The sequence below is a fragment of the Furipterus horrens genome, unplaced genomic scaffold (assembly GCF_987537825.1).
Source record: "Furipterus horrens unplaced genomic scaffold, mFurHor1.1.pri manual_scaffold_11, whole genome shotgun sequence".
In the NCBI taxonomy this organism is placed as follows: Eukaryota; Metazoa; Chordata; class Mammalia; order Chiroptera; family Furipteridae; genus Furipterus; species Furipterus horrens.
The window spans coordinates 10,075,164-10,216,268 of NW_028327181.1; the positions used below are offsets into that span (position 1 = coordinate 10,075,164).

General features: G+C 49.1%; 4 protein-coding genes, 2 non-coding genes and 2 pseudogenes across 12 annotated transcripts; 1 reads left to right on the plus strand and 7 right to left on the minus strand.

The window, feature by feature from the left end:
- Positions 1-2,077: 2,077 nt before the first annotated feature.
- Positions 2,078-45,738, minus strand: PXN (paxillin). 3 transcript variants are annotated; one of them, XM_090292029.1, is made up of 15 exons: positions 45,598-45,738; positions 11,934-12,160; positions 11,517-11,632; positions 10,963-11,099; positions 10,669-10,870; positions 9,719-9,854; positions 7,354-8,244; positions 6,179-6,466; positions 5,635-5,949; positions 4,988-5,089; positions 4,583-4,753; positions 4,332-4,505; positions 3,646-3,727; positions 3,395-3,543; positions 2,078-2,589 (listed from the first exon to the last, which is right to left on the minus strand). In XM_090292029.1, the coding sequence occupies exons 1-15, from the start codon at positions 45,608-45,610 to the stop codon at positions 2,323-2,325; spliced, it is 3,270 nt and encodes a 1,089-aa protein (XP_090148155.1). In that variant the 5' UTR covers positions 45,611-45,738; the 3' UTR covers positions 2,078-2,322. The 3 variants fall into 3 exon arrangements, with proteins under 3 accessions (XP_090148155.1, XP_090148153.1, XP_090148154.1); XM_090292027.1 differs by lacking the exons at positions 5,635-5,949; positions 6,179-6,466; positions 7,354-8,244; XM_090292028.1 differs by lacking the exons at positions 4,988-5,089; positions 5,635-5,949; positions 6,179-6,466; positions 7,354-8,244.
- A 6,481-nt stretch (positions 45,739-52,219) lies between these two features.
- LOC149996892 (U6 spliceosomal RNA) lies at positions 52,220-52,314 on the minus strand (annotated as a pseudogene).
- Positions 52,315-56,761: 4,447 nt separating this feature from the next.
- On the minus strand, positions 56,762-56,902 carry LOC149996893 (U4 spliceosomal RNA). Its single transcript, XR_016507300.1, has one exon. It is a non-coding gene; the product is annotated as a U4 spliceosomal RNA (small nuclear RNA).
- Positions 56,903-57,397: 495 nt separating this feature from the next.
- On the minus strand, positions 57,398-57,538 carry LOC149996894 (U4 spliceosomal RNA). The gene has a single exon (XR_016507301.1). It is a non-coding gene; the product is annotated as a U4 spliceosomal RNA (small nuclear RNA).
- Positions 57,539-61,433: 3,895 nt separating this feature from the next.
- SIRT4 (sirtuin 4) lies at positions 61,434-69,159 on the plus strand. 2 transcript variants are annotated; one of them, XR_016514161.1, is made up of 5 exons: positions 61,434-61,478; positions 63,511-64,008; positions 66,625-66,919; positions 67,035-67,245; positions 68,352-69,159. XR_016514161.1 is itself a non-coding variant. In XM_090292030.1 (4 exons), exons 2-4 carry the CDS (start codon positions 63,512-63,514, stop codon positions 67,185-67,187), a joined length of 945 nt encoding a protein of 314 aa, XP_090148156.1. In that variant the 5' UTR covers positions 61,434-61,478; position 63,511; the 3' UTR covers positions 67,188-67,856. The 2 variants fall into 2 exon arrangements, 1 of the variants encoding a protein (XP_090148156.1); XM_090292030.1 differs by lacking the exon at positions 68,352-69,159 and having other exon boundaries at positions 67,035-67,856.
- A 4,960-nt stretch (positions 69,160-74,119) lies between these two features.
- Positions 74,120-78,011, minus strand: PLA2G1B (phospholipase A2 group IB). Its single transcript, XM_090292586.1, has 4 exons — positions 77,926-78,011; positions 76,200-76,359; positions 75,600-75,727; positions 74,120-74,311 (listed from the first exon to the last, which is right to left on the minus strand). The coding sequence occupies exons 1-4, from the start codon at positions 77,957-77,959 to the stop codon at positions 74,193-74,195; spliced, it is 441 nt and encodes a 146-aa protein (XP_090148712.1). The 5' UTR covers positions 77,960-78,011; the 3' UTR covers positions 74,120-74,192.
- A 6,915-nt stretch (positions 78,012-84,926) lies between these two features.
- Positions 84,927-106,275, minus strand: MSI1 (musashi RNA binding protein 1). Of its 4 annotated transcripts, none has more exons than XM_090290601.1 (15): positions 106,168-106,275; positions 105,958-105,998; positions 105,314-105,395; positions 105,131-105,215; positions 102,223-102,264; positions 100,323-100,415; positions 96,722-96,770; positions 95,479-95,561; positions 94,857-94,974; positions 91,688-91,768; positions 90,412-90,468; positions 87,523-87,591; positions 86,621-86,775; positions 86,103-86,166; positions 84,927-85,139 (listed from the first exon to the last, which is right to left on the minus strand). In XM_090290601.1, exons 1-14 carry the CDS (start codon positions 106,224-106,226, stop codon positions 86,125-86,127), a joined length of 1,056 nt encoding a protein of 351 aa, XP_090146727.1. In that variant the 5' UTR covers positions 106,227-106,275; the 3' UTR covers positions 84,927-85,139; positions 86,103-86,124. The 4 variants fall into 4 exon arrangements, with proteins under 4 accessions (XP_090146727.1, XP_090146726.1, XP_090146729.1 ...); XM_090290600.1 differs by having other exon boundaries at positions 86,621-86,808; XM_090290603.1 differs by lacking the exon at positions 90,412-90,468.
- Positions 106,276-116,912: 10,637 nt separating this feature from the next.
- Positions 116,913-121,531, minus strand: LOC149996898 (tubulin alpha-1C chain-like; annotated as a pseudogene).
- Positions 121,532-141,105: the final 19,574 nt, after the last annotated feature.

Below are 141,105 nucleotides of genomic sequence, written 5' to 3' on the forward strand. Positions count from 1 at the left end.
ACCCAAGGCATTGTGCCAGCACGTGGTGGGGGTGGTGTCTGGTCCATGCAGGAACACAGGCAGAGGCAAGCCTTGGGTTCATACAGCCTGTCTCTGCACTCGTTCAGATTGCCTGCTGCGTGTTGGTTCTTTCTGAACCTCTTTCCCCATCTGCAAATGAGTGTAAGACCACACACAGGCTCCTGCGAGGAGGCCCTTGGGGAATCCAGACAGGGCCCAATAAAGCTGTTCCTCAGCCTTCCCTTACCAACAAAGCTCACACAAGGAGCCAGGAAGACCTGTGCTCACAGACAAGCGTCTCCTGAGGCAGGGGTCCCACCCCAGAGCTTCTTGCCTCAAGTAAGAGAACAGGGATGATTTATCCTCTAACTGTGGTCCTTGTGAATCTGGGAGGGTTTGCTTTCTCTTCTGGAACTAGGCTGTTATCTCAAAACACAAAGAAAAGGCACTAGCACAGGTCAAAATATGGCAAACTTTATTGGCATAAATCACAGGAATTGAAATGGGGTAAAGCCAGGTTAAAAGTTTACAGAGAAAAAAATTAAAATCACATCATCAAATAACCACTGACCTAGACCACAGAAACCCGTCCCTCTAGGGAAGGGTCTGGGGTGGGTCATTGTAAACTGAGCAATAAGGCCTATGGGTAGAAGTGGAGATATCAGACCTTTGGAGGGACCTGGCTAACCTCCTCAGACCTAGCTGCTCCCAGCCCTGCCACAAAGGAGGGACCCTCATTTGAGACCCCAGCACACTCAGCCTCTGCTATGAGGCTAACAGAGTGGTCTGGATCTTCCTCACGTAAGACCCCACTGGGGCCCCTCTCTGCTGACCGGGAACCCCAGGCCTGCCTGCTCCTACTTCATCCTTGGCAGAGAAAGCTCTGGGGACTTCCCATGGCTTCAGCAGGATCCAGTCCCTCTGCCCAGAATCCTGTCATGCTCCCTTGCAACAACCTGGGCCCTCCTCCCCAGATCTCCAGTTTCCAAGGAGGGCAGGAAATTTGGGGAAATGATGCGCCCAGTGGAATCTGCAACACCAATGGTCAAAGTCAGATACCAGCTTTCCTGAGGAGGAAGGAGCCCGAGAGACACAGTGAGGAGGCTGAGAATGTTCAGTGGGTTCTTTACTTCACAGGGGAACAGACACCCCTAATGGCTTAGACAGGAAAGAGCACCCCAAAACATACTTTCCCCTTCTCCTCCCTCAGGAACAGGATGGATGAGGTTCACAATCCTAGGCTCAAACAGGCAAGATACCCTTAGACCAGTTTCTGTTAAGAGCTTGCTGGCCTGGGTAGTTAAGGAAGGGGTTTCAAAATACAGCAGTTTATAAAACAGTCCTGGTGAGCCATGAAGTTAAAGAAGGGGAGCCTCAGAGCTGCTCCCACTTCACCTGCTTATGCTAAGAAAAAATAAAATACAAATGGCTTCCCCACCCCAAGCCCTCAGTACAAGGCAAACCCCGTCCCACAGCCACTGTCCCCCACAAGACCAGTGGCTATGGACAAGGAGGAGAGTACAAAAAGGGGATGTCTTTAAAATCTCTTCAAAATCATTTTGTATAGAGAAGTAAAAGCAACTCAGACAATATGAATTCAAACCTCAGTGTAGAAATCTATCAAAGTCGGTACAGTGTCCGGGCACGAGGTGAAACGCCCCACCTACGCCGTCCCCAGAGACGGAGGAAGTGACTACAAAACATTATTGCTGGAGAAGCCTGTCTCAGTAGAATCAGAGCAGTCATTGGAGGGTGGGGGCAGTCGCCCAGGCCTGGGGAGACTGGAAGGGCAGGAGGAGCGCAAGGAACCTCCCGTGGCCCCTGGGCACTTCGACCCTTGGATGGATGGATTTATGCTGGCATTGTCTGGAGGGAGCGAGTGTCCCCTAATACTCTCAGAACAAGAATGATTTGCTCAGAGGGAAATAAAGATAAAAAGAGACCCCATCTGACCCTGCCTGCCCTACCCCTGGCTCCACTGCCAAAATATGAGTAAGAGGTGGCTCCAGTGTGGGCTGCTGGCCTGGCCAGGCAGGTCTGTGGCACGGGGCCCTGCAAACCCCATCTCCGGGGTGGGGGTGGGGGGGGACCTGCTGGCAGCCTGGGGGCAGCTGCAGGAGGAGTGGGAGGCCCAGAGGCTCTGGCAGAGGGCAAAAAAGCAGGTGGGACCTTTTGAGGCCCTCTTGCCACCCTGCACAGCCGAGGACATGGGTTCCAGTTTCAGTCGGGCTTGGCCCTTCACCCCTAGGTGAGGCCTCTGGGTCACAGTAGCAGTTGGGGAGGCTGGGCCAGGGGATAGGGCAGATGAAGGGACGAGGGTGCCTAGCAGAAGAGCTTGAGGAAGCAGTTCTGACAGTAAGGCTTGTCGTTCTGCTCCTTGAAGGTGCCCTTGTTGAGCTGCTTGAGGCAGAAGGCACAGACGAAGTGCTCCGGGTGGAACTTCTTGGCCATGGCGGTGATGCAGCGGCCCGTGATGGGCTTCTGGCAGCCGGAGCACAGCGAGCCGCGCCGCTCGTGGTAGTGCACCTCGCAGTAGGGCTGCCCGTCGTGCTCGAAGAAGCTGCCGTTGACGAACGGCGTGAAGCATTCCTGCGGGGAGAAAGGCGGGTGAGGCAGAGGGAGGGGGCTCCGCCTGGGGCAGGGGGCCGAGGCAGCTCCCGGTGGGATGGGCATGAGACAGTCATGGTCGTCACACTCCCGCTTGCGAAGCATTTCCTACGTGCCAAGTGCAGCGCTAAACGCCACTGAATTCTCCCGATGGAGGCAACTGAGGTGTGAAAGTTAAATGACTTGCCCAAGGTCATGCAGCTACTAAGTTGTACAGTCTGGACTTAAACACAGGGCTGACTCCTGGGCACTAAACCAGAGGCTGTAATGGGGTGCCCTGAACCCCTGGTGGTGAAAAAGGGTTCCACGGTCAAACTCTGCATCCAAGATTCCTGTGTGGAGATTTACATGCACACTTAGGTATAAAAGGCCCTGAGAAGTCCTGCAATGAATAGTGTTTCCCGAACTGATTTGGTCAAAGGGTCTTTGCTAGATCCCCAGTAACATCTGTGAACTCCCATTACCAATGGCTGATTCTGCTGAGACTGTGAAAGGCCTGCATTGTCTCATTCAATCCTCAGAGGCCTTCTCCTGAACATGATGGGCCGCCAGACAGGACGAGGCTGGGGACACACCTGCCTTGCTGTTGGTTTCTCCCAGCCTCAGTACAAGCCCTGGCCCCGGCCCCACTGGACCTGAGTAAATGTATCCCCTGCCTGCTCACACCATTAATAACCCCAAGCAAGGCTTCCAAGCTGGATCCAGGGAGCACAGTGCAGGGGAAAGGCGGGGGGGCTTCTGCCCCCAGTGCCCAGTGCCCTTCAGAGGCAGGGCGGGGGCTCCTCACCCGGCACACGAAGCACTCGGGATGCCAGAGGGTGTTGAGGGCAGAGATGTAGTTCTCTAGGATGGCGCGGGCGCAGCCGCCACACTTCGGCGCAAACATGTCGAAGTAATCCTTCCGGCAGTAGGCCTTGCCGTCTTTCTCGTGGAACCCTGAGGGGTCGGGTTGGGGGGCAGGGTTAGGGCCTCCAACATCAGCGAAGCCCCACCTCCCCAACCCTCCCAGGGGCAATGAGCTGCTATGCTGCTCAGTACCTTCGGGACCGAAGAAGGCGCCGCACTGGGCACAGAAGAAGTGCTCGGGGTGCCACGTCCGGTCAAGGGCTGTCACCACTTTCTGTGAAAGCAAGGTGTGGGGTCCGAGTCAAGCTGCCACCCCACTGGGCAGATCCCATAGCCAAGACTCACAAGCAAGGCTGTCCTTCCCTCCTTCCCACCCCCACCCCCAGCTCCCCAGCCAAGGAAAGAGCAAACGCTGCCAAGATGGGGGTCCCTCCTAACTGTCCTACGAATACCACTGAGAATTCAGATTTACTGAAGGAGGTGACATGCCATACACTCTCCTTTATCCTCACATGCGACAGAGGTCATAGGCTCTATCGTGACCATTATGAGAGGCTAGGCATTTCTGTAACGTCGCACAGTGGGAGAGGGAGCCAGCACTTCACTCCATCGATCCGGGCAGGGCTCCCAGCCTCTAAGTCTCCAAAGGAGGGAGCCTGGGCTGGGAGGTAGATGGGAGGTGGGGGCCTGGCGTGCATTAGGACTGCTGTGCATCAGGCCTGGGTTTCAGTCCCAGCCCCACCATTTTCTAGCCTTGGGAGCTCGGGCGTGTGACAGGGCCTCTCTGAGCCCCAGAGGGTATCACCTGCACCCTCTGAGGGTGACAGTGAAGCCGCAACGAGACGGTGCGGCCCCTCCCCACCGTGCCCAAGACTCACATCCAGGATGGGACCGTTGCAGTAGTAGCAGCGCGGAGAGAAGAGCGTGTGATAGTCCTTTTCACAGTAGGGCTGCCCGTCCCGCTCAAAGAAGTTCCGAGACCCAATCTCCTCCTGGCAGTGGGTGCAGACGAAGTGCTCGGGGTGCCACGTCTTCCCCATGGCTGTCACAACCTGAGGAGGGAGACAGATTGTGGCTAAAGGCCCTGGCCTGCCACAAAGCACCCTGCCCTGCCCCTACCCCTCATTACCTGCCCAGCGATGGGCTTCTTGCAGGCCCCGCAGACCCCTTTGGCGACTGTGGCGACCCCCAGTTTGTTCAGGTCAGACTGCAGGCTCCCCAGCATACTGTCTAGCTGGCTTCCAGGCTTTGGGGCACCCCCGGGAGGAGAGCTGCTCCCCGTCTTCCCCTGGGCCATGAACTGTGGAGACAGAGAAAGGGCAGATCAGGTCTGGGGGCTTTTCTCCCTTTTGGGCACATGGGCTGATGGAGGCAAGAAGTGCAACCCCCTACAGGGGCCTCAGGAGCCCGGGAGGTGGGCGTGACATCGGCAAGACATCCTGGTGGCCAGAGAAGCCCCTGGCACCACACTGGCCTGACCAAGGCCTGGGAAACACGGCAAGCAGGACACTGAGCCCCCAGCCTTGGCACTGACCCCTCCCTCGTCCTGCCCTTCGGGGCTGCTCTGCCCGCCCTTCAGAGGCCAACCAGCCGCCCAGCACAGCTCTCCATCTGCTCTTTGTTCCAGGCCCTGGAGCTTAAATAGGGGAGAATAGAAAGATAAGACTTTTTTTTTAATTAAGGAAAAAAGAGACCACGTTATTGGACCATTTCACAAAAGCGAATTTAGGATAAGAGGATTTCCGCCTCACCCCCACTGGCAGTACCAAAATTGGGAGAAAAAGTCTACAGAAAACATCTACAGTATCTCAAGGGGAGAAGAGAGAGAGGAAGGTAAGCCAACCAAAGGCAGGAACCCGGGAAGGGATGGGACTGAGGCTTCCCAGGCACTGGGCCTGGGGACTACAGCTGAGGAGCAGGCTTTTGGTTTCCCTTCTGGGACTGGCTTCCTCAGATGGAGCCTGGGGCAGGTCCGAGGGGCGGTGGGGAGGGGCAGCAGAAGCCCCACAGGCGAGCGAGAGGACAGCTGACGGGAGCATGGACATCAGGTTCAGGGAGCGTCCAGGGTCAAAGGAAGGTCTAGGGAAGGACCGTGGTACTGTGCTGGGCTTGTGCGCGTTCATGTGTGTGCATGTGTGCAGTGGGGACAGGTGGGGCTCACGCGGGGGCCCCAGGGCCTGCCTGCATCGGGGGGAAGGTCGGGTCCTCGTCGGTCTGGCAGCCCACAGACCGCACACTGTGGGGGGCAGGCAGGGGAGAGCTGCGCCCCTGCACCTCTTCTTCCTGCAGCCCTGCCCCAGCACTCTGGACCCCAGGAGACCCACAGGGGAGAGCTGAGGGCCCCAGGGTGGAGGGGGCGGGCAGGCTGGGCTGGGGAGAAGGGCTGCTGGCCGTGGCATCTCTGTGAGGCTGGAGCAAAGGGACAGGAGGAGGAGGAGGAGGCAGAACAGAGAAGGTTCTTCTCAGGGGAATGGGAGAGCCGGGAGGAAAAACCACCTGGGGAAAAGGAAGGAGAAAGATGAAGAAGATGGAGCAACATCAGCTCAGCAAGCAAGGGCATGGAGCGGTGACATCCCCAGGCTTCCCCAAGGCCTTCCCACTCTGACCCCCCCACCCCGCCCCGCCAACACACACACACCCCGAGCTCCCCTCTGGCCAGAGCTGGGGAGGAAGCGGGGTGCCTGCTGCCCTGGTGCTGGCCCAGCCCTGGGCACCTCCCCGCTACCTTCTCTACCAGCTGCCCCTCAGCCTGCCTCCCTCGAGGCTGCACAGTGATGACGATGCCCTCGGTCATCCAGTCCTCGGTGGAGTCCCCCGCCACCCCTGCAGCCGCCCCTGCAGCCGCCTCTGCCTCCGGCTGGATGCCCAGGCGGCCCTGCAGCTCTGCGATGAGCCGCTCCTGGGACGGGGTCCTGCTCAGGGTGGCGGGGTCCAGCCGGCGGCGAGGGGAGGGTTCCCGGGACATGGGGTGCGCGTGGCCCGTCTCCCGGCTCCTCCTGATCATGGAGCGGATCTGAGGGGGGAGGGGGACGCCGTCACACCCCACTCTGGGCTCTGCTCATGCTGCTCAGTCCACACTCGGGTGCGCAGGCGAGGGAAGGCTGCACCACACGACGGAGAAGAGCCAAGCTGAGGCGCGGTGGAGGCAGGGGGCAGAGCAGACGCCCGGCGCTCAGCTCCAAGTCGGCGCTGACCCCAGGCAAGACACTTCACCTCCGGGGGCCTCAGCTCCCCGACCCTTGAAATGGGATGGCAGTATTTTCTTGGCTGCTTTACAGGGTTATTGTTTCTTGTTTATAGTATAACCTACTGGTTTGTAGTGGTTTTGGTTTTTTGTTTTGTTTTGTTTTTAGAAAGAGTATAGAGTTTTAATCAAGCCAGAAGCAAATACTAACAGTAACATCAGCCATGGCTTATTGAGGATCGTGTGCTGTATTCTAAGCACATTCCAGGCATTACCTCATTTAATCCTCTGGACAAACTTGGAAGGAAATGGTCTATTACCACCCTCCTTTTAAAGATGAGAAACTGAGGCGGGACGGGGGGCTGCCCAAGGTCACACAAGCAGCAGGTGCTGGGGGCAGGGTTTGTTGTCAGTTCTGAGTGGCTCCAAGGCCATGCTTTCAACCATTTCGAGTACATCACCTCCAGATGTTAGGGGAGTTCATCTAAAGGAAAAAGCCATAAACAAGCAAAAAGCGGGTTGTCACTAAGAGATTTCCAGGCCCAAGGAGCTCCACGGGGCCCACAGAGACCATTGCCGAGAACTGGCCGTCAGGGTGGCAGGCCACGGTACCTCAGGCCCTGCTGCCCGAGCAGACATGCACAGTGGGAGGGGGCATGCAGTCAGCCAGGAGCGGCCTACACTCAGGCCCAGCAGCCGTGCAAGCTGGCGCCTGCCTGGCCAGCGGTGGAAATCCTCTCGGTGGTCTTGGGCGTGTCCGTGACCGTGGCATGGGGAAGCTCCGGCTGCTCCCTCCTGGCCTCAGCAGCAGCTGCGGTGGTGCCCTCTGGCCTCGTGTGTGTCTCGGGTCCCTGGGCTGGCCTGACCAGGCTTCCCCTCGTGGGCATCTCTCCCCCTAACGGCTCCTCATCCACTGAAACAGGACAGCTGCTTCCCGGCCCCGCGGGCTCTGGCCTCGCCCTCTCCCGCGGCCGTCCACGTTCCTTCGTGAGACGCCAGGTATCTGGGAAAATGGCCTGACGGTCTACGGCCACGAGGGCTGGCTCGGCTCCCTCCTGGGGGCTGGGTGTAGCTCCACGGGGAGTCTCAGGCCTGAGCGCCTCCGAAGTCCACGGCTGGTGCCACGTGGCAGCCAAGGCCTCCTCTGGGCACACAGAGTTGGCCGACGGCCCTTGGGGGTCTCCAGGCTCCTGGGGACCGGCGTATCGAGCTCTGGGTAGAGTGTGGCCTAGGGGAGCCCTGGAGAGCTCACTTGTGAGGTTTAGTTCATCCCTCCAAACTTGAGCCTGGCTCTCTGCACCAAATGGCCCCAGAGAACCCTCTGTAGAGGGAGACCTTGAGTTGGGAGTGTCAGGTGTTACCCCGAAGCCAGCTGTCGCCCCAAGGCCAGCCAAATCAAGCCAACTAGGGGCCACAGGCGATAAAAGGCCCTTTCCATTATGATTATCCTCAACACCAAGGAGTTCTGGGGTGTGAGCATGGCCTCGAGAGGAGGGTTTAGTAATGGAGGACCCAGGAGCAGAAGGAGAAGAAAGTATGTGGCGTGAGGATGGAGCTGAGCTGGGCAGCAGCCCCAGGGAGTTCAAGGCCACAGCAGAGGAGTTGGTCTGGAGGAGGAGAAAGACAAAAGGCAGAGGGGAGGAGAGAAAGAAATAGGAGAGGTGAGGAAAGCTCACCGCTAGGGGTGGGCTCCCCGTCAGGGCTCTGAGAGCCTCCATCTATGCTGACCGGGTGGCTGCAAAGCTGAAGCATGAGGACGGGACCTCACAGAAGAGCCAGACACGCAACAAGCTTTTCCTGGGCAATGTGTCCTTGGCCCCCACGAACCCAGGCAGCAGGAAGCAGCCTCTGAGCAAAGGCTGCGGCGCCACCCCCGTCAGAGTCGGTAAGAGGGAGAAAAGACTCCCGTGAGGCAGCCATGGGAGACAGGCGGCCAGGGAAGTCAGCCCAAGCAGCATCAAGGGAGAATCGGCCACAGGCAGCTGCTCGGCCTCCTCCAGCTTTGGTGCGGGTCTCGGCTCAGTCTCTCCCAGACAACCGCAGCTTCCCTACGCCCCCAGACCTTGTTCTAGGTGCGCAGCTAGAACCGGCACAGCTTCCCGCAGGGCACTGTGTTGCGGGTTCTCTGAAAGAACATCACTCAAAAGGGTGCTAGGGCCGGGCTCCCTCAGGCCAATGCCTGAGTCCGACAGACTAGCTCCCGACCTCGGCTGCCCGAACCTGCCAGCCCCACTACCACCCCCCACCCTAAAACCAGCTGAAGGGAGGTTTGGAGCCACCATCAGGGCCAAGAGCACAAGGATCACTCACTCCCCTTCTCAGATTCCCCAAGTCACGAACCAGAGGTCAACCCACATAGAAAAGTGCAGTCAGCAACTGTTGGAGAGTCAGTCAACATTAATCCCCTTAGAGGCACCGTATCTTCTCAATAAGACACCTCTAGCCTGGCAGGCCTGGGGAAGCCTGGGAGGGGAGGGGGCAGGGAGCCGCATGCAGGCCTGGCCCAGTAGCCTGACTGGTTAGGTTTCCCACAGACAGAACTTGCGGGGATTCCAAGGCCCCAAGGCCCGTAGAGGAAGAGGGGGTAGGGCAGGAGGCTGGCGAAGGAGGCCTGTGGATTCAGAAGCCAGAGGCAGAAAGAAAGAGAACGTGTTGAGGACAGCCAGCGTGGGAGGTTGGGATCTAGGGCAAATGACCTCTCAAGCACAGAATCCCAAGTCCCACATGACCCAGAAGAGAATGCCCACCCCCACCAAGACCAGCCATCAACACAGGGCCCTTTGTCCTAACCTCCTGCCCGCCCCCCCGGGGGGGGGAGGCTGGGAGCTGGGAGCACCCCGGAGGAAGGAATGTCCCTGCTGAGCACTTCTCTGCTTTCACAGGATTTGAGGGAGTTCAGTCCCCACCAGCCTGGCCCGGCCCTCCTCCCCTCATATCCAGGCAAGGCCAGGGCACTGCAGGGTCCCTGGCTCAGGTCAAGACACCCAAACTGAGGGGCTCAGTTCCAGCTACTCACACTGAGGTACAGGAAGAGAAGGATGGGGGAGACATTGGGCAGGAAAGAAGAGGAGCCTAGGGCACCTTAAAATCCGACAGGGAGGCCATCAGCTCGTCCAGCTCCCTGGTGGCAGAGGAGGCCGAGATGCGTGTCTGCTGCTGGCTGGGGGTGACCCGCTGGGGGCTGCTCACCTCGCCCTGGTTCACAGTGATGGCGGGGCTGCAGGGCAGGCATGACGTCAGCAGGAATGCCAGAGTCCACCCCACGCTCCCCCAGAGCGGCCCTTCACCCCTCAGGAGATCAACACATTGGCTCTAATACTGGGGTCCCGCCACCCCCAACCCTGGGGAAGCCCAAGGAGGCTGCTGTCAGCCAGCAGGGAAAGCTCTGAGGTGAGCTCACATGGGAGAGGAGAGGGCCACTCAAACGACAACTTTCCCAGGAAGACACCTCTAGGCCTCCAGCCCAAGTTCAAGCCTGCTGCTTAAATAAGCCCAAGCACTGTGTATTCTCCATGGCACCGTATGTACGTGTGCAACTGTCCCAATGACATGGTCACACTGAGAAGAGCCAACATTTAGAAAGCACTTACCATATACAGCATCTGCTGAGCCAGAAACTATGCCGTGACTTTACATGTATGATTGGGTCTCACTCTTATTGAGGCCATAGCCTTATCCCCATTTTACAGATGGAAAAACTAAGGCTTGAGGGACCCTTCCTAAGGGCAGAGCCAAGGCCTGACCCCCACTGTGTGTGGCTCCAAAGTCTGTGCTGACAGCCACTTAAGCTACAGGTGCCCTCAGCACGCAAGATGCTTATCTCTTCTGACAATGGCGGCTCGCAGGGGCTCGCAGGAGGCAGGAACGGTGAACGTGTCCGTGTGACTCATCACTACCCACCCACCCCCGCCCAGTGCCTGGAGCAGAGCCTGGCAGACAACAGGCACCTACGGAGGAATGGGTGACGCGGGGGCTAACTAGGCAGACGCCGGAGCACGGGCACTGCCTGGGCGAGCCCAGTGGGTACTCACACGGGGCTGGGCACGGAGCTCTCCAGTTCATCCAGGAGGCTCTCCACGCTGGGCCGCACGTCCTCCAAGCCCCGGCCCCCATTCCGCTTGGGCTTCTCTTTCATCAGGGGTCCGGCTTTGACCCCCAGCAAGCTGTTATTCTCTGGGATGCCGTAGTGAGGGCTTAGGGTCCCAGGCAGCGGGGAGCTTGAGTTGGGCTCATCTTGGGAGTGGGAAAGAGAAAGAATACTCAACCGTGAGCCCTCTGGGGAGAAGGCAGGCCAGCAGGCCCCAGCCCCAGAGACCCAGGCCTACCTGCGGGGAAGCCTGGGGGGTTATGCTGCACAGCGTTCAGCTCCAGCAGGAGGCGGTCAAGTTCTGAAAGGTTGCTGCCCAGGGAGGAGCTCATCATGGTGGGTGAAGGCTCAGCCGACTTCTGCTTGTTGGGGAAGCTTTGAGAGACAAAGTGAAGATCACACTGAGATATGCTCCCCAGCTTTGGCGACCCCCAAATTCTCCAGGACAGTAAGGCGGAGGAGACACGAGGGCTCTGCAGCAAGAGGGCTGAGAGAGGGGAAGGGATGTGGTAAAAAGCAGGAGGAAGGAAGTCTTGCCTCAATTCCTCAGCTACATGGAGTGACGTGACAGCTGATGTATATATGGAAATGGCAGCAGATGGCAGTGATAAAGCCACCAGGAGACTGTCAAGAGGCATTATGAGCTGGCCAGGAGCCTCCGGGACTTCTGTGGTTTAGTCCAATGACCCCGGGCATAATTTCCACAGGGCTGTGGCCATGCCTGAGCCCTGGCCTGTCCCCAGGCTTCCCGAGCAAGAGCGGAGGGTGCGCAGGCAGGGGCTGAGGCAGTACCTGTAGACGTGCTCTTCCTCACCAGCTCGGGGACACGCAGGGCCGCCGCTGTCCTGGGGGATGGAGGCACTGGACGCTTTGGCACTGGAGCTGTACACGAGCGGCGGGGACTGAGGCTGCAGGAAGGAGAGTGCTCAGAGCGTCCCCAGGGGAGAGGAAAAGGAACAGCCCGAGTCACCCCCCGGAGGCTGCTGCTCAGTCAGTCTCACCAGGGACTTTCCACACTCCCGCTGGAGACAGGTGATTAACACTTGGTCACTGCCCCCCTCACGTGGCATCTGGTGGGGAGAGCTGGACGTTTCCCGGCCCTTGTCCCCTTTACCTGAGCCTGTTCCTCTCCTGGCTCCCCAAGCCACTGCCAGACAAGCTCCTTTAACCCCAAAGCCTCTGGGAGCTTCAGCTCCTGTCCCCACCTACCTGCTGGTGGATGAATCGGGAGGCGCTGGGCTGCCACTGGTCTAAAGGGTCAAGGAGCGCACCATTGAGGGCCTCGCTGGACGGGGGTGGAGGGACAGGGGGCGGCACAGCAATCTCCTGGTATGTGTGGTTTCCAGTTGGGTAGGAGTAGGGGGTCTCCTCGGACAAGAACACGGGCCGCTTAGAGATGTGGGAGGTGGTGGACTCCAAGTCCTCCAGCAGGGCGTCTGCAGGGAAAAGGTGCCGGGAGTGGGTAAGCAGCAGGGATCCCGGGAACCAACTCTCCAATGGCAGTCACCTCCCTGCCGGCACCCCAGAGTTAATGATATGAGCACCTGCCCCTCCCATGAGAGAAATGACTAGCTTCAGGTCAGGAAGAGACCAGCTCAGCCCAGCCTGGCTAAGCAGCAGCTCCCAAAGCTGATCTCTTCACCCAGCCCCAATCTGAAGGTGCTCTGGAGGTTCCCAGGGCTGCCCTTGAGGCTCTCCTACCTCTGGGAGTCGGGCACCTATGTTCTCTCTCTCCGGACAGGGCTGTACAGCTGGCTGGCTGGGAGTCAGAAATGCCTGCCTATACAACTAACTCAGTGCTCTGACTGCAGGGCCAGGCGGAGAGAACGGTGGGAGGGGCCCCACGTCACTGGGAGGGGCCCCAGCAGGGCCGGGTCCCACTTAATTCCCAAGACCTTAAGCTTCCCCAGCCTCCACATTAGAGGGTACCTGTCTTCCTGATCACCTAGGAGCAGAACCCCAAGCTCTGAGCTCCTTCCAGGCGATGGGGTGAGGTGTGTGGGTAGGTGGGGGCTGGGACTAGGTTGGTGCAGTGTTCCCTACGCCCTCGGACAAGCCGGGGGGGGGGGGGTAGCAAGACTGCTCCGTTGGCTGTTTCTGCTGAAGCCTGGCAAGCAGCCTGGCCCCAGAGGCTCCAGGGCCCCACTATTCTGCTTTTACCAGAAGCAAGGGAGCTGAATCGACCCTCGAGTGTAAGCTTCCGTTACTCTGGCACGGGTCAGACAACAGAGGGGCGCTGGGTCTCCCCAGTCTCCAGATAGAAAGGGTCAGCAGGAGGGGCAGGAGTAGGAACTGCTGACCTCCCCCCCACCCAATCCCTCCCCTCCGGGACCTTCACCAGCCCCACAACCAGAGCGCCTGGCCCCGCGTGCCACACCTTTATTCCTGCCTGCTCGAGGACTTGCTCACTCTCACCTCTCTGGTGACCTTACAGGGGACTCAGTCCCTGGCCCTTGGGATAGAGATCATGAGAAAACAGTGGCTGCATTTGCTGCCATTTACTAGTGACAGGCACAGTGTCGTGCACTTTGCATTCGTGATCCTCCTACGACCCCATGAGGTGGAATTTTGATTCTTCCTTTACAGGTGGGGAAACTCGCTTTAAGATGGGACTTGCCCCAGATCACAAAGCCAGTGAGTGACAGGATGGCCTGACTCCTCAGAAGCCCCAAAGCCCAAAAATGTGGCCTGCAAGAGGTTGGTGTGATCACTAGATGATGCCCTATTTAAATGGTACAACTTCCTAAAGGATGGGGTCCCCGCTCTCTGAGCTGCCAGTCTGATCCCTCCTTGTGGCCCTGTCCCCAACCTCACCCCAGCTCGGAAACAGTAAAAAGGAACCAAGGCGCTCACCAGGGCCTTGGTCTGTGGGCCTGCGCCTTCTCCCAGCTGCCTGCCCTGGTCTCCTTCCCCCAAGGCCAGCCACACCTACCCCTGGCTCCTACCCAGTGGTTCACAGGGGAAGCCTGTTCCAAGGCCCAGGATCCCAGGCCCCGCAGCCTAGCACAGATCTCCGGACTTCTGAGGAAGGTCAGTTCCTGTAGCCTCCGCCCACTCCGGGTCCTTTGGAAGAGATCTGGCTTCCTGTCTCTAGCAAACCGGAACTAGACTGAGTCAGTGTGTGTCTAGGTAACAGCAGGAAAGGAACCAGTGTTCAGGGCCAATCCCAGCAGCCTCTCCACAGCCACACCTGTTGCTTTGGCTTCATGCGGAGTCCCTATTTTCTCTGGCCCGATCCACCAAGGGTGGGGTTTCTCTGTCACCACGGGCAGAGCCAGATGGGAAACCGCACCGGGCTCCCCCGTCCAGGCAACAAGTGCAGCCCCACAGGGTAACGGGAGCAGCTACCGTGCTTGAACACTCACCGCATGCCGGGAGCTTTACCAGTGTTACCTCTCTCGCAATGACACTACGTCAGACGGTAAAACTGAGACTCAGAGGCCAAAGTTAGTTGAAGCGACACAGCTGGGATATGAACTTGGGTTTCTTGGTCCCAAACACTCAATAAAAGACAGACGGTTAACCTTCCCTGTCAAACCATCTGAGTCAGGGATGCCATGTCCTCTGCATCAAGCACCTTCCCTTGTCACTCATGATGCGACTCTAAGTCTGGCTTATTGGTTTATGGACTGGATTCTGGTTTATGACTTCAATGGGCTCTTTCAACATGGATACATCTGCTGGTCTGAAGGCGCAGCCCTGGTGTATAGAGACAAAAGATCTTAAGTTCTGGAGCTGAACCAGAGCTGAGTTCAAGCCCCAGCTGCTCTCCCCATTATCCATGGCCACACAGCAAAATCATTTAGCTTCCCTGAGCCTCAGTTTCCTCAGTCGGCTGGAGTGATTTATGTGGGAGAGATGCTGTAGTACACGCAGGGAACTGCACACAGCAGATCTTATTTGCTTGGTGAAATTCAGAAAAAAGATCTTCCTTCAAGGAGATGAGGGTAGGATGCAAAGTACTGACTCCTCCTAAGCCTTCGATGGGCAGAAGCTGGGCAAGGCACGAGAAGAGGGGGCTTAAAGAGAAAAGCAAAGGAATAAAGTAACATGAAAGTCAAACACGTGTGGACATCAGGGAGAAGGCACATCATCCTCCAAACGTCTGAATGAGAGGAACCCCAGTGAGGACGCACAGTCACAGGGTCTGTGGTGTAGCTTCCTTCTCTCTCTCCACCCCTAGTCTTTGTTCAGTGACTAGACAGGGCTTGGTGTCACTGTCCCCCAAAACTCTTTACAAACACCTCGGGGAAGAGAACCAGGAGTACATGAAGCAGCCGTGGAGTATACACTGACCACCACGGTGGATTCCTAAGAGTGCAGGAGCCTGCTTTCTCCCCGCCACTGCACAGTGGTTACAGTCCAAAGTTTCCTGCAAGTTCAGCGAACTCCTCCTCTGCTTGAGCAAACAGAGGTGGCTGAGGGCGGGCTGCATGGGAGTCCACTGGCAGGCAGTGCCCCATAGGGAGCGGTCTCCCAGTTCTCAGCTACAGCTACTGCCTAGCACCCACCTCTAAATACCCTAGGGGCAGGCTCCGAGGTTCCTTCTACTCAGACCTCAAAGGAGGCATCAAGAAAACGGCGCCCAGGGGAACACAGATGCAGTAGCAGTAAGAAGCAGTCAGGGCTCGCTCACTCAGGCTAGGGAGGGCCTCAGACTTCCTCAGCGCCTCTCCAGGCCTGAGACCCTCCCAGCAAGTCAGAGCCACCGAGACTGCCCAGTGATGCTGCGGAAGGAAGCTCTCCTTGGGGCTTCCCGGCCCCTTTCTGGAGGAAACCACCTAGATTCTGAAAGCTCTTTGCTTCTCTGGGCCAGCCGAAGAAGGCCCTGGTACTTCCCTTCCAACACGTGTGTGGAGGGTGACCAAACTGGGACCAAGAGGGTCAAGGACGCTGAGAGCCAAATCTCCAGCGGGGCAAAGGCCACACTCAGCTACGCCCTGGCGACGAAGGAGTGCAGACCTTCCGCCGCTTCCCGCCAGAGGGCGCTATTGGCCCACCGGCTCCCTGCCGCTGGGAGTAACCAAAGGCGGCAACCTCGCGCAATCACACAAGTGCGGGCGAGGAAGCCCCGGGAGCCCGGCGCCACCGAGGCACAGGGTAAGTTTCAATGCCAAGAAGCTCGGCTGAGCTGGAGGAACAGAGCAGGCTCCAAGGAGGAGCACGAGGAGGCCTGGGTGCCAAGCCTCTGGCCCGTGCCTGGGGCACACTAGCATTTGAAGGTGCGACCTAAGAGTGACGCATCCATAGCGCTGCAGAGATCCACAGGACGCACGTCCTGGCTGCCAGCACCTCCTCCGCAGACGCAGACGCAGACGCACCCGCGGCCGTTCCTAGGCCAGAGCCATGCTCCGAGGAGCAGCAGCGGCTTCAAGCCCGGAGTTCGCGCTGGGGCAGGCGGCTGGGCAGCACGGAGCACTAAGACCAGGCCGAGAAGCAGCAGCCTGACCCCAGCCCCAGCCACTGAGCCATGGAGCGTAATCCTCGGGGCCTGCTGGGAGCTGCTGGATCTGCAGCTCTGACGGAATTAAACCACAGGTGTCAGGCCCATTGCCCCTGAAGGGGACCGAAGGGCAGGGCTGGTTTGCCCGCATTCCAGGGCCAACCTGCCCAGGGGTACAGGACAGAGGGAGTCCCAGGGGACACGCTCATCCTCCCAAGGTAGGGGACTATGGCTCTGGGGACTTAGGCTGACCCACTGACACATGGCACCCAATAAGTTAAAGCGGATCAATGACCCCTTTCCACCTCTAATTCCAAGTAGTATATAAAAACAAGCCAGGGCTCTTCAACTAAAGACTGGCTTCCTCCCCCTACCGAAGCCCCAGCCACTCCTCAGTGCGCGATCAAGACTATCAAGAGGTCTAGAGCTGAACAGGCCCCAAGAGAGTGAGATAAAGGTCTATCCAGGATCCTTCAAGTGTGTGTGTGTGTTGGGGGGAGGGGGGATCCTAAGCCATTTCCTCCTCCCAGGAGTGCTCTGAGCATACTAAGCTGTTAGAACTCACACATGGGCGATTCTGAGTCACACAGACTCTGCTCAGTGGCTGAGCTGCCCAGCCAGGCTACTTAACTGTTCTTGTGCCTCAGTATTGTCTATCAGATGGGAATTCCACCCCCTTATTCACGGAAATAAGGATTACAAGAGAAAATAAATATACAGTGCTTGCTCAGCACAGTCCTGGAATAGGGAACACACTCAGTACATGGGAGTTGCTAAGCACACAGGAGCTCCCTCCCAGAGAGGTGATTAGCCCTGGAGGGAAGAGAGGATGCACCTCCCCACCCTACCCCACCCCTGGGGGCAAAGGATGCTGCAATCCTGGGTTAATAGTTAGGGGCACCATTCTGGGGAAACCGAAGTCATCTTGGAGAAGCCTCCCCCACAGGTCTCCAGGGATGACACAGGTAAATGTGGGGCATCATCAGGTCCCAGAGTCCTCACTGTCATACCTGTTTCCATGCTGGGCTGCCTGACACTCCTCCACTCAGCAGCCCCAGGCAGAACTAGAAGAGATGGGGTCCTCTGGCCATCAGGAAGACCCCACCTCAAAAGGCCTAGGAGAGGCCCACAGTGAGAACAAGATATTTTCAAGACTCGGGCCAGTTTAACTCAGCTCTCATCCGCCCCTGGCAGGGGCTGGCACACTTTCCTTAGGAGCTGACAAGCAGAGGGAAGGAGCGCCCGCAGAGCTGCAGCACAGGCAGCAGGAGGCCGCCAGAGCACAAGGGCCTTCCCCACAGCCCAGGGCCAGCTGTCCATCCCTGCATTTAACACAAGACCCAGACTCTCGGAGAGACAGCACCAGCTCAGCTAGTCCCTGCCCCACAGGGGCTGCGAGGCCCAGCCTCATGGCCTGTCTTGCTGGGCTCAGAACTCTGGGCAAGGATGGTTTGAGGTCGCCCTGCTGAGTACCTGCTAGGTGTTGGTGGCCACAAGTGTCAGAGGAGAAGCTACCCAGTCTCCTTACTGCTGCCTGAGCTCAGGGACAGAGGCAGTGAGCAGGGCTGGGCTCACTTCCTAAGGAAGGAGCTATGTAAACAGCAGGACCAGCGCCTGCGGATGGTCTCTTCTCAGCCCCTTTCCTGAAACTCTTCCAGATTAGGAAGGAGGGTGGAATGAAAAGGCAGTCTCCCCTCCCCCAGCCCTGAGCACAGGAGCACATGAGCAGTTGGAGCAGAGGTAATCTAATCCGAAGCACTGGGGTACTTTTGCTCAGTGAGTAACTCCCCAGGAATGAGGAGCTGAGTATATTTATCCTGATAACTGTCCTGGGAGGAAAGGCAGATCTGTGACCAGTAAGGGCCAATCCACAATTAGGCCAGATCCGCTCTCCCCCACCTAGCCCGGCGACCCAGGGCCTGGACACTGACTAGGAACTCAATCTCCTGGAGGGGCCTTCCCTGCCAACTTGGGTTCTTGTCAACTGACTGTCTCCTCTCCAAGAATTTAGCTCTAGAGAGCAGAGGCCTTGTCTTGCTCCTGACATCGCCTAGCGGCCAGAATGAATGGCTGACTGACAGATGGACCGCGAGGAAGAGGAAGACAGGGAAGGAGTAGTAAGCAGACATGACAGCCAGTGTGAGCCACAGGCAAGAGGCTACAGATTCCAGGCCCAGCCTGCCGGGTGCCTATCAACAGGTCGTACCATATCCCTGGGTTGCCTTCTCTATCTATAAAATGGGCAGAACCCAATTTGTCCCCATTGCTGGTAGCAAGCTCTGAAGAGGAGATAAGACAATTTCAGGTGAGGTTTACAGGATTTGTGTAAATCCAAGATATTGCTATGCCAGACAGGAACAGCTCTCCCTAAGGGGCTGGATAAGAACCGATCAATAGATCAATACCTGTAGTGTCATCTAAATATTTAATAACCATGCCTGGAGGTTATGAAGACTCAGCCACCATTCTCCTTGGCTGACTCATGCCTCACTCAACCGGAACTGCCATGCTACTCTCAGGGCCCTGAAGGAAGTGTGGGCTCGGGTGACACACAGGAAACCAGGGGAGAAGGCTGAGCCTTCCAATCTGCTGTGGAGGGAGGTGGGAAGCAGCCCGTTTCTCCCCTGTGGGGGCTACCCGCAGGGCGTGGGAAGGTGGTTTCCTGTTGCTAAGGAGCCCTTCCCTGCAGGGCTTACGCCACATGAGTGCCCAAGCAAGTTGGCTTTCTTTATTGGGTGCCTGGCTTGTGCCCAAGGTCACAGAGCACAAGTAACCGGAGACTCGAGAGAATAAAGGTGGAAAAGCAACTCCCAGAGGTCACCATGAGTACCAGGCAGAAGCCAGACTAAGCCCCATCGGTACCAGGCATCCACCAGGGCCCTCCACGGATCAGGCTCCCAGTCTGATAGGGTTCCAGGAGGTTAAGCAGCAGCAGGTGGGAGGAGCTGCCCAGGTTCACCCTGCACACACTCCCCACCCCACCCTAAGGCACAGGAGCTGGTCCCGCTGGCAGGAGAGCAGCCTCTTTTCTATTGTAAATAACTCATCTCTCCGTCCAGGATCAGTGGGCCCCACCCTCCCCCAGAAGTCCCAGAACACCGTGAACACATTTCATTGGTCAGATTTCAGCCTTCAGGTCACCCAGAGACTCCAGACTTTTTAAGGTCAAGTCTGGGGCCCATCTCCAGGCCCATCCCATAGTTCCTTCAATGGGTAAGGCACAGATTTACATACAAAAGGACAGCCTAGACCCAGAAGGCTCAAGTGCTGGAAATTTTCTGAATTCTTGCAAATCCATTCAGTCCAGTCCTATAATCTGGGCTCTTCAAAGCAAGACAGCCTGTGCAGAGCAAGCAGAGTGGCTCCTTGAGCCTCTCACCCCAGCTAATCACCAACAGAGGTTTAAAGGGGCTCAGACATGAGTCATACACCCTACAGAGACCAGAAAGGGAAGTTCAAAAGTTTGCCTGCTCCAGCAATGAATGATCTGGGGTATTTTCACGAAGTTTGTCAGTTTCACAGAACTGGCTACCAACTCTTTGCCAGTCCGGTTCTAACACAGCCCAAGGTGGCCACAGAAGAGGTCAGCACGTCCTCATCTCAGGGAACTGGCATCACCCACCTCTCTCTTTCCTGGTTCTCCTGTAGCAGCCTTAATGGCTCCCACATTTCACTGGTCACCAAGTTACATCGACTGTTCCTTCACGAGGCCTCTCCCCATTACTTTTCTCCCTTTCTTTTCATGATAGGCAGGTGACATCTTGGACTGGCACCTGAATCCTCACTCAGCCCGTTCTCGAACCCGGCTGCAGCACCGTGCTTTGGGCTCTCCGACTCCAATCCAGCATTTGAACATCTTGGAAGCCCAACGTCTTTGCCTGCGTCCACACATCACTCTCGCCTCTCCCACCAGGCTGCAGGCCCTCTGTGCGGAACCTCCTTCCCCCTCACTGGATCCCTAGCACAAACACCCTCGTAGACCTCTCAGACAGTGAATGGACGTGTGCCAAGCAAGGAGGGGTCACAATGCTCTGCCACTGATGGCCCTCGATGCCTACAGGATAAGACAGGAACCCTGTGGTTGGCATTCTGGTCTGGAGCTTCTCAGAATATGGCCCCAAAGTAGCCTCTACCACTTCCTTGGGGCCCCTCATTGCAATCTGCCTCTCCAACCCAACTGGGGCCCCCTCTTTCCTTCCCCAGCTATGTGCCTTTATTCACAGTAGTGAAGCCCCCCCCCCCCACCATGTACTACCAGGGTATTCCTATCTCCAGGGAAACAGATGGAGACCAGAGGCATAGGAACCACCTCAGGATAAACCCAGAATACCTTCTGAAGATCAAATTTAATCAGGAGCGAGTAATTTATACCATTGCCTTAAATTAAAACAAGCAAGGTTATGGAATCAAATGCAAATGAATTATAAGATACGAAGTGAGGCTTCAAAGAGATCTTTTGCACATACACTTTGATGAACAATTTTAAACAGCACCACAAAGCTACCACTGTCCACACGAAAAGCCACCCCTCTCCATACCACAGATTCGGCTGTCTGGGTGGCATTGGGAACTGGGACAGTAGCATAGCGTATACCCTTCTGGCACCCTAACCCGCATGGCAGAGTGGAAAGAACCAGCCTCCAAGTAGTGAGGTGGACAGGTTGAAGTCTACCACTCATTAGCCTGGGCGGCAATTTACTAGCCCATTCTGGGCTTTCATTACTCAGATGCCTCACAGAGTACACAGTGAGTAATCAATGAAAAAGTGTGGGAGAGCCACCATGAAGGCTGAGGAGAGCCTCCTCTGCCCTCCCACTGTGACACGGAGGAGACACTGGGTAAATAAATCCCATCACTGATTTTCATCTCCCTTAAGGACAGGAGCAGGAGGAGGTGGAGCCAGGGACTGAGGCCAAAAATCTTGGGAGCTGTGACAAGTTTGCCACTAACTCGGGCCTCTTAGCTGAGCAAACCACTGACCTCACCCCTCCCTGCCTCGGGTTCATTCCAAGTCCTCCTCGGAGAACATCAGCTGAGCTCAGAAGCCTCCAGCTCACTACTTAGCAAGGACAGAGGCAAGACAGAGAGGTGTCAGGGCTCCAGAGCCCACCCCCACCCCAGTTCTACTGCCTGCTGGGAAGTCACAGCTGTCAGAGCCCTGGGGCTTTGAACCTGGAATCAGTGAAATAGAAGGAGCTGCCCAAGTCTGATGGAAAGTCTCAGCCTCTGCCCTCCCAGAGGAGCAAGCCCAGGAGAAAGCAGCCTCTGCTCCTGCCACTGAGGCCCCAGGCCCAGCAGACGGCTACAGAGGGATGGAAGGCAGGGCTGCATGGCCAGGAAGCTCAGACAGACAGAGGGGTGAAGAGTGAAACGATCCTTACTGACCAGGATCCTGGCTGCACACCCTGTCTTACAGATAAGGACGAAGGCTCAAGGATGTCCAGTGAGGGGGACAGGCAGGCGGAGTCCCCAGGAGGACAGCCCTGACTGGCTGCAGAGCCCATCTTCCCTTCCATGACACCCCACAGAGAGTGGCTGTCAGCAGCCATCCCTCATTCTGCCTGTCACCACTCTCCAGCTTTCAAAGCACCAGACCTCCGAGTCCTGAGAGCAGTCCAGAAAGACGGGCCACTGGGGTGCCTCTCCACCTCTGCCTCGGCAGCCCTCCTCCTCCTCCCCCTTCTCTCGCCCCCCCTTCTTCCCCCTCAGCCTGACGCAGGGTCCTGACCCACCATGAGCCCCTACAGGTGGCACATGGAGCTCAAGGGCTCAGAGGAGGCAGAAGCTTCATGTTCTAGGCTAACCTGCCGCTGTACAGGTCGATTTGCATGAGCATCTCCTAACCCAACCAACTGAGCCACATCAGTCGGCACAGATTTCTCCTGAAGCCCAGATCCTTGCCAACTCTCCACATCGCGAAACTGGCCTCTTCCTAGACAGGGAGGGAGCAGATAGAGGCCACAGTCCTCATGGCCTTGGCTAACCAGAGTCACACTAGGAAACCACAAGAGGGAAAAAGGAGAAAAAGACAGACTTTTCTAAAACAAAAAACATCCAGAGAGACCTGGGCTGTCAGCCTCGCCGGCAGGGCTCACATAGAAGGACACCACAGTGCAGAGGAGGACAGGGTGAGAACAGAACCAAAATAAGACCCGCAGTCTACCTGTAAGAAGTCCCCCAACCCTCGAGCTGAGGCAGAGAGCCAAGCAGGTGGCAAACCTCCTGGGAGAACTGAATGGGTGGCTATGCCCTGGGGCTCATGTCGCACAGAGGGTCCCCAGGCTCCAGCTTGGCATGGTGTGGTGTGGCGTGGTTGGCCTCTTTCTACCATGGCCAGCTAGTTACACCAGGAGACTGGTGAGGGAGGGGGAGGTATCCACCTCAGTCCTAATTTGGATTTTATTGAAGGAGACACTGGAGTTCTGGGACAGGAGCAGGAGAGCCAGGACAGATGGCAAAAGCAGCGTCCAGCCATAATGCCAAGAACATAAGAGAGGAAGGCCCCAATGCACACCACAAACTATTCCAAAAATCTCTCTGGAAGTTAGATTTTTGAATAGTGGGGACTGTCTTCTAATAGAAGCAATGCTATGAGGGGGAGATGTGGGTGACTTCCACTGGCCCCTAGGTTCTGCGGTGTTTGCATGGAATGCTTTCTCACTCTGAGGAGCCAAGGAGAGCTACCGGGGGCGGGGGCAGGCCCACATAAGTCAGGAGCATAGAATCCCATCACTCCGTACTCACAGCACCTGCTCTGTGCTCAGCGATGTGCTATGCACTGAGGGCTGCAGCTACCCTGGATGCTGCTGGTCTAAACTTCCCAAGGATGGACAGGACCAGAAATCCTGTGCTTCTGTCCCTGAACCACTGTACAGAAAATCAGGGAGTCTCGTGGTGATGTTGGCAACATCTGGTCTGAACAAAACCGCCAGTTGGGGCTACTGCTTTTCCTCCTGCCTATCTCTACATCCAGACAGAAAGTGGCTGCCACGGAAGTCAGGGAGCTGATCAAGTGCCACTGGCTACTGTCCTCTCTGACATCACTTCTTTCCCCTTTTTAAAAGTGGAATTCTCAGCCCTGGCCAGGTAGCTCAGTTGGTTAGAGCACTGTCCCCACACGCCAAGGTTGCGGGTTTGATTCCCGGTCAGGGTACATATAAGAATCAACCAATGAATGCATCAATAAGTGGAAGAACAAATCAGTGTTTATATATATATCCTTTTCTCTCTCTTTAAAATTAATAGATTTTTAAAAATTTAACCCTTTGAGTGCCATGTGTAATTCGAAATTTGGATGAACATGAGAAAAAATTATATCAATATATATAACCTGAGGTACAAAAAAAGAGCACAAAACATAAAATACGAATTAGCCCGTTGTTATTTACATTTATAGCCACCAAAAAATGTCTCTGGGAGCGACGCTGGCACTCTTGGGAAAATGTATCAGCATGGCTCACACTGACGTTGGCACTCAAAGGGTTAAGTGGACGTCTCTGTCCCTGTCCCCCATTCCCTGTTGTGCCTGAACTCTGATGTCTTCTTCCATGGGCACTGTCCCTTTAGAGGGGTTGCCTGCAAGCAAAGGAAGTACGTGGCCACCCTCCGCTGTCTCACTCCACACCTAGGTGAGGTAGGAGCTGGGATGAGGGGAGTCAAATCTCACTGACTGTGAACAATGACTCCTGGGGACAAATTTCAAAACACAGGCACAAAGAGCTGTCACAACCTTCTCCCCCAGTGTCCGGGTCCTCTGAGGGAAGATCCCAGGGGCTGTGCGCCACCCTCAGAGCCAAGGGCAGCTCAATGTGGACTGGCAGACAGCAGGAAGTGCCGGCGGCTTCCAGAGGTGCCCCTGGGGAGCTGCCGGCAGAGCCCAGGCTGCTCAGGCCCACGAGCAGCGACAGCCAAGTGCATACTTTATCCTCCCTGCTGCCCGATTCTACAGTTCCTTAACTTCCCACCCCATCTTTCCAGTGAAATAGAAATTGTAAACGGTTATGGGTTGGCCCAGATAAATCTTCCAAGATCTCTTTCAGCAATGAACTCTGATTCTTCTCTTTCCAGAGGGGATTCTATAGGCAGCAGGACCAAGGAAGGAGGATGGGGAAGGGAGGCAATGGAGACACCGAAGAGGTCACTAGCCCGAGCCCTGCAGACTGAACCCCACCCCTCCCACATAGATGTGTTTGTGCTGAGTTAGTCTTAAGAAATCAAGGGATTTCACATGAAAGCCAGGATTTCTGGCTTCCCAGGAGCAGTCAGAAGAGCTAACAATACTGGTCTACTTCCCTGCAAGGCAACCACTGGCTGTAGCATGAAATCTGGGTCCCGTTCTTTTTTGGCCCACTTCACCCACTCACAGCGCCTGCCTGGCTTCAGCAGGCCCACAAGTTTGCAACATAATGTAATATGGACTCTGTAGTTGAACTTGATGACACTGTACCTCTTTGAACTCAGTTCTCTTATCTATATAAGAGTGTAATAATATCACAGGGACAGCAGGATTCCCAAGCCTCACTCAAGCCATCTGGAGAAACAAGTAAGATCATGAACATAAAGCAGGCCTGGCATACCACAAATACATGGTCCATACGTATCATTAGTGTCTGCTGTCAGAACATGGTGGCAGCGGGACTGCCCCCGCCTGGACTTTTGACATATGCAAATGAACTGTATGCAAATTAACCTGCCGAATGTTTTGACGGGTAAACTCACCCTAACTGAAATGTATATTTGGAAATGTATATTTGGCAAGCTCTGGAGATCCCTGCAAACACACAGGCAAAAGAGTCCTTTAGGTCCTTGGGGTGGGCTAGGATTGTTCATTCTCTCTTCCTTTGCTCTTACAGGCCTTTGAGTTGGTCTGGGAGTTAAATTCTGGGCTGTTTTCTGGGTGATTTCTCAGAGTAAGGCTACCTAATACCTACCTCACCAGGTAACACCCTTGATTTCCCCAAGGTGTAAAAGAGCACCAAGTATAGAAAAAGTGCTCTGAAAAGCGTCAGGTTGGGCCCCAACTCTGTCACTCTGTGTCCCCACTGGGTCCGTGGTCTCTTCCCAGAAAGAATTTGTGGTTAAAAAGCCTATAGGTTGGTGCAGGACCCAACTAAAACTGACCTCTCTCCCCTGCTTCAAGGCCATGCCCAAGTTCAAAGACTTGCCAAGCGGAAGCATCCAGGGGTCCCTGTGCTCAGGGTGTGGGAAGCTCAGTACACAAAGCTGGTCCTCCTGGAAATCCGGTCCAAAGGCCAACCTCCCAGGCCCACAGTGCCATCTGTGCTGACAATCTCAGCTCCAAGGAAGAAGTCCAGCAACGGGCCAGCATAGTCCGTGCTGTACGTGCCCATCTAAGGTCTCCAACTCCTAATTCTGCCCGAGTTCAGCCTCTGGGGCAGCGCTGACTTACTCCAGGGGGAGTACGCGGCTCTGGGTGTCACTTGGCCCAGCAATCCCCCCACCCCTGCCCTGCTGACTCAGCTGAGCTCCCCACCATGGGCACAAGGATTCCTCAACCCCCTTTTCAGAGCAAGAAAGGCGGAGAGCAAAGGAGCCCGGCCTTACACCAGAGGTCTGACCCTGGCACCCATGGGTGACCCTCTCAGGACAGTGAGGGCCGCTGGGAAGGTCACACAAAACGGTATGTGCGTGTCCCTACAGCACTGCTCTGGGGAGACGGTTCACAGTGCAGGACTGGGAATCTGCAAAGGTAAAACCGCTGCCTGGGACAACAGTTAACAGTGGCCACCCTGCACCTCTCAACTCACCACTGGGGCCGCTGGAGACCAGTCAGATCACTGGGGGCTGAAGCAACTCCAGGTGACTGGAATTTCCGGAATGGGCCCCCTGGGCACCGACCCAGCAGCACACACATTCCTCCCCAGCAAAGCCACCACCGTGGAGGACGTACAAAGCCAGCAGGCACCGCCTCACCTAGGTATCCAAGGCCACCCTTGCAAAAGGGTGGGCGCCACATACCTGTCCCTGTCCCTGTCCCACCTGCCTCCTCCGGTCCTTCCAACCCTCTCTGGCGCTGCATCTTTGCCAGTGGAGTCCCTGACAGTGCTGGGTGTAGGGGAGACAAAGACACAGTGTCTTCCTGAGGAAGCACTAATCAGGGAGACTATCCCAAATGGCAGGCATAGAGGAAAGGAGGGGCTTTCCTGGCAGAGAAAGGAGCAGAGGCAGAGGTGAGACAGAGGGGGCTGGAGCTCAGGATACAAGTCCCAGCTTGGTGGAAGAGGAGTCAAGGACCCAGGGCCTGCTATGCAGTCCGGACCTACAGGCGTAAGCCCCAGAAAGCCGCCAGGCGGCAGGACCAGGCTTGTGTGTTCGATCACTCAGGCAGTGTGTGCAGGAGACGGGAGAGAGGCGGGGCTCAGCCGGAGGAAGACCAAGAGTCACGCTGCTCTAAATAAAACAGTAAAATCAACAAGACCTGGTAATTGTGTGGCTGTGGAGAAAGAGAGAAGAGTGCAGGATGCCTCCCACATTTGTTTCCTGTGAGAGGATAGAACACACACTAGATGAGGCAGGGAAGACGGGAGGGGGAGCAGGGAAGAGAGTATACGGGAGGGTCAGGGTGACAAGGGCAGCGACCAAGGTCAGGCAGAGCCACAGGGATACGCAAGCTGGAGCCTGCTTTTCTTCCCCGGACCACATCACCTGTGAGTCTCTCAGGGGCCCAGAAAGCAGTGGTCTGGGAAACAATACAGGGTCGCCACGCCAGTCTGCTCTTCCCTTTGAAAGCAGGCAGTTCTCCCAGCCTGGCCCTGGAGGAGTGTAAACTGCACGCTGCCAGCTCTGGGCACTCTCAGAGTGCTCGGGATCACCACGAGTTCCCTCCCTCTGCCCCCTCCAGCTTGGTGCTGAAGTCTGCCCATCCTCCAACAGCTCCCCTCCAGAAGACGGGTCAGACCGACCCCGTTATCAAAGAAACCAAGTTCTTCCTGCCACATAAGCACAGGGGACCACCACGCACCTCCCACCTCCTGGCAAGTTCAGGACACAATCTCAGGTCCCAGTGTCGTGGAAATGCCCTTCAGAACAGGCCCAGGGTCCCAGCCCCCTTGAGCCCAGGAAGAATTTGACAGACAGAGTTCAGTATCTGACTGGAGGATAACAGAAGTCCCAGAGGCTGGCCACACCTCAGCTGTCACACCAAAGCCACCCCAGAGGGTCATTCCACTGAGGAAGTAAAGGCTAGCCACTGTGCTTGGCCTTGTGGCACAGGCTGAGTTTAACTGTAAAATCCACTTGGGAAGGCACAGGGTAACAAATCACAGCCAATGAACTCAGCACACACACACAAAAGCCTTCTCCTTCCATGGCTTTGCATATGCTGTTCCCGCTGCCTAGACCACCTTCCAGTCTTTTTTTACCAGCCAAGAACTTTCTTATCCCTTTAGAATTATCACAGTCCAGTTTCCTCCTCTGCAACATAAGGATAAAAAGACCCGCCTTACCTGAGTAAAAAAAGGAAATGTGTAGTTTTGATTTTTTTCTAAAGATTTTATTTATTTTTAGAGAGAGGGGAAGGGAGGGAAAAAGAGAGGGAGAGAAGCATTGATGTATGAGAGATACATCGACTGGTTGCCTCTCACACGCCCCCATTCAGGGACCTGGCCCACAACCCAGGCATGTGCCCTGACCGGGAATCGAACCAGCACCCTTTTGGTTAGCAGGCTGGCACTCAATCCACTGAGCCACACCAGTAAAGGCGGAAATGTGTTCTTTTTATGCTGGAGACCTCTTCTGTAAGAGAATCCCAAATCTTAGTAGGGAAATCCTTATTAACTATATAAAGGATGAACGTTTAGTGCTTTTTCTAAATGTCAAGGTTCCAACTAAGACACACAACAGTGAGTTTAGGGTAGCATTTCTTCCAGGAAGCCCTCCCTGACCACATTCCCTGCATAGGGTTCAAGACACCTTTACTTTGAGCTCCCAAAGCACTGTTCACTTCCTCTGACAGCACATACCAAACTGGTAGAAGTGTCTGCGCAAGGGCCAGGAGAGTGGCTTTATTATTTTTTTTTTTTGGCTTTATTATCTATCTTTACCTCCTCGAACAGGGGCAGTGCCTACCTAGCACATTGCTGCTCTGTGGACAACTACTGAATGAATGACCCCCACCAAGCCCACGTGCTACAGAGATCTGCCCCACCACTTTGGCCCCTGCCACCTCTGGTTTCTGTGAGTGCTCAGCACATACAAAGCACAATGGGGGACAGCAACACATGTGAACAAACAGGGTCCAAGCCCTCCCCACTCTTCTAAATCATGAAGTTCCCCTCAGCTGTGATCTCGTTACCACCACGCGTCCCCAGCCGGCATCACTCCTGGCCTTAAAAAAAAATCAAAGAACTCCCCACAAAACTGTGGCCACAGCACAGCAGCCCCTTGTGGGCACCTAGGGTTTAAACTCACTGTGTGGCCTGTCTGGCCTCTTCTGTGGGTGGGGGAGGGCAAGTCAGTGAGGTGGGCCAGGCTCGCAGGAGTGAGGCAGCTGGGAGGGAGTCTGGGTCCCAGGCAGAGTCAGGACCTGGGACTGGATGGCACTTACACTTGGTGCTGGAGGAGGAGGCAGAGGAGAGGCATTAGCAAGAGCGGGGAGAATGGCAAGCCCCTGTCCTGCCATCTCATCTTGTCACACCTCTCCGCATGGGGCAGAGGAGACAGGAGACGTGAGCTGGAATGTGAAAATTTTTCTGAAACGTGCGTCATTGGAATGTGTTAGCAACACCAGTCATGGGCTCTGCAGCTGGGAGGGGCTGAGAGCGTAATTGATTACTACGACTAAGCCACAAATGAGGCAAACTGAACTGCAACGCACGCACCGAAGGTCAGCGATGCCGAGGGGAGCTCCCCGGGCAGGGAGGGGGGACTAGCCAGGGAAAGAAAGAGGATGAGATTTGGGAGAGAAACTGAAAGGGAGAAGGAGGCACAAAAAATAATGTTTTGCGAACTTTTTTTGTTCATTTTCTTTAGACTTTAAAAGGGCCTTTTTACAAAGAAACAAAGAATGCCAGAAATAGTAGATTTGTGGGTAAATATAAAAGGCTAAAAATGTAATGTGGGTTTTACAATACATGTAGACATAAAATTTATGACAACAATTACAAAGGACTGCAGGGGAAATGGAAACATACGGTTGTAAGGTCCTTACATCATACATGAAATAGTATGATATGACTTGAAGGTAGGTTGGAAGTTAACCCATAAACCATACAGCAACCACCTGGGGGGTGAACACACAATACAATATAATGTGATGTATTGTACACCTGGAACCTATATAATTTTATTTATTTATTTTTAGAGAGAAGGGAAGGGAGGGGGAAAGAAAGGAAAAGAAACATCGATGTGCCTCTCACACGCCCCCCAACTGGGGACCTGGCCCACAACCCAGACCTGTGCCCTGACTGGAAATCAAACTGCCAACCTTTCAGTTTGCAGGATGACACCCAACCCACTGAGCCACACCAGTCACGTCTATAAGGAACACCTTAAATATAAGACACAGACAGATAATTCCTACTGGTTTGATATGTATAAAACAATGGAGAAAAACAGACCACGCTAACACTAATACCAAGAAAGTTGGAGTGGTTTTGTTAATATCAGACAAGATAGACTTCCAGACAGGGCTAAAGAGGGGCATTTCATAATGATGAAACAGGTCAAGATGTAACATCCTAAATGCATGTACATCCAACAACAAGGCTTCAAACTAGAGGAAGCAAAAATGGACAGACCTGAAGGGAAAAGCAGACAAATCTACAACCATAGTTCACGATTTCAAACTCTAATTGAGAAAGCTCAATAATTGAGGAAACGCCCCCCAAAGGAGCCAGAGAAGATATAAGCAAATAATCCAAGAGTTGAAGAGCAGCAGCACAGGGGGCAAAGAGAGGACCCATCTGGGGAAGACAAGCGACCCCTGGTTTTTGCTCACTGAAGCAGAGGGGACGAGGAGGGCAGCAACAGAGCATGAAAGGGTCCTTTCCTTTTGCTGAAACCACAGACCTCCCCCGGCTCGTGCTACACTTCCCAGTGGCTCAGTCCCTGACAAATCTCGGCAGGAGACGGTGTTCAATACCACCCCTCATACATGTGGCTGATCATTTTCAAAATGACTGCACTCACTGTGATCCACATACAGGGATTATACACACGAACACCCAGCAGCCTGTCCCCCTCGCCTCCTTTTTTCCCACGGGCACTACGTGGCGTCACAGATCGGCAATCGGAAGGCATCTACAGCACCATCAAAGGGGCTGCAGGCGATGGTGGACTAAAGCAGTCTCCGGATTCCAGGCCTGGCTTGGCCACCTATCGGCAACTCGTCCCAGACAAGTCACTCACCCTCTCTGTGCTTTAGCACCTACATCTATAAGGACACCTACTTCACAGGGTTATTGTGAGGGAAAAACAAGGTGACGCACAAGTGAGGAGCCTGGAATACTGCCTCACACAGAGGAGATTACACTAATGCTGGCAGTTATTATTCCAATTGTGTAAATACATATGCACTGAAAAGATTTCACAGAAATGCATTAAAATATTAATTGTGGTTATTCTTATCTCTAAGAATTTTTAATTATTATTTTCTTTGTGCACCTCTGTACTTTTCAAATTTTCTACAATGAGCATGTGTAACACTGATAATCAGTAAAAAAAAAGTTAAATATTAAAAGGAGCATGAGTACAATCAGTCCTTTTAATAGACATTTATAATATAGAAAAATAAACTTTAAAAACAATGAAAAGATTTAAACCCAAAAAGAACTGAAAACAGGTGTTTAAATAAATATTTGAACATGAATGTTCACAGCAGCACTGGTCCCAATAGCCAAAAGGTGGAAACAACCTAAATGTCCACCAACAGATGAATGGATAAATGAAATGTGGTCCATGCCGGCAGTGGAATATTATTCAGCCATTACAAGGATGAGGTCATGATACATACTACAACATGTATGAACGTCAAAAACATTACACGAAGTGAAAGAAACCAGTCGCAAAAGTCCATGTGATACGATTTATATAAAATGTCCAAAATAGTCAAATCCCTGGAAACAGAAAGGTGGTTAGTGGTTTTGCCAGGCACTGCAGGAAGGAGAAAGGGGAAGAAACCGCTTGCTGGGTAGAGGGTCTCCCGTGCTGGTGATGAAAATGTTCCAGAACTAAACAGAGGTGATGGCTGCACACTGTGAACATACTAAATGCCACTGAATTGTTCACTTTATAATGGTGAGTTGTGTGTTAGGTATGTATATCGTGTAAGTGCTTCTATGTTTATAAATGTGTAATAAGTGATTGGAAAAGATACACACCAAACTATTAACAATAGTTACCACTGCCTGGTAGGGAAAGGAAGAGAAGACATTCACTTCTGTGCCTTTTCATGTTCTTCTTCTTCTCCTTACAATAAGCACGTGTCTTCTTTGACATAAAGACTTTAACAAAAGTAAATAATATCAGATATAAAACGACATGAAAAGGTCTCTAGGAAAAACAAGAACAAAGGCTCGAGGCTACACTGTAGCAGATGTTTAGGTCTAAAAGGAAGAAAACTAGGACTCCGGATATTCCCCAAAAGGGAGAGAAAGAGGGAAAAGCACAGGCCTGCTCAAAATGCTTTCTCCTCAGAGGGCCTTAGTTTGTCCATTTGTAATAAAGGTGAGTTGAACCTCATAAGTGATCTTCAAATGCTTTTACATTTATTTTCAGATTTTTTTTTTTAATTTTATTTATATTCAAAGACAGGGTAAGGGAGGGATAAAGAGAGGGAGAGAGAAATTGATGTGTGAGAGAGATATCCTTTTGCACGCCCCCAACGGGGGAGCAGGCCTGCAAACCAGGCATGTGCCCTGACCGGGAATTGAACTGGCGACCTTTTGGTTCACAGGCTGCTCAATCCACTGAGCCACACCAGCCAGGGCTATTTCCAGATTTTTAAAAAGCCACAAAACTCCTTTTGCGATTATAATCTTCAATGGAAGCCCAATATATAAACATAAAAAATGAGCAGTTCCTGACTGAAAAAGGTAATGGCTGGAGACCCCCTGACCCCAACCACAGGGGTAGGTGACACTCTGAAGTTCTTCCTAGAAGTGTAGAGATCTAAGAAAGACTGAATCAGACCAGAACCACAGAGAAGGGAGTGTTGACTGTTAACCCCTAACAGAATAGTCAGAGGAAAACTTCCCAGCAGTAGAAGCAGGGAAAAGAGAAAAGGCAGAGCTGGGGTGAAGCTCAAGCCAGTGACACCAGGAGAGGCTACCAGCAACACCATCAATAGCCAGTGGCCAGGAAGCCAGGGGTCCCGGGGGCAGGTGGACTGTGACAGCCCAAGCCCCCACACCCCCGTCAAGGTCAGGGAGATAACAGCCATCTCCGGGTCAGTGCTGCTGCTGCTCTAGGGGCATAAACAGGATGTTTGGAAACAGATGACCAGAAGTGACCACAGGAAGTTATGACAACCACCTCCAGGTAATACCCCTCTTCTCCCCTCAGCTTGTTTCCGGTGTGGCTATCTCAGCAGACCAGGCAAAAAGACCTCAAGTGCTGCCCTGGCCGGGTGGCTTCATTGGTTGGAATGTCATCCCATATACCAAAAGGTTGTGGATTCGATCCCCAGTCAGGGGCACATACCTAGGTTCCGAGGTCGATCCCCGGTCAAGGCACATATGGAAGGCAACTGACCAATATGTTCCCCTCTCTCTCTCTCTCTCATTCTCTCTCTCTCTCTCTCTCTCTCTCTCTCTCTCTCTCTCTCCTCTCTCTCTCTCTCTCTCTCTCTCTCTCTCTCTCTCTCTCTCCCTTCCCGCCTCAAAAAATTAATAAAGATATCATCAAGTGAGGATTGAAAAAAAGAAAGACAAGTGCTGACCTCCAAGGAAAGGGAAGGGGCAGGACGTCTCGGGAAGTTCAGAGTCAGCAGAAGAGGCCATCTGAGCTGCTGAGACAGAAGAAACGGAAACACAGCCACCCGTCCATCCCAACAGCTCCCTTGTGCCAAAGATGCATCTAGGCTGACACTCTAAGGAGGGGTTAGGGAACCACACAGCCACTGGGAGCACACAGGACTTCCCAAGCTGGGCAGCACGTGGCCAAGTGAGCCCGGGAGGGCAACCAGGCCGGGTCTGCGGGCCGGGCAGCGTTCCAGGCGCGACGTCACTCCATGACACTCACCTCAAGAAACCAGCCAACTCAACTCTCCTGGAGCTCACCCGCAATGAGAAACCGCCCCAGAGGGCCAGCAGAGCAGGAGTCCCCAGGGCAAGGGGGGCGGGATGGCAAACCCAGAGGAAACCAGGGGCAGGCTGTGGGACACCCCCATTTTTACCTAAGGAAGAGGAACTTTTCTGGAAACAGAGCGGGAAAAGCCTCGCCTGGACTGTCTGAACCACTTCAAATCCACAGCGGGGCCCAGGGCTAACCGAACAGATCGACTGCCGCTAACAGGGTACAGAGGTGGCAGGGCTGCCCATCACTGGGTGGGCTTCTAGCCCATGGCTGAGCCCACTCAACTGACAAAACCACAGCTCATGGTCCATAAAACGAGTCTCTTTCTTTTTGTACTGCCACTAGCCTCACTGACCTAGACCCATCCTGAGGCTTCACAGATGTCACGGAGCCGCCTCCACAACCTGCCTTGACCACAGGAGGCCTGAGGGTTCTGGGAGAAGCCAAGCGCTGCACTGGAAGCGGTCCCGGAGTGGCCCTCTGCAGCAGCTCTAATATTAGTGTTAGGTGAGTGATTAGTATAAACCAAGCCACGAACAACCTCCTCCCCCAGCCACTTCCTCCTCAAAGCCACCAAAGAGGCTCTGGGGAGATGAAATATCACAAAACCAAATCCCAACTGACACCATCGGCCCTGGGGTAGGACCGTGTCACCTGCAGATGAGAGCCCCCAACACTCCACAGGGCTAGGAAGAGTACCAAATCACACTCTACTGGGAGATAACCAAAGTCAGATTCCTTCCAGAGGCCCAGCTGAACAGCCACCCAGGTTCACATGCATTAAATGCCCGCCACCAAGGCCACAGCAAACATAAGCAGCAGGTTCGTGAAGTGGAGAGGTGACAGAGAAAGCCAAACTCCCAGAGCAATGTCTAGATTATTCCAAGGATGAATAATAATGATAACCGTTCCCCTTTATTGAGCACTTTAGAGCATTTTAAGAAGTGCACTTGTTTCATTGATCGGAGGACTGAGTCTCAGGGTGAAAGGTCATCTGCCAAGGTCATACAGACCCAGGAGTGGCTGACAGAGGGGCCTGTGTTCTGTCCTGGGCACCGTGCTGCCTCCCCACCCAACTGGAACCCAGAGGGCTTCTTGCTCTGATTCTCCAGAGGAGAAAGTGGTGTGCTAGAGGCCATGCATCACGGTGGGTGTCCCCAGTTCATACCCATTTTATCATCAACCACCATCAAATATTTATTAAGCAACTGCAGAGAGAACCGAGCCACGCTTGGTGGTGAGAGACGCGTGAAAGGTAGATAAGAACCCTGTCTTCAAGGGGCTTATGGGCTGGGGAGAGACAAAAGGAAAGAAGCTGAATTATATAAATCTGTGAAGTTTTACCGAACTGGGAGGATCAAAAGGTTAGGGATTTTAACCGGAGAAAGTCTTATGCAGAAGGAGGCTACAGCTGAGCTGGTGAAGGCAGAGGGTGAGGGGAGGTAGGAGGGGGAAGGAGGCTATTGTCTGTCACATGGACAAAAATCCAGACCCCAGGCAGAGGTAAGTTCTTGGAGCAGCCAGAAGTCAAACCTAACTCAGAGGATCCGGTTCAAGAAATCCCCAGGCTTGGCAGCTGTGTGTTTACTGTAAATACAGGGCAGAAAGAGAGCGTTCTTAGAACCTCCCAGATCAGGGCCAGGGAGGAATATGCTCCGGGGAGCCGGGCCCTCTGAGGCAACAGAGAGCCAAGAAGAGGGCCGGACACACAGAGGCCAACCAAGTGTTGCCACGGAAGAGAGGAGTCCAGGGCAGCCAACTCCGGCTATTCAAAAGAAACAACGGCCCTGACTGGTGTGGCTCAGTTGGTTGGGCGTCATCCCACAAAGGGAAAGGTTGAGGTTCGATTCCTGGTCAAGGCATGTACGTGCCTGGGTTGTAGGTTTGGTCCCCGGATCAGGACACATGAGAGAGAGAACCAATCAATGTTTCCCTCTCACTTCGAAGTTTCTCTCCCTCATTTCTCCCTTTCTTCCCCATCTCTAAAAATAAATATAACCTTTTCTTTAAAAAAGATCCTATTGAGGAAAAAAGAAGAAACGAAACAACCTATGGATTTTGTAGGTGCGATGTCCTGATGCTTTAAATATTGGCAACTAATTTGGAAGATTTTCAAATACCAGTAAGGCCAAGCAACATGGGTCTGCAGACCAAACACAACCTGTGATTTCTCATCTCGGCCTAGAGGTGTCCAGTATGAAGAAACAAAAAGAGAATGGGTTGGCAGGTTCCGGCCAAGACAGAGCCCTAGACAGACATGCTGCGTCTCCCTCCACAAATAAGAAGGAATATAACTACTTCAAAACTAAATAAAAACAACCAGAAGTACCAGAAAATCAAACTGCATGGAAGTCCAATGAACAAAGATATAAAGAAGAAACACTCATCCAGACAGGCAGGAGGGGCAGAACCGGGTGGAGAGGATGCGGTGAGGTGGCAGTGGTGGTGGTGGTGGCGGCGACAGGACAGTGGCTGTGGTCAGCAGCAGAAAGAGCAGTCACACATTATAAAACTAGGGAGGGACACCTGGGGAGTGCTCCCAGCACCAGCCCAGACTGTGTAGCTCACAGTTGCAACACCAAGGAAAATGAAGCCTCATTGCTTCTGACTGTGCGAACCAGTGGGGGTTGGGGCGGAGGAAGAAACTGCAGGTCTCTCAGCAGAGTCCGCTTGTTTAAAGGGCCCCCACGGTCCTAGAACGTCTGCAGGCCCACCCACCCTGGGAAACTTTACCAAGCAACAGCTAGAGGGGCGCCACTCACATACGGAAGCAGGAGAGGTGACTGGAAAAGGGACAAGTGCTGAGTAAGTGGCACTGTTCCCTCTCAGACCCCTCCCCCACATACAGTGCCACAACGTGGTGAAAAGGGTCACCCCGTACTGACAAATACCTAAGGCTCCGACCCTCACAATGTAACAGGTGCAGCAGCTCTACCTAAGACATAGAGGCAAACAAACACAGGAGCCTGTCAGAATGAGGAGACAGAGAAGTATGGCCCAAAAGTGGGAACAGATCAAGGTTCCAGTGGGAAAACTAATCGACGAGGAGATAACCAACCTAACAGACGAGGAGATAGACAACCTAACAGATACAGAGTTCAAAACACTGGTGATAAAGATGCTCACAAGCTTGACACATATGCTTAAGTATGGCAAACACATAAGGGAAGAAGTGAAGGGTATGCTAAGTGAAATGAAGGAAAATCCACACAAAAACCAATGGTGAAGGGAAGGAAACCAGGGTTCAAATCCATGATTTGGGACATAAGGAAGAAAAAAATAGTCAACCAGTGCAGAAGGAGGGAACAAAAATTTTTTAAAAATAAGGAGAGGCTTAGGAACCTCTGGGATAATTTTAAATGTGCCAACATCCAAATCATAGGGGTGCCAGAAGGAGAAGAGGAAGAGCAAGAAATTGAAAGCTTGTGTGAAAAAAAATTGAAAGAAACGTCCCAGATTTGGTGAAGGAAACAGACATACAAGTCCAATAAGCACAGAGAGCCCCAAACAAGCTAGACCCAAGGAGGACCACACCAAGACACATCATAATTAAAATGCCAAAGATTCAAGATAGAGAATCTTAAAAGCAGCAAGAGAAAAGCAAAGAGTCACCTACAAAAGGGTGCCTATAAGATTATCAGCTGATTTCTCAAGGAACTTTGCAGGCAAGAAGGGACTGGCAAGAAGTATTCACAGCAATGAAAAGCAAGGACCTACAACCAAGACTACTCTATCCAGCAAAGCTATCATTTAGAACAGAAGGGCAGATAAAGAGCTTCCCAGACAAGGTAAAGCCAAAGTTCATCATCACCAAGCCACTGTTATATTAAATGTTAAAGGGACTTATTTAAGAAAAACAAAATAAAAACTATAACCATTAAAATGACAAAAACTCACAACTATCAACAACAGAATCCAAAAAAATAAAAACAAAATCCAACTAAGCAAACCAGAACAGGAACAGAATCATAGGTATGGGGATCATGTGGAGGGTTATCAGCTGGGAGAGGGAAGGGGAATAAAGGGGGAAAAGGTACAGGGACTAAGAAGCATAATCGGTTGGTACAAAATAGACAGGGGGAAGTTAAGAATAATATAGGAAAGGGTGAAGCCAAAGAACTTATATGCACGACCCATGGACATGAACTAAGGGGGGTGGGATTGCAGGAGGGAAGGGGGTACTGGGCGGAGAGGAGCAAAGGGAAAAAAAATTGGGACTGCTGTAACAGCATAATCAATAAAATACACTTAAAAAAAAAAAAAAAGAATGGGTTGTGTGCCACAAGACCTAGGATAAAGTTCTTGCACCATTATCTATGGTGACACTGGGTGTGTCCCCTTCCTCTGAGTCCCCTGGGTTTCAGTTTTTCTTCCTCATCTGTAGAACGGGGAAAACTACCATCTGCCCCAAAGGGTTGTTGTCAGAATGATAAAAAATGACAAAGCACATGAAAATGCTGCCTAAACCTAGAAGTGCAACCTAGCTGCCCACGGTTTCACTCAGGCCAAGGAAGAGAGGGGGCAGCAACAGGGGCAGCAGACAACAGAGGAGGCCACGAGGAGAGAGTGAGAAGGAAATGAGTTGGGTCTTTGCTGGCGTGCAGACCGGAAGAATCTGGACAATGGAATCCACGTCAGGGGTGGAAATATAAACTTAGGAGTCGCCAACACACAGTGAGAAAGGAGGTCACGCAAGCAGATAAACTGACCTGGTACCTGCGAGAGAAACAGGGAGCCCAGCGAAAGCTGCGGGAAAACGCAAAAGCAGTGAATCTTAATGAAAGGAGGGGGAAATAGGGCCAGTATCAGTAGAGGGAGGCGTGCCTAGCAAAAGAGAAGAATGGCCCAGGCTGTGCTTAAAACAAAGGAACAAACAGAAAAAGTTAGAAAGGGCAGTAAAGTAAATAGAGAGCCAGAAGGAAAAGGGTCAAGGTAAACGTGCAGGTGGACTGACGGGAGATGTGGGGTGTGAGGGCACTGGGGGTCACAAATGGTGTGGGGGGTCGGGTGGAGTAAAGAGGAATGAGCAGAGGGCCTGTGGAGGGTCTGTCTGCTCTGGGCTAGACACCTCCCTGTCCCTCATCTCGTGGGGCCTCCCAACTTCACAGAAGCTGGGGTTTGGGCCCACTGTACAGCCTGCTTAAAACAGAGTTTTTCTCTTGCTGCAAGAGGCCCATTTCTCCATTGCTCATTCAACAAAACGCACAGACTTGGGGCCAGAAGAGAATCAAGACGCCCAAGGACCCCTGAGCTAACTGAAAGGAGCTCTCTGGAGGCTTCCGCCCACCTTGCTCTCGCTCACCCAGGGTTCTACTATTGAAAACAGCTGGAAATGTGTGCCCCACTCTCCCCAACAAAAAAAAACAGAACAGAACATGGCTGCTTCTGCCAAGTGAGTTCTGAATAAGCTGCATTCCATTTCATTAAAACAATTACCTGAGTCCCAGCCAAGAATTACATAAAGCTTCCTCCCAGCACCACCCCTCCCCCCCGTAAAACACACATCATGCTGCTTTTGAAATAGGCAGAGTAAGGCCATGACACACCACGCTGAGACCACACTAGGAAGATCCCATGATCCCTACCCAGTGGCCAGCCTCTGCATCCTGGGACACTGACAGACAGATGGGAGGCTCAGAGAAGACCTTCGCTTGAAGCACTCTCCTTACAAGGACCTGATGGCAGCCCAGCACGTTTCTAGGCGGCACCAGGGCCTTCAGAGCCAAGGAGGCCACTGGTGTCAGGATCCAGCTATTTCTCTCAAACAGATGGGAGACCCAAGTGGCCTGGCTTTGAGTCAGCACAGAACAAGACAAGAGGGACCTAGGAGTGGGGATTCCAGGAGAGGGAGCCTAAAGTCTGGAGAACTGGAGGTCTGATCTCAGCTCTAAGCAAGAGCCTGGGACCACTCTGGCCCTGTTGCCCACAGGCTAATGGTGTTCCTTGAGCCACAGATAAGAGAAGTTTATGACGTAGACCGAATAGCATTTCACCCTTCCCCCAGGCTCCAGCTGCCCAGAGGCTGCTCTCTGCCTTTCGTAAAGCCTTGTTCTACATCCCACGCTTTCCAAACTCGAGTATTACCCTTGCCGGGACCCTGGGTGTCAGGGCCCTGGTCACCACACCCAAAATAACCCTCGAGTGTGCCTCCAAACACTGGGAGCTCTCCGGCCATGGCTGCCCTCTTTTGTCTGCACAGGTCAAAGTGGCTGTGTGACCCTATCTCCAGCTGACAGTTGCTAGTCACTATCATACCAGGCCTGCTTGGCTCTTGGCCTCTGCCCACCCAGTCTCTACACCACCGGTACAGTCACAGGAGGCCGAGGGTCACTCAAGTCAACCACAGGTAGACACTCAAGAGCACCCCTAGCCAAATGGCCCTCAACCCAAGGCTTTCTTGCTTTTTCTAACTTTTTATCATGCAAATACCTAAACACATAAAGAAGTTGAAAGACATTACAATGAATACCCATATATCCCCCCCACCTAGATTCAATAGTTAACATTTTGCCATTTTGTACCAAAAGCATGTGCCTGGCCTGTCCCCGCCCCCTCCCACCCCCTGCCAATATAAACAGTGGAGCAAAAGTAGGTTTACAGTTGTGAGTATGCAAAATAGTGCATTCTTGTATTATTAGTTAGTAATTATTGCACTACTTCCCATACAAACAACTGTAAACCTACTTTGGTCCCACCTTGTACACACACACACATACGCACACACAGAGCTCCTTTTTTTTCTACATTATTTAAAACTAAGTTGCCCACATCATGACATCTTACTCCCAAATACTTTAGTATGCACCTAACAATAACAACGTTCTCCCATAAAACCACAATACCACAATCACACAAGAAATAAGCATTAACAGGCCATCTTTAAGGGAAAAATTGGCCACCAGGGCTCTGCTGGGCCTGGCCAACCGCACACTCTGCCTGCCACTGGCCCGGCGGCCAGGCGTCCCTGGAGAGGCCAGCCCTGAACCCACTGGTTAGGCAATCGATTCATTAGCTGGAAGACTTATCAGGACGTGAATGCATGTTTGATGCCAGATGGGAGGCTCCCTAAGAGACCATGGCTGAAAAGGCAGAATGGGCCTGGGAGGCCCTGCCCCAGGTGAGGAGATGGTCATGGGTGCTCCTTTCAACAACTGCTTTGTCAAGATTTCTGGGAAAACTCAGCTTGCTAACGCTGCTTCTCTCTTTCTTCCTCCCACAGGACCTGCTCAGTTCTCCACCTGAAAAGCTGTCGACAACTTCCTCCTCTAAATGGGACGGCTCCAACTGGCAGCCGTGTACAAACGCTTGAACAGACAGGAGCATGTCCATATGAGGCAGGGGGCATAGAGGCTTCTGATTCCACTCAGAAAGGGTAGGAAAGAGACCGCAGAGGACCACCCCAGGTTCTCCTGCACATCTGTGCAGTAAGCTCGCAGCTCTGTCTTGAGGGTAACAGGTGACTGAGTTGGTGACAGGTGGAGAAGTAAGGCCCTCCACTGAGCAAGAGATACTGCTACAGGTGCCCAGCATCCCATCCTAAGTCCCCAAGAAAGAACAAAGGAGAAAGAAGAAGCTACAGAGTAGAGGAAAAGGACGGAGTGGGAGATTGAACAGAGAATGGAAAGCAATCAAACCAACAGGCAACCAAGACTGGATCCAGTATTGTGAACTGAAGCGTGAAGCTCAACTCTGCATTAAAATCCCAGGCCTGGGTTTAATCCCTGCCCTGCCACTCACGGGGGGGTTCCCCATCTCTGTGCCTGTTTTGTCATCTATAAGATGGGCAGCAATAACAACAGAACCTGTGTCTCTTGTGGCCCATGTGAACCAATGAAACAGTGTATGTAAGGCGCCCAGCACGTGCTTGCATAGTAAATGCTCAGTGAATATTACGGAAAACAGTTCTGTAAAGATTGTAAAAAAGAAAAGATTTCTACGGAGGTCTGTTATTACTAATGGAGGCAATGACATCAGGACAACCAAGGTGAGGGGCTGAAATGAGAGTGAAGCTGGGAGGAAGTTTTTTCAACATCTCTGATCTTGGAACAAGGTAAGAGCCCAAGGGAAGCTTTGGAAGGTGGACACACTCCATTGCATAATGAGTAAATGGAGGAAGAAGGCCCTGGCTGGTGTGGCTCAATTGGTTGGGCAAACCAAAAGGTCTCTGGTTTTATTCCTGGTTGGAGCACATGCCTGGGTTGCAGGTTTGGTCCCCGGTCATGGGGCGTGCAGGAGGCGACCGGTGAATGTTTCTCTCTCACATTGATGTATCTCTCCCTCTCTTTCTCCCTCCCTTCTCCTCTCTCTAAAAATAAATAGATAAAAAAAAATTTTTTTAATAAAATAAAATAAAGAGGAAGAGGGCTGCTCCGCTCATCAGCTGTAACTCTGTCCTTCCTTCAGCCCCTCCAGCTAAGGGCCCACCCAGTCTCACCAATGCATGGTGATCAATGGGGAAGCTGGAAGGAAGGAAGATGGAGATGTTCCCTTGGAAGACCTCAAATGCACAGTGGCCCCCAGAAGCCCAACCCTCTCCATACTAAGCCGTAGCTGCCCACGTAATAGACAGCTTAGCCCAGCAGAAAGGGCGCCAGCTAAGAATCAGACACACCAGGGTTTGAATCCCAGCCCTGCCCCTCTTCTAGCGTAGAGCCCAGAGAAGCTCTGGCACTGACGCGGAGCCCACTAGGAGCGCACACCACTCCAGGGGGGTCTTTGCCAGCAGCTGGGTGCCCTGACCCTGGCCTGACACACAGAGGCACCACAGACAGGCAAGCCCGAAGTCCAGACTTTCCATGGAAACAGGGAGGCTCCACAGCCCCAAATGCCCCAGGCAACTCCCCTGCTCCCCCTCACCCCACCCCCCATACCCCTCCAAGGACAATGAGGCACTGTTTTCTAGAGGGTCAAGACTGCTGAGAAGCTGAAAGAAGACATGTCCAGATTTCAGCAGCAACTGGGCATTGCCAACAGCTGGCTGTTCCTCCTGAGAGAGGAGGGAGGCAAAGCTATCAAGGCCTGAACTGGACCCCCCTCTACCACAGAGGCCATATTCTGGGGACAGCCTCCAGGGCAGAAATTTTAAAGGTAACTAGCAACCACTCAGCAGGCTCCACGGCTCATCGCCCTGGTTAGTCAGCGATCACTTATTACCTTACTTATTATGATTAAAATTACCAGGACCTGAATTGGATCAGTCTGGGTTCCAACCCTAGCTCCCCCAGTGAACCTCCCAGAGCTCAGGTTTCTGCCTCTGTAAAGCGGGGATAAAACACCTCCCTCTTGGAATGGCTGTGATGAAACTCACAAAGTGCCTAGTCCAGTGCCTGTCTCCCATCAAGCAGGACTGATCATTCGTGGACCGAAACTGTGGTCACAGCCCCCCACCCCCCGGCCCCCATACTAGGAATGGGAATAAGGGGAGAGAGCAAGGAGTCAGGTCAGAAAATGTAATCAGAGTGCACCTCACTGCTGTGGGAACTCTGTCCAGGAAACTTCGGCCAGAGAACAGGGTGAACTCCTGTCCAAACTAGCATCTAAACAATAATGAGAAAAGCTACCCTACAGCACAAAGCAGAGAGAACACACAGGGAAAGGCTGTGTTTATGCTTTTCTGCCCAAAGAGTTATAAATTTGTAACTTATTAAATAGCACATGGTGAGTCTGTCACTAGCAGCTACAGGGAGGGCAGAGTTCCCCAAATTTTTTTTTAAGACCGAGAAAACAAAAGTCCCAGCAGAGACTCTTGTCCCCTCTAGCCTTGCCACGGGATGATCGTAAGCTCTTCCCTGTTTTAGGGACCAGGAGGCTCACAGCTGAGGGCACTCTCAGGAGAAAAATAAAAACAAGAGGCCTGGCCTTTGTGTCTACCCTAACGAAGGAAAACAGCTGACGGGAAGGGTGCTGAGCAGTCAGCCAGACAGCTGATGGGGCCTGAGTGCAGAGGCAAATTCCTCTCCCCTCCTGCACGCCCCATTCCTCCCACCCCCGGCTCCGGGCAGCCAGGAGTGGCGGGCCCCCTGGGAGCTTAGGCCAAGGAAGTCGGACAGCCAGGATCCAAACAACTGGAGAGGCTGTGCAGGAAGGCCGCAGCAGTTACAGGTGGCGGCCCTCACCCCGCCGTGACCCTGCAGCTCACCCCCTCCTCAGGAAGAAAGGCCTCCAGGTACACAATTGCTGCAGATCTAGGAGCTAGAAACCGGGCTTCTTCTCGTCCCGGTTTTGTTCTCTCGCGCTGTGCAGTCTTGGGCAAGTGTATCAACCTCTCTTAGTCTCAGTTTTCTCAATTTGTAACGGCAGGTGGTAATGACAGTAGTGGCCCTAAGGGGCTCTTAAAGGGTTGCTGTGAGGAAGGGACAAGTTGAAGTATGGGGAAGAACTCCATAAACAGCAAATTTAAAGTCCTACGATGCCCCTTGCCAGTACACTCCCCATCCTTTCGGAGAGTAACTCAGTTTCCTGGCCCTACATGGAAGACTGTCAGAAGACAGGAATTCAGGGCTTCAACTGCAAACTCGACAAAGACTTTCTCAGTCCTTCAAACAGCATGGAACTGTGTAAAAGCCTTGAGACTTTCAGATCCTGATATTTTAAATATCCCCAGCCTCCTTTACCCTTACTTGTTTTCATGCGAAAGAAATACCTGCCTGGAAGCCATGCCAACCTTGAGTGTGTTGGAAAAGTGGGTGCCAAGCCTGACCCAAAGGCAGAACTATGCCTGGCAGCCATCACACTCTGCAAAACAGGCAGGATCCTACATACACCATCCCCAGCTTCAGGATGGGGGGCGGGGTGGCGGGGGAAATGATCCCAAAAGAAGCTGCCAGGAAGCAGTAAAGTCCCAGTCCTCCCTGATTCCCTGGAAGTCCAGTGCCTACAAAAGAGCCAGTCTTAACTTAGTGCCCTGTGCACTTGGGGGAGGCCCATCAGCTGAGGACAGGATGAATCCACTCCTCAGAGCCTGGGACAGAGAAAGCATCAACGGTCATACAAGGCACCCACAGTCCTGAGAGGGAAGACAAGGCTCCTTCAGAGAAGAAACTTTTCCCCCCTCCGCACCTCCCCAGCTCAGAGGCCCTCCAGCTACAGGCATGAAGGGGAGGAAGAGTGAATCCTCCCACTCCAGGGTTCAGGCCGCACAGGGATTCCTAGAACCCTGGCACCAGCCCCCTTGGGTTTAGCGTCTGGTTCCAGGAGACACTTTCCCCTGCCCTAACAGCAAATCAAGACTGGAGTGAAAATAGTACTTCTGGAGCTCCAATAACACGAAAACAGTAAAACTCTGTTCCGGGCATCCTGTCCTCCTTTCCCCAGTGGCTTCCAGCGAGGTCTGATGCTAGGTGGAGGGAAGGGACTCTGCCAGCCGGGGCAAGTTCAAAGACGGCCATACCTTGAGGCCCACTTCCCTCCTCACTCCCCTAGCATTTCATCTCACCGGCATCTGGGTGAGCATCAGGTCTCCCCAGATGAGGCTGGTTCTATATTAAAGAGGACGGCTGGACCAGAGGAGAGGGCAGTCAGTGAAATGGAGACACCGGTCCATGAGCCAGGGTGAGCAGACCTTAAGTGGGGGGCCAGTGGGGCACACGGGAAACTTGTCTTTGTAGGGGCGAGGCTCCTCTCTAACTTGTGAGTCCGACTAGTGACAAGAAAAGGGGTGGGCTCGGAGAGGCTGTCCCTGAAGTGGGAGTGGTCCTGGAGGGGGTGGGAGCGCGTCCTGGAATTGAGGGACCAGCCTGTAAAATTAGGCAATCTATCTGTGAGGTGGGGGCGAGGGAGCCGTCTCTGAAGTGAGAGTCCCATAGCTAGGGAGGTGGTCTGGTCCAGGCAGTGAGGGTCGTGCCCCTGAAGCGGGCGGGGCGGCCTTCTGAGGTGCAAGCTGGTTCCTGAGGCAGGCGTGGGGGATGGGGGTGGGTCCCCGAGGTCGGGGGTCCGGAGGTGGGGCCGTCCCCGAGGCTGGGGGTGGCGGCGGTGAGCACCGCGGCAATGCCGGCCTGGCCCGGGACTCAAGCCCGGCCCGGGATCCCCGCCCCGCGGAGTCCCGGCCGGCAGGGACCGGAGCGGGGAACCGAAGCGCCGAGGGTGAGATCCCGCGGCCCCCGCTGATCGCTCGCTCCCGCCCGGCCCGGGGCCGCGCGCTTTTCGCTGCCTCCCAACCTCGGCCTCCCGCTCACTCACCGAGGTCGTCCATGGCGAGGCTGCGGAAGCCGGGAACCGACTCGACGTCGCGCTCGGTGCCCGTTCCAGGGACTCTACTCTCCGCCCTGCAACTTTTCCGCCGCCGCTTCGGCCCGAAACGGAACGCGCTGCCGCCGCGCGCGCCCGCGCCCGCCGCGCGCCCCGCCCCCAGCTGTCCCCGCGAGCAAGCGCGCCCCGCCTGCGGTCGTCCCGGGGAGCATGCGGGCGCCGCCCCGCGCTCAAGCTAACCCAGTCTCCGCCGCCCACGAGCGCGCGCCCAGCCCGAACGGTGGGCGAAGCTGGGCGGGGCGGTGGCGCCCCCTTGCGGCCCAGCCGGCAGGTGGGCGCCTCCCAGGCCTTAAGGCCCCCTGGTCAGTCTCTCTTCTCATCTCAAAGTCACATGCCTGACCGCATCTGGATGACAGATCCATCAGCCTGTCTTGATATCTCAGCCTGTCCATCCATCAGTCACTTACTCGTCACATGTCTGTCCATCGGAGAGTCAGATTTCTCTGCCTGTCTCCCAGTAGATCACCTCCCAGGAGAACCCTAAATCAATACCAGGCCAGGCCAGGAACCTTTAGAGGAGCTTTCCTGGGGTCGCCCTCTGGGCCCATGACAATAATTCGCAGCCCAGCCTTTGGGGCCAGATTCAATCCCTTAATCTTCCACAGGTCCACCCACCCCCGAGTGAGAGTTCCAAAACTCTGCGTGGAGCAGAAGGGACCCCACCTTAGACATTAAAAGGAAAACTATGTGGAGATTACACCTTGTGTCAGGCACAGCGTCCTGGAACACCCCATTGCCACCCTAGACCCCAGAGGGCTCTGCTGCTACAAACTCAGGAATCTAGTAATAATAACAGCTGTCATGTACTAAGTGCCAGATACTATATAGCTATTATCTAAATTAATTCTCATAGAGGTAGTTATTACCATTAGCCCTTCCCCACATTATAATGGGCCATGATAGTTTGTCAGTTTTATATATAAGTGCTCTGTAAACACAGCTTCAGGCTCCCCTTCCCAAAAGAGTCCAGCCCCCAAGTCCTTCTGTGTCAGGTCAGGTCCTCCTGGGAGCAGATGTTGAGATAGAGTTGCAGTTAGGCATGGGAAAGAGAAAGGGGAAGAAGCAGGACTCGGTAAGGAGAGACTCAGATCTGACAATGATAAGCCACCCAACTGGGAGCCCCAGAGCAAAAAATCATGAGAGAGGTCCCTATTGGGCAGAGACCCCAGTTCCCCACCACGTTCAGCCATTGGCTGGGGTGGCCTTGCATCTGGAAACTGTCATTCCTTGAGCTGGATAACAAGCTCTTTTTTGAAAGCAGAATCAAGAGGTTCACTTCTGTGGCTACCACATCCTCCTTTATTAAAATTCAAAAGCCCAGACTGCTCCCCAGCTAGGCAGTCACTCTGTGGCATGCTCTTCCAGCATCTTTCATGTACAGTTCGGTGGACACTTCTCACTGCTGCCATTTACATTTAGTGAAGGGATTACCCGATAAATGTCTCTTTCCCTATCAGACTAAAAGCACGTGAGGGCAGGAGCCATGTCCATTTCTGCTCACCACATATGCATACTTAATATGTGTATGGCAGAAGAAGGTACTCCACGTATGTTTGCTGAATGACTGGCAGACATGGTGCAAACCATAGTCCCTTTCCTCAGAAGGTTCACAGTTCAATGGAAGAAAATGAAGATTAAGATCATGAGATAACTCATTCATTCACCTGGGAGCAGAATGGCAGGGTCACAGATAATGTTTTTAAAATGTATATTAAGTCTCATCCTCATTTCCCTACTTAAACATCCCAGTGGTTTTTGTTCCCCTGGGAATAAAATCTAGACTTTTTACAAGGGTCTCCAAGGCCACCCCTCAGATTTTGTCTTCTCCCAGTATCCCCTGGTCATTACATTCCAGCCACACTGGCCTTCACTGCGTCCCTCGAGCACAGTATGCTAGTTCTGACTTTGGAGCCTTCGCAGCTGTGAGCACCTTTCTGGGATGTTCTTCCCAAATCCTGGCACGGCTGTTTCTGTTCATCATTGTGGTCTCAGTTCACACATCACCTCTGCAGGCCTCGAACATTTTATCTAGACTCTTTGCATGCTCCATCAGACCCTATCTCCTTATCCTGGTTTCTTTTATTTTTTTTTAATTCAATTTTTTAAAGACTTAATTTATTCTTAGAGAGAGGGGAAGAGAGGGGAGAGAAAGAAACATGGATGTGTGAGAGAAACATGGACTGGTTGCCTCTCGCACACCCCCAACTGGGGACCTGTCAGGCAACCCAGGCATGTGCCCTGACCGGGAATCGAACTGGCGACCTTTGGGTTCACAGGCCCTGCTCAGTCCACTAAGCCACACCAGCCAGGGCCTGGTTTCTTTTATTTACCTTCGCCTTCTGGCATTATGTTCTGTATTTATTTGTTTACCTCCTTAATATTTGTCTCTCCCTCCCATTACACAGCCCGCACTCTGAGACGAGGGACTGTGCAATGTTGTTCACTGCTCGCTCACCGGTGTCTAGAATGTGGGCTGTTCAGTAAACATTGTTTGAAAGAATGAAAGCCTGTGGACACCGAGGTACAAAGAGATGAGTGGACTATGCTGTGGAGTTAGTTGCAGGATCAGGATGAGCACCCCATTATCCTGGCACCCAGCCCAACCCTCTCTCTCTTTTATCGCAGGCCATTCACAGAGCTTTCTAGGATGACAAGACTCAAGTACAAGGTTCTTAGCTGCCGTGCTGGTTTTAAGAGCAAAGAACTGGAAACAACCCAAATGTCCATCAATAGGAGATTGGTTAAATAAATTACAATCAGTTCTACAAAGAAAAACTATGTAGCCACAGAGAGATCGAGGAAGCTCATTATGTATTGATACGAAACAGTTCTAAGATCTAAAAAAATAAAATAAAACCTGTACAGTGTGTGTAACGTGGGTATCTTTGCGAAAAAAGTGGGAAATGATGTATTTGTTTATGAGACGCTTATACATGCTAGAGCATCTCTGGACAAATAAATAATCTCGAGTGTTACCCGGCAAGGTGAGGAGGTGGGGTAGGCGAACAGGTGGCTGGGGGTCAGGAGTGGAAAAGAGATTTCACTAAATACCCTTTGGAAGCTTTTGAATTTTGAACCACCTACGCAATTTCACGTATTCCGAGAGTGAATTACATTTTCAAAATAAAGTACAACTGCATTGTAAAAATTATACTTCAGACATTAACATGATCAACTGCCTAAGAGTGATTCAAATGAGGCTTGGAAAATGTTTCCCAGAAAAGAACTAGCTCTGACCTGATTTTTGGAGAATAGGAGGCCATGGGAAGGGCACTCCAGAGGAGGGGTTGATGTTCATTCAGAAAAGTATGCTGAGGGCCCCAGAATAGGGGCAGCAAAACTGAAAGTTTCCAGCCTCCCCTGCTTATCTCAAAGATGAGCCAGGTGACCCAGAAACTGGGTCCTAGCAAGCACTCCAGCCCTCTGGGGGAAACCCTTTAGGGTCCAGAAGTCCCAAGATAGAAAAAGGTTCCCAGCTCTGCCACCTGTCAACCGTGCAGCCTTGGGCATAATACCTCATCTTTCTGAGCCTCAATTTTCTTGTCAGTACAATGGGCATAAGGTTCTGCAGGTCTGACACTTAGCTGGGTGATTTGGAGCAAGTGGATTTATCCCACTGAGCCTCAGTCGCCTTAATTGAAAAATCTGAAGAATAAAACACATACCTCCCAAGGTTGTTACGTGGGTTCAACAACAACCAAAATGCAGGAAAATAGGTTCAGGGGGTATAGCTCAGGGGTAGAGCATTTGACTGCAAAATGCAGGAAAAGAACTGAGAAGCTGTGGCTATAATAATCATGGGAAAACCCAAGTGAAACTTTAGGGCTAGGACAGCAAAGGATAGATTTGAGCACTTATCCAGCAACCAAAGGGTTGCAGAATCAAGGTCGTGGATTTTATTAATAATTTTAATAATTACTATACTAGAATAAGCTTTTACATTATTATCTCACTTAATCCTTGCAGAGATCCAATGGGGATTTATGATTTTTATACAGGCTAGGAAACTGAGACTCGTAAAGTCACCTGCCCAACGCCCCACAGGTACGATGTGGCAAAGTCAGGATTCAAACCCAGGACTGTCTGACTCCAGAATTCATGTGTGGCTTATGAAGGGGATCATGGGAGTTGTTTCACAGTTCCTTGGCAAGTTCAAGTTCCCCAGCTGACTTGGACACAGTGCCTTGAAAGGCTTTGCTACTCCTGAATTTGGTGGTGGTGTTGGAGGAGGTCCCCATCTAGGTCACCCACTGCCCTACTTAAAACTTTCATGATGTCTGAATAAAGCCCAGTGATTTTCTGACCTCTGACCTTACTTGAGGACCCAGTGTGATGTGTTTCTCCCCAGTTCTCTCTTTTCCCTTTCTCAACTCCAGACATGGGGAATTACTTTCAGTTCATCCTCCTGGCTCCAGACCCCTGCAGGTGCTATTGCCCTTGTGTGTCCTGTTCTCTTTCTTCCTCCCCTCCTTCCGTTCACAGCTCAGGTACACTCTTCTCCAGGAAGCCTTCCCTGAGCATCTCCCAGACTTGGATACAGTCCCCACCAAAGCATTTAATTCTGTGTCAGTTACCACTGGAAGCACTCTTCCTATATTATCTCACAAAATCTCCGTGGCAATGGGTCTCTTTCTTGGTGGCAAATGAAATCATCTAGGAAGCTTTAAAAATAAATATATATATTTGTGCCCAGGACTAACCTTCAGAAATTCTGATTTAATTGGCCTGGAATGCAGCCTGGGCATCAGAATTTTTAAAAGCTCCCCAGGTGATTCTTGTGCACAGCCAGGATGGAGACCTGTGGCTTCAGAGAAAGGATTTGAACTTGGTGTGTCCTGTTTCAAAACTTCGCAGCGGGGGTGGGGTGAGGTGGGGGCAACTGGCCTAAGTTAATTTTCCCAGGGATAAATAATTGTGAGCCAGCTCTCTTCAGAAACGGATACTGAGGGCCCTGCAGGCATGGGATATTTTCAACCTAGAGAAGCTAGTGATTCTTGCAGACATCCTCCAGTAACTTAAACACTGAGGAGATTGGGGGCTGCTGGACCCTTGACCTGCTGATATAGTCCATGGGGTCCAAGCTGGCTTGGGCCAGGCCAGGGTCGGCTCCACCAGGGGCTGATGTTTACAAGGCCATTTCCTTATGTGGAGGAAGGGGAGAAGGTCAGGATTACCTCACCCAACCCAGCCCCTTCTCCCTGCGGTCTGCCTGAGAAGGAGCTGGAGAATAAACAAGTGTTAGAACTGGATATGAGTTCACCCTCCTCCCTCTTCCCCTCCCTAACCCAGGAGAGTCCTGTGAAAACTTCAGAACATGTCCAGACATATACATAGAACATTCTCCAGATGCTCTCCTGCGCGGCTTTGTGGGCGAATACATTGCTAGGTTGGCAGAGCCATCATGAGGGCACCTCTTTTATGTTTATTTGTCAATTACAGTTGAAATTTAGTATTACTTTGTATTAGTTTCAGGTGTACAGTACAGTGGTTAGATAATCATAATTGACAAAGTGTTCCCCCTGATGGCTCCAGCACCCACCTGACACCGTACATAGTTATTACAATATTATTGACTATATTTGTTACAGAACCCCTGGGCTGCTCCAATTGAAACCCAGCACCCACGGGCTGTTTAGTCAGGGGCCCGATTGCCCGCTGCCAGAATTATAACACTCAGTACCAGAGTTTAGTGAAAAGAAAAAAAAATTGTTTATTTAATAGTTATAGATTTAGATTATTTGCGGATTTCTGCTGTTAAGTCTTATGTTCCTTAAAACACCCACAAACACATATTTCTTCCTCCCCCTACCAAACCAGGCTAGTTTTAGAAAAGTTAGAGAAACTGTTTCCCTACTTCCTAGACACAGTTCAGCTTTACCCGTAGCTGCCATTCATTCAATTCTGATTGGGAGGGCCTTGTCTGTGTTATGGGGTCCATCAGCTTTTAATCGAGAGCTGTAAGAATTCCCAGCCTCCTTGTAAGCTGCATGGAGTTTTCCCTCCTTAAAGCAGCATAGTGTACCCTCCTTTGTAATCCGCATGGAGAACTTCTCAAAACCACACGGTCAGTCCCCTCCTCAAAACCGCATGGTGTGTGTGTCCCCAGTTAAAACTGCATGGTGTACCCAGTTAAAATGTCTGACACTTATTTTTTAAATCCCTGACTGCGTCACAGGGAATGGTCCCCAGTTCTGACCATTCACAGAACCTCACGCAGGTTCTGTGTGCTCTTTCCATACTATCCCCCGTCCAAGACCCCTCCCATCTACCTGAGGCCTTGGATGCATTAAATCCACTTGCATAACAAAGACACCAGCCATCAGCCTCGGGCATGTGAAGGCATCCTGAAAGCTGCTTCCTTTTCCCCATCCCCCAGCCACAAGCTCTGGGGGTTTTTGGACAGCCCCTTTCTGTAACATAATCACTATGCTGTACTTTATATCCCTGTGACTATTTTGCCACCACCAATTTGTAATTCTTGATCCCTTCACTTCTTTCATCCAGATCCTCAAGCGCCCTCCCCTCTGGTTACCATCGACTGATGTCTGTTCTAAAAAATATGGAACGCTTCATAAACTTGCGTGTGTCATCCATGCTAATCTTCTCTGTATCATTCCAATTCTAGTATATGTGCTGCAAAGTAAGCACGGGGGGGGGGGCACCTCTTAAAATGCAAAACATGCATGTCCTTTGTGCAAGCAATCTCACCTATAGACATTTCCTCCAAAACTACCCCACGAGTAGGCAAAATTCTCTTAGAAATATCCCCTGGCTAGGCAAAGATGCACATCCAAGGATGTTTATCATAGCATTGCTTAGAATTGGAAAAAACTGCAAACAACCCAAATGTTCATCCATAGGGGAGTGGTTGGCTGCAGTGGGATATAGCCGTATGGGAAGAGGGGAGCTGTGTGCTGACATGGAAAATAGGTCCATAATATACTTTTTAGCAGAAACAAAAAGAAAGTAGTAGAACAGTATGTAGGGTATAACAGAATGCTGTTTCATAACTATGTTGAAACATGAACAAGTGGATGAAAAAAGGGGGTTCTATGGAAAGTCACCTCATAGGCTGATCTGATCATAAATTCCTACCTGGGCAGGTCATGGAGTGTAGTCACGCCCCAAACCTATACCTTCTTTAGAGAACGATTTTAAGCAAGCCCTGTCCATTGTTTCTATGCAACTAGGTTAACACACCTTTGAAATTCCCCCTTTCAACCCCCCAAGAGAACACATCATCGTAACTATCCTGAATTCCCATCCCCAAATTGCTTCCTCCCACGTTCATGTAATCTTCCTTACTTTTCTCTTTAATCTCAAAAGCACTTTAAAAAGCTGAAAAACTCATTCTCTGGAGCATTTGAGATCTTGCTCACCAGCATATGTCATTGGTTTGGCTCAGATAAACTCACAAAAATTCTCTATAGGTTTGGACATTTCTTACACCGACAAATAGAACAATTTTGAAAGAATTATTTCCCTACTGGAGACTATCTCCTCTAGCAGTAGAAGTGGAATTATGGTGGGGGGCTTTATCACTGCTTCATATATGGAAGGTTTAGAACTTATATACAAACATCCAAAACTTTTGTAATCAGAAAAAAAATTAGGTTGTGAAACAGAAAACAATACTATGTAAAAATCACATAACCCTACTTTACAATGGTTAATTTTATGTTATGTGAATTTTACTTCAATTAAAAAAAAAAAATTATTGGAACTTAAATCCAGCCAAAGGGAGATTCTAGTATAGCCAAGAGCAAAAATATCACATGTATGTTCCTGTACATTTTACCTTTAAAAAAAAATTGTTTTGCTTTTCTTAAGCTATTTGCTCATCTTTTTTGGTGTTTTTTTTTTCATCCTTTCTTTGCTTATGAATGAGTCATTATTTTACTTACTTGCTATTCTAAATTCTAAGAAAAATTACACATCCAAAAAATCACATGGGTCAGTGTTTGCTAGACTATCCATTAACTGACCTTCTTTCTGATCCATATAAGAGTTGCACTCTTCAATTTCCTCAGGCCTGTTTTGACGCCCAGGTTAGCAGTTAAAGTGGAAAGAAACAGTTAGAGTGCCTTTTCAGACCCCACTATCAGGGATATTTTCAGCTCTTTGAAACTTAAGTCTCTGGGCGGCACATACTGGCAACTCTTGCAGGTCACATAATCTATGTAGAGTCTCCAGGATGCTCTTTTTGGACATTTATCAATGACCCACTCTATCCATCACATTTGCTGGGTTCTGACACATTGGCTTGTCAGGGGACACTTCTTGACTTCCTGGGACCATAGGTCCTGAACATAGGCCCTGATCCCAGGAAACCTACCTCAGGTTCCAGAGAAGTGATGTTAATTTATCTTACTCAGCCGTGACATCTTGGTGCCTGATCAGGAAGTGGTTCAGGGTAGGGTCATGGAAAGAAGCAACTTTTAGTGTCTAATGGTTCCTATACCAAGGGTTGTTCATGTACAGATTACTGATTACGTAAGGAAAAGTGCATATTACAGCAAAGAGAGAGCCGTTACTGCCTTAACCAGGTGCTTAAACTCAGTATCAGAAGTAGTGGAAGATACAGTACAAAGTTCACAAAGCCACTTCTGAAGTTCTCTTGAAACTAATCAAGCTTCAAGGTCTAACTTCCACTTTACAGGAAGTACAGGGGACACAATCAGGTGAAGCCAGACTGTGGGACATTTCAAAATAAATCAATGTCATGAAGGAAAGAAAAAAGGCAGGGGGACTTGTTTAGATTATGAAACAGCAATTTTCAACCATTGTGTTGCAAAAAATTTTTAAACATGTAATACTTGCCCTGGCTGCTGTGGCTCAGTGGACTGAGTGCCAGTCTGCAAAACAAAGGGTTGCCAGTTCCATTCCCAGTCAGGGCACATGCCTGGTTGCGGGCTAGGTCCTCAGTTGGGGGCATGCTATAGACAAGCACACATTGATGTTTCTCTCCCTTTTTTCCTCCCTCTCCTCCCTTCTCTCTAAAAATAAATAAATAAAATTTAAAAAGAAAAGACTACAGAGAGAATGTAAAATAGTATGGCCAATCTGAAAAATAATCTGTTTTTTTTTTTTTTTTTTTAACAAAACTCAACATGCAATTTACCGTATGGCCCAGATAATTAAAAACTTATGCTCACACAAAAATGTTCTTAGAAGCTTTATCATGATAGCAAAATGCTGGAAATAATGCCAAAGTCCTTCAATGGGTGAATGGTTGAACAAACTCTGGAACTTCCATGCAATAGGAATTGTGGGGGTTCAGATGAGTCTCCACAGTACTCTGGCATGCAGATTATTTTGAGCTGAAAACAATCAAAGCTCAAAAGGCTCAGGAAGAAACTTTGGACTTCACCTACCTGCTTAAAAGAATTTAAGATAGAGGACCTGCAGCAGGAAGGGCGATATTATCATAGGTAACTATAGTTTAACTTGAACTAGGAATGATATATAGAGAGACCTAGGAAAGCCATTTGATCCAAGTACTCTCTGTCCCCCGTTGCTTCAAGATAGACCAGCAAACATTTGTTTACTAAACATTAACTCTTTTTATCCCCTGTAAATTTGCCTCACTCCCCTTTGAAGTCCCAGACGTCTGTTCCCCACTTCTTGATTCAGAATGAAATACATACCTCATTCTGCTTTATTGCCTTTGGAATTTTCATGCTTATGTGAATTCGTGGTGTGCATGTATTAAAACTTGATTTTCTCTGGTTAATCTGCTCTATGTCATTTGAATTATTCAACCAGCTAGAATAACTAAAGGGGTAAGAGGAAAGTTTCCCTATCTGTAATAGAATACTACTCAGCAAGAAATAAGAATGAACTATTGATACATGTAACAACCTGGAGAGACCTCAAGGACATGACGTTTAGTGAAAGAAGTCAGACTCAAAAAGGCACATATGATTCCATTTACACAAAACTCTAGAAAATGCAAACTAATTTATATTGACAGAAGTGAGGCAGGAACTGGGGAGAGACAAACAGATTACCCAAAAAAAGCAAACCAGGAAGCTTTTGGGAGTGAGTGATGGATGTGTTCACTCTCTGGATTGCACTAATGGTTTTACGGTTGTACATCTTTCAAAACTTATCAGATTGCATTATACCTCAATAGATTTGTGTATATGTGTGTTTTTTAATGAGGAGAAGGGTTTCTGAGAGAATTAAATAAAATGAAGCATACTGAGTACTTTGCGTGGAATCTGGCATACAGTAAGTGCTCAGTAGTTGCTGCTGTTGGAATTTGACTAGTCTCCAGGATGGCTTCATCACATCTCCCTGTTTAGTTTCTTCACAGCACTGAAATAACCTGTACTTATCTAATAGTTTGTATGTTGGCTTACTTATCTGAGGTCTGTCTCAAGAGTGTGGGGTCCCTGAAGCCCAGTGCCACTTTGAGCCGATGGGTGCCAGTCCACCACTTCAGTGACCACATCCTTTTCCTTAAGGACCAGAGGAGTTTGATGGGCGAAGGCCTAAGCTGACCTAGCTAGATCTGCCATGCCCAGGGGTAGGACTCCCGAGGGCTTCTGTCTGGGGACATCCTTGACCTTCCTAACAGGACAAAACTAGAGGCAGCCAGTGTCGAGCAAACCAGCACACCAGTAGGGGTAACGGGAGTTGCTCTGCCGGGCTTCCAACAGTGGGACCTGAGCAAGTCTACTGCATCCGTTTCACTCTTGGTCGTTTTAAAAAGACGCATTTGAATGAGATGCTTTCAGATTCTCTTCCATTTCTGCAAACCTGTGACCCTCCCCTCTGGAAGGGGTTGCCTATCATACAAAGGGAATGGAGGTAGACGCTGCCATTTGCTCAGTTTCGGAGTAAAGAATGGATGAAATGATGACAGCCAAACGGACACCCCCCCCTCCAGTGGAAGGTTTCAGGTTGCACTGCCAGATGTAGGACACGCATACACTCTTTAAAAAAAAACACACAAGTAACAAATCACAAAGGAAACAAACACCCCGCCTTACTCCCTACCTTGTGGAAGCATACGTTCTTCATAAGTTAAATGCACTTACAAAAGCAATAGTAATTCAGATAACCTTCTTTTGAAAAACTTTAGGCTCAGTCTCCGTAGAGACTGTCAAAAATTGCCAGTGCCGACTATATTTCAAGTCGTCACGGCGGGGTATTGGGAAAAGTTTTCAATTAGCAATAATCGCGCCTCGGATAAACCTCATTGGCTACGATACTGCCACTGCGCAAAGCTGAAGAGTAAAAGCACGGGCCACACTCCCCAACGGATAAATCGGCTTTAACGCTGAGGGTGAGCGACTGCTAGCGAGTTCGTAAATCTGACGCGTTCCCCTGCAAGCAGTTATATTTAAGGCCCGTCTACATGGGAGGCTCCTTGTTTATGGACTATCTCGCGTGGAACGTTCAGATTTTGGAAATGGAAAGCACATTCGCTGAGGATGCTGGGGAATTTTATGCAAATCACCATAACGTCACAAGGGTAACCGTATTGACTTGGATTTTGAAACAGCGGCGGAAAGGCAGCGAAAGCGAAGTTGGGCCAAAGAACAAGCAACTGTGGGGGTTGCGGGTGCAGATGATTCACGCAAGAGTTATAAAGGAACGTTTCCAGAAAAATTAAGTCTCCGCTAAACGTTGTTGGAGAACTAATACACGAAAGAACTCCTACGATGTTCGGCACCACAACCGTTACAAAAACCTGCTTACTTTTTGAAACCAAAATTATCAGTCTCCGCAGAGACCGTCAAAAATTGCCAGTGCCGACTATATTTCAAGTCGTCACGGCGGGGTATTGGGAAAAGTTTTCAATTAGCAATAATCGCGCCTCGGATAAACCTCATTGGCTACGATACTGCCACTGCGCAAAGCTAACAAAATAATGCTTTAGTCAACATCCTGAATATGCAAGCTGCCTATTACAAAAAAAGCGAGTTTGAGTCTCATAGAAAAACCTTCAATTATTGTTTAGTTGAAAATTACACAACCATATTAAGATTTCTCGGAAATGCATAGGTTGTTTCTGAAGATCCAGTTGCTTTATTTCACTTAACTAGATTTTGGTGGAGATGAAGCAAAGCATTATGGGAGGGAACATGCTAATAACCTAATACAGACTATGAATTGGGGGAGGATGAGAAATTTGCTCAATGTCAGAGTACTGTTCACTTGATTACCGATTTACAGTGTAACTAGCCTCTCCAAAATAAATTATTTTATTGTGGTAAAGTATACATAAAATCTACTATCCATTGAACATTAGTTATTCATTGATCCTTCCCCCAGCCCTGGCAACCTCTATTCTACTTTGTCTCTGTGAACTGATTCTAAGTACCTCATATAAGTATCCAATACTTGATCTTTTGTGTCTGGCTTGTTTCACAACATAATGCTTTTTTTTTTTTTTTAAGATTTTATTTATTTTTAGAGAAAGGGGAAGGGAGGGAGAAAGAGAGGGAGAGAAACATGAATGTGCGGTTGCCTCTCGCGTCCGACCCGGCCCGGAACCCAGGCATGTGCCCCGACTGGGAATCAAACCGGCAACACTGTTTCTCAGGCCGGTGCTCAATCCACTGAGCCACACCAGCCTGGGCCATAACATAATGTTTTTAAAGTCCATCCATGTTGTATTATATTTCAGAATTTCATCCCTTTTAATGACTGCCTAATATCTTATTGTATGGAATTTTGTTATCTATTCATTCTACAATGGACATGCATTGTTTCTACCTTTTGGCTATTCTGAATAATGCTCCTATGAACACTGGCATACAAGTATCAGTTTGAGTCTTTGTTTTCAATTCTTTTGTGTATATACCTAGAAGCGGAGTTTCTGGACTATATACTAATTCTATGTTTAATAGAAAAGAGTTTTCTGTGGACCTCTTGAGAGGATAGAGGCTAAAAGAAAAGCTATTTCCACAGAAATGTTCACAGTTCATGAAGTGTGTAGTAACTTTCACTCTCATTGCCTGTTTTCCCTCTGCAAGTGGAAAGCTGCTAGAAACCACTATATGGATTTATTTCCTCCCTGAACTATATTCTCCAAAATACTTTGGTTTTTGTTACTCATTAAGATGCAAATAGTAGTCTCTGAAAAAGCAGCATTCTCCTTAATATTTTATTGTAAAAAAATTTCAAACACAGCTTTGGCTGGGTAGCTAAACTGGTTAGTCTTGTCCAGATATGCTAAGGTTGTGGATTCAATCTCTGATCAGGACACAAGAATCAACCAATGAATGCATGAATAAGTGGAATAACAAATAGATGTCTGTCTGTCTCTCTCTCCCTCTCTCTCTCAAATCAATAATTTTTTAAAAAAATTAGAATCGACCACTGAATAACTAGAACAAGTTGATGTTCTCTCTCTCCCTCTCTCTAAATTCAATAAGTAAAAATTTAAATTAAACAAACAGAAAAATCCAAACACAAAATATTTATTTATTTTGTTTTTTTTGTTAAAAAAATTTTTTTTTAAATTTATTTTTAGAGAGAGGGAAAGAGAGGGAGAGAAACATCAATGTGTGGTTGCTTCTCACGAGCCCCCAACTGGGGACCTGGCCCACAACCCAGGCATGTACCCTGACTGGGAACTGAACGTGCGACACTTCGGTTCGCAGGCCGTCACTCAATCCACCGAGCCACACCAGCCAGGGCCAAACACAAAATATTTAAAGTATTGCTCAGTGAATGAATATTCATGTAGTCAGCATCTAGATGCAAAAATGAACATCTTTACAAGGTCTCTATGATGCTGATGTGTAGTTTTTTTTTATTCCCCAGCCATAATACCAGAGTACAAAAAAAAAGCAGTAAAAAAAGAAGACACTAACAATCTACTTAATTTAATTAATTTACTTTAAAATTTTTTTATTTTATTTCTCACCTGAGGATATATTTATTGACTTTAGAGAGAGAGGAAGTCAGGGGGGAGGACAGAGACATGGGAGAGAAACATGGATTGATTGCCTCCTGTATGCTCCGGATGGAACCCACAACCTAGGTATGTGCCCTGACCAGGGATTGAATCCACAACCTTTTGGTGTGTGGGACCACATTCCAATCAACTGAGCCACCTGGTTAGGGCTTAAATTTTTAATTGTGGATTGATTTTACAGAGAGAGAAAGGGGGGCAGAGAGAGAGAGAGAGGGAGTGGGAGAGGGAGAGAGAAACATCAATTGGTTGTTCCATTTATTTATGCATTCATTGCATGTTTTCTGACCAGAGATGGAACTGGCATCCTTATATATGGGGATGACACTCTAACTAACTGAGCTACCTGGCCAGGGCTAAATTAATTTTCTTTGATACAAGCAAGGACTTAGTCATTAATTCCTGGGGTGGTGGAGTTGTGGGAAATAAAAAGACTAGGGTTATTCAAAGAATTTAGCCCTTAAGAATGTCTTGATTTGGGTGCCTCATTGCATCCTGTCAGTAGCTACCAAGGGAAATTGTGTGTTTCACCAGCTGTCTCGGATGACTTGATCCTCCATAGATGACTTTCCAGCACTATGAGAAAAAAGGAAAACTCAGCTAACTTCTCTACAGAACGTGGGATTCTTTGGGGCCTAAAAGCACAATAGTGTATTCTTAGCCAGTTTCTATTAATAATGCACATTCCACTTGGAGAAATGAAAAATAAAAAAAGAGTTTGAAATCTTTCACAATAAAATTTGGCTGGGGTGGGAGGAATGTCACTTTTGGGGCATTCCATGGTTTTGGTCAAATACCCATGTGTACAGAAAACTATCTGGATTACAATTGTTTCAACATAGTAAAAGTTTCTAGTCTACATTTTGGTCCTTACTTTCAACCAGTGTGGACAGATTAAAGAAGGCACAGAAGGCTGTCATATCAGGTGATTCTCCCACTTTAAGTGACCTCTGTGAGCTGTTGCTGGAGACAATGCTCCCAACTACTACACTGAGTTACTTTACCAATATTTACCTCCATATATTTAATGAGAGGACCAGGAGTCAGACTCTGACTCCAGCTTTCATACTATTCCTCCGGGCTTCAGCTCATCATAAACCAAGGGAAGTGGTTCCTAAGGTGGTCTTCAAGGTCTCTACTAGCTGCTTTTTTTATGTTCTAAAACACTTATAAATTGATTGATGTCTTATTTAGGTGATGCTATAGAGCAGTGGTTCTCATAAGCTACACATTAGAAACAAATGGTAAGTTTGTAAACCGACTTTATGTCCAGGCATTTCCCCAGGTCAATTAAGTCAATCTCTGGGAGTGAAAACCAGGCATTGTGTTGGTTAATTTAATAAAAATACAAGAGAGAAAATAAAATTAGGGAAGCCAAGTAGATAAACACATTAGTTTCTGTATATTGGATTTGGCTTTAATTGATCCTTAATATGTAAAACCATCAATTTTTCTGGTACTTGTGAATGTACTTCTTGACAACCTACAGCAAGGTAGGAACTTGATTCTGTCACGGTGGAAAAGGTCATTAACACTGAACTTGAGGGGGAATCAAATCTAAAAACCATTTTCAAGGGTTCTATTTTAAGAGCGAATGAACTAAGCGCTGTTTAGTCTACGATTTTGCACTCAAGACATCGGTGTGCCGCTCTCAATTCTTCTCAGAGATGACAATGTACCGGCTTAAGTTAGAGCAGCACATCGGGATCAAGGTTCAAAACCAAGAAAAGCCGACAGGGGGCGCAACTGTGAAACCTAGAGGATTGTGGGACTTGTAGTTTTTCTTGCATTATTTAAGCTTTGTAAACTACATTTCCCAAAATGCAAATGTAACCAGTCAGTCCCACTTTCGGACTTGGTGTCCCTTAAGCTGTGAAAGGTAAGTGTGCTCTGTGCGGGGTGCAGGTTTTTAGAAGTTGTGGATTTCTTGTAAGGGATTCCACTTCTCCCTTTTGCTCTTTTCTGGGACCTGGGAGAGAGCTATTCTTCTAATAGAGCTTGTTTACAGGGGGATTTACCAAGAAGGCTTTTGGTCTCGGGAATTAGGACTCAGTATTTGTTTTTCTGTTCACATGTTGCTGTGGAATGTCAAGGAGAAGTCGGGGTCCTGAACCTAGATCTGGAAATGCAAGCATGAAATAATGTCACTAGAGAATTTCTGCGTTCTATCAAGTAATGCCAACGCCTTGTTTTTACAGCTAGAAAAGCAGACATGCAGGGGTAGAATATCTTGCCAGGTCTCACTATACTGTATGGTGTGCAAGTAACAGTTTGAAATTGAGGGTAAACTAAAAGACTATGGGAAAAATGAAAAGTGTGTATGTGGTTAATTATATTAGTAAAATAAAAAGCCTGAAAAGTCTGAGTAACAACTTCGTCAACACCTGGCATACTAGAACTCAAATGTGCTTCCCTTAGCGTATGAAGAAATAAGATAATTCTAATATATAAAATGAGATGTAAGTTTATGGAACACAGAGTTCCCCAAGGGATGTATTAAGTAAAATACTTGTATAAATATATCCCTCTAATGGAAGAATACTATTCTTCATACACTAAAAAATTAATAGTAATTTCTTAATATCAAGCATCCAGTTAATGTTTAATTATCCAATTGTTTTTAACTGTCATATTTTAAAAGTTTGTTTGGCTCAGGATTCAAATAAGGCCCACATACTATTACAGTCTTTTAATCTATATAATTCCCCTTTTTATCTCAGTATCTTTAACTCTTGTAGTTTATTTGTTGGGAGAAACTGATTTATCTGTCTTGTAGAGTTTCCCATAGTCCGGACCTTGCTGATTGAGAAATGGTATATCACCTAAGCTCTCGAGACTTGATTAGAGCCAAGTTCAATATTTTTTTGCCAACCCCACGTCGTGGGTGGTGGTGTGCCCTCTAAGAGTCTCATGATTTTGTTTCTCTCTTTTGTAATGTTGATGCTCAGTGCCTAGATCCTACCTTTGTTTTTCAGTTATAAAAATGAAGTTCTGATATAGTCTCCCTTCCTCCACCTCCTGGTAACTACTGATCTACTTTCTGTCAATATGGATTTGCCAATTCTGGACATTTTATATAAATGGAATCATATGATTTTGTCCTTTTTTAAAAGTATTTTATTTATTTTAGAGAGAGGGGGAAGGGAGAAAGAGAGGGAGAGAAGAAACATAGATGTGTAAGGGAAATATCAATCAGCTTCCTCCCACACGCCCCCAACTGGGGACCCGGCCTGCAACCCAGGCATGTGCCAGCAACCCCTTGGTCTGCAGACCAGCACTCAACCCATTGAACCACACCAGCCAGGGCTGATTTTGTCCTTTTGTGATTGGCTTCTTACACCTACCATAATGTTTTCAGTGTTTCTCCATATTGTACCATATATCAGAATTTCATTCATTTTTTTATAGCTGAAAAATATTCCATTGTATAGACAGACCACATTTTATTTATCTATTCATCAATTGATGATCATGTTTTTTTAAAAGTTTTTAAAACTTAAAAAACTAAAAATAAAAACCCTACAAAACCCAGTTACTAAAAAAACAGACAAAAAAACCCCAAGCAAAAGGCCAGGGAGTGGTGAGGTGGATAAAAGTGGTCAAAAGGTATAGAATTCCAGGTATGAAATAAATAAGTCATGGGGATATAAGGTACTGCACGGTGACTATAGTTTACAATACTGTGTTGCATATTTGAAAGTTGCTGAGAGAGTAGATCTTAAAATTCCTCATCACAAGATAAAAATTTCTGTTAACTATGTGTGGTGACAGATGCAACTAAACTTATTTTGGTCATCATTTCACAATATATACAAATATTGAATCAGTGTGTTGTACCCCTGAAACTAATACATTGTATGTCAATTATACATAAATAAATAGATTTTTCACATGAGTTTCTTTCCCTCTAGAATGAGGATGAACTTTGGGTTGACTTCCAGGGCAGCAAAAGGCTGCTGGAAGGTGAACCTCAGCCAACAGTGCTCAAATGGATCCATTGGGTTATTTGTGCCACCGAGTCGTCCCGTGGACCCTGAGAAGGTTAAAGAGTTACAGCGCTTCATCACCCTTTCCAAGAGAATCCTAGTGATGACCGGGGCAGGAATCTCCACTGAGTCAGGGATCCCCGACTACAGGTCAGAAAAGGTGGGACTTTATGCCCGCACTGACCGGAGGCCCATCCAGCATCGGGATTTTGTACGGAGTGCTTCCATCCGCCAGCGGTACTGGGCCAGAAACTTTGTGGGCTGGCCTCAGTTCTCCTCTCATCAGCCTAACCCTGCACACTGGGCTTTGAGCAACTGGGAGAGACAAGGGAAGCTGTACTGGCTGGTGACCCAAAATGTGGATGCCTTGCATACCAAGGCGGGGAGTCAGTGCCTAACAGAGCTCCATGGATGCATGCACAGGTGCTGGAAGGTCTAAGTGGTCTGAATGCAGAAATGTGTGCGCTGTGAGGCAGGGACCTTGGCTGTCTTGATCAGTGTTGTCTTCATTAGATCTTGAGAAAAGGATTTGGGAGTAAGTTGTTTAATTCGGGGTTGATCTCAGCAAACTCAGTGAGGGAATGGGGAAGGAAGGAAAACCCAAAAGGGTACAGTAATGAATGGGTTATTGCTTTGGGCAGCTGGAGCTCAATCCAGCATGGTTCAGAATTCTCACTATCTACAGCATGGTTCAGATTCTCACTGAAAGTCAAGGAAGCTAGGGTGTTTATCCACCATCCACCATCCCTCATCCACCATCCCTCACTGGTCAGAGATCACTTTTGGGGAATTAACCCCCTAACACTGATTCTGCTCTTCCAGAGAAAGTTTCCTCGGCCACTGGAAGTTGCTTAAAAGAGAACTGTGTGCAGTGGCCTCTAGCGGTCCCAAGGGGACCATGAGCAAGCAGAGCACCAACAGCATATGCTACTAACCGCTGCGTCTCTGGTACCTAGACATGTATAACACAGTATAGCCTGGCACATAGTGAGAGCCTAGTAAATAGTGCTGGAATGAATACGTGTAGCCCTGGCAATAATTTGTAGCTAATTGGAGACCATTTCCTTATCTTTAAGACCCAGAGATCCTCCTATGAATCGTAAAATATTTATTGGGTGCCTACAACGTGTGATGTGTGTACTGGTGGGCTACTTGGTGTGGAGGGATCATAACCAAAGTATAAAACTTGGTCTACTCTATATTTGAGAATTCGGTAATTTGCTGGGGAAGACCCAAAAATAACATGTTTAACAACAAACAACTCCACAAATGATTGTTAAATTGGGTGGTCCTTGAGAGACATGATTTACAAGTTTAGAGAAACAGATTTAGTCAAGATTGGAGAAATCAGGAAAGCTTTTATGGGTAAGGTACAGCCTGGAGCGGCTCAGATTTGACTAGGCAAAGGAGGGGAAAGGGAGCTTTCTAAATGAAAGGAACTTGTAGAGCCCAGAAGAGATTAGTCTGGCCTGTGGGGAGACTAGTATGGAATCAGATGTCAGGGAAGGCTAGACCCAGCTCATGGATGCATCCGAAAACCACACAGTGCAATCTAGGTCTATTGTGAGACCAAAGGGGACTACCAGTGGTGTCTGAGCAAGAAAACAACATGATAAAAATAACATTTGAGGAAGGGTTAGAAAGAGTGGCTGAGGGCCAGCCTGAAGGACCTAGGCTAAGGTGATGGCAGGGAATGAGAGAACTAATGATGGGGATGGGTCCATTTAAAAAGCTTTCCCCCCAAGTCTTTAAAATTTCAAATATCCACAGAAGTCAAGAGAATACTATAATGGACTCCCATATACCACTACCCCAATTCAAAGATTTTACATTATCTTCTTTATTCTTTCTCTCCCTGTCTCGGCTTAAATATTTTAAAACAAACCTAAGCCTTCTTATCATTGCAGAGGGGGCCTTTAAAAAAAATAATAATGTAGTCTGATGGTTGACTAGATAAGAGTAAAAGGAAAAAAAGGGTTTCAGCTCAAGAAATGATCATGATAGAGAAGTTGGGGGTGGGGTGTTACGCAGGTGGTTGAAGACAAAAGGTCAACCTGACAGGTCAGTCAAGAAAATTTGGAACTAGCCCTGACCTATACAGCTCAGTTGGTTAGGTGTCGGCCCTTGAAGTGAAAGGTCACTGGTTCTATTCTGGTTGGGGCACATGCCTGGATTGTGGGTTTGGTCCCAGGTCTGGCGCATACAACAGGCAACCAATTGATGATCGGTGTTTCGCTCTCACATCCATGTTTCTCTCCCTCCCCGTCTCTCTAAAAATAAATAGAGTCTTTAAAAAGAAAGGATTTGGAAATGGAGTCCAGTGTGGGAGAGAGAGCAGGAGTGGAGTCCTGTGAAGAGCAGGAAACCATTAGCGCAGAAGCATTGGTGCAGGGAAAACAGTCCCCAAGGTGGGGAATGTAGAAAGAAAACAAGCTGGAGGATCGGGGGGCCGAGGAGGAACCAACTAAACAACCTTTTGTTCTCTCTTTCAACAGCTATTGAGTGGGCAGAGCTCTAGATGGTGGGCACAGAACAGTGGTCACCAGCAGTGGTCTTGCCAAAAGAAGGCGAGACTCAAAAGCTCTTGACCTCACAGAGTTCATGTTCTGGTGATTAGAGAGGTGACAAGAAGACACCATGCCATAGACATTAAGGGGAGATAGTGTTTTTAAAGAAAGGATGGTGCTGGGTAACGCCAATTAACAGCAGATGAGGACAGCAGAGAACGGAGGGGAAAAGCTGGTTTTGGCACTAAGGAAATCATTTGGTAAGGAACTGGCAGTCATGTTAAGGATAAAAATGAACTGGCAGAAGGTGAAGCAGAGATTGTTTAGTAAGGAAACAGATGTATAAGTTCTAGAAGGCTGGCAGTGGAAGAAAGGTGAGAAACAGTGGTGGCTGAAGCGGTCAGGAGAAGATACTCCTAAAACTGGGTGATAGGAAGAGCCAGGGGCTGAAAACGGTTGGGGATGAACCACCTTTGGCAGCCACGTGTCTTCCCAGGACAGACCACTCAGTGGGCCTCCTCTTTGGTTTCAGGGTCCTCTGCTTGGATTGTGGTGAACAGACTCCGCGTGGGGTGCTGCAGGGGCGCTTTGAAGCCCTGAACCCCACCTGGAGTGCTGAGGCCCATGGCCTGGCTCCGGACGGCGATGTCTTTCTCACCGAAAAGCAGGTGCAGAGCTTTCAGGTCCCATCCTGTGCTCGATGTGGAGGCTGCCTGAAACCAGACGTGGTTTTCTTTGGGGACACCGTGAACCGCGACAAGGTCGACTTTGTACACAGGCGCGTCAAAGAAGCTGACTCTCTCTTGGTGGTGGGATCGTCCTTACAGGTATCTGACTTGGTCAGGATGGCAACTGCCCCCTTTGCAAGCTTCCCCTGGGCTCTGTTTGGTTTATCTCTTCCTGCATCTAGAGATCTCTTACCCGGGCCTTCTCCTTGTACAGGTGTACTCTGGTTACAGGTTTATCCTCACTGCCCAGGAGAAGAAGTTACCAATTGCAATACTGAACATTGGGCCCACTAGATCGGATAACTTGGCATGTCTGAAACTGGATTCTCGTTGTGGAGAATTGCTGCCTTTAATAGACCCACACTGACCACGGCCTGATGTTCCTGAGCCAGAAACTGGGACTTCCTTCTATCCTGCTGCTAAAGGTAAATTCCTTCACAGATATCAAGATTCCAGTTCCCATTCATCTGAGAGCACTGACAAAATATAGAAGGTTCTAGGCTCTTTAATGTGTGGCAATTCCTAATTTATTTTTTAATGTACATTAAGCTGTATTGTTTGGAAGACTATGATTTCCAAATTCTAGGCACATAGCTATTTAAAACTATGTCCCAAAATTGGCCATAACTTTCTTCTCTTTAAAAAAAAAATAACAGCTTGAGATATAATAAATTTTACCCTTTTAAAGTATACAATTTGTTTTTAGTGTACGCACAAAGTTGTACATTAATCACTACTACCTAATGTCTGAACATTTTCATCATCCCAAGAAGAAACCTTGTTCCCATTGGCAGTCATTCCATTCTCTATCCCCCATAACCCCCTAGTTCCTGGCAACAACTAATCTTTCTGTTTCTGCCTAGTCTAGACATTTCATATAGTATTTATGTAGACTTTTGTGTCTGGCTTCTCCACTTAATGTTTTCAAGGTTCATCCATATGGTAGCACATGTGAGTACTTTATATCTATTTTAATCTCTGAGTACAACCATCAATGTCATACAGTTCATTCATTTAATGTGTACAGCTACTTTTATATTTATACTTTATTGATTGATTTTTTTGGGGGGGGGAGAGAAAGAAACATTGATTTATTGTTCCACTTATTTATGCATTCATTAGTTCATTCTTGTACATGCCCTGACTGGGGATCAAACTCACAACCTTGGCATATTGGTTCGATGCTCTAACCAACGGAGCTACTTGGCCAGGGCTCACTTTTTAAAAAAGACTTTATTCTTTAGAGCAGTTTTAGGCTCACAGAATTGAGCAGGAAGTGAAGCGTTCCCATATACTACTTGCCCCATACACTCACACAGTATTTATCATTCACCTGCTGAAGGACATCTTGGTTGCTTCCACGTTTTTGTCAATTATAAATAAAGCTGCTATAAAAATCCGTGTGCAGGTTTTTGTGTGGACGTAAGTTTTCAGCTCATCTGGGTAAATACCAAGGAGTGAGTGAGACTGTTGGATCATATGATAAAAGTATGTTTCATTTGGTAAGAAACTGTCAAACTGTCTTCCAAAGGGGCTGCACCATCTGCATTCCTACCGACAATGAATGAGAGTTCCTGTAACAGCCCCTTTATAAAAAAACTGTTTCAACTGAACTATACATACAGAGAAGTGCATGTATAAGCAGGCAGCTTGATGAAGGCCTACAGCATCTAGATCAAGGAACAGAACATTACTAGCACCCAAGAAGTCCCCTTGGTACAAGCACTTTTTAAAATTTCTTATTACTACTGTAGAAGTTTAGATGATGCATGTAAGTAAAAAGAATACAAATTATCCATAATCCCACCACTGAGATAACCTAAGTTTAACATTCTGCTATAACTAAATCTGTTTTTACAAATATTGAATCATAGTGTTTTATTCTACCCTATTATATAGTTGCCATATTTACATATCATAAATGTTATAACTTTTGCATGGTAAGCTGATATTCCAAATCATTTCCCTCACCCCACTCTTGGCTTATTTTGGCATTAATTTGTTTCATTTCTTTTCAGATCCCTAGGATTTATTCATCCCTTCCTCTAACTAATCGAAGTTCACTGAGTGCAGCCTGAAGAGGGCAGCAAACTGACATCTCTGCCAGCCCATTTCTGAACCCAGCAGCTGCAGAGCCAAGGAGTACCTAGATCTTTAGGCTGATGAGATTTGCCCCTGAAGAAAGACTTTTTCCAGCAGCAGCTTCTCCTGATATGTAAACTGCTTAACTGCTTTCACTTCCCTTTTATCTCATCAGGTAGAAGAAATGGCCCAAGAAATATGTAGGTCAGAATGGTCTTTGGAGTACTAACCCAGGAATCTCATGTGTGTGTGTGTGTGTATGTAGGGTGGGGAGCAATGGGGGAAGGAAATGACTTAATTTATAATTCTAAATGGTTAGATGTCTTTAACGGAACCATTTTGGTATATTTCTTGAAAAGATGAACTATGCTATGAATTTTTTATTAACTGAGGAATAAAGGAATCATTTTTTAAATAGCACACCAGTTATGTGGGCTGTACATTTATACCTTTTAATCAGCTAAAAGAAAATGGGACTTCATGACTTGGTTCTCTAAGGATTTCTGCTTCATTTCAGCCAAAATGAGACACCTGCCTTGAACCTGGTCTACAGAGAGGAAATAGTGAATTCCCAAGTGGGATCTTAAATTGATTTGTTTCTGCCGGGGAAAGCAGTAAGACTTGTTTGAATACTGCGTTAGCCTGAAAGAATCATTGTACCAGGCTAAAGCTTTCTGCAAAATCTCATCAAAAGGTAAAGCGGATGAAAGAATCACAGCCTATTCTGTGATTGTAGTCTTTTGTCTACAATTAGGGCAAGCAATACATGTTCATTTCTAGGCACCTGCCTAGAAAGCAAATTTCATTTAACTGGGATAACCCAAGATCTTGAAAACACAAAGAGTTCTTTTCACCTGCACAACTGTAGATTTGCCCACAGCCATTCATTAATTCTATAGAGGTGTAAGGTTGTTGTGAATCCATTCAAGCTTTTTTTTTTCCTTCTTTTCTTCAGATGGAGATCCTAAGGTATTTTGAACCAGACTTGCTCAATATCCAAAGTCAGTACCAATAATTGTTTGTATTCAATATGGGTCCTTTGAATCTCAAGCCATTCTTATCCACAGATCTCATAAATGGTTACTGATAGACGCTATATTAAGATACTAAGGCTACAGCGATACAACCTCTTGCTCTCAAGTGGCTCATGGAGGATGTGCTATTTCCCCCACCCTTATTTGCTACCAGGAAATGACAGTCATGCATGGATTGACAGGATCATAAAATTTAGTCCATCCCCCATTCCTTTGTGAGGAAATTAAGATCCAGACTTACCTAAGGCCACAGTACCTAGTCTGAGAGCCAGGACTAGAATCCAAGTAGATTTTCTTCCCAGTTCTTTTCTTTTTAAACAACAAAATGCTTCTCCTTTGAAGATTACAGTTAGAAGGGAGTCAGCCTGGAGTAGGAGCAGAAGCCAGCAGTATACCTGACCAAAGAGACCAGAAATGGTTAAATGTGGGCAGTGGAGAGCAGCTGAGGCTGCCAGCAGGGAGAAGAGGCAGGCTCTTTCATCACCTAATGTTGGCACAGTCATGAAACCAAGTCTTGAGAGCCTTAGGAATGTTCTTTTTTCATGTTTCTTTCCTGAGATGGAATTCTTTCTAAAAATATCTGTCTCAAGAGGAGCTTGATGATTCCTGAAGCTGACGGTTCTCACATCTCCATACTTTTACATCTTTAGCTTTCTGCCGGCATGGCATTCCTAACCCGCTGTTAAGTGCCCTCAGTTGGAATAACAAACATCGTCTAGTGAGCACTACCAGTTGGTCACTGCCCTGGTTATGTGTTTCAAATTGCACAAACCCAGCTTTGGACACGAGTTTCGGTCATACTTTCCCTCTGTTGCTTGCACAGTTCTGCTCTGCTATCATGATTTTCATAAGCAGGAGGCACAAAGGCAAATAGGTCTGTATAGCACTTGAAAGCTCCTTCCCAATAACTCATATTTTCTTTCTTATGCTGTCATAAATTGAATACTCTTCTTTCCCTTAAGTCACAGCATTATTGGGCACATGTGCCAAGCACGATGGGAAGCATTTTACAACACATCAGCTCAGTAAGAATTAACCTCACAGGAGATGCTTGGGCATGAATAAGGGTCTTCAGTGAATGCCAAACTTCCAGAGAGGATCTAAAGCAGGCCCGATAAGAAATTCAGCACTCTTAGGTCGGGTGACCAGCTGTCCCAGATTGCCCAGTGCTGAGGGGTTTCCTGAGATTCAGGACTTTCAGTGCTCAAACCAGGATGAGTTGGTCACCCTGCTGCTAGGAATAGTGGAGGTTTCCACCAGATATTAATTCCAGACATATCCTTGCCACGATTCAAGATGGTGCTCTAAGATCCAGATTAAAAAATTTTTTTTCTCACAAAACATAAATTCTACTTCATGAAGAAAAAAGAAACTTATTCAAGAAAGGAGAATGTCAACTTATTAGAAAAGGAATATAACATGGAATTGAAACTCCTAGGGTACAGACACACTTGGCTTTCCATCCATGTCTTGCTAGTACTAGTTAGCTGAAGTTGGGCAATCTGTTTCATCTAATCTTCAGTCTTATTTTATTTTTAAAAATTTTATATATTTACTTTTAGAGAGAGAGGGATGGAGAGAAACATCAATGTGCATGAGACACATCAATCACCTGCCTCTTGCTCACCCCTAGTGGGGACCTGGCCCGCAACCCAGGCATGTGCTCTGACTGGAATCGAACCAATGACTTCTTAGTTCACAGGCTAGTGCTCAATCCACTGAGCCACACCAGCCAGGGCTAATTTTGTCTTGTTATAAATGAGGATAATAGTAGCTACCTCATTGGGTTGTTATGAAGATTAAACGGTAATGAAGCGTGTGAAGCGCACAGCAGTGCCTGGCACACAGCAAACAAATGTCAGCCATTGTAATTAGGACATGGGAGGAGGCAGAATGCAGGAAAAGGAAGCCACCGTACTTGCCAAACCTTTGTGCCCTATTTACTCCTTTAACTAGACTCACGGGAATCCTCCCCAGAGCCACATTTCCTTTTTGGGTACCTGTTTGTTTTTTAAAAACTACAAATGTCTTGCTTGACGCAATAAAGCCTTTCTAAAGAAAATTTAAAATGAATATCCTTCTTTCTCCATTCCCTTTGGAAAAGATTATTTACTACACAACAAACACTGTAGGAAGCATTTTACAACGCACTGATTCACCTAATTCCTACAGCCGACCCTACCTATGATCCTGCGCACTATTATTTCTTCTGACAGATGACGATCCGTGCCCAAATGTCACCTAGGGTGACCACGTCCGTCCAGTTCGGAGCTCGCTCTCCCATCAGAAACCCGGTGGGGTAAAGGAGCAATTGTCCTTTGCGAGGGAAGAAGGGCAAGGCTCAAGACACGTCCAGAAGCGACCCTAGCTAGGTCCTGTGAGATGAAGAGGCATTCACTAGGCGGAAAAAGGGGGAAGCATCCCAAACGGCGACCAACAAATGCGAAAGCGTGGGAAGGTCAAACCCGCAAATCCCTCCGCCTTAAAAAAAAAAAATTCTTGATGGTGGGGGCGGGGATTCAAGAGTGGACTTGGGACACCCCATAGGCTCTTGGCTCCGCCCAAAATTCACTCGCCTCGCTTCCTTTCCAGGCCATTCTTCCTTCTCGCCACGTCGATTTCCAGGCCCCTACTTTCCAGGCCCCCCCGGGATAAAGGCAGTGAAGGCGTTACCAACTGGAAACTGAAGGGGGAGCTGGGGGAGGCGGAGCGTGTGTGCAGGGGATGAGAATCCCAGAGAGGGACGAACACCGCAGGAGAGTTGGACCCAACGTCACACCCACGTGCGTTCGCCTTTTCACACTACCCTCCACCCTCCACTGTTCTTCCGGGGCCTCACCTCCCTAGGACGTCACCTCAAGCGACCATTACCAACCACTGCGCTTGCGCCGGAGCAGGCTCTACACCCAGAGAGGCGGGGCCTGAATCTGGGAGGCCCGGGGATAGTCCCGGGGCGGGGCCTCTGTTCACCAATAGAAAGAGAGAAAGGAGAGTCACGTGTTTACAAGATTCCCAATCACATTTTCTACTTCAAAATCCCTCCTGTGGCCGGCGGATTGGCAGGGTTGGACGCGGAGGACCACGTGATTGGGAAAGGTAAATATGGCCACGTGCTTTTTTCCTCGACTGCGCGGGAAATCATTGCATCACTCTGTATCGTGATTAAACAATTATTTAAAGAACATGTGAGATGTACTGTCTGTGGCTCTTAACACTATGATATAATCCCAATGTCAAGTTACTATCAGTTAAGTCATCCCAGCTATTGTTCTAGTGTTTCCCGTATTCCATTTCCTATAATGAGCACCACTCAGATGCTCATTAAAAGATTGTTAAAGGAATTTTTCTCTTCTCTTCCCCTTCCCATTTTTCTCTGGTGAATTTCGCTGCCAGTGTAGTCATAAATACTAGTAGAGAAACTTGGCCAAGCAACTTAGTGGTTAAGAGCTCAGGCGTTGCCATCAGGCAGATTTAGTCAAGTCTTGACTATGCCATTTGTATGATCACAGGCAAGTGAGATTTTAGAGTCTCATCTATAAAACGGGGGCAATGATGTCGACCTCACAGAGCTGGTTTGAATATTTAATGAGATGAGCTGTGGAAAACCCTCAGTACAGAATGATATGCAGTGAGTGTTCAAGGAGTAGAAGCTGTTATTTATTATAACTGCAATGTAAAAAAACAGCTTGTAGTGTGTGGTGAAGTCTTTGAAAAGCTTAGAAAAGAGTTGTAGGAAAAATGGTTTTTCGTAGCTGAAAATGGCGGCAGAGAAATGAGAGGAGGAGAGAACTGGCTTAAAGTGGAACAAGAGCCCACCTCTCCGGGTAGCGTAGTGGTTAAGAGCGTGTGCTTTGTTGGACTTGCCGGGTTCAAAATCCTTCTTTGCTCCTTACCAGACGTCTAGTACTGGGCAAGCAACCTCTCCTATTGAACCTTAGCTTAGAAAGTAGGATTTGCTAATAGTGTCAAAACCTCATAGGATGCCCAAAAAATTTTGAGACATACAGTTCTGGCAGAGTAGATACTCAGTGGTTATTAATCATTACTCAGGTCTCATGGTGCTCACATCCTGGAAACATCCTGTGTGATCCAACTTCCAAGGCTGGAAGGAATGATGCTCACAAAGGACTAGGAAGAGACTTAGCCCTATTCAGTAGAGAATAAAAGAGTCTCCAAACGTGAGGCCTTTCAACAAGGTGCTTTACTGGAGGGTACAGTGTCAGGTGAAGACCACAGGGCTGATGCTATACTGAGTCCTAACAGTACTTTTTAGTGTCCAGGTTCTTGTTCTCCTTGTTGTATGGGGCCTTCGAAAAGCAGATGGCAGCATTGCGGTCACAGTTGCAGATGAAGGCCTGGCATTCCTTGTTTTTGCCTGGAAAAGATCAAGAGAAGAGGACTGAGACAAGGTGGATCCTGCCTTGTACAACCCATGGGCAGCAAAAATTAACTGCAATAATTCCGTCGCCATTCCCTCAGTGCACATTTAAGCAATTAAAGTACCAGAATTTCAGATAAACAATGAATGCAGTGTTTGGGACATAGATTAAAAACTGTTTGTTGTCTATCTCAAGGTCAAATTTAACTGGGCAACCTGTGTTTTATCTTACAATCCTAGGTGCGAGCATTGCCTTTTGGAAAGTCTTGTCAATTTTGCGCCCATAAATGAGCTCACTGCTTGTAAAACCCATATAGCTACAGATCTCTGATAACATAGACAAGCAGTTATAAACCGTATGGCAAACACTAAAGCTAAGTATTTTACATTTCAACTTAGTGAAGTTTAGTAAGCTGATTTCTCTACCTTAAATCACATATTTTTAAAAAACAGAATATTGTACATTTATGTGGAAATATTTCCAAGATATTTTATTAAAGGAAAATATAACTAGTAAAGTCTACAAAATTTGAAGGGATATATATCTATGGGTAGTAGGACTATAGGTGCCTTCCACTTTCCGTGACATATATTTCTGTAGTCTGAAATTATATTACTTTGGCTGTGTTTACTTTTGTAACCAAAAGAAACAGCACAGATAGCATTTAAAATGCATCTAAACCTTATTATCCATAATTTAGCTGTGCATCTCTGTTTACCTTCAATAATCTTATTAAAGTTTTGTTTTTCTCTGCTCCTTTCTTTTAAAAACCACGAAGGTTTTCCTTGCCCAGTGAACGTCCATTAAAGCGTAAATTAGTGATTAGATGATAAAGTGCACAAGGAGGTAATTATTTAGCGAGTTATTGTTAATTAATATGAATAAACATTCTGTGATGCAGTCTTCTTGAGTTGGTTGGGTGGGGAGGGCAGCTGCATTTAAGACAAATTATTTGCACCCTGACTGGTGTGGTTCAGTTGGCTGGGTGTCACTCCGCAAAGCAAAAGGTCACTGGTTTGATTCCTGGCCAGGGCAACATGCCTGGGTTGCAGGTTTGTTCCCTAGTTAGGGCACCTAAGAGAGACAACTGATTGACGTTTCTGATGTTCACATTGATGTTTCTCTCTCTCTCTCTTTTTTTCCTTGATATTTTATTTATTTATTTTGAGAGAGAGCGGAAGGGAAAGAGAAAGAGAGAGAGAAATATCTATGTGAGAGAGAAACATTGACGGGTTGCCTCTTAGCCTGCTGAGGGCCTATAAGCCAACAAGGGGGTAAACATACTGCTGCAGGTGATTTCTGAGCCAGAGCATGAGTATGAGTATCTTTTGGTGTACGGGTTGTCCAGGAGGAATTTGCAGCTGTCCAGCTTCTTGGCTTGGTCGTAGCAGCGGTCGTGCTTCTGGCAGCACCTGGGGAAGGGCAGGGACAGAGCTAAGGTAGGAGCGGGTGCCTGGGCAGCAGGTCAGCCGGCACCTTCCTTCTCAAAACAGGTGGGAATGTTGTAGCTGACATGCTCCTGGAGATTCTGGTTCTGTGGCTTGAAAAAGTGCAAGTCTTTTTATCATGTTTAGTGAAGGCGGTTTTAAAAATGGTTACGAGAACACAGTACGTTCCCTACGATGTTTGTGTTACAATGTGCTGCCACTAGGGGGCAGCAGCGTCCACTCCCCCACAGCCCGGGCATTCCTCTTTCCATCCCCAATAGGGAGCACTGAATTCAGTGTCCTCTTGGAACATACTTGTCTACCTGACAAGAGGTGAAAATATGTCATCCCTAGACAATATGTAAATCCCCTTTCTGTGCCTCCTCGTGAGATTCTTGGCTCGTGTCCTCCCCTCACCCCACCAGCACTCCATTCTCCCTGCAGATCAATCACTCACGCGTCCAGTTCATCCACAGGGTTACCGGATCCACCCAGGCCACAGTAGCAGCCATAGTTGTTGTAATCTTTCAAGGGATCGCTTCCAGGGATCGTGCACTTGATCATGTTGCGGAATTGCCACACTGCCCGCGGGCTGATGCCGCCCTCGGCGGCGGCCACTACAAGAAGGCACAGTCAGAGTTCAAATTCATCCTGGTTGGTTCTGCCAGCATCCCAAGGGCCCCACGCTGCCCCGCTGACCACTGCCACCTGCCTCGTCAGAAGAGAGCTGGACACAGAAACCTAGCAAAGTGACTATGGACTTTTAAAATGAAAACTTAAAAAAAATTTTTAATTGACATCAAATTCACATAGCAAAGAATTCACTATTTTAGCCACTTAAAGTGTACAATTCAGTGTTTTTTAGTAAATTCACAGTTATGTAAATATCATTACTAATTCCAGAACATTTTTATCATCCTCCTCTCCATCAGAGCACCACGTACCAATAAGCAAAAGCTCCTCTTTCCCCCATCCCTTCTAGCAAACACTATTCTGCTTTCTGTCTCTGTGGGATTTGCCTATTCTGAACACTTCATATAAATGGAACCATACCGTATATGACCTTTTGTGACTGTGTTCCTTCACTTTGCATCATGTTTCTGAGGTTCATTTATGTTGTAACATATATTAGTACTTTTTTATTTTAAAAATTTACATATTTATTTGTTAGAGATGGAAGAGAGGAAGAGAAACATTGATGTGAAAGAGAAACATCAATCGGTTGCCTCTCCCATGCACCCCGACCAGGGACCAAACTCACAACCTAGGCATGTGCCCTGACCAGGAGTCGAATTGGCGACCTTTCTCTTCGCCGGGCGACACCCAACCAAGCCACCAGTATTGTCTCTTTGCCCTCTGCCTTGTCCTTTGTTTCTTTGGTCTGCTGTGACACTGGAGGCACCCCATGTGCTTAAGCCCCAGGGCAAAGGATGGGTGGCCGCTGGTCACCATTCCCTACGAGCTGTGTCCAGGGGCAGCCTGCTCAGACAGGAGTGGCTGGCTACCTTGGCCCAGCTCCAGACCCCAACTCCTGCTCCTGTTTTCTCTCTCTAACCCCACCAGTTGTATCTCTACAGAGGCCAGACCTGCATAAAACTACTTACTGTATGTGTGTGTGTGTGTGTGTGTGTGTGTCTCATTCATCTCAGTCCTAAGTCTCAACCCAGAGTTTGATACCTTGGTGGCTCTGATACCACTGATGTTGAATAAATCAATGAACAATGGGTGAATGAGGTGGGATTTGAATTCTAATGTATCTGATTCCATTTATTCAATCATCGGTGCAATAGCACTCTCTTTGCTCTCATGAAGCCCATGAGGGTGGGGGTAGGGGTGGGGTAAAAAAAAAAGGATCATCAAGATACAAATTGCAAGCAAAGGTGGGTGCTGGGAAGACCTTGTACCAAGGCAATATCGTAGAGAAAGAGAAGGGTCTCTCTTGGTCCGGTTGGGCAGGGCGGGCCTTTTTCAGAGGGATAATCTGAGTTCTGACCTGGAGGTTGAAAGGTGCCAGCTGGGGTGGGGAGAAGATCTGAGGAAATCCCAATATGAGAGCTCTTAAGTCCCACAGGAAGCTCTGAATAAAGACTCAAGGTCCGGTTAGCTCTGGGACCTATGGCCCCCATTCCAGAGGAGTGAGATCTTAGCCCAAGAAATGGATGGAGCTGGGAAGACTTGCCTACCTGTGAGCAGAGCAGCCAGCACAAGGAGTCTCATTCTGTTGTGAAGCAGGTGAGAGTGGAAAAGGACTAGCACTACCCAAGGCCTCCCTGCTTATAGTCACTCTGAGGCCCCAAGATAAGGCTGTAGTGTTTGCCTTTCTCCCTGCTGACTTCAGATTGTCCTTGAGTCTGTCTGTTTTGGGTGGCTGACAAGTTCGTCATGGAAGTAGTGTAGGAAATTGGTCATCAGCATTTTTTAACAAAAGGGATTATTTCTGAAGTTGCACATCTTGGAATCTTGACCCCCATAACCACCCCTTGGCACTCAGCCCAGTTTCATCTGTGTGTGTGTGTGTGTGTGTGTGTGTGTGTGTGTGTGTGTGTGTGTTGTGTATGGCAAAGCCGTCAACCCAGTTGAACAACTGGGAGAAGAGGGACAGAGAGGAAATAACCACTCCTCCAAGTCTTCTCATGTGCCTGGGTCTGAGCTGTGGGTCTCATTGAATGGTGCCATCAATCACGCACTTTGCAGGCGAGGGAACAGATTCAGAGAGGTGAAGTAACTTGCTCCAGGTCACACAGCTAGCAAATGGCAGAGCAGGGGTTCAAACTTAGGTATGCCTGATTCTAAGGCACACATTTTATTTTATTTTTTCCCACTACACCAATAGCAGTCCCTCCCCCAGTTCCCACTATGGGTTTATAAGAAAACCCCCAAAGAAAAACCCCAAAAGACTTGTAGGATGAAAAAAGCTTTTAGAACTGTCATATCCAGTGTCTATATAACATTTTGGGGGTGAAATTCAGATAGCATAAAATTAACCATTTTATTTTTAAAGTGAACAATCCAGGGGCACACAGTGCATTCACAGTGTGGCGCAACCATCACCTCTATCTAGTTCCAGAACATTTTCATCCTCCTCGAAGGAGACCCTGTACCCATTAGCAGTCACTCTCTCTCCACCTCAGGCAACTACAGTCTGCTTTTTGTCTCTATAAATTTACTGGTTCTGGATATTTTACATAATAGGTAATATTTTATCATTGGACTACTTTGTGTTTCCCCGTTGAGCTCCCATGTGTCTCTGCAGCAACCCTGTATTTTTATTTTATTTATCTATTCACTTATTTTTCTTGAGCAGAATTCCCACATACCCTCCAACCCACCCTGCCCCATCCTCTCTCATAGTTTCGCCTATTATTAATATATTAGTATGGTACATTTGTTATTATTAATGAACCATTATTGGCATATTATTATTATCAAATACTCAAACCCATAGCTTATTTATATTTCTTTAGTTTTTAGCAAATGCCCTTCTTCTGTTCCGGTAGCCAATCCAAGATAGCACATTATCTTAGGTTGTCCTGTTTTCATTGGCCCCTCTTGGCTGTGGCAGTTTCTAGACTTCCTTGTCATTGGTGACCTTGACAGTCTGAGGAATACTGGTCAGCTGCATCAGAGGAGGCCCCTGTGTTGGCATGTGTCTGATGTTTGATTCATGGTTAACCTGGTGGGGGGTATGGGTTTGGGGGAGGAGGATCACAGAGGGAAAGTGCCATTTTCATCACATGGCCATGTTATGTTGGATCATCTCTTATCCTGGCTATACCCTGGCCACTTTCCAGATGAGGACCCTGAGGCTCAGCCTAAGGCAGAGCTGGCAATGGCCATGCCCGGGTTTGAACTCACACCTGCCACTTCCTGCTGAACCATTTCCCTCCAGTCTGGGCAAGGTTATGTTGTGTGTGAGCCAGCGCAGAATCAACGGCCTAATCCTAACCCCTGGCCTCTGCTCGTGCCCCCCAGGATTCGAGGTCTCCGTACTTTTCCCTTCAACGTGCACCAGGGCTAAGAAAGAAGAAATCCATCTGGAAGGGCTTCCCTGTTTCATCTCAAGTCCAGGAGTCCCAGGAAAGGTCCTTCGGCTAATGAGATAACGCCAAAGAGCATTTAGTAAGCAGTTGGGGAAACTGAGGCCCAAGAAGGGGAAGTGATTGATTTTCTGAGGCCTGATTCTGCCACCAGTCTCCTCATCACTTTCTACATCTGTCCAATACGGTAGCCATTAGCCACAACGGGCTATTTAAATTCATTGCAATTAAATAACATTTAAATCACTTTTTCAGTTACACTAGCTGTCCTTCAGGAGTTCAGCAGCTACGCCTATGTGGCTAGTGGCTCTTGTATCGGACGGCACAGACATAGAATGTTTTCATCACCACCGAAGGTTCTGTCAGACAGCTAGCTGTTCAGGATGTCACAGAGCCTGTCTCAGCGCCAGACCAGAGGTGGGTGGGGGCTGGAGGGACAGGAGGGTTAGCTCGGAACCCCACATCAGCCTCGTGAATGGTTTGCCTCTTTAGCCTCCAGAATGAGTGGAAGCTGCTTAAGGAAAAGGAAAGGATGGCCAGCAAAATGCTAAGTCCCCCTTACGTGGTTTCTCTGGGGTCAGGATGAGACAGAGAAATAGACACTGCTGCTGTTGGGGGCGGTCTGAGGGAGGAGGCGTAGCTGGTGCCGCAAAACCCTGTAAGGCCAACAGTGTTAACTGCCACTTCGCTGAGCGCTAACTCCATTCCCAGGCCCCATGCTGAGAACCTGGCACTGATGTCTAAGGTAGTAGGTCCAATTACAAACTCCATTATACAGAGGAGACCACTGAGACTCAGAGAAGTTAAGAAACTGCCCCAGGGTCACACAGCAGGACCAAGCTATGAGTTGGATCTGGTGCTTATACTACAATACCACCTCATGACAGGGAATTGTAGTAGTGGGTGGGAGTGTGGAAAGCCCCTGGAGGCCAGAAGGAGGTTTACCTACTTCTGTCCTTCTCCCCCCTCCACCTCCACCTCCACCTCCACCCCCCCCCCCCCATCCCAGCCAGCTGGAGGCTTTCCGAAAACGCAGGCTGCACAAATTCCCATGTGGGTTTAGGCAGAGCAGCTGATGGGGGAGGGTCACGCTGCTATTAGAACCTTCTCTTTCTGGAAAGAGACCTGCTAAATGGGACAATCCAAACCTCTGCAGGGGACACAGAGGTGGCAGAGGAATGGACTTGGCAGGTCCCTGGGGAGCCCACAAGCCCCTACACTCTTTGTCCCATGACCTCCTGCTGCCCCGGATCCAGCCACAGGTGTGTACAGCACAGCTTCTCCCAGCCTGGGAAAAACATACTCTCCAGTGGAAAGAACAGCTAAGGACAGCTTCTTGGCTCCTTCAGGTGATAGCATACCCACACTCCAGCAAGGTCACACCGACCCAGTGCCTAGAAGACAAAGCTCCTGCTTCCAGGAAAATGCATCAAAGCAGCTACCATTTGGTGAGTGCTTCTGTATGCTTTGCACTGTGCTTTGTATATCTGTCATTCTTCAGCCTAACCCCAACCTTCTGGCATAGCTATTATTGTTTCGTCATCTTCCCCTCTCTACAGATGATAAAACAGGTTCAGAGAGTTTAATTAACTTGCTTAAAGTTACGGAGCTTGAAAGATAGGATTTGAACCTGTGTGTACCTGCTTCTTAGTCCAGGGACCTTAATAATAATAATAACAGCAGCAGCAGCAGCAGCAGCAAACATCCCTTGAGTGCTGTGCCAGGAAAGATACAAAGAGCTTTACGCAGGTTAGCCTACGACCAAGTGCTATTACAGATGAGCAAATTGAACCAGTACATCGGAGTATCTAAACCTTTTCCACACCAAAGCCACCGTCCTCCTCATCTGGATTGTTATGGGTCTTTGAACTTTTCTAGCAGCATCCATCCTCTTCTTCCCTTTATCCATCTGGAGTTCTTTAAATATTCTGGACACTAACCTCGCCTTGGACAGATGGTTTGCCAATATCTTCTCCCATTCTGTAGGTTGCCTTCCACTTTGTCGTGTCCTCTGATGCACATGTTTTTAAGTCTGATGTAGTCCCACATGTCTATTTTTGCTCCTGTTGCCTGTGTCTTTTGATGTCATTTCCAAGAAATCATTGCCAACTCCAATGCCATGCAGCTCTCCCTATTTTCTTCTAGGAATTTTATACTTTCAAATCTTACAGTTAGGTTTTTAAATCATGTTGAGTTCAACTTTGCAGATGGTGTAAGATCAGGGTCCGGCTTCATTCTTTTGCATGTAGATATCAAATTTTCCTGATACCATTCGTTGGAAACTATCCTTCCCACACTGAGTCCCCTTGGCACCCTTGTTGAAGATCATCTGCCCCCATTAGTGAGGGTTTATTGCTGGGTTCTCTACTGTATTCTATTGGCTTGTCTGTCGTTATGCCAACACCTTACCATTTTGATTACTGTAGCTTTTGTAATACATTTTGAAACCAGAAAGTGTGAACCCATCAACTTTTTCAAAATCCCTTGAACTGTTTGGGGTTTCTTGAGATTCCATATGAATTTTAAATGCCTTTGGGACTTTGCTAGGTATTGCACTGAATCTTCAGATTGCTTTGGGTAGTATGGACATCTTAACAATACTAAGTCTTCCCATCCATAAACACAGGATCTCTACTTATTTGCATCTTCTTTCATTTCTTTCAGCATTATTTTGTAGTTTTCACTGAACAAGTCTTTCACCTTCTTACTTAAGTTTATTCCTAAGTTTTGATGCTATTGTAATAGAATTTTCTTTTCCTATTGTCCACTGCTAACATGTGGCAGCAGACTGATTTTTGTGTGATTTTGTATCCTGCAACTTTGAATTTTTTAAAAAATAATTTATTTATTTGTTTATTTATTTTTAGAGAGAGGGGAAAGGAGAAAGAGAGGGAGGGAAACATCACTGTGTGGTTGCCTCTCACTTGTGCCCCCAACTGGGGACCTGACGTGCAACCTAGTCATGTGCCCTGGCTGGGAATTGAAACAGCGACACTTGGTTCGCAGGCCGACGCTCAATCCACTGAGCCACAGCAGCCAGGGCTTTTTGTTGAATTTTTAAAATTAGTTTTTATTGTGTGTGTGTATGTGTGGAATCTTTAGGGTTTTTTACATATAAGATCATGTTATCTACAAACAGATAATTTTACTTCTTCCTTTCCAATTTGGATGGCTTTATTTCTTTCTCTCACCTAATTGCTCTGTGTCGGACTTCTAAATACTATGTTGAATAGAAGTGGCCAGACTGGGTATCCTTATCCTTACTTTGCTGCTGACCTGAGAGAAAAGTTTTCAGTAGAAATTAAAAAAACAAACAAACAAACAAAAAAAAACCCTACAATGCCACAATCACACTTAACAAAAAGAAGACAATTTTCAAAGGCTTTGTCTCAAAATGTCTTTTTTATAATTAGCTTTTCCAAAACCATATCCAAATAAGCTACATGTTTTCTTACTTGTGAATCGACTAGACTATTGTTACAGGAGGAAAAGAAAGAGAAGGGAAAGTAGAGTGTCGCTGGGTTCCCTAGATCTGAATGCCCACAGAGACACCAAACACGCCCAAGCCAAGAACCGTTTTCAAATAATTTATTAGGAATTTAAAACTGAAAATAAAACCTGGAAAAAGAAGTTACAGATGTGGAGAGAAGAGACACCGGAGGGTGGTAACTTGCTGGCTTCAAAACACCATGTAACATCTTTAAAAAAAAAAAAAAATTCCCCAAACAAATCAGAAAACGGAATTTCAAGGCCCTGAGCCTATGGGTGGGCCCAGTGGGGTAGGGGGTGGGGAATCACAGGAAGGGAGTAGGGGGAAGCTAAGTCTCTCATGACTCAGCTCAAATGTGTAGAAAATTAAAAATAAAAACCAATAAAATGCAGCTTCTCTTTTATTAGGAATCATTAAAAAAAAAAAAAAAAAAAAAAAAAAAAAAAAAACACGAACAGCCGCGCATCTCAGTAACAAAGATTATTGCTTTGTGTTCTCAGGGCTAATAGGTTAAGCACCTCACACAGACAATTAACTCTCCAAAGGGGGTTTTAAGAATGGGGGCTGTGATAGGGAAGGGAACTTAGGTCCCCAGCCTCAGACCTGGGGAGAGAGGGACATAGAGGGGGCGACAGGTGGGCCTCAGCCCTGCCACACCAGCCAGGTCACTCGCTGTTCAGGACGTCAGACCCTGAGCCTCTTTTTCCTTTGAAGGGGGCTCAGGGGTGAGGGGCTGCCAAGGGGCTCTGCCCATGGGACCATTCTGGTGGGATACTTCAGTGAGAGAATGTGGGGGTTCCCTGAGAAGCCCTTTGCTTTCCCCTGGGGTCCGCCCCTTCCCAAGTGCCCCCTGATGCCCACTCATGGGGGGTGGGGCTCAGAGCAGAAACCATGAAGGCCTGACCTAGGTAGGGGCCAAGGGGAGGCCTTTGGAGAGTTAATTCCTTTCCAGCAGTGGCTCCGGGCGAGCCCTTCTCTTCCCTCGCCCCTCGCCCCTCCACTGGGTTTTCGGGGTGAGCAGGCCTAAGGCCTTGACCCCTAGGGCCTGAGAGAGCGGGCCTGCCTCGGCCAGAGGAGACCTGCAAGCTTACAGTAGCGGTGTCTGAGGAGGGGCAGAAACGCGGGAGGGAGACCTTTGCCTGGTGGGGACAGGCGACGCCCTCACCCCCAAGGGGCCTTAGAGAGGGTGGGGGCTTCGCCTCACAGTATTTACATATGATACAGGACGGGATGGTTCCAGGGGCTCGGCCTGGGCTCCGCAGCCCTGTCCTCCTCTCCAGGGCCCACACCCACATAGACATTTTGTTCTCAGCTGGTGGGGGGCACCTGGCCCCTTGCCCCCTGCGGCCTGGGGCTTCACATTCACAAACCTAGAATAGCTTTAAAACGTTTCTTAAAAAAAAAAAAAAAAAAAAAAGGAAAGAGAAAAGGAGGGAAAATCAGAATAAAAAACCCGGTTGGGGCTGCAGCCTGTAGCAGGCCCCCTCCGCCCTCACTCTAGCTACGCACAAATACAAAAGCCTTCGGGGGGTGGGTCCTATGGGGCGCGGCAGAGAGGGAGGGGCGCAGGCCCGAGAGGGAGGGAAGAACCAGGGGGCAGCGGGGGGGTGGGTGGGATGGGGGGGCAACTGGCTAATCCAAAATAAATAAAAGCGGGCAGGTGGGGGAGGGGCCGGGGGCGGAAGAGGGGGAGATGAGTAGGGGAGCCAGACGGCGTCCGGGGCAGCAGGGCAGAGGCGGGCCCCGGGAGTGGGGACGGGCAGTAGCGGTCCCAGTCGCTGTTGGGGGGCAGGGGCGGCGGCTGCGGCTGAGGTGTCCCCGCCCCCTCGCTGGCTCACTCGTGGTCCTCAGTCAGCTGCAGGCGGGGGCGCTGCAACACAGCAGGAGGTTGTGGGTGCCCCGGAGGCGTCCTGCGCCCAACTCTCTGGGGCCCGCAGGACACGGGTATCCTCCGCGCATTGGCCTCTTTCCCTAATCCCCTCCTAGATGAGCTTCCTTCACATGCTTCGCACTTTCGGTTCCCAGTTTGAAAAGCTCTTTTCCTAGATTTTAAATGACCGGATTTATTCAAATGGCGCCTTCTCGGAGACGCCTTCTCTGATGTCCTGAAGTAGGCCCTCACACACAATTGACAATTATCTCACTTGATTTTTGTCAGTAGACTGAGAGAGGAACTTCCTGTCTTATCCATCCCTCCGTCCTGGGATACTGCTCAACAAATAGTTGTTTGAATGAATTAATTAAAAAAATGGAAGGTCCTTGGCTCACAGGGGACCCCAGCGTCTGGCTATACGTCGCATGATGACTGTGTACAGGGCCCGCCTCTCTGTGTATGCATACGTGTCAACAATATTCTGCTGTAACAGCCATCTGATTTTCCACTGTACGCACACCCTCTCACATAACTGACCACTCTCCTTTTGATGGGTGATTCGGTTCCCTGAAGTTCTTAAAATAAATGCCTAGAAGTGGAATCTTTGCGTCAAGGGGATGAAAATCAGGATAAACACTGCCAGACTGGCGTTTGGAAACCCCAAGCCTATTTGCACCGTTTCTCCTACACCCTTGTCAATGCTGGGCATTATAGCATCTTTAAAAACTGCCTGATCGGTGGAACATGCTGCCTTATTGTTTTCACTTACGGGTTTGGTTTTGTTTTTTAATGCAGCAGGTTGAGCACCATCTCATGTTCATTGACCATTGTTGGTATAAAGGTCTGTCCCTGCACTGAGCAATGGGTTCCCTGAAGGAAGGGTCAGGTTCTGTGTCCCAGACTGGGCTCCCAGTATCAGCCTCCCCAGTGTCATCCCCACCCCAAGGCCCACCTCCTCACCTCCTGCCACCTGTCTCCTGCTTCAGTGGTACCCATTGGTGAAAGCTGTGGCAATCAAGGGGCCCTGGAAAGAAAGGAATTGGACTCCTAGTTTCCTGGGGGAAACACAGAAAGCCCAGGGGCTCCTCTTCTTCCACAGGAAACCCAAGGTAAGGCACAGACCCTTCTCTGGCCCCATCCATATTAATCCCACTGAAGACCCACTGCAAGATTCTCCAGGGTAGGGCCGGGGACCTGCATACAACCAGTACCTTGTTAAAATTAGGGCCCCCTGAGCTAGAATCTAGCCTCCGTATGGACAGAGATGGTGAGTCTCATTTGCACAACACCCCCAGAGCCGACTGTGTGCCCAACACACAGAGGGCAATCATTAAATGCCCACTGAATGGATGAGGACCCCTGTCCTCCCCCTTGGTGACACTTTCTCCATTCATTATCCCTTGCTTCCCTCTGCCCCTCAGGCAGATAAGGCCTTTCTTTTCTCCAACTTCGGGGGTCCTCCAGGACTGGCGACTCACCCCAAGACTGTGGCCGAAGCCGGTGCTGGGGGCGGGGCTGGCAGCGCTGATGTAACTGCTGACCCCTGAGTCCTGGTTGGCTGCCCCATAGAGCTCAGCCATGGGACCGGGGCTGGTGGTCCCCAGGAAGCCCCCTGTGCGGCTGGGAGTCGAACCTGGAGGGGGAGCCATCGTCCAGGGGTGAGAGCCTGGCAACCCAGAAAGAAGACAGTGATAGCCCCGGAGCCTTCAAACCTGCCACCGACCCTGACCTTGACCCCTCCCTCTGCCTCATCCCATCAGGGCCTGTGGTTCCTTCTTCTGGAGATCCCTCCAAGTCCATCCACCCACCAGCCCTAGCCCAGGCCCCCACCATCTCTTGTCTGACCACTGAGAAGCCTCGTCACCAAACTCCAGGCCTTCCCTCCTGAGCCCCTTCGAACCCTGCCCGACACTGCACTTGTCTGCCATTTTCTGAAGTCCACGTCCCTCCACTCCAGTGTCTCCTCAGGACCTGGTGCCTCCTATCGCCTTCTCCCCACACCTCATTCCTGCACCCCACCCATATTAACTGGCTGCTGAGCCTTTGCACATGCTATTATCTTCGCTGAAAACTTTTCCTTCTCTTTGCTTTCAATTAGAAAGTGAAGTCTTTCCTCCTGAATGCCTTCCTCAGAGGCCTGTGAGCTCCTCTGGGGGATCCTCCAGTCCCTGACTTCCCCCAGAGGAGCAGTATCATCCCCCAGAAGTATTGCCTTTTTAATACCTGATGCTCCCACCAGCCTTTAAGCTCTGTTAACACTTACTGAGCGAATGAATATGTAAGTGCCCCCAAAAAGGGGTAGTAGCGGCTACCTCCCCTCCCCTCCCCTCTAGACTTCTCTGCACCCTCTTCTTCACTTCCTGCACCCAGAAGGCCTCACCTGTCCCTCGAACCACAGCCGCTGCTGCCGCTGCTGCCGCCATTGGTCCGTAAGCGGTGAGAGGAATGGCTGAAATGAAAGGGATGGGCACTTTAGCATGGCAGGTGAGGGGACAGAGGTGGATGACAGAGGCCCCCTCTGGGCAGTGCCTTACCCCCTGCAGAGGGGTCAGTGCAGTCCCAGGGTCAAGGCAGAAAGAACTCTCTTAGGCCGCCATCCATGCCCTGACCCGAGGAATGAATGGAGACAGGGAGGAGAGAGGATGGCTTCCCAGCGCTCAGCTCTGTCTCAGTTTCCCCCTGGACTCAAGGGACACACCTGAACAACCCAAAACTCACAGAGGGTGAGGGTGGGGCATCTCACCCTGAGCTGCTCTGAGCATTGCCCGCAGCTGCCCCTGCTCCAGAGAGTTCCTTGGCCCAACAGGGGCCACCCAGCCCAGAGGTACCGGGAGGTTATGTCCCTCTTCCCAACCCCAGTCAACTGGAGTCAGTGACTGACCTGGGGTCCAAAAAGCCAAGCCCTTTGCCTCAAGGTGCAACCAACTCTGAGGTACAGTTCAGGCCCCAGAGCCCCCTGTGTGATCTGGCTGAAGCCACCGAGGCCACAGTTCTACTTTGCTCCTTCTGCTGCCTGGCCTGCTTCCCTCGCTCCCATTCTCCTGAGAGCATGTCCTCAACAAATTGTGTGCTTCCAGTGCCCTGTCTCAGAGCCACCCCCTTGACCACCAGCCAGCCAGAAGTGACCTCTCCTTCAGCTCCTTTTCTCTGACCCCAGAGATTTGCTATTCCTTTGCTTGCTTTCTCCCTCCACCCCCACCTCCACAGCGCCCAGCATCTTGCCTGGTACGCTACAGGTGTTTAGTCAGCCGCTGAAGGAATAGAAGGATCCTCGCTTAAGTAACTGGTTGGCTTGAGCGGGGGTGGGGGGCGCCTGGAGGTGAGCGCCCTCTACTGTTTGGATTTGCCACTGCATCTCCCGAGAGGCTACAACTCAGCACAGAGCCAGGGTCTGCAGCATTGGCATTTGCCCTCAGGAACACCAGCCTCCCAACCCAAGGTGCGCCCCTTGGGGCTGTTTGAGTCACCCTGATCCTGAACTGAACTGGACCTGGGCTAGGGACACCAGAAAAGGCCCCTGAAAATCCTTGGGATGACCATTGGGCTGGGGACTAAAGTCTAGGACAGTGCAATTCCGGCACAGTCAAGGAGCTTTGCTGAAGAGCTTCATACAGTTGGCTTCTTCTCATCTCACTCAGATGTCACCTCCTCTGAGAAGCCTTCCCTGACCACTCTCACTAAGGCATTCCCCAGCCTCCAACTCCAACACCTCGCCATATCTCTGTTTTATTCTCCTCGTGGAATTTCTCACCCTCTGAAAGTCTCTTATTTATTTGTTTATTTGCTTATTTTTGTCTCCCTCCCCTAGAATATCAGCTCCAGGAGGGCAGCGACCTTCTCTGTCTCACTCACTCCTGTATCTCCACTGCTTAGAACATCACTTGACATGATAAATATCTATTAAACACAGGACAGAAACACCCACATCTTCTGAAAGCAAGAGAAAAGTTCAGACCCTTGATCTCTAGGATAGACCTCCTCCCCTGCCAAGACATCTGCAAAGGGGACCTTTCTTCCCCCAGTTCTTTAAAGTCAGGGGCTGGACTCAGGGGTCTGTTTTTAGGCATCTTGAGACATTTCAACAAAGCAAAGTCAGTGTGGCCCATCTGAACAAGGGCTTATCACAAACTGTAAAGGATTACTCATTTGTATAATAAGTATTTGTTTCCCTCTGGACTGCAAGTTGTGTGACAGCAAGGCCTGGCAGAGTGTCCTACACAGTAGGTCCTCAACACAGAGTTTTTTAATGAGTAGAAAAGACGCCCCCCCCCCCAGGCTGTCTCCCCCATTGCTGGTCAAACCCCAACTCTACTCAGGGAAGAGCCTTTATCACCTCCACCTCTAGGACTCTCTACTCCCTCCCCTTTTTTCACTCCACTTTTCTCTTCCTCCTTCCCCACTTTGAGGGGCCCCTGAGCACCCCTTGAAAGGAAGGTCTCATTTAAAGCAGCATCCATCCTCTCTACACACGGCCAGGTGGGGGGAAGAGTCTGGGGAAGGGGTAGCGGAGAAGCAAGGTGAACAGAGAAACCCCTTGCAGCCCACCTCATCTGTACACACCCTTCTCTTCCCCTTGGCCTTGACTGCAGCTCAGAGCTGAGGTGATGGGCCCAAGTGACAGCTTCAGTTGGAGAAATTACCCCAGTGGCTAAGCACCTTCATCCCCCTCACCCAGAAGTCCCAAACGGGCAGCCAGAGAGCTGGATTCACCCCTCAAATAGGTCTCATTTGGCTTGAGGTGGTTTAAAATTTTGGATTTTGTTGCCAACACTTGAAAATAATTGGAAAATTCATTTGAAAGCAAAAGCCAGGTTTCTGGCTTCTCTTGGAAAAATGAGTTCTGAACATACCGGGTCTGTATTCCCTCCCGGCAAGGGTCAGCTCTGGCACAGCGTGCAGGCATGCCCACACCAGTTTGTCAAAGTCCCCACCTGGCCCCCTCTGCTCTGAGTTTGAGACCCTGGCTTCTTCACCACTGGGTCCCAGAACCTACATGGGGCGTGGCCCATGGGAGGCGCTACAGAAATATCTGCCAAATGGATGAATGAGTGGCTTAGCCTCCGTCTGCCCGGCTTGGCCCTGTGCCCCACCCTACGGGCTGTGTCGCTACACAGACAGGCCAGTGCCCAGGCAGAGACTGCTGTATCCCCACCGCTGGAGGGCTGGCAGGCAGGAGAAAAGGGTCCCACTAACTCCCCTGGGGAAGGTCCCTGGTCTTTCTCTTTCTCCCCATGTGGCCTGCGAGGTGTATGAAATCCGAGCGACTGACCTGTAAGCTCGGGGAGGACTGGGGCGCTCGGGAGAGGGGTCCGCTCTACACGGAATTCTAAAATGAAACGTAAAACAGCTTAGGAAGATGCAGGGGAGGCCCCTCAGGCATGGCCCAGGGAAGACAAATGCACCCACAAGGACACTGGGTAGGGGGACAGGCCATGCACAGGACCCAAGAGCTGGGGATGGGGAGAGCATGGTCCCCAGCAGGCAAGGGTAGGGGAGGAGACACAGGAACAGAGAGGAGAGACAGACAGAGTGAGCAGAGTTGCCACCTAAACCCTGGGCCCAGGCAAAGCTGGAGGTGACATTCCAAGTGTTTCGTAAAAGGCTTGAGATTGCGCCAAAACAGCTCCCAGAATCCTCCTCTTCTGTCTTTTCAGGGGAAGGAGGAGCTGGGGAAGCAGCATTGGTGAAAAGCAATGACCCTAAAGCAGGTCAGGCTCCAGGATTTGCTAGTTGAGTCATCTCAGCAAGTCACTTCTCCCCTCTGAGCCCGCTGCTTCACCTATAAAATGGGCATCAGCAGCCCACCCCCATGAGATTGTTATCAGGATCAGACAACATAATGTGCACACAGGATTCTAAGCTGGGCACCCCAAGAGGCAAATGATGCATGTGCTTAGGGACCCTCTAAAAAACAAGTTAAAAAAAAAAAAAAAAAGGCAGCAGCAGCCTTGCAAAAACTTTGATATTTGATATTTCAAAGAAAACAACATGAATAGTCATCACGGGAGAGTTCAGAACTTTGTTGGGCTCCCTGCCACTTACTTGAAGGCCTAGTGTTATTTTAACTTTAAATTACAAATGAGGGGGGTGATCATCATGCTTTAAATTGTGTTTCAGCATTCAGGGTCTCATACGGTCCTGTCAGCCTTGAAAGGCTCAGTGTAGCACATGGTCACTCTATGGGTGTCCAGGAAGACACAACCAATGTGCCCTCCATCACAAGCCCAGTGCCCTCTTGGGTGGAAGTGGCAACCCTTGAGTGGGGTGGGGAGGACAGAAAGACAGGGGCAGAGAGATCGGCCTGGGAAAGACCGGTGCCATGCAGGGCCATGGTGGGGCTCCTACCCCCAGCTTCTGGCAGGGGGTGAGGAGAGGATGGGTGGGGGCAGTGCTCCTTCCTCAGACATGCCCTTCCTTCCAAGCCTCCAGCAGGCAGACCCCACCCCCCCGCCTCAGCCATGCACCCCCAGACACCACCCCGAAGAGTCAGATTGCCTGGGAACCGGGGACATGCTGCCAGCAGAGAGACCCCAAACAGAACTTACCGGGGAACTGGTAGGTGTAGCCAGGGGCAAGGCCTGTATAACTCCGGCTGGCGTAGGTCGTGGCTTGGAAACCGGGGTAACCTGATGGGGCAAGGGGGCAAATGTCAGATGCCTCACCTACAGCTCGGACCATGATCAGCGGGGACCTGAGCCACTCATTTCCCTCCCAGCCTCATCTCACGATTAAGTCAGTCACATGTACTACATACCTTCCACATGCCCAGCCCTGTGCTAAGCCCACTGAACAATTTATTTTCTCCTTAAACCTCACAAGAAACCTAAGCAATTGTTACTATTAAAAGACCTATTTTACAGATCAGAAAACTGAGGCTCAGAGAGGTAGCACTTACTGGCTAAGAATAATCCAAGCCCTTGCCAAGACCCTTCATGTGCTGGCTCTGGCTTCCCCCCAACCCTCATCTAGACTGTGCCCCTAGTCACTCCACTCCAGCCGCACAGCCCTCCCTGATGTTTCTCAAATGCACCAAGCTCCTTTCCACCACAGGGCCTTTGCATATGTGATTCCCTCTGCCTGAAACACTCATGCCCCCCCAGGTTATCACATGAATGGATCCTTTTTTTGTTTAAAAAAACTTTTTTTTTAATCCTCACCTGAGGACATTTTTTCACTGCTTTTAGAGAGAGGAGGGAGAGAGGGAGAGAAGAAGGGAGAAACATTGATGCAAGAGAGAAAAGCACTGATTGGTTGCCTCAAGTACACACCAGGACCAGGGATCGTACACATATCCAGACCCGGGATCATTCTAATTCGGACAGGGGATCAACCCACACCCGAGGCGTACGCTCCAGCTGGGAACCAAACCCACAACCTTTCAGTTACAGGACAACACTCCAACCAGCTGAGCCATACCAGCCAGGGCATGACTGGGTCCTTTCCATTGTGCAAGCCTCAGCTCAGATGTCACCTCCTCAGAGAGGTCATCCCACAAGAGTCCTCCCATGAATTACAATACTTGTCGTATCGCCCTGGTTTTTCCCTTTCATGGCCCTGATGATCAATATCTGAACTTATGTCAGGATTTCTTGAAGTGCTGATTTTCTGTTTTCCCCCATCTTTTATTTCTGTAGCTTCAGCACCAGCATGGTGCCAACTACTTAGTCTACGTCTAATAAGTATTTGTAGCTGTGAAGCAAGTCATATAGGGAGAAATAGGGTGTAAATGGGATTCAAATTCAGATCTGACTGGCTCCAAGTCGCTTAAACACCCTTCTCACTGTCTAAGGATTTCTTTTTCTGTTTTCATTCTTTAAATGGGGTAAAAAATGAGTCACCTTAAAAAAAAACTTTCTCAATGTTCCAGATCAAAGGAGGCTAAACAGGCAGGACAACTAAATGCAAGACCTGGTTCTAGTCTGGACCTTGTTCTGGAGGGCAAAAATATGCTATAAAGAACATTACTGGGTCACCTCATAAATTCACATATAGATAGATCAGGTTAAAATATTGTATCAACATAAATGTATAAAGTTGACAATTATTATGGTTTCATTTAAAAAGTCCCTAGATTTAGGAGATACAGAGTAAAATATTTAAGAGTAAAGGGCCATAATGCATGTAATTTACCTTTAAATGATTCAGGGAAAAGTCACAAGCATACTGTGTGTGTGTACACATATGTATGTATACAAAATACATATATACACAGCCCTGGCTGCTGTGGCTCAGTGGACTGAGAGTTGGCCTGCGAGCCAAGTGTCACTGGTTCGATTCCCAGCCAGGGCACATGACTAGGTTGCACGTCAGGTCCCCAGTTGGGGGCGCGAGTGAGAGGCAACCACACAGTGATGTTTCTCTCCCTTACTTTCTCCTTTCCCCTCTCTCTAAATATAAAATAAACAAACAAATAAATTATTTAAAAAATATTGCCACTAGCAATGTCTAAGATTAAATATATATATATATACACACACCCACAGAGAGAAAATGATAAAGCAAGTGATGTATAATGTTAACAATAGGTGAATCTGGTAAAGGGTATATGGATGTTCTATGTGCTACTTTATTTTTTCAACTCTTCTAAAAGTTTGAAATTAGCTCCAAATAAAAAGTCCAGAAAACCCCCCAAAACTTCAAGATCTTGGGCCACTTGGAGGGAGCTGTCCTCACCCACCGAATGTGTGATCCCAATCCTGACCCTCTAGCCCACACTCTGCCCTCTCCTCTTGAATTCCCAGAGCACCCGCCTTCTTCCCCAGCATGAAGACCGCCTCATACTAGTTCTCTTTCTGGATGCGCACATCTTGTCTGTAAAGGGAGACTGAGCTTCCTGGAGGCCCAGCTCCCATTTTCCATTCTCAGTCGAGGGCCCCAGGTGTTGCTGATCCTGCTTAACTTCCAAGGCTCATGGCAGCCTTCACCTCCTCCAGGGGGCCTTCCCGACATCCAAATGGGTTTAGGTTCCTCCTTGGACTCTTATAGCCTCCAATCCGTCTGCGGTGACACTGCCAATTTACTCTTGTCTCCCCTCGTTTGGTGGGAAACCCCATGAGGGCAGGTGCTGCCTCTCAGAAGCTGCTCAATCAATACGAGCTGAATGAATAAGAAGCAGCCTTCTTTTTGCCTCCCCAAAGGCCTTTGGGTTTTGTAAATGCTGTTCCCTCTGCCTGGTACACATTTCCCTTCCCTTTCCCCCTGACCTTCCTTAACTAGCTCCTACTCAAGCCGCACACTCAGCTTAAATGTATCTTCTTTTCTGGCTTAAAGTCTTGGTCAAGTTCCCTATGAGCCCATGCTCCCCTGGCACCCTACACTTCTCCATCCTGAACTCATTTATGTGCTTAATTATTTGTTTTCCCCACCAGACTATAAAGGTCCAAAGAGAGTCACTGTTGTACTTCTTGGCGCAGTGCCTGGCCTTTATAGTTGCTCAATAACTATTTACTGGATGGATGAATGGATGGATGGACCAGACCAATTAATGAGTGGCTGGACTATTCTTTTGGCCACCGCCAGAGGGCAGTACCCCACAACAAAACTGCCCCACCTTTGGTAGGCCTGCCAGACCTGAGATCCTGGGTCCCCCACTCCCGCCCAATGACTCAGATAGGAGGGCAGACCACAGGGAAGACACAACACCCACGCAGCCCCTGGTAGCCCCGGGAGCAGTTCCAGGCAGAAAGAAGCTGCAGGTGCAGGCCTGGCACATACCCAGCATGCCAATGCCCAGCATGAAGGCGTCCATTCCATAGGGCATGACTCGTGACCTCCCTCGGGCTGAGCCCGTCGGCGACATCACCTCTTTTGGCTGAGCTTTCTTACATTCCACCTGCAATGAGACCTGGTAGTCAGTTCCTCCTACCGTCCTAGGGTCACCAGCTCTCCTGATCCTTGGTAGGCTCTTTTACTGTTAATTTCAGTTACCATTCTACAGAGCGTTCACTATGCGCTAGGTAGGCGCTGTGTGAATGGCTTTGCACACAACAGTTCATGAACGCTTACACCACCCCAGTGATGAAGCTACTATTGTCACTCCCGTTTTACAAGATGAGGAAACTGAGGCTCAGAGTGGGGGAAATTATCTGCCCAATGACTAGACTAGCAGGAAGTGGAGTGAGGATTTCAACTCATGCTTTTTTCCCCCCAACCCATGCATTTTAACCTCCACAGAACTCTGCCTTGCTATTCAGCTCTTCAGGGCACGCGAGAACTGGCTCTAGCCCACTGACTGAGGCCCCTCTGCCTGCCTCCAGAACCTCTGGGTGTCCCTGGCCGGCTCAGCCAGGAACCTCGATCGCTCTCTACACCTCCACCCGACCCAACTCCAGCTCACCATTTTGTTGTTGATTTCATGGAAATGGATTTCACACACTTTCTCCACGATGTCTTCACTCTCGAATGTGACAAATCCGAACCCTAGAGGGCAAACACAGGATCAGAACCGGGCTCGTGGTCAAAAGCAGCCCTGTGTCATATCACGGCCACCGCTCCTCTCTCGTAGGTGGGTGTCTGAGCGTTAATGAAAGGCTCTGCCCATGCACAGTCCAGGAACCTCTCAACTACCTTCTGATACAGGGTTTCTAGTTACAGATTACAAACGTGAAAACCAAGGCTCAGGAAAGTCAAGTGACTTGCTCAAGATAACACAGCAAGTTAGAAAGTGGCAGAGCTATGATGAAATTTCACTCAATATGCCCATTCTCTCCCTTAGATGCTTTTTAAAGAGGGAAGAACCCACACAAACACTTATTTAAACTTACACAAATATGTACACACCCAAACATATGTTTGTAAAGTTACACTCATACATAGACATGCACACACGCAGGTACCCAGATATCACACACACACACACTCTCGTGCTCCCCAAAACATAAAGACTCCTTTACACAGTCACCCTGATACAACAGACATACACAAATATTCAGATACTGATACCTTCACATGCAGATATATACACACATAACAGCGCATACCCAACTCCCAGAACTGGTTAAAAGGCCAAGAGGCCTGGAGCAATTGGAGATATAGCCCTGCCTCCTACCGGGTGCCCCAGGGACTGGAATGGGATTCTCAGAAGGCAAGGCCTTTGGGAGAAAAAAAACCAGGCTGTGCAAACACTGTGGCCCAGATGCTCACAGGTTCAGGGGCAAGGATGCTGGGGGCTGGGCTCAGCCTGAGGGTGGGGGTGGAGGGCAGCAGGAGCAGACTGCCTGGGGCTTTGAGTCAGCAAGTCAGCCTGACCCTGGGGCGGCCTGGCCTGAGCTCTGGTTACCAAGACAAGGTAAACCCCAGCACAGACACTGGCTGGGCGGACATTGGGCCAGTGGGGGTGGAGGGCTCAGTTGGGGAGAGTCTGCTCCTCAGCTCCTCTCGGGTGTCTGCAATTCTGCAAGTTTCTAGCACAGGAAACAGCGGGACAAAAGGCTTCTCTGTAAGACCAGGCCCTGGAGAGGATGCAGATCCTCAGGGATAGGATGTCAGGAGGAAAGATGAAAGGGCAGCTGTGACCTGCAGCCCCTGGCTGACCACAGGCCCCCAGTCTGGCCTGGAAAGGGGGAGGGGGTCACACTCACCTCGGTGCCGGTTGGTGGTTTTGTCAAACATCAGCATGGCGTCATCCACCTGAAACAGAGCCATTTTGTTGTTGGAGGACCCACCAGATACCAGGGGAACCATTATGACCCAGGAGCAGAGGCTTCCATACCCTCTCCCCTATTGCCCAGCCCAGCCTTTATCTTAAACCTGCTCCCTATTCTGGGGACACCTTTCCATCTGCAACCTCAACTGGATGCCATAACCACTCCCTTGCAACCCCAGATTCTCAATGGACCAGCCTGCAAACATTATGCACCAAATATGTGCCTGGCACCTTGTCCCATCATCCTCTCCACATTCCCTGCATGGTAAGCGTCTTATTTTGTAGGTAAGAAAATGGGCTCAGAGAGGCGAAGTCACCTGCCCAAAGTCACACAGCAAATCCCAGATCAAGTCTGGGAGGAGAAGGCACTGAATGGGAACTAGAGGAGGAAATATGAGATCAAGACCTGAGATGGGGAAGTAAAAGCCTTTTCCCTTTTTGCAAAAGGCCAGGAAGACAGCAGCCAGTCTCAACTCCCCTCTCCTGGTACAGATCTTTTCCTCTAATTGAGGTTTCCTTTTGCTAGAGGCTGTAATTAAAGCAAGTAGAGTTCAGTGCCTGGGTTGCTTGCCTCCCACTGACTGGGGGTAGGGAACAGGCTGAGGAAAGGGAGGGTCTACACTATCCTTCCTCCCTTGGACCCCAGTCTTCTCTTCTTGCTACTCCCTCAGGCATCCCCTTGGATACATGGATAGCCAAGGCCCTAGCTTCCCTCCCACAGTCCCACCTCCCTCCCTTTGCCTACATCTGGTGCGACCTCCTGGCCCTCTTAATTCTTCAGCCAATGTCAACTAACTCTTGGGGTTAAGCTAAGGTCTGATTCATCCTTGGTGGAAATCAAGGGTTGCCTCTGATAGCCCTCCACTGCACTCCAGCCGCTAACCCTCCCACAAATGGCCAGACACCCAAAGGATGAAGGAAAACTTCCTGAAGCCATGGGGCAGAGCCTCTCCCCCACTCTCCTTCCAGGCCTGTCATCGGCCTCCTTGAAGGAAAGGGCAGCCCCTGAACAGGGTGGTCCTCCAGTTCTTATGGGCGCCAGGCTGAACAGGGCCTCTGACTTCTCTCTGGGAGAATCAGGACCCCACTGAGCCAGGAGGCAGCTGGGACCTGGAGAATCTGAGAAGGAAATGACATATCCCTAGCCAAGAAGCTTCCTGCTGCGGGGGGTGGGGGGGGGACAGGGCTGCAGGGGAGTGTCACCCTCACTTCCATCCTTAAGGACCCATTTTAAGTCCCAGTCGCAAATCTACTTGACCATTCAAACTACATGGATATTTCAGGCTTAGCACATCTTCCCCACCTCCTTAACTAATGGAAAAGAGAAACCCATAAGGAAGGGTCCTGATAAAAGCATGGGCTTTGAATTTAAATCCTAGGTCCTACATTTTCTGGTGGTAGTCTTCGGCAAGTGGCTGTTACTCATCTGTCAAATAGGTGTAAAAGTGTCTTATGGGGAGGAGTTAAACAAGATAGTGCACATGACACTCTGACCTCCTAGTACTTGGGATACAGTAAGTGCTTAATAAAAACGACCGTTATTATTACCTTATTATGGAGGGGCTTGACCACAGTCACGTGGGGGAGAAGGACAAAGCTGGAGAGAGGAGCCCAACACAACTCACCGCCTTTGAAGGTTTCATCAGGACAGCGCCTGTGCCAGCTATTACCATAACCAACTTATTGACCAGCCTTGATCTGTGCTCAGTAATTACGTTTTGGGTGAATGAGTGAATTAATGAATGAACTAAGAACCAGGCTCCTCCCTAATACTATAGCTTTGATTTCCTGCCTGACCCACAAATTGATTTTAGCCCAAATCCACAGCCCTTTGCCCCTTCCCCTACCCTATCTTCACCATCCCTAACCGCTCAGACCTTTCAACCTAGGCTCTGGCTGGACAGACCCCTAGGGGGGCAGTGAGGTCGAGACCAGGGTAAGGCGCAAGGAAAGTGGCTGGGGGCCCAGGGGACCCCTACCGGTGTCCCCTCCTGGGGCCAGCTGAGGGGAGGAAGGCTCCCAGCCCGGTGTCCTTAATAGGCTTTGGTCTCCATGGGAACCCGAGGGCAGGGGGGCTTGGGCGGGGGGAGGGGAGGCGGCCGGGGCCTGCTGACCAGTGGGAGCCGCCAAGTTCGGCGGCCTCTAAGCCTGAGTGGCAGCCATGGCGGCTGACCATTGTTCCCCCCTCGGCGGCGGCCCCTCGATCCGGGCGGGGGGCCCCCCGCCGCAGGGCCCTTGGCATTCCCGGCTGTCCCCCTCGCTCCCTGGCAGCCTATTCTCCGTCTCCCCCTGGCCTCCCCGGGCCGGTTTCACATGCCAACGCCGATTTAGGCCCGAACAAAAGACGCGGCCGCTGACGGCTTCTCCTGGGGCCCGGTTGCCATGGCAACGCCGGCCCCGGGGGCAGGCGGCCTCCAATCACAGCTGCTGGATCAGATTAGTGCGAGCTCTAATGCTCGGCGCTCAGACACAAAGACACCCCGCCGGAGCGAACGGGGCCTGCTGCTTCCCAGGAGCGTCCTCCCCTCTGGGGCCCGGGCCGCCGACCTGCCCTCCGTCCTGGAGCCGGGTCCCCACGGAGGCGCCTGAGCCTCGGCCTCTGGCCCCCACGCGGCCGGCATCCCTTGGCCCGGGGACCTCCCAGCCTCTCCCCGTCTACCCTAGAGACAGGGGCTGGAAACCCACTGAGTCGCCAACTCACATCCCATTCCCCAAGCCACCTTCTTTGCCCTTTGCCTAACAGGGCACTAAAAATACCTTGATGGGAAAGTAGAGACCCAGCCTGTAGTGGTCTCACGGAGGGATAGATCAGGGACCCCAGCGCTAAGCACGGCAATCCTATTTCATCCGCAGATTAAAACTTGGTCCCCTCTTTGCCATCTTTCCATGGAACCTTGATGTTGACATTGCTCACCTTTCTGGGGACATCCTATTGTCTGATGTCGCCACATCTCCTATTTCATAAACAGCCCAGAAATTAAAGGTGGGGGCACCTCAGAGCTGAAAGCCAATCCTCTGGGCCTGATCTTCGGCCTCCCCATTAGGTGGGGGATCAGCACCACCCCCCAGCCCCTGCCACAAGCTCCCACCTGTGTAAGCAGGGTGCTGAGTGCAATTGGGAGTCCTATTTATTGCCTCTTTATCATCCTCACCAGGAAGGAGTGGGGGAAGGTGCAACCCGCCCATGGCCCGGACAGGTGCAAACTCCCAGGAGGCCAAGGGGGTGACTGGATTGAACTGGCTACAGGAGCGCAGCCTCCCTCGGGAGAACGAAGATAAGCAAGTGAAAAACACAGGGGAAGGGCAGCAACAGAGGCAGCTACTGTGTGGCTTCTGTCTCTGGGGATGTGTCTAGAGTATGAGACCCGTAGATAGGCCAGGAGCCTGAACGGTGGGTTGGCCTGGCCTCACCCACAGAGGACCCACCCCTCTTGCACCTTTTGCAGGAACTGGAATGACCTGGCTGGACTCTGCCCACTACTGACCAATTCCACAGGCCTTTCACACCCCCGGCAAGCCCCCCAGATTTGACCTACCTTCCCAAACTGCTCAAAATATTGCTTCACGTCCTCCACCGTTGTGTTCACTGATAGCCCCCCCACAAAGATCTTCTTCGTTCGAGTCACCATCTGTTAGGGGGAGAGAATGAGAAAGTGGGCATCTGAGTCCTGTGGCCTATTGCCACCAGCAGGGACTCGAGCCCTCCTGCCAGGGTGCCAGCTGACAAGCTCTCTGTGGCCCCAGCTACTCGGAAGCCTCCCCCCCAAGCTCCCCCTTGGACCCCTGCCTTTAGGCCTGTCACAGGCAGCTGTGCCCCCCACATTCTGGCCTGCTCCAGTGTGCCTCCCTCCTGCCTGCCTCCCTGGAGTCTGTGTGGGGAAAATTCCTTCCCTAAAGACCACCATAGAGAAGAGGGTGGGTTAGTGACCCAGACCTACAGCTTAACTTAGAGACCCCATATATTTCCCCCTGGGAGAGGCCAAGGCTCATCACAGGGTCCCCCTGAACTCCATGCCGACATTTTCTTTATCAACTTCTTCCCAACCCACCCCTTGGCAGCCCTGTGGCCCCAGCCTTGTTTTAGGAAGAACACATGGTCCTAATTACCCCAGGAGCGCATGGCTAATCCACGGCAATTCCCAGCCCCATCCTAACACTAAAGCACCTTCTGTCACCAAACTGCTTAATGGAATTAACCCAATTCCGACCATGTGCTCCCTGGTGCGGCTTCCTTCGAATACCTGCTCTGTAATTGCTTTCAGGCCCTCTGCTGGACCCTTCTAGAGATGCCCCTTTCCTGTCTCTTAAAAGTTGCCCCTCGCCTTGACCATGTGGCTCAGCATTGCCCCACAAAGCGATAAGTCGCCGGTTGAATTCTCGGTCAGGGCACATGCCTGGGTTGCAGGTTTGGTCCCCAGACAAGGCACATATAAGAGGCAACTGATCAATCGATGTTTCTCTCCCTCTCCTTTTCTCTCCCTTGCCCTCTCTCTAAAAATAAATAAATAAAATCTTAAATAAAAAAAGCTGATCCTCTCCCTTTATTGTGGCAGGTGCTGGGCACCATGGCTCAAAATTCTAAAGCATCTTATTTCCCACCAACCCCCTTGCAAAGAGGAAACTAAGATCTCCTGGAGAGGGACCTAGTCCTAGGAGACTTGATAAGTCAGTAGACAGAGGGGTCCTGCTCTCTGTTCGGTAATCAGCCTTCCTGTCTGTCCCAGACATTCAACTGCTTAAAAATTAAGATCTGGCTAGTTGCCCTGGGGCCTGGAATAGAATCTTAGGCCTCTTCCCTGGACCAAAAGTTCTGAGTTCTATATAGTTCAACTGCTCAGAAATCTGTTTTCTGCGCACTCAGAAAAATCTGCCAGAGCACCAGAGGAAGAGAGCACTTGGAAGAGCAGCCAGTCACCCAAGTTGAAAGACAGCAGGTGACAAACTCCATGGTCCCTTCCCCTCCTCAAGCCCAAGGACTCCATGGTCCCTTCCCCCTCCTCAAGCCCAATGTATCACACTCAAGAGGTAGGAGGGTGACTGGGGTCAGAGGTAGCTCCCTGGCCCAACTCTAACTCAGCCTCAAGGGTTAAGTCTGTCCTGGATTTGACCCCCAGAGTCACTGGGCACAAAGGCTGTGATCTCTGAGGTCAGAATTCAACACACGGTCCAAACCATACTGGCTTCAAATACAGGACAAGGAGTTCCCTGAGAGGTTCCCCTTCTCCCAGTACATGCAGCCCCCTCCCCAGTTTACTCCAGAGCACAGATGGAAAGATGACACATGGTGTCTTCAACCTACAGAGCAAGGATATTAAAAATTCTCCCCCCCCCATCCCAGTCCACACAGAGGTTCCAGAAGCATCTTTCATAGAAAGGAATGCTGGGAATATCACCGCCCTCTGTAACAGAGCTCCTTCCAGACAGAGACACACCTACCTTAGGCTGTGCTCGCCGAGGAAAGGCCACCTTGGGATCAATCTGAAAGAGAAGGGGCCTTGGTTATCACACTTCAGATGGGTCACCACACAGCCTTCAGCCCTGAAGACCTCTCTCATCCCAGGACACAGAGGTGACAGAAACCACCACAGCCTCTAGCAGGAAAGTGTAGTGGTTAAGCACCTAGGCCCTATATCCAGGCTCCTGGGTTCGAATTCCACTTAGATTGCTTCCCAGCTGTGAGACCTTAGGCAAGTTACTTAACAGCTTTGAGCCTCAGCGTCAAAAGGGGCAAACAGTAACGTCCACCTCAAAGGGGCATCTGCAGATTATATTAGATAATGCTTACAAGGCACTTGGTGTGGTGTCTAGCTTACAGCGAGAACCCCTAAAAGTAAGCAAAGTCTGTTCCTTTAAGCACCAGGTATATCGAGGACCTTGCCAGCTTAACTGACTTCACACAGACACCTGCTCAGGTGAGGCATGCAAACTCAGACTTTTGAAGACTTGCAAATGGAAACTCTTTACTTCAAAATAAAGAGGTTAGAAGCCATGGGCAATGCACTCAGCTGTTCTCCCAGTATTAAGGGCATCTAACCATTCTCCTTGATGGTGCAAACAAACAGCCTCCTGAGAATGCATCTGTAGGTTTGGGGTGAAGCAGAGCCCAGGCTTTGGTGGCGTGCAAGGGCATGGGACTTGGACTCAGAAACTCTGGGCCCCTGGCCAAGCCTGTGATCTTGGGAACTTGCCCGGCCCCTCTGAGCCTCAGTTCCCTCATCTGCAAAGTGGGGACAATCACACCCACTTTTCCCAGGGGCAGCTGGGGGAAATCAGATGAGATAACGTGGGTGAAAGCGGTCCTTTGTGAACTGCCCTTCATTGCACAACAAAGGTGCTATTACCAGTGGGCCACCTTTGCCCTTGGCTATGAACAAGCACAGGGGAAAAGCAACATGCACCTGGGTATTCCTGGGTACTCTACCTGTACTTAGAAGCGGCAAAAGGCAGGGCATGAGACACTGTGATCAGTGCAGAACCTATGAGGTCGGTCATTCCAGAGTTTCTTGGCGCCCACATGGGTGGACACCACGCAGAGGCCCACCAGCCAGTCGCAGGCAAGATCTATCTTTTCCCAAAGTTCCTTCCGTTCAAAACTCAGCCTCATTCTGGGCGACTGGCTCTGGCTCCTCTCTGCCTGAATGGCACAAACCAGGGGCCAGCTTCCTCCAGGCTCCCCACGGAGAAGGAGCCTCCAAAATCTATGCTAGGGCAGTGCCTCCTCTCTCCCAATGTCCCACTCAGCCCCCAGAAAAATCACAGCTCTCCATTCCCCCTGTCCGAAGGTGTAATTTTGTATATCTACTGACACTTCCATCCTTCTGTTTCTCCTGGAAGCAGCCTCCCCAGTCACCGGAGCACAACTCAGACAGTCCCCTTGCACAGACCCCAGTGGGAAGATGGTACCCAAACCATGTCCCACAGACCCACACACACCCCATCCCTGACAGGCCCCACCTCCACTCTGACTCATAGCTGGCAACATAAATAAATCCCAACAAATAAGTAAAAGGTGAAAGCCAGAATCTAAAATAGGCTCCCCACAATAAACCTCCCTCCCACCACCCCTAACTCAGGCCAGAGAATGCCAAACACAAAGCCCTTGCCCTTGAGTTCCAAATCTCACAAGGATGCCCATCTCACGCTCCTTCCTCCCCTCTCTCTTCGTCTCTTTATCAGTCTCCCAGTCCCCACGCCCCAGCCCCAGCCCCTAAACCTCAGCTTCCTGAGCGCCGCAGAAGTCATCAGTGCATTCTGAGGACAGGGGATGGTAGGAGAACAGGCAGCTTGATGGCAGATAATCACCAAAAACAATAGGCCACTGTCTCTCCATTCCCAGCTTGGGTCACTCAGTCTGAGCCAAGAAGATCCTTTCAGAGCCGGCAAAGTTGAGGCCTGGCCTCGTTTGCTCATTACTGGGAGCAGGAGTGAGAGCCACTAGGCAGAGATAACAGGAGCTGGGGACAGGCGGTAACTTAACAATTTCTTAGGCACAACCAGCTATTGTTGCAGGTAAACAGGAGCCAATGACTGACCCAAACAGGGCTAGAGGAGAGTGGGGGAGTGTGGAGAGAGATCACACTGTCCCGGTCCGTTGGCAGATGGTCTCCCCAATCACAGGTCACCACATCATGGAGTGACCCCTCCTACGACTTTCTCCTTTTCCCTCTCCCCTTGAGCCAGGGCCTGAGTCAGAGCCCCCAGCAGGACCCAAGACACTAGGGAGCAGTGGGACACAGAAAAATGTTCCAGGACTTTGAATACCAAACAAGCAGCTAAGATCTAACCCTCAGAAGGGTTTTTCCAGGCAAGCCAGCTCCCATCTCATAAATCCCTTCCTAGGCAGAGCCGGTCTGGGTCTTCCACACAAAGCAAGGAGCTCATTGACCAAAAGTCAGGGGAGGGTGGTGAGGGGGTTCAGTGATGCTTGGCCGTTGGTCTGGAATGAGGGGGTGTCGCAGAGTCAAATACTAGTTGCAGTTCAGAGAAGCCAAAGGGTGGGTCACTGAAGTCCTGACTCACCCAATTTGGGCGAGGGGAGGGACCCCAACCTCCTCTCTCAGGCGTTAAGATTAGCATGTATGGGGAGGGAATGGTAGCTGATTCTTCCCTCACCAATACTTGGAGGGATTAGGAGATGTAGCATCTCAGGGCAGGCCTGGATTTTTCCTCCTCCCTCTCCCGTCAACTCGAGTGACAAAGTTTCAGAACCTGGCAGCCCTTCTACTCGGAAAACTCCTTTCTTCCTTAAGGACCCCTTCCAGCTGTCCCGTGGGGAGAGTCCTGACCCTCTCCTCCGGCGGCCTCCCTCTCCCAAAGGACCCCCGAAGCCCCGAGGGCCACTCACTGTTTTGGAGTCGAGCTCGTGCCGCGATTGCGCCAGCACTTTATCCACCCCCGCCTGGTCCATGAAAGTGACGAAGCCGAAACCCCTGCGCGCCGTAGTGAGGGAGAGGCAGATGGTTACACGGCAGTGAGTGGCGGTGGAGGGGGGCGAGCCGCGAGCAGGAGGAGGGGGTGAGGGGCTCACCTGGATCTCTTGGTCAGGGGGTCCCGCATCACCAGACACTCCTTCACCTCGCCGAACTGGCCGAAGTATTCGCGCAGCCCTTCTGTAACCACACACCCGCCTTCGGACCAGCCCGGGCCCCGCGCCCTTCCCCCCTCCCCCCGTCCTTTGCCCCTGGTGACCCCGGCGCGGCACCACCGCCCCCGCGTCAAGCAGCCTGAGCGCTCTCTACTGTCCCCCCCACCTCCAGCCCTCACCCGGCTCCCGCGGAGCCTCCTGGCGCCCACGGGGGCCCCAGGAAGCCGAGGGCCGAGCTGGGCTGGAGGGGGGACGGCTCCGGCCGGGTTCCCGCCGCTCCGGGAGCCGCCTCACAAAAGTTTGAGCCGCAGGTGCGAGTGGAGTTGGCGCTGCCGCCAGCGGGTCCCGGGGGCCCAGCCCACCCCCCCGATGCCCCCTGAACCCCTCATCTCCTCCCCTCCACCCGCAGGGCCGTGCGCGCTTGGCGATCGCCCTGTACTCTCGGGGTCCCCGGGCGGGGCGCGAAAGAGAGCGCAGAGGCGCCCGGGGTCAGTAGGGCGCAGGGCCGAGCTGGGGTGTCCGGTTCCGGGGCGCCGGGGGGTCCAGGGTGCCCTGCCGGGCCGGCGGGCGCTCCCGGGCTCGCTCACCCTGCGTAGTCTGCCAACTGAGTCCCCCGATGAACATCTTGCTGCGGGAGGAGGAGAGACACAAAGGGCCCGCGTGAGCGCCGGGAGCCGGGGCGCAGGGGGCGCGGGCCCGGGCCCCGGGGAGGCCCGGCCCGACCCGGATCGGCCATGTTGGCGGGGCCGGGGCGGGCGCGGGCCGGGCAGGCCGGGCCGGGCCGGGCCGGGCCGTACCAGGGGTCGTGCGGCGAGTCCGGGGAGGCGAGGCCGGGCTGGGGCGCGTCAGTCTCCATCGGGAGCCGCGGGCGGCGCGGGCAGTGCAGCGGCGGCAGCGGCGGCGGCAGCGCTCGGCGCGGGGCAGATGAGGTGCGCGGCGAAGGGGGCCGGACGGACAGGCCATGCTGCCCCCTCCCCCGACCCCGCTCGGGCGGGCGGGCGGGGACGGCCGAGGGGAGGGCCCGCCGGGGGCCGACCTGCCGGCTCCTCCCCCCGCCGCCCTGCGCGCATAAAGCCCCGCGCTCGCAGGCGCGTCTGGGCGCCCGCGGAGGCGGTGGCGCTTGGACCCTGCTCTCGCTGGGCTCCCGGGTCCCCGAGGGTGAGAGAGACCCCGAGTCCCGATGCGGGCCGGGACCTGGGCGCGGCCGCACCCCCCACCCACCCGAGCGCGGGGGCCGGGCCGCGGGAACGCCCTCCCGGAACGAAGCGCTTCTCGGTGCCTTCAAGGTAGCTCGGTTCCTAATCGGGGACCCCCCAGTCCTCCCTCTCAGGCCCCCGCTACCCCGAATCTAAGAGATCCTCAATCTCCCTGGGTTGGGAGGAAGATAGACCCGTATCCCCCAAGCCCCTCACGGTGCATGGGGTGAGAATCCCTCCATTCTCCCAGTCGGAGCGAGAAGCCGCCCTCCGAGCCCACAGTTGCCTCGGAACCTAATTTAGGGTTCCCTCTCAGCGGCTCTCAGCCCATTCCCAGTGTCCCATATCCCTCATATCCAATTGGGGAACCCATTCAGTGCCTCGCGTCCTGAGTGGGGAGCCTCCATCTGCACCCAAGTAGAAACCGTATCAGTTTCCCCAATTCCCCCTCCGCCCTTGCTGTCCCAAATGAGAATCCCCCTCAGCTCTCCCAAATCTCTTCCGTCCACAGAAGACCCCTGCCCCAAGCCTGTGTTCTCAGTTTGCTACCACTCCCACCGCCACCCCCACCCCCAGGATGAGGAGTCTCTACTGTTTCTCTCGCTCCCTGGATCTTGTCAGCCCCACTTAGACTTCTGTCTGGATTCGGTAACGCCGGGTCCAGCCGCTCACCGTCCCCTCCCCACCCAGTCTCGGGGAGAGGTCAGTGCCTCTTAGAGACTCCCTTTTCCAGTTTAGGAGCCCGGTGGCTCAACTGTGCACCTTCCCCCTCCGGATGACCCCCTTGTAAGCCCCACCCCCTCGGACTGGAAGAACCACACTGCCCACCCACTTGCGTTTGGAGCTGCTTCTCTCCGTCCGTCTCAATTTGAGACACTGCTCACGGACGCAAACGCCCTCGATTCCCCTTACTCCTCCCCATGCCCTCATCTTACGGGTCTCTGAGATCCCCCAGAAGGTTCATCAAGGCTCCTGGCGGCCACCTCCCCCACCGCGACAACTCCCTCCTTCCAGCCTGGGAACCGTGAGCAAGTCCATGCTGGATCACCTCGGAAGCCAGAGGCGTCCCTCCCTACCCCCATTTGGCCATATCCATATCCCCTCCTTAATTTCCCAACGCAGAAAGAGTCAAATCAGAAGGCTAAGGCAGCCAGCCACTCCCTCCCTGCCCTAAATTCCCATCCCTGCTGGGGGTCTCAGTGCCACACTGGCCTCTCCCTCCCAACTCACCTCCCACTCTTTCCCCTCCCCTCCTCACCTTAAATCTCCCCCGTGTAGCCCCGTGACGCCCCTTGATGACGTCCCGTTGCTGCTCACCTTGACATCCTTTCTCCAGTCAGCCACCTGTTATTAATGTGTACAGCAGCTCTGGGCATCATAGCCCTGACCCCTGGAAGGGCGCCCCTTGCCCCCTCTTAGTATATTTTCCCTCCCCCAACCCCAACCACCACACATAGAAGAACGTGAGAAACTCAAGTTAATGGTTTCCTCCGCACCGTCTGGGAAATGCTCAGCAGGTATATCCTGCCACCCTGTGTGTATAACACCAGCCAACTTGCTTTTTCCTGTCTTTTTATCCTCCTACTGGCCCCACAGTTTCTCAGACTCCCCTGAACTCTTGGGGGGTTTCCCACACAAGACATGTGTCACCATCTCAATACAAACTGGAACACCAGGTGTGTCCTGGAAGAGACACAGGTGAAGGTCAGTAGGTAGCACCTTCAGTGTTAGAGAACTGACTGTTCCTCGGTCTAAACCTCATGTTCCTTGTGTGTAAAATGGGGCCAATGGGGAGGTGCAGGGAGGGGAGAACCCTAAGTGCCCACGAGCATTGATTTGTGTGCTGGTGCTGCTGGCACGTGGCCTGGAGGGGAGGAATTGGGTAAGGGTCATCCATCCAGAGCCAGCTACGTCAGTAACAAATTGAGATAGGATCCATTTATTAGCGTCCTCATTCAGGACCTCAGAGGGGGAAGTGTATACATGTCACCCCCTGGTTTGAAGCACAGTAAGGGGGGGCGTAGACTTACAGAAGTCGCCTCCTACTGCAGGTCCATCTCAGCCTTGCTGCTTCAGCCCACTTGATTTGCACTAGGGTCCAGGATTCCTCCTAGGAGCAGCCCTCACAGGGCAATGCAGCTGTAAGTGCATGATCCTCATCGTAAATTGAACATCTCAGCGGTATTAAGGAAAATGATCTTCAGAGCAACTGGCCCAGACTCCAGAATTAGGAGATCAGAGGATGTGGTTCCAGTTCTTTCTGTCCAGTACGCTACACGCTGAGCATCACTCAGAAAATTAAAGAATCATTTGCTTTATAGTTTTTTTTTAATCTCTTCAAGAAAAACAGAGGCCAAATGACTAAATGCCCAAGTACTAAGTTGCAACTTGGCACATTCATTCCTTCCACAAATATTTATGGAACACCTGCTGCCCAGCAGACACTGTCTTAAGCACTATATTCCTAGCACCTACCTTTGTGAAGCTTGCTTTCTAGAGACAGGAGTCAGATAATAAATATATAGATAAATAAATAAGATGTCAGTTAGATGTTGGTAAGTCCTATGAAGAAGGAAGGGGGACAGGGAGGGTGGGAGGTATGGGGGAGAGGTTGAAATGCAATTTCAAATCAGGAGAGTTGTCATAGGGAGGGGTGAGGTTTTAGCAGAGACCTGAAGGAAACGAGGAGTATTAATCTACTGTATTATCCAGAACTCTCACTTAAGTAGAATGTCTGCATCTCTTGAGTGCAATCCTAATTGATATTCACAATTCGACTTTCACTGCTCTAAAAACAATGGCTCCCAAACATTAATGTGCTTAAAATATCACCCAGTGAATTTTCAGCAGACACAGGGTGAGTGGGGGCTCTGAAAACTGCATTTTTTAAACAAGAACCTTTGTCAGATGATGCTGATAGCTGAGGTTCTCCTTGGACCACTGTTAAAGAAACATTACTCTAAAATAAAGCATCTCCTAGAATGACAACAATAACAAAATTATAGGTAAATTATAGTCTATGTGGTTTTAGTGTTGAGAGTATTTCACTGTGTTCTCATTCTTTGAAAATGCAATACCCAAGCAAAACCCTGGATTACCCAGAACATCCCATTTCTTGTCCAAGCAGGAGAAGGAAAAATTTATCGTAAGCTGGTTAGGAGCCAAACATTTATAATCAGTCTGTTTTCACCCTTCCCCCCTTGTTGGCCCTAATTTTTTTCTATACTTCTTCCTTTTCCCAAATTTCTGAGCACAACCAGCAGCTGAGTGGCTGGGGTAATGAAAGCACTTGATCAAGAGACAAAAGATTCACAGGTGGGTCCTGGAACCACCATTGTTTCTGTTTGAGTCTAGAGATATGCCACTCAGCCTTCTGAGCTTCCATTCAGTCAGAATTGCTGCAATACTTGAGTGAGATCATGTATTTGAAAGCACCTTAAAATCTCTAAAGCACTATGGGAAGGGAAGGACACTGTGACTGTGCATTCGCAGATCCAGTTAATTTGGTCCAGTTCAAGTTCAATTATGTTCAAGACAGCGTGGTATGGGTATAAAGATATACATACAGATCAATAGAATAGAATCCAGAGTCCAAAAGTAAACCAGTCTCTTCAAAGTATGGCGCTGGGACAACTGGATAGCCATGTGCAAAAGAATTAAGTTGTACGGCCCCCTCACACCATATACAGACACCAACTCAAAGGGAATCAAAGATCTAAATGTAAGAGCTAAAACTTAAAAAAGAAAGATAGATTAATTGAACATCATTAAAATTAAAAACTTTTGTGCTCCAAAGGACACTATCAAGAAACTGAAAAACAACCCACAGAATACAATAAAAATTTTGCAAAGCATGTATTTGATGAGGGACTTGTATCTGGAATATATAAAGAAGCTATATGACTCAATAATAAAAAAGGTAAATTATCCGATTAAAAATGAGCAACGGATCTAAAATGATATTTCTCCAAAGATTTATAAATGGCCAATAAGCACATGACAAAAATGCTCAACATTATTAGCCATAAGGAAGTGCAAATCAAAACCACAATGAGACAACTCTACACCTTCTAGGATGGCTATGTTAAAATTAAAAAAATAAGAAATCGGTAAGGATATGGAGAAATTGAAATCTTTGTACATTGCTGGTGCAGCACTATGGAAAATAGTCTGGAAAAGCAGGTCCTCAAAAGGTTAAACATAGAATTACCATATAACCTAGCAATTCCACTCCTAGGTATAAACTCTAGAGAAATGGGAACATGTCCACACAAAAACCTGTAAATGAAGGTCCGCAGCAGCATTATCCATAATAGCCAAAAAGTGAAAAGAACCCAAATGTGCAACACTTCTATGTAACGGAATATTATTTGGCCACAAAAAAAGAATGCTTTACTGATACATGCTACAATACAGATGAACCTTGAAAATATTATGCTAAGTGAAAGAAGCCAGAAACAAAAGGTCACATATTGTATGATTCCATTTACACACAAGGCCACATCAGGCAAATCCACAGAAACAGGAAATAAACTGGTGGTTGCCTGGGGCTTGTGTGTGTGGTGTGTGTGTGTGTGTCGGGGGGGATCTGGGGAGAAATGGGTACAGATTTACATTTAGAATAATAAAAATATTCTAAAATTGATTATGGTGATGGTTGCACAATTCTGTGAATACACTAAAAACTATTGAATTGTATACTTTAAAAGGGTAAATTGCATGGTATATGAATTATATCGCAATCAAATTGTTACAAAAAAAATCACTTACCTATTATAGACTTTTCTCTGATCTCTGTGCCTGAGCATTGGTAAGTCCTTTCCATATACCAAACACTGTGTTAAGCACTTTTCAAGGATTTTCCCATTTCTTTTTCCCAGCAACTCTTCAAGGTAGGAACTATTGTTTTTGTTTTTGTTTTTGTTTTTTGCTGACCAGGAAAACAAGTCTTAGGGAAGATAAGTAATTTGTCTAAAGTCACATAGTAAATAGGAAAAGTAACAGCTAAGATTTATTGAGCAGTTACTATATTCCAGGCACTGTACTAAGCACTGCTTCAGGAAACTCATTCAATTTTTACAACTCTATGAGGTAGGTCCCTGTTTTCCAGATTTGGAAATAGAAACATTAGACTGGCTAATAAAGATAAAAATGGTAGCAAGTGGGGGAGCTGAGGTTTGAACTCATCTGATGCCAGAATCTCCACATGAACCACTCCATTGTCTTATCTACCTATTTAACGCATAACGATACTGTTAGTATTATAGATGGTTCTGGGCTGTCATGCTGGAATGAGAGCTATTTAAGGGCCAGGGCCCTGTGCTAAGCCTCATTTGCATCCTCCATCCTTAGCTTCAGGACCATACTTTACACTAGGTGCTCAATAGGTGCTTACTAGGTACTTGCCTAGAATCCCTTGCTGTGCTAGGACTGGAGGGTGTGCTGGTGAATAAGACAGATGGCTCACTCTACTCTCACAGAGCTCACAGTCCAGAGACGAATACTCACAATAGTTTTATATACATCTTTTAAACCAAATCATTTTAATCACTCCAATAATCCAATATAGTAGGCTTTATTAAGATACCTATTTACAGATGAAGAAACAGACTCTGACACCTGAAATGACATGTCCAAAGTCATGCAACTAGCAAGTGTGGAGGGCCAGTCTAAGAACCCAGCTCCACCTGATTCCAACATGATGTTATATTGTCTCCGTTTTTCCCCCTGACTATACCCCCCTCCCCTGGCAGGGAGGGAATTAAATAAACTATTCTGCTTGCCCAGTGAGAACACCCACAGTCTGTTCAGACCTGCTGACTCTCCCACTTTCCCACTGTCGCTTCCAATGACAGGCAGAGTCGGGTTGATGTGTTGGTGAAAGGGGGATGCGTTCAGAGTTTTATGGTTTCAGCATCTGAAGTCGCATCTCTGTTGTAATTAACTATTTGATTTAGTCTGATCAATTCATAACTTCATAATTCTGGAGCTGAAGACAAAGATGCTAAGAGCATGCCTCCTTTACTTTTTTATTTTTTAAATGTTTATTTTGGGAAACTGAAACTGCAGACCTGGAGAACAGAAACCGCAGGTCTGTCAGTGGTGACTGTGGGGGAGGGGATGCCAGGCTGTTGGCAGGGACTTCTAGTTACACTCAAGGCAGATCATAAAGATGAGGGGCTGGCTAGAGGAGGGTCCTTGTCTCTGAGCCCTGTCTAGGGAACAAAACACCCTCTTCTCACAGGTCAGGTTTTCAGGGATCCCAGGGAAATCATTTTTTAGAGTCAGTAAATATAGTAGAAATAAACATTAGATAGGGAGTTGGGAACCTGTGGCTCCATCTCTGACCTTGAAGCAGGCTCTTTCCCTCTTTGAGCCCCAGTTTATTCATCAGCAAACTGGAAGATAGCCAGACTATTTTAGAGTTGGGAAATTGGTTTCAGTTTTTCTATTGATTAGTAGTGACTGGGGCTGGGCAAGGACAGAAGCTGTGATTGATTAGTAATGTCTGCCATGGATACAGGTAATCAGGGAATAATGAAAGGAGTCCCATAATATTTGCCCTCCCTGACTATGCCCACATCTTTCCCAGTTTTGTTCTTCTGGAGACTTTCAAACAAGAAGAACAAGGATCAAGAGCTATGCAGTCATTCTCAGGGTTCAGGCAGTCAAGGGAAGAACCACCAAAGTGATAGTTTTATTAACAATGATAATACATGATTCTTTATATGGAGAAAAGGTCTGAAAAGATTTACATTAAACCATAAAGCATCAACATCAAACCATTAACATGACAGGGGTGGGGTATATATTGTGTGTTAGTGTGAGTGTGGATTTTTTCTGTGAGGATGGTTCATCTTAATCAAAAGATATAGTAAAAATAATCATTTGAACAAAACTACTTAAAGACTTTCTCAAGAACAATAATAGCAGCATTATTCATAATAGAAATTGGAAACAATACAAATGTCCATCAACAGGAGAATGGATAAACTACAATATAGTTGTACAATGGAATACTACACAGAAATAAAAAGGAACATATGGCTGATACATGAATAGATTTCAAAAACACCATATTGAACAAAAGAAGCCAGATACCACACAACACATACTGTATGATTCCATTTGTAAGAAGTTCTGGAATAGGCAAAATTAATCTATGGGAAGAGATGTCAGAATAGTGTTTATCTTTGGGAAAGAGGGAGCAGATAGTGACTGGGAAGCAAGAGAGACTTCTGGAGGATACAAATGTTCTTATATTTCCCTGGCTGGTGTGGCTCAGTGGATTGAATGCTGAAGGCCTGCGAATCCAAAGGTCTCCGGTTCTATTCCCAGGCAGGGCACATGCCTGGGTTGCGGGCCAGGTGCCCAGTTCAGGGAATGTGAGAGGCAACCGATTCATGTGTCTCTCGCACATTGATGTTTCTCTCCCTTTCTCCCTCCCTTCCGCTCTCTCTAAAAGTAAACAAATAAAATACTTTTTAAAGAAGTTCTTATATCAGCACATCCCAATAGAAATAAGATGCAATCCACCCCCGTGAATCACATGTGTAATATAAAACTTTCTAGTAGCCACCTTAAAAAAAGTAAAAGGAAACAGTGACACTTATGTTAGTAATATATTCAAAATATTAACTTCAACTTGTAATTATTATAAAATAATTAATGGTGTATTCTATGTTCTTTTTTTCACATTCATCAACATCCCATGTATATTTTGTGTTTATGGGACTTCTTCAGTGGGACTGGTGATATTTCACGTGTTCAGCAGCCACATGTGGGTGGCCACTGTAGTAAAAACACAGGTCTGTTTCTTACTTAATCTGAGTTGTTGTTATATATAAAAACCCATCAAGCTGTACACTTAAAATGTGTATGTTTTACTTTGTGGGAGTTTTATCTTAATAAAAAAATAGATGAGAGGAAGACACCGTCGCAACAGGTGGGCACTACCGGTACCAGTTCCTACTATCACGAGTGGCTGCCACTATAGCGACAGGCAGCTCCTGTCGTGAGAGTTGGCTTCTATCGCAACAGCAAGGCATTATTATGACGGGCAGGTGCTATTGCGACAGGCAAACCACAGTCATGAGACATTATCGCGAGAGGCAGCTGCTATTTCAAGGGACATCTACCCCGGTCTGGGGACTTTGATGAGAGGCAGCTGCTATCACAAGAGAAAGCTACAGGAGCTGGACTATGTCATGACAGCCATCTACACAGCCATTCCCGTGATAGGTAATAATAATAAAGGGGAAAATGCAATATGGTTATGAACAAGGAGAAAATAAGGAAGTGAGGTTAAATGCTTAGAAGCAAAAACGGACCCAAGAAAGAATTAGGTGCTTAAATATGCACCAAATTAGATGGATTACTTTGCTAAGTAAAACAAAAGTAATTGTTTTTCGTTGCAATAATTTGGAAATGTATATTTGGAGACAGCAAAATAGAAGCATAGGAGGATGATATATATGCTCAGTTGGAAGGTTAATATTTATAAGATCAAAGACACTATGAAAGTGAATTTACATTTCAAGAATCTTAGATTTCTCACCAAGAAAATCAAACTTTGGAAACAGTTTCATCTAAAAGCTTTATTCAAGTCAGAGGCTCTTAATGATTTAAAAGAAACAACTTTTCCAAGGAAAGGCTAAAAGGAAACAATCAGTTGCCTTGCTGATTTCTCTTTCTCCCCTAGATGCTGTGATGCCCCTGTAGGGGGTTGTTCTATGTACACATTTGTATTTTTTCTATGTATATATTTTTTCGCGTTTTTCATGTTTTATTAGCATTTGGTTTCTATAGACTTCAAAATACATTTCTAAATATAATCTTGTTTTCTAATGTGAATATGATCTGGAATTAACAAGTATCATTAACGTGAATATCCAGCCAGTGTCCAACCAGGAAATGCCCATGCCGTGTCTCCTGCCCACAGGTCAGCAACTGCAGCGGGGATGCACGGTTACAATGCCACCCTTGTGGGAATACTCATGGCTGTGCTTTCAGACAAAGGAGACTATTTCTGGCGGCTGTTATTCCCTGCATGTGTCATGCCCATGACTTGATAAGTTGTACCTGATTTTCGAAATGCTTTTTAATAAAACTTATAGTTGGCGTGGGAGGAATGGGGAGTTACTACTCAATGGGTACAGTGCTTCAGTTTTGCAAGATGAAAAATGTTCTGAGGAGGGATGATGGTGATGGTTGTACAACAGTGTGCTTAGTAGTACTGAACTGCATACTTTTAAATGGTTAAATGGTCAATTTCTTTTTAAATTATATGTTATTGAATATGCTAAAAAATAAGTCTTCATTGAAAAAGCAAAATAGAAACAAAATTTAAAGGGGACTAAGACGAGAGAGTGGGGATAGAGTAACCAGACAAAGAAAAGATACTACACTCATGAATCTATTGATCATCTTAGCAGGGAAATCTATCCACACTCAGGACCCCCAAGACTGGGCCAGAAAACCACGAAAGATCCACTTTGGTGGAAGCTAATCAGGAGCTTAGTTTTCAGCATTCTATCCTAATTTTCTAGTGTTATATGTGACATGTCACTAAAAGTAGATAGTGACAAGTTAAACTGAACCCTTGCCATTTTCTGCGGATGGTGCTAAGAAATTTCCTGCATAATCTCATTTAATGCTCTCCACTCTGAGGTTCATTCTATTATGATCCTTCCATTTTTTTAAAGCATATTTTATTGATTATGCTGTGACAGTTGTCCCAATTTCTTTTCCCTTTGCTTCCCTCTTCCCAGTACGCCCCTTCCCTCCGGCAATCCCACCCCCCTTAGTTCATGTCCATGGGTCGTGCATATAAGTTCTTTGGCTTCACCCTTTCCTATATTATTCTTAACCTCCCCCTGTCTATTTGTACCAACCAATTATGCTTCTTAGTCCCTGCACCATTTCCCCATTTCTCCCCCTCCCCCCTCCCAGCTGATAACCTTCCAAATGGTCGCCATACCTATGATTCTGTTCCTGTTTTGGTTCTTTGCTCAGTTTGTTTTTGTTTTTATTTTTTAGATTCAGTTGTTGATAGTTGTGAATTTGTTGTCATTTTATGATCCTTCCATTTTGCAGACCTGGAAACTGAAGCTTAGTAACTTGGCTAAAGTCACTCCACTCAGAAGTGGCAAAGAGGGGATTTCTTTTCTTTCTTTCTTTCTTTCTTTCTTTCTTTCTTTCTTTCTTTCTTTCTTTCTTTCTTTCTTTCTTGACATTTAAAATGAAAACATTGCTTTTATTGACAAGTTTGAGACACAATGGACTTCACAGAATGACAGAAATAAGACAGTTCCAAGACATTGGAGTGTAACATTGCAGCAAACAGGTTAATACTCTTCATCCTCACCCTTTCCCTCAGCACTATGCTCCAACTTCCTCATGATCCTTCTCCAGCCATGAGCCATGTCCTCACAGGCCTCAGAAACTCTCCTCCCTCCATGCCCTCACCCATGTAGCAGTGGAAGATGCACACTTGGCAAACATCAGGGCATACTTGTGATTCAGGTGAGCCCGGGCCTCAGCAGTCACTGCGGTTTTGCACACAGCTCGCTGTACTTGGGCCAGGTCTCCACCAGGCACCACAGTGGGAGGCTGGTCATTAATGCCAACCTGAAGCCGGTGGGGCACCAGTCCACACACTGGATGGTACGCTTGGTCTTGATGGCAGCAATGGCAGCATTGACATCTTTGGGAACCACATCACCACAGTACAACAGGCAGCAAGCCATGTATTTACCACGGCGAGGGTAGCATTTCACCATCTGGTTGGCCAGCTCAAAGCACACATTGTTTATCTCTGCTACAGTAAGCTGTTCATGATAGGCTTTCTCAGCAGAGATGTCAGGGGCATAGGTGGCCAGAGGGAAGTGCATGCAGGGACGGCACCAGGCTGGTCTGGAGTTCAGTCAGATCAGCATTCAGGGCTCAATCAAACCTGAGGGAAGCAGTGATGGAGGCCACAATGTTGCTATTAATTCAGTTAAGGTTAGTGTGGGTCGACATTTCTATGACAGATGTCACGGATGGCCTCGTTGTCAACCATGAAGGTACAATCAGAGTGCTCCAGGGTGGTGTGGGCAGTGAGGATGGAGTTGTAGGGCTCAACTACAGCTGTGGAAACCTGGGGGGGCTGGGTAATGGAGAACTCCAGTTTGGTCTTCTTGCCATAATCAACAGAGAGATGTTCCAACAACAGGGAGGTGAACCCAGAATCAATTCCCCCAGCCGAAGCTGTGGGAAACCAAGGAGTCCTGAAGACCTGCACACTGGTGGCCAATTTCCAAATTTGGTCCAAGACTAGGTCAATGATCTCCTTGCCGGTGGTGTAGTGCCCATGGGCACAGTTTTTGGCAGCATCTTCCTTGCCTGTCATCAGCTGCTCAGGGTGGAAGAACTGGAGGTAGGTACCAGTATGAACCTCATCAATGACCGTGGGTTCCAGGTCTACAAACACTGCCCTGGGCACATGGTTGCCAGCTACATCTCACTGAAGAAGGTGTTGAAGGAGTCACCTCCCCACTCCCAAAAGGTCTTGTCACTTGGCCTTTGGCCATCAGTTCAGATGCTGTGTTCCAGCAGGAGAGCTTCCAGCAGACATTATAGACCAGGACACCAGCCTGGCCATTGTGGACGCCCTCACTTATAACTGAGACCTGCAGGGCTCCGCAGGGGTGGACGAGGCCAGGGGACTGAGACAAGGACCTCCCACTGACAGACTACCAAGGAGTCAGGAGGGCAGGGGGGAGAAGCCAAAGAAGGGATTTCAACGTAGATTTCCTTGGCTTCCAGCCTGATATTCTTAACCACTACCTCTACTGAAGCATGAAATGCTTTACTTGCTTTAAAAATAAATAAATAAATGAAGAAGAAAAAGAAATAAACAAATGGGGAAGAGTGGATTCAAAGTTATGTCTATAAATAACCCCACTTGCTCCCTGGCCTTCAGACATGCTCTCCTGCTGGGGAAGAGGAGAGCTGGGGTTATACAGAGCTTCAGGCTATTTTATCTGAATGCTCAAAGAAGCTTGCATCACATGGGAATGTCATTCCATCAGGAGTGCCCCAATTTCAAAAGGGTTGAGAACAGCTGCTATGGAGAGCCTCTGATGTCCCCTTCTTGCTTTACAGAGGGAGAAACTTAGGAGATCCAAAGAGGTGCCTTCCCCAAGGTCACACAGCTAGTACTAGGTGACTTCATCTTTGCATCTTCACCTTCCATTGACTGAATCAAATAAGCCTTTTCCACCCTGTCAGGTACTTTGGCGGTGTCTAAACCTGGATAAGACTTGCTGCCAGATCTAGAGGAATTTACGCTTCAGTAAAGGGACACATTATATCAAGCCAAGTATGAGGACCTTAAGAGACCTTTGGAGGCTCGGGAGGGAGAGTATGGCAGGTTGGAGAGGAAAGGGAAGACTGGCATTTGAGCTGGGTCGGGAAGGAGAACTAGAAGAGTGGGCACCCGTGTCAGCTGAATTATGTATTTCTCACCTGCCCAGCTAGTGCTCTACCTCTCCTGTCCAGCGTGGTGCTGGGTCTACATCAAGGCTCAACCACTTTTGGCTGATTGACGCAAAATGGAACCCATTCCTCAGAAATGGAGAGACTTCTGGCCAAGATGGAAGCCTAGACAGACACACTGCATCTCCCTCCACAACTAAGAAGGAATACAGCTACCTCAAAACTAGAGACAACCAGAAGTTCCAGAAAATCGAGCTGCATGGAAGTCCAACAAAGATATAAAGAAGAAATGCTCATCCAGACAGGTGGGAGGGGGCGGAGCCAGGGCAGAGAGTATGTGGTGTGGTGGCAGCGTCAGGCTAGGAGAAAGTGCAGTCACACGTTTTAAAAAGTAGGGAGGGCCCTGACTGGTGTGGATCAGTGGATTGAGCACTGGCCTGAGAACCCAAGGGTCACTGGTTTGATTCCCGGTCAGAGCACATGCCTGAGTTGTGGGCCAGGTCCCCCATTGGGGGTATGTGAGAGGCAACCACACACTGCTGTTTCTCTCCCTCTCTTCCTCCCTCCCTTCCTCTCTTTCTAAAAATAAATAAATAAAATCTTTTTAAAATAAAAATAAAAAGTAGGGAGGGACATTGGGAGCCCTCCCAGCACCAGACCAGACCACACAGCTCACAGTCCCAGCACTAGAGAAAATAAAGCCTCATTGCCTCTGACTGTGAAAGCCAGTGGGGTTGGGGTAGAGGAAAAAACTGCCAGTCTCTCAGTAGAGTCCACTTATTTAAAGGGCCCCCACAGTCCTACAATGTCCTCAGACCCACCCACTCTGGGAACAATGGTCAGAGCAACAGCTAGAGAGGCACCAGGCCTATATGGAAGTGGGAGAAGTGCCTGGAAAAAGGTGAGTGCTGAGCAAGCGGCGTTGTTCCCACCCAGACACCCCCCCCCCCACAGCGCCACAACGTGGTGAAACGGGTCACCCTGTACTGACGAATACCTAAGGCTCCGCCCCTTACAACATAATGGGTGTGACAGCTCTCTACCTAAGACACAGAGGCACACAAACAAGGGATCCTGTCAAGATGAGGAGACAGAGAAGTATGGCCCAAAAGATGGAATGGATCAAGATTGCAGTGGGAGAACTAAGTGATAAGGAGATAGCCAACCTAACAGATGAGGAGTTCATAACACTGGTGATAAAGATGCTCACAGGCTTGACAGATATGCTTAAGTACAGCAAACACATAAGGGAAGAAGTGAAGGCTATACTGAATGAAACGAAGGAAAATCCACACGAAACCAATGGTGAAGGGAAGAAAACCGGGGTTCAAATCAATTATTTGGAGCATAAGGAAGAAAAAAAGTCAACCAGTACAGAATGAGGAAACCAGAATTGAAAAAAATGAGGAGAGGCTAGGAACCTCTGTGACAACTTTAAATGTGCCAACATCCGAATCACAGGGGAGTCAGGAGGAGAAGAGGAAGATCAAGAAATTGAAAGCTTTTGTAAAAAAAATAATGAAGGAGAACTTCCCAAATCTGGAAAGGAAATAGATGTACAAGTCCAGGAAGCACAGAGAGTCCTAAACAAGCTAGACCCAAAGAGGACCACACCAAGACACATCATCATTAAAATGCCAAAGGTTAAGATAAAGAGAGAATCTTAAAAGCAGCAAGAGGAAAGCAGAGTTACCTACAAAGGGGTGCCTATAAGACTATCAGCTGGTTTCTCAAAAGAAACTTTGCAGGCAAGAAGGGACTGGCAAGAAGTTCATCATCACCAAGCCATTATTATATGAAATGTCAAAGGGACCCAAGAAAAAGAAGATCAAAACTATGAACATTAGAATGGCAACAAACTCACAACTATTAACAACTGAATCTAAAGGATAAAAACAAAATCCAACTAAGCAAACCAGAATAGGAACAGAATCATAGGTATGGGGATCATTTGGAGGGTTATCAGCTGCGAGGGGGGAGGGGGAGAAATGGAGAAAAGGTGCAGGAACTAAGAAGCATAATTGATTGGTACAAAATAAGCAGGGGGGAGTTAAGAATAAAATAGGACAGGGTGAAGCCAAAGAACTCATATGCACGACCCATGGACATGAACTAAGGGGAGTGGGATTGCTGGAGGGAAGGGGGTACTGGGCAGAGGGGAGCAAAGGGGAAAAAAATTGGAACTACTGTAACAACATAATCAATAAAATATACTTTAAAAAAAAAAGAAGTAGGAACTATAATGATCAGTTGTTGCATATTTACATTATGCCAGGTGCTTTGCTAAGCAATTTGCATTAATTGCCTCATTTAGTCTTTTCTCCAAAACTGAGGTAGGTTACATTTATCTTCTTCACTTGACAGAAGAGGAAACTCAGACAGAGAGAACATGTAACATCCTATGGTTACACAGCAAGAATTAGGAAGGTAGGATTTGAATACAGATAAATTCTAAACCAGAAGGAATCCAACCACTTACTTCCATGTTCTTGTCTACCACTCAAGTCCAAGCACACCTCTTCAGCAAGATGTAATAGCATACCTGATCTTCTGGCAGCTGTTGTTGCCCTCTGCCCCAGATAATAACCCTACAGCGACATCCCTGCACAGGTAGAACAATCCATCCCCTTACAGTGGCCTACAAAGCCCTGCAGGACCTGGTCCCTGCCTCTCCAGCCTCACCTCTCCGCACCCGACCACCCCTCTTACCTCTGGTCAACCGTCCTTTCAGAGACTGGAAATCACCGCTCTCTTTCTCAGCTCCGGCCCTTTGAACAGGCTTCCTCTCACCTGAAACTACCACCCTCCAGCTCGGAACACCCTGCCCTCTGCCTCTGGTCAATCTGGAGCACCCTGCCCTTAGGCCAGCCTGCAGCCCCCTTTGCTCATCCTAGAGCACCTTCGTCTTAGCTCGGGCACCCTTCCCCAGGCTGATGAGGATTCCCTGACTGGTACATCCTGATGTCCCTTTTGTGCCTGGTCATTTCCTTATTCAAATTTCAGCATAAATGTCACTTCCTCATGAGACCTTCCCTGATTAATTCTCTGATCCTTTATTCCTTTGCCTTTTCCTCATTTCTTTTTTACCTATAACACTTGCCACCATGTATATTCGTGTGTGTGTGTGTATTGCTTGGTGAATGTCTGGGTATCTCTAGGTCATAAGCTTCTTAAAAGTAAGGGCCGTTTTCTTTTTGTTCCTTGTTGAATGGCTGGCACATAGTAGGCACGTTACGCACTGTGATGGAATGAACAAATAGGTAAATAATGTGGTAGACACATTAGGCCCCAAATAATAAAAATAATCACTGTTGTCTATTGAGTTCTTATTGCAGAGCAAGCACTTCTGTGTTTTTTCATTTATGTGTTAGATAACTACGATGCATGTCTAATTATTATTATCTCCATTTTAGAGATGAGGATTCTGAGATTCAGAGAAGTGTTACCACTTGGCCAAGGCCATATGACTCAGAGTAAGAGAAAGGCTTCAACCCAGGCCTCCCTTGCACTACAGGTATGTTGCACCCATCAGGCCATATACTGCCTCTCTCAGAGAGCAGGGGCAGCTCATTCGCCCTGCTTCCCTCTCCCGTCCCTTTCTTCAGTGCCTCCAATGAGGGGTTCCTGCCTTGAATCCTTTAGCTAACAGACTGGATCAGAAGGTCTATCAGGACCTGACTCTTTACTATAGTGACTGTGATTGCTGTTATTGTTCACTGAGCGATTACCAGGTACCAGGCACTGCACTCACTGACATCCCCTCCCCAAGCGCCACCCCCACCAGTCTGTGAGTAAGGACTATGATCTGAGGCTCAGAAAGGCAAAGCCCCCCTCCTGAGGTAACACAACCGGGAATTAGATAGAGCCGGGGTTCAAACACGCCCTCCTGACATCAGACTTTGTGACCCAGGAGAGGAAAGTCAGATCCAGTCTGGAGAGCTCACGCCCCTGCCCCACAGCACAGCAGCAGTCCCGGCCAGCTGTCCCTTCAGAAGGACTGCTGACCTCGCTCTGCCCTGCCGTCAGGACCAGCAGGCCCCAGGGGGTTGAGAGCCCTGGGAACACTCAAGCTGATCCGCCAAGAAAACACCAGGCTTTCTGGATGTACTTTTTCTATTTCATTCTCAAAGTTTCTTGGGTGTATGTTTTGTAACAAAGATATTATAACAGTTTAATTGTATGCTTATGTACATTATGAATAAGTAAATTTACATATATTAGAGATACAGGCTCAAAGATTGATTCCTCTTACAAATGTATGGTCACAAAAATTTGGAGCTCATTGGTTAAGACAGTAAGGACGAGGACAAAGGCAATTATTACAGAATATCTACATACAAAAGGGTGAAGTTAGGCCCTGCCTCACACCATATTAAAAAATTAGCTCAAAATGCATCAAAGACCTAAAACTATAAACCTCTTAGTAGAAAACATAGGGGTGAATCTTCATGACCTTGGGTTTGGCAATAGGTTCTTAGTTACGTCACCAGGTTACAAACAACAAAAGAGAAAGATTGATTGGACTTCATCAAAATTTAAAGCTTGTGCATCAAAAGTTTTTCACTATTAAATGAAAAAGCTACTGGATGGGAGGAAATATTTGCAAATTATATATCTGATAAAGGTCTAGTATCCAGAATATATACAGAACTTTTACAACTCAATGATAAAGACAAACAACCCATTAAAAATGGGCAAAACACTCGAATAGATATTTCTACAAAGAAGATATACAAATGGCCAATAAGTACATGAAAAGTTGTTTAACATCATTAGCCATAAGGGAAATGCAAATCAAAGCAACCATGAAATATCACTTCACATCCACTAGGATGGCTATAATAGAAAAAAAAATTATTTATTTATTTATTATTTATTTTTTTTTAGAGAGAGAGAAAGGGAGGGAGAAAGAGAGAGAGAGAAACAGTGATGTGTGAGAGAAACATTGATTGGTTGCCTCTTGCACACTCCCATCCAGGGACCTGACTCACAACCCAGGCATGTGCCCTGACTGGGAATCAAACCGGCGACCCTTTGGTTCACAGGCTGGTGCTTAATACACTGAGCCACACCAGCCAGGGCAGAAAAAAATTTAAGAAAATTACAAGTGTTGGCAAGAATGTAGAAAAATTGGAACTTTCGGCACTTTGCTGGTGGGTATGTAAAATGGTGCAGGGCTGTGAGAAACACTTTGTTGGTTCCTCAAAAATTAAACATGGAATAACCACATGACCCCAGCTCCAGAAAGAACTGAACACAGGTGTTCAAACAAAAACTTGTACATGAATGATCCATCATAGCAGTACTATTCACAGTCACCGAAAGATAGGAACAACTCAGATGTCCATCAAGGGACGAATGGATAAACAAAATGTGGTGTACCCATTCAGTGGAATATAATTCAGTCTTAAAAAAGAATGAAGCACTTAGACCTGCTACAACATGGATGAACTTCAAAAACATGCTAAGTGAAAGGAGCCAGACAAGGTCACATATTTTATGATTCCATTTATATGAAATATCCAGAACAGGCAAATCCACAGAAAGCAGGTTAACGATTGCTAGGGGTCAAGGGACGAAGAAATGGGAAATAACTGCTTAATGAGCAGGGGGTTTGTCTTTGGGATGATGAAAATGTTTTGGAACTAGATAGACGTGATGGTTGTACAACATTGTGAAGTTACTAAATGCGACTAAATTGTACACTTTTAAATGGTTAAGTTAAGCCCTTGGTCAGGTGGCTCAGTTGGCTAGAGCATCATCCTGTGCCCCAAAAGGTTGTGGGTTGGATTCCCAGTCAGGGCACATACCTAGGTTGCAGGTTCGATCCCTGATTGGGGTGCCTTTGGGAGGCAACCAGTAGATGTTTCTCTTTTTCTTCCTTCCCCTTGCTCTAAAATCAATGAACATATCTTCAGGTGAGTATTTAAAAAAATAAAATAAAATGGTTATGTTAACCTTAATAAAACAAAATTAATTATTATAAAAGAAATCCATGATTGTGATAAGAAAATATTTCTTCAAACAGCACAGAATGGTACTAAGTGATCTCTTCCCACTCCCCATTTCTACTCCCCAAAGGAAATAAACACATATACTACAATTTATTATATTCTTCTTCAAATGTTTTCTATAATGTAAAAATGTGCGATACAGGCATGGGTGTGTTTGTGTGTTGATAGTTCCTTTTTCTGTTACACAAGTGGGATTGTATTGTGCCCAGTGTATTGTCTTTTTTTCTCTTGGCAATATATCAATGACCGTTCCATATCAATATATTCTTCTTAATGGCTCCATTTTATGAAAGCCCCATACTTTCCCCATTTCTCCATCCTCGGAGTCCTGAGTTCCAACTCCTGTTCTACCACAGACTTGTTTGTGACTTTGACCTTAATTGTTGCCTCCTCACATGGTATTGTGAGGAGTCTCTAATACTCGGCAGGCGCTTGGCCCCTTGGGCTTTATGAAAATGAGAGCTACTCACTCTGTCCTACTCCGGGACCAGCTGAAGGTAATGAAGGATAATTCTCAGGAGTCTAGATTCCCTCTCTTACTAGCTGTGTGAGCTCAGGTAAGTTCCCTAACCCCTCTGAGCCTCAGCTTCCTCAGTTGCATTGAGGATAGTAACAGCCCTGAAGGTTGATGCCGGAACCACTGAGCACAGGGCCCAGTTCAGAGCCAGTGGAGTCATATGATCTCCCGGGAAGAAAAGGTGGGCCAGAGGCCTGGATCTGTGGCCACCTGCCTCTGGGCAGGGCTCTAATGTGGGGTGCTAAGGCGGGAAGGTGAGGCCGAGCTGGGCTGCCCTGGGAACCCGCGAAGGAGGCCAGGCTGGAGTGGAAACGATTAGAATGAGAACAAACTGGCTCCTGAATAGAAGCTTTTATTCCTGCCGGAGAGGGCTTTGTTCCCCAAACATGTGACACACAAAAGCCTCTACTTGAATTCGGGAACCCTAATTGGTTCTCAGGTGGGGGAGGAGAGGGGTGTCGGGATTTAGGGATTCCTTAAAGGGACAATACTGTGGAGAGCTGGGCTGAGGGTTGGGTCTTATTGACAGGGGAAGGGGCTGGACCAGTGGGGGTGGGGCAGCTGTTCAGAAAGGAGGGGGAGGGGAGAGGAGGGGACCTGAGAAGAGAGGGAGAAACAGGGTGAAACTCATAGGCCCTCAGCCCCTGGCCCAGTGCCTGGAAAATAGTAGGCACAGAGGGAAGGGAGGGGAGGGGAGGGGAGCGGGGGAGGGGAGGGAAGGTAGGAAGGAAGGAAGTCCACATTTCTTACCAGGTGCCATAAAGCCCTCTTGCCTAGCTAGGGCCCTTCCTCTCTCCCTAACCTCTTCCGACCCCTCTCTCCCAGTGCTCCAGCTACACCAGCTGCCTTTGATCCTCAGATATACCTAGCTAGATCCTGCCCCAGGGTCTTTGCACGTGCTCTTTCTTCTACCCGATATGCTCTTCTGCCCCATCCTGTCTTCTCAAGGATCACTTCGTCACGAGAAGATTTCTTGGACCCTCACGACTCTAGTCTATCACCTTATTTCATTGTCTTCAAGGCACTTACCACTCACAGAATCTACTTGACTGTTGTCAGATTCCAACTCCAGGAGAACAGAATTAACAGATGATCTTGTGCTGAGCAATATCCCCAGTGCTCAGCACAAAGCTTAACACACAGGAGATGATCAAAAGACCTGCGACTGGCCGGCTGGCTGCGTGGGAAAAGGGTAGTGACCGTAATAACACCTATCACTTCCTGCCACCTGGAGTCATTATTTTTAGGGTCATCTGGGCTCCTGCCTCCCTTTGAAATATTCTAGCTGAATGACCTTGGGCAAGTTCCTTGGCTTCTCTGACTTCACTGTACTCTTATCAAAAAGTATTGAACCCACCTCACAGGGGTGTTACAAGGGTAGAAGGGATAGTTTGAGCACTGAGCATGGACTGGCATATAATGGGCACCTGATAAACAATAGGCATGTTAGCAGTAATGCAGTAGGTATTTCTAAAGAAGGCAGAGACAGGACTCCCATTTTCTGAGTCCCAGCCATGTGACAGGTACTCCTATTTTGGCAAATGCTTATAAATGCATTAATGTTTGAAGCAGGTTTTGATTGTCCTCATTTTACAGATGAGAAAACTGAGCCTCAGCTAGGTTAAGAGACTTGCCCACGATTACACATGTGATAAGCAGCAATTAGGACTCGAACCCAGCTATCTTACTATGCTCCACCTGTTCTAATCCATGTTCCCCTTTTTGACTTCTGGTGCTAGGAGGCTGAAGGGGCAAGGAGAGGTTCAGGACCCTGAGGGTGGGAAGGGGCAGAAGGAGGATCCTTAGGGAACTGCAAAGATGGGGCTGCCTCAGTGCCCTCCATTAGCAGCCAGCCTCGGCCTTATTATATCTATAGATACAGTCTTGATTTCTGGAGCCTCCTGCTCTGTGCTTTAGTTAGTTATTTGAGCACCTACTCTGTGTCAGGCACTGGGATACAGCTATGAACAAGACATATCCTACAGCGTATGAATGGGGCCAAGGAGGACAGAAATAGAAAGCGTGGTGAAGTCCCTGGTGAGGATAGTCATTTTCCCTGTGGCCTGGGGTGGTGGCATTCACACTTTGTCAGAGCTGAAGGTATTGCCAGGGCCCTTTCCTGCTCCCAGTTCCAGCCTGGGCCCTGTGTGCAGTGCAGGGGCTCTTTAAGAAGATTGTGTCCCCCACCCCTTGCTGCCCCCCCCCCTCCATAATTAGCCAGCTAAAGAAAGAGCTAGCTTGAAATGGGATTGTGCAGACCCAGCTTTGGGCCCCGAGGATGCTGGATCGGGGATTGTTATGCTAATCGCCTGAGATCAGCAGTTCCCGTGCCCTTCAGATGGCAGGTAGTGATGCCGGCTCTGCCCGGCGGCTGTGGCTGCAGTTCTGCCTCCTGCTTCCTGCCCCCCGCCCCGCCCCGCCCCACCTACCCCGTCGGACTCGCCCTGCCTGTCCTCCCACCCGACTCATGGCTGGGAGGCTTGGCCTCTCCTAGAACGTTCAGCTCAGCTCCTTCTACTCTCCAGAGAGAAACCGGGTCCCGAGCCAGCCGCTTGCCTCCGGGTTGGGTGCTACTGGGGGACACAGAGGCAGGAAGGAGAAGGTACCCAGCTCTTCCTTACAGCCTGCTCTCTCTTCCAGGCGCAAGCCTCACCCTTCCTGGGCCCCACCTGGCCTCCAGCTCTGGAAACCACACTGGATGGTAGCTTTGCCACTTACTAACTATGCCATCATGAGCAAGTGGCCTTGCCTCGCCGGGCCTCAGTTTCCTCATTTGAAAAACAGGTTGATTAACAGGACCTACCTTGAAGGATTGAAATGAGGATGGAATGAGAGCAGGCATCTAAAATGCCCTCCTGCTCTTCAAGCACCACTTGATAGTAGCTCTCGTGTGCAGCACCCACTACATGCCGACTCTGCACTGAATCCTTTCATACATCATTATCCCAGGTTGCTTTCCGACCGTCCTATGAGCTAATTAGCATCATCACTCCCAGTTTACAGATAAAGAAACCAGGGCTCAAAGGGGCTAACTCCCTTTCCCAGGACCCACCCTGAGCTGGCCTGTTCTCTTAACCTCTATTCTGCAGTTTGGCATTGACCTTGCAGAAGGTGAGCTTGGTGGATTACGAAGATGCTCCCATAAATATGTGTAATAGTTACATATTTAATATGCAGGAAAAAATAAAACTAGCATTTCAAGTCTACGAATCTACAAATAGTATTGCTTAGGTTCAGTGTATTGAAGTCCATACATTGACTAGCACAAGTCTGACCCTAGCAGCTTTGTTCATCGCAGTCAAACACGGGAAAGAGCTGAGACACCCATCAATGAGAGTGAATGCTCGAAATGTGCTACAGCTGCGCGATGGGACTTCTCCTGGGCTGGCAGAGAGAGGGAACCAGCTACTGACCCAAGCGACAATGTTGACGGATCGCACAGACATAACACTGAGCAAGAGAAGCCGGACTCCAGAGAGTATGTGCTACGTGGATCTGACTTCATTTGTGTGAAGTTCAAGAACAACTGAAGCCAATCTACGGTGGCAGAAGTCAGAACAGTGGCTGCCAATGGGGCAGAGTTCTGGCAAAGAAGCCACCCAAGGGAACCTTCTGGGGTGATGGGACGATTCTACATCTTACCTGGGTGCAGGCACATGGGTGTGTTATGGGTAAAAATGCACCCAGCAGTACTCTTAATATTTGTTCAAATGGAGGTATGTAATGTATGCATCAGTAAGTCAGTTAATAATTTAAGTCTAAAAACTAAATTCATTTCAAGAAAAATAGTATATAAATAGTAGTTCAAGGGGAATGCAGATAAGGCCAAAAAGCAAAAGCAAAAAACAAACAAAAAACCCTTCCGGGATTGAAGTTGGGTGACAAGGCCTTTCCTTCCCATAGGGTGCTAGATAAAATGCAGGACTCCTAGTTGAGTTGGAATTCCAGATTAAAAAACCAATACTTTTTTAGTATAAGTATGTCCTATGCAATATTTGGGACATACTTTGACTAAAAATACTTTTTGCTTTTGTTCGTTGTTTTTCAGCTGAAATTCAAATGTAATCGGGCGTCCTGTATCTTTATTTGCTAAACCTGGCAATCCTGCCCTCTCCGCCCTGTCGGGATCCCGCCGTGTCTCGCAGCCCGGTACCCACCGCAGTCGGGAGCGCCCTGCACGGTGCAGTCACGCCGGGCGCAGCCTGGCAACGCAGCCACAAAGGGAGCCCGGGAGGCGGAATCTTTCCACATGCCTGATCAATGGGGGCGCAGAGACGGCGGCGCAAACAGGCCTGAGACAGCCGCACAAAGAGGAGGCCCCTCTGCCGCTCCCGCCTTCCATTGATCCCGGTCCTTTGTGGCTCGGACAACGGGGGTGCAGGAGGCGCCTCGGAGGGACGTGGCCCGTTCTTATTAGGGGGAGAAGGTCCGGGAGCACCCCCTCCCCGCTAACCTGCCTCACTGTTCCCTCTCCGGTAGGAGCAGCCCAGGGAGGGCCCTGTATTCCAAAAAAGTATGGACCCTGACATTGGGATCTGGCCTTCTGAGGAACCCCTCAGTCTGCCCTGGCAGGCCTTCTCTGTCCCTCTGGTTACAGGCAGGCCTTGCAGAGGCTTTACTTTTTGTTATTTATTGAGCAAATATTTATTGAGCATTTGCCTCAAGCTGTTCCCACTATCTCCTGCCCCCTGGAGATAGTGGGAACCGGCCAACTCCTCCAAGTTTCACCTCTCTGAGAAAGGATGCCTGGCCCATCTCCCACCCCCAGGTTGGGTAGGGAGTCCCCTCTGTGTGTGTGTGTGTGTGTGTGTGTGCGCGCGCGCCCGCGCGCGAGGATCCTCCAGCTTCCTACTCTTCAATCGTGATAGAAACAGCTAACAATTATTGAACACTTACTAAGCACCTACGCTTGCTGTGCTAGGCATGTGACATCCCAGTTCTCTTTCATTCTCACAACAGCGCTCTAGGCTGGAGCTACTATGATTTCCTTTTTCCAGGGGTAGAAACTGAGGCTTGGTATGTTAAGGGAGTCACCCAAGATCATACAGCTAGCAAGTCGCAGAGTGGGGATTTGAACACGGGGATCATCAGAACCTCCAATTCCAGGCTCTTTGCAGGATTCATTCCTGTGTTCCAGCAGGTGCACACTTGGTATCTCACTTACCCCGTCAGAACATTTAACGCACTGTGTTAGTGTACTATTTGCCCATTTTCTTCGGTTTTCCCCACCAGAGTGATTGCTCTGTGACCTCAGAACAAAGAAGGTGCCCAGGTGCATTTGCTGATCTGAGAATATTTTGTTAGGCCCTGGGGTTGGGAATTGGGGGAAGGACCTAAAGGTGGATCTGATACAGTTTCTGCCCACTAATGAGCTTGAAATCAGACACTCAAACAATATAAAGATTTGCAGGGCTCTGAAGTCTGGTGCACAGTCCCCCCTTCCCCCGCTTTTTAAAAGTCAACTACATTGAGATATAATTTACATGCAACAAAATACACCCATTTTAAGTGTTCAATTCAATGAGCATTGACAAATGAATACACCCATGTAACTAGCATCACTGTCAGATATAAAACATTTCCATCTTCCCAAAAAGTTCCCCTGTGCTCCTTTGCAGTCAATGCCTGCCCTCCCTCCTGGTTCCCAGGCAACCACTGATCTGCTTTCTGTCACTATAGGTTAGTTTGCATTTTTCTAGAATTTCATGTAAATGAAGTCATACAATGTGTACTTTTTTGTGTCTGGCTTTTTCTGCTCGACATTGAAGTTCAGAGATTCATTCATGCCGTTGACCGATCCCTTCGTTTCAAATCCCTTCTCTACTCCTGACCTTGATCTTCAACCTCTTTTATCTATAAAATGGGAGTGGATGATATAAAGGTAAGTGTAGAGAATGCCTGTAAAGGACGCAGGACCTGCACACAGCAGGCACACAGTAAGTGTTCTAGATTAGTATAGCTTTTCTGGTAGACTGCAAGCCCCGTGATGTGGTAGGTGTGATGCAGTTATTAGCATAACCTCTCTGCTACACTGTAAGCTCCACGTGGACTAAGACCTTATCCATTTTGTTCACAATTCTTGACTAATGGCAGTGGCTACCATTTATTACAGATGGTGAGTCCGGAGGCTCAGAGAGGTACGGCAACTTGCCCAAGATCACACAGCTAGTAAGAGACAGAGTTGGGATTGAACCTAGGCAGCCTAGTCCTGGGGTCCTTACTTTTAAAAAATTCGTCGTCGGCAGCCGTCCGTCTCGAGAGACGATGGTGTAGCTTCTTAGGAGTCTATCTGCACCGCCGAGAATGGCTGTGCAGTCCGACTCGGGAGTGACACGGTATCTGTCTCCTCCCGTGTTGAATCGACATCTTGCGATGACGCTGGAGTGTCCTCTCCAGTGAAGCTGAAGCTACAGAGCCTGGGCAGGGTGATATGGAGGGTCTGCTGTTGCCCATGCAGCAGACCCCCCCTCTCTTCGCAGCTGAAGGGTCCAAGGGAAAGACGGAGTCAATACAGCTTGGCTTCAGGTGCGCCGCAGGAGTTGCCGGTGTTGACTACAACGTCAAACCGCCTTAGGGACTCCGGCTCCGGATTTTCTGTCGGGGTTTACTCCCTTAGCCTTTCCCCTGAAGAGGTATGCCGCAAGGCAGCGGAGGTTTTTTGGAGTCAGAGTTTTCCTTCTCTGATGTGCCCTGACTGGAAGATCGAACCAACGACACTTAACTCGCAGGCCGACGCTCAATCCACTAAGCCAAACCAGCCAGTTTTAAAAAATTACTATTATGGGAAAATATATGGGTCTCCACTGTGAACCACTATACCAAACGCCGTCATAAGTCATTTCCCTCCTTCCCCTCAATCTCCCTAAACCTTCTCTTTCTGTCTCCCTCACCTTTTGCTGACAGCTCCGCGGAGGCAGCATAATGTGAAAAATAACAACTATACTATTGTCAATAAACCCTGGCTGGTTTGGCTCAGTGGATTGAGCGTCGGCCTGCGAGCTAAGTGTCGCTGGTTCGATCTTCCAGTCAGGGCACATCAGAGAAGGAAAACTCTGACTCCAAAAAACCTCCGCTGCCTTGCGGCATACCTCTTCAGGGGAAAGGCTAAGGGAGTAAACCCCGACAGAAAATCCGGAGCCGGAGTCCCTAAGGCGGTTTGACGTTGTAGTCAACACCGGCAACTCCTGCGGCGCACCTGAAGCCAAGCTGTATTGACTCCGTCTTTCCCTTGGACTCTTCAGCTGCGAAGAGGGGGGGGGTCTGCTGCATGGGCAACAGCAGACCCTCCATATCACCCTGCCCAGGCTCTGTAGCTTCAGCTTCACTGGAGAGGACACTCCAGCGTCATCACAAGATGTCGATTCAACACGGGAGGAGACAGATACCGTGTCACTCCCGAGTCGGACTGCACAGCCATTCTCAGCGGTGCAGATAGACTCTTAAGAAGCTACACCATCGTCTCTCGAGACGGACGGCTGCCGACGACTATTGTCAATATGCATTTTTTTGGGTTTTGTGCCAGGCAGTATTCTAAGCACTTCACAGTATGAATTTGGGTAACTCCTCAATCACACTGCAAGGTAGGTCCTGTGTTTCTCCCCATTTTACAGGTGAGGCAATTATAAGGTAGCCAGAGAGGCTGTGGTTCTGAAATCAGGACGTCCTCCTTGTGGAGCCCGGTTTGGCCACAGTCTCCATGGGGCTGCAGGAAGTGTGCTCCCTTCCCTGATCTGCCATTTTTCTGGACACCTCTCTCTGACCTCTCAGCAAAGTTTTCTCTTCCTGCCCATTCTAAACTTCTTTCCCCATTCCCTCCCCAGGTCTTGACAGGCCCAAGCTACAATTTCCAAAGGAGCTGAGTTCCTTCTCGAAAGGGGCTAGGACCGAGAGCCCCTCCTCTCCTGTCTTTTCCCATAAATAACCCCTGTGTGCAGGGCCCAGGGGCCCCAGGGAGCCAGGCGGCTGACCTGTAATTAGAAACTTTTCTCCCTTCCCCAGCCAGGAGCAGGGAACGCCCCAGTCTGAGCCAGCCATTTTGTTTGTCATGAATTATTCAGAAGAGGGGAAATGAAGTTGAGTGGGCCCCTCTGCTGACCAGACATCTCAGGGCCTGCCCAAAGCAGCCTAACCCACCCAGCTCTGGCCCTTCCACCCTTTCAGACCCGGAGAACAAACAGCCCCTGGGCCAGGCACAGTGACAGAGGAGCCTTTCATCGGGCCTTGTGAGGGAGGAGGTATGTGCTGCAGCTAAGGAGGGTGACAGGGACTGACCCAAGGTCACAATGCTAGAAAGAGGACAGCTGAGCTGGGATTCAAACCCTGGAGCAATCGTGGACAGAGGAGGCGGAGGGGATGAGAGCCCAGCAGGCTGGCCAGGAGAGGCGTAAGTTGCTTTCCTTTCTCTCCTCACTGCACCCCGTGCTAAATTTCTGGGGCGAGGAGAAGGGGGATCATGTGGAGAAAACTAACCTCTGGGAGCACCAGCTGGGTGACAAGCAGCATTATTTTGCATGGAGTGCAGTCCTCACAACCCTTTGAGGAAGGTGTTAGCCCGTTTTGTAAATGGGGGGGACTGAAGTTCAAGGAGATTAAGGGAGGTTATTGGAAGGCACATTCAGCTAGAGGCAGAACAGGAGTGTTGGCAAAAGAGTGTGGTATGGAGGGGTTCCTGACGGGTAGGAGGGCCGAGGCATCATGGAATCCAGTCTGTTAGACCCACAAAGATCCTTGGATTGGATTCCCCTTGTCAAACCTCAGTGTCCACGTCCTGGGTCCATGGCACTGCCCCGGGACAAGCCCTCTGAGAATCATGCTATTTGTCATCCCACACTGGGCAACCTTTGCAAGGTAGCCCTTTAGAAGGCTCAGAGCTTTGTCTTTGGCACAAAACTGGAAATTCCGAGATCTAAATGTAGTTCCCAGAGAAGCCAAGAGCACAGGATTTGTGGTTTCACTTACTCTGTACGAACTTGAGCCGGTTCCTTCATTAAGTATCTAAGGATCCATTTGCTCATTGGTGAAGTCAGGTGATGATAAGGAATAAATATGAGAAATAAAAAAGATAACACATATAAAGCATTTAGCATATAATGCCTGACTCATAGTGGGAGCTCAACAAGAGTTAACTATTATTATTGTTATTATTGTTGTTGTTGTTGTTGTTATTTCTGATGACAGATTCTCCTTAAACTTGGTTAAGAGAGGCAGGAACTAGCAGATGCTGAACATGTGTCTTCTTCTGGAAACAGCACCCAGTCTCCCTGGGGAACTCTCCCTCTATCAATATCAATAACCATTGGATGGACCTTGGCCCCTGTGATGGAGCCTGACCACAGGATTGGTTGAAATATGGGCATGTGACCCAATGAGAGCCAATCACAGGGAAACCTGATATTTTAGCTGGATAGAGACAGTCTATTTTCCACTCCTATCGGGTCAGTCTGGCAGGGAGTGTGTCTGCCTGAGAACGAAGCCACAGAGGAAACAAAGCCAAGACATGGCAGGATGCAGATTGAAATCTTTGAATGCTTGGATCCAGTTGTGAGCCACTAAGTAATGATTATTATTAACTATTAATTTTTTGTTCACATCTGTTTGAGTTGAGTTTTCTGTTGCTTGCAACCAAGAGTTCTGACTAAATATACCAATGCTATTCTCTCTCTCTCTCTCTATATATATATATGCACATATATGTGTGCATATATATCTTTGATTAAAATGACAGTGTGCACCGAAGACTCACTTCTAATTATTACTTTTGCTTTACAAACTTAGGTCAAGAGAAAATGTCCAGTAAGATTCTAAGATTCACAACACCTAGGTACAAATTATGGGCCTTTAACTCCCTAAACTTATACTGTCATGGAGGCACAGACTTAGAGTCATGGCTTGGCTTTAACCACGGCTTTCCTTTCTGCTTTCAGGAAAACATTTAATTTCCACCCTGGGCGTAGTCTGTCCCAGCTTCCTTGCGGTGTGCTGTCTCTGTCTGCCTTTTGTCTGCGTGCTGGTGGTGGCAGGGCCCGTAACTATCTGTTTACAGTTGCAGAGAGAAGCATGAATTGCCTTTAGAACCTCCCATTTCCCTCTCAGAGCTCCCTGCTCGCCTGTCTTCAACGGTCTCACTTGTGTTTCTTTCTCAGCTGTGTCTCTTTCTGCACAAAGGAAAATGTCTTAAAAAAAAAAAAAATCTGACCACCTGCAAATCTGTGCATAGTCTCTCGTCAGTAGGCAACGTGAGAGGAAAACAGGCAGGCAGTAAGCTATGCGCGTTGAACAGAGTTTACAGGACAAGCTGTCCCAACCCAGAAGTTTCTAGGCCAAACAAGGAGGCAGCCGTGGGGTGGCAGGAAGAGCCCTGGAGGTAGGCTGAGATTGACTTTGGAAATCTGATTTCGTTACTCCTTCGCTGTGTGACCTGGGGTGAGTCACTTTATGTCGCTGAGCCTCAGTCTCCTCAAGTAGGAAATGGGCTTGCTAGGACCTGCCTCACGAGGTTAGATAACATAGACACTTGACAAAAAACACTATTCTCTGGAAAAGCACTTTCTCTGCCTTTTACTTGCCTCGTGTGGGTTCAGAATAATGACAAAACTAGCATTTATTGAGGACTTCCTACAGGCTCAGCATTATTTCAGGTGGTATTTAGCCTTATGACAAACCCTGTGAAGGAGGTACTATTATTAGACTACCACTTTACAGGAGAGAAAATAGAGGATCTGAGAAGGTAAGTAAGTTTCTAAAGGCACACAGCTAAGAGGCTAAGCTGGGATTCGAGCCTAGCAGCCTCACTCCACAGCCTTCTCTTACCCATAACTACATGGCCCCTACTGAGGTAATAGAGGCCGGGCACCCCCACTGGAAGCCAGGCAGGGCCAAAGGCTGGGAGTGCTGCCTTTGATGCAAACCATAATTCCCTGACTCCCCTGCCTGGATTACCACTCCACTCCACAGAGCCCGATGTTCTAACAGTTCGGACCCTACCTACTTTTGGGAGGCACGGTGGAAATAAGGCAACGGCAATTCGGCTTCAGTATCCAAACCCTGCCCTCTTCCCCAACCCATACACACACTCACGCCTCCTGTGTATGAAGGGGAGAGAGGAGAAACCAGGGGGACAGATCCTGTGGGAACTTGAGCATGGTCTCCAGGCGCACATCCGTCCCCACAAGCCTTGCTTGGTCACCCTCATGCCAGCAGCCTCACGCTTACATGGGCATGCACCCATGCGGTCACACAGTGAAAACAGGTACATGTGTGCACAGGTGTGGGCCCACATGCATCCCCCCATTCACATCTCCACCCACCACCTCCTGGCTGAATTCCTGGGCTTGGTCTGAACCCCCCTAGGCAGTGTGTATAATGGTCAAGTGCACAGACTCTGGCTTCTGGCTGCTGGGTTTGATTTCTGGTTCTGCCACAAACCAGTTGTGTGACTTCCTGCAAATCCTCTCACCTTTCTGTGCCTCAATTTCCCCATATGCAACTGGGGGTAATAAATAGTATCCCTGAGATTCTTGTCAGGAATTATATATATATATGGCACATATGAACAGCCTTTAAGAGAATTATCTTTTATCCAACAAGTCAGGTTCTATTACTTAGCAATAAAAAAGAGTGAAATCTTGCCATTTGAGACAATCTGGATGGACGTGGGGGATATTACGCTAAGTGATATAAGTTAGGCAGAGAAAGATAAATACTGTATGATTTCACTCATACGTGGAATCTAAAAACCAAAACGGAAACAGACTCAGAGATACAGAAAAAAACAAACACCAACTGATGGTTGCCAGAAGGGAGGGGGGAGAAGGGGTGGATGAAAAAAGTGAAAGCGTTCCCTGCCTGGTGTGGCTCAGTTGGTAGGGCATTGTCCCACAGAGCAGAGGGGGAGAGTCACCAGTTTGATTCCGAGTTGGGGCACATGCCTGGGTTGTGGGTTCAGCTCCCATTGGGGCACTTATGAGAGGCAATTGATGGTTCTGTCTCACATCAATATTTCTCTCTCTCCCTCTTTCTCCCTCCACCCCCCTCTCAAAAAATAAAAATTTTCTAAAAAGTGAAAGAGAATAAGAGGTATAAACTTACCGTTATAGAATAAATAAGTCACAAAATGAACAGCACTGGGAACATAATCAATAATATTGTAATAACTTTGTACTGTGACAGACAGTTGGTAGACTTACATGATAATCACATTGTAAGGTATACAAATGTCAAATCACTATGTTGTACACCTGAAACTAATATAATGTTGTATGTCAGCTATATTTAAATAAAAACAAAACAAAAACAAGTCAGATTGTCTAGGAAGCATATGCAGAGGTGGAGAGTAGCACTCAGACCTTTATTAGAAGGTGCCCTTGGCATCACCTCCTGTGGAAAGGAAGGGAAGGAGGCAGGGGTGGGTAGAGGGAAGAGCTGGACTATAATGCAGCCTCAGTGGCCTCAGCCAACTGCACCTAGAGCTTGAAGCTGAGTTGACCCATCAGTGTTGTCCTGAGTTGACATGAGGGGCTTGGGTATATTTACCTGTGTTGCCCTGAGATGAGGGCATGACCTTGGAGCCAAGGTTCCCTTGGTTCCTTTTAACTGTGGGAAAGCCACAGAGTAGGTCTCAGCTGTGAGCAGTTAGCCATCAACACCTCCAGCAACTAGGGAAATGCATGCCTCAGTCCTAAAGGGGTATCAGGGCAGTGCACCATGGCATTCGCTACACAGCCCCCGGAACACAGCCAGAGGGCCCATCCTCCCCCTTCTCTCATCTCTGGACGCCCAACAAGGAACCCAGAAACAGTGAATCAAGGAACAGGAGCCTCACTTTCCCCTGACTTAGGTTCCAGACCAAGCTGTTCACTTTTGCTTCCATTTCACAGCACCTTATTCAGACCTCAGGACCCCATTTAGTGCCTCCTTAAATAACTGTAATTGTTGCTAACGTTAACAAATGTGCTCAATAGATACGAACTAGTTCTAAGTACTTTAAATGGATTAATTCATTTAACATAATAATCTTATGAGGTGGACATAATATTGTTATGTGCACTTTATAGAGGAGATTAAGACACAGAGAGGCTAGGTAATATGCCTAAGGTCACACAGCTTGCATGTGCTGGAACCAGGATTCCAGCTTGAAGAGTCTGGTTCCAGACTTAGTCTTAACCAGCATGCCGCTGTGGCTAATGTTAACACGTTGCGTACCGGGGAATTTAAATGTCTTTTAGAAATGACAAGAATTCTTGCCACCCATACGCAATTGTGTTAATGTGGATGACAGATACTCATGGACGGGCAGGAGGATGTGTGGATGGAGAGAAAAACTGACAAATGAATGGACAAATCAATGGCTATGTGAGTGAATGAATGAATATACAGTTGGATGGATGGATGGATGGATACTTAGTATCCTAGCCTTCCTGAAATTTTCCATCCTACTAGTTGCCTCCCGTCCTTGGCATCAGATCATCTGGGTCCACATGAACAGGGACCATGTCCCAGCCCCGAGCAAGGAAGACAGATCTAGATTTTTACCTCCTGAGTTTCTAACCTTCAGCCAAGAGATGACAGGACAGGGAAACAGAGGAGATCTCAGGGGCAAAGGCAGAATCCCAGGCTTGCCTTCTCTGTGGCCTGGGCAACGCATCCCTCGCTCTCTGTGCTCCAGAGGCCTCACCTGTAAAATGCAGTGTGGCTGGAACTCCTAGGCCAGACACCCTACAATCCTTTGAAGTAGAAACTCAGGCTAAGGGATTTAGTCCGTTCACCTCCAGGGACCAGTCAATTCCCAGTTCACTTCTTTTAGGCACCCTCTCCTTCTCCACTGCCTGTTTGTGCAGCCTTCCCCCCGAATGTTGTCCTTCTTTGGGCATTTTCTTCTCTCCTCTCACTGCTTTTCTGTTCAGTTTAATACTTCACACTAACCATGGAATGGCCATGGCTGAACATGCACTGGGGCTGCCCGATTTCCTCCCTGTCTGGGCATGTGGGTGCTTAACTGCTATTTCCTCTTTTTTTTTTTTTTTTTTTTTTTTTTTAATGACGGACAGGCAGCACCCAGCCCTGGAGGGGAGACGCACAGCTGGGGCTGTAGTTCTGAGAGACTCTGAATCTTATTGGAACCCCAAAGCCCCACAGGAAGGTTTTCTAAGTCAAAGAATTTTGGAGCTCCTGCAGTCCCAACTCTGGATTAGCGCCCTGGGACCAGACAATGGAGCACAGCGGGAAAAATTCCAGCAATCTGGGCTAGGCTCTTTCTCTGACTTTGGGTGATTCACATTCCTTTTCTGCCTTAGTCTTTCCATCTGTAAATTGAGAGCTTGGTTAGTCTATACATTCCTGCAAAGGGAATCAGATGGCCTGGTTCATATCTCAGCTGCACCACTTACCAGCTATGTTAACTTTCCTCATCTGTAAAATGGGGTTCTTTTGAGATGTAAGTGAGATAATGTCTGGAAAGTGCAAAGCACAAAGTAAAAGCTTAATTGTTGGTGTTACTGCAGTGTCAGAAAAGAGAAAGGGGGCAGCTGACAGCAGACAGGCAGGGGTATATGTTTAAATTTCCAGGTCTTCCCACCCAATCTTGCCACGCTGAACCCTCCCCTTCCCATCTTTTCTCTCTCTTCAGAATGCCTGTACCCATCACATAGTGAAATGGACAGGACAGCCCTGGCTGGTGTGGCTCAGTGGATTGAGGGCCCACCTGTGTACCAAAAGGTCAGTGGTTCAATTCCCAGTCAGGGCACATGCCTGGGTTGCGGGCCAGGCCCCCAGTTGGAGGCATGTGAGAGATAACCAGTCTTTCTCACACGTCGATGTTTCTCTCTCTCCCTCCCCACCCCTCTAAAAATAAATAAAATAAAAAATAAATGGGCAGGACGTCTTGGAGATTGTGGGTGGGGTGTAAAAAGTGGTAACACTTGAGAAATGACTTGACAATGCTTTTAAAGAGCCTAAAAAATTGGTGTATCCTTTAGCCCGATAACACCACTGCTGAGACAGAGGACATCACTCGGTACGGCGGAAAAGATGTAAGTATAAAGTGTTCATCTGAGTTGTTTGTAATCACAAAAGCTTGGAAACAACTCAGCAGTCATTAAGAGAGGAATGTTTGAGTGAAGGCTTTTTTTCGTTTGTTTATTTGCAAATCATTTATAATAACTTGGAAAGACATAAGAAAATAAGCGAATGACTAAAAGGAGAACACAAATTTACATATATAGAAAGAATGATGTTTAAAAAAATGCCAAAACCACTCCCCAAAGAAAACACTACAGAGAAGCATTCCAAGTTTATATGCTAAAATGTAAACAGTGGTTCTTTCTGAATCGTAGGGTTTGAGGGGTATTCATTTTCTCACTCTTCTACAAATATATCATCTGTGTATATCTTTATTAGTATATTTTTAAGTTAAAAATGTGTTTAGAAATGAAACTAGAAGGAAGTGAATCAAAATGTTAACAGTGGTTGTCTTTGGATGGTATAGGGGATTATATTTTCTTTCATCAACACTATTCATTTAATGAAGTTTCT

Bases quoted from the DNA above. Each gene is read 5' to 3' on its own strand.
- PXN (XM_090292029.1), bottom strand. The intron at 11,633-11,933 runs GTAGGTGGGGAC...TCCTTCCTGCAG, and splicing joins CCCGATTCATCCACCAGCAG to CCTCAGTCCCCGCCGCTCGT. The intron at 10,871-10,962 runs GTAGGCCTGGGT...CCCACTCCCAAG, and splicing joins CCCCCCAGGCTTCCCCGCAG to ATGAGCCCAACTCAAGCTCC.
- SIRT4 (XM_090292030.1), top strand. From the start codon at position 63,512: ATGAGGATGAACTTTGGGTTGACTTCCAGGGCAGCAAAAGGCTGCTGG. The intron at 64,009-66,624 runs GTGCTGGAAGGT...CTTTGGTTTCAG, and splicing joins CTCCATGGATGCATGCACAG to GGTCCTCTGCTTGGATTGTG. The intron at 66,920-67,034 runs GTATCTGACTTG...CTCCTTGTACAG, and splicing joins TGGTGGGATCGTCCTTACAG to GTGTACTCTGGTTACAGGTT.
- PLA2G1B (XM_090292586.1), bottom strand. From the start codon at position 77,959: ATGAGACTCCTTGTGCTGGCTGCTCTGCTCACAG. The intron at 76,360-77,925 runs GTAGGCAAGTCT...GCCTTCTTGTAG, and splicing joins GCTGGCTGCTCTGCTCACAG to TGGCCGCCGCCGAGGGCGGC. The intron at 74,312-75,599 runs GTATGTTTACCC...GATCTTTTCCAG, and splicing joins CTCAGAAATCACCTGCAGCA to GCAAAAACAAGGAATGCCAG.
- MSI1 (XM_090290600.1), bottom strand. From the start codon at position 106,226: ATGGAGACTGACGCGCCCCAGCCCGGCCTCGCCTCCCCGGACTCGCCG. The intron at 100,416-102,222 runs GTAGGTGTGTCT...TCCCCCTAACAG, and splicing joins CTCGGCGAGCACAGCCTAAG to ATGGTGACTCGAACGAAGAA. The intron at 90,469-91,687 runs GTAAGTTCTGTT...GTTTCATTTTAG, and splicing joins CTACACCTACCAGTTCCCCG to AATTCCGTGTAGAGCGGACC.